The sequence below is a fragment of the Pantherophis guttatus genome, chromosome 2 (genome assembly GCF_059756535.1).
Source record: "Pantherophis guttatus breed Tessera chromosome 2, ASM5975653v1, whole genome shotgun sequence".
In the NCBI taxonomy this organism is placed as follows: domain Eukaryota; kingdom Metazoa; phylum Chordata; class Lepidosauria; order Squamata; family Colubridae; genus Pantherophis; species Pantherophis guttatus.
The window spans coordinates 89,199,868-89,344,046 of NC_142064.1; the positions used below are offsets into that span (position 1 = coordinate 89,199,868).

The 144,179-nt window shown below is 40.0% G+C and overlaps 2 protein-coding genes and 2 long non-coding RNA genes across 7 annotated transcripts in view; all 4 read right to left on the bottom strand.

Annotated features, from left to right (window-relative positions):
* Positions 1–12,852: 12,852 nt before the first annotated feature.
* On the bottom strand, positions 12,853–16,916 carry LOC148115181 (uncharacterized). The gene is made up of 2 exons (XR_015732303.1): positions 16,759–16,916; positions 12,853–13,288 (listed from the first exon to the last, which is right to left on the bottom strand). It is a non-coding gene; the product is annotated as an uncharacterized LOC148115181 (long non-coding RNA).
* A 49,228-nt stretch (positions 16,917–66,144) lies between these two features.
* LOC148115182 (uncharacterized) lies at positions 66,145–106,894 on the bottom strand. The gene is made up of 5 exons (XR_015732304.1): positions 106,764–106,894; positions 102,497–102,570; positions 102,143–102,348; positions 101,128–101,213; positions 66,145–66,233 (listed from the first exon to the last, which is right to left on the bottom strand). It is a non-coding gene; the product is annotated as an uncharacterized LOC148115182 (long non-coding RNA).
* A 15,638-nt stretch (positions 106,895–122,532) lies between these two features.
* Positions 122,533–125,785, bottom strand: LOC117661604 (uncharacterized). 2 transcript variants are annotated; one of them, XR_015732305.1, is made up of 2 exons: positions 125,648–125,746; positions 122,533–125,034 (listed from the first exon to the last, which is right to left on the bottom strand). XR_015732305.1 is itself a non-coding variant. In XM_034410626.3 (2 exons), exon 2 carries the CDS (start codon positions 124,934–124,936, stop codon positions 122,978–122,980), a length of 1,959 nt encoding a protein of 652 aa, XP_034266517.2. In that variant the 5' UTR covers positions 124,937–124,939; positions 125,648–125,785; the 3' UTR covers positions 122,533–122,977. The 2 variants fall into 2 exon arrangements, 1 of the variants encoding a protein (XP_034266517.2); XM_034410626.3 differs by having other exon boundaries at positions 122,533–124,939; positions 125,648–125,785.
* Positions 125,786–133,461: 7,676 nt separating this feature from the next.
* LOC117661605 (E3 ubiquitin-protein ligase Topors-like) overlaps positions 133,462–144,179 on the bottom strand; it is a 12,253-nt gene continuing 1,535 nt past the window's right edge. The window contains exons 1-2 of one of the 3 annotated variants that reach the window (XM_034410628.3): positions 136,425–136,509; positions 133,462–135,405 (exon numbers count right to left, since the gene is read on the bottom strand). In XM_034410628.3, the coding sequence (XP_034266519.2) occupies positions 133,579–135,402 (1,824 nt within the window). In that variant the 5' untranslated portion in view covers positions 135,403–135,405; positions 136,425–136,509 and the 3' untranslated portion in view covers positions 133,462–133,578. Of the gene's footprint in view, positions 135,475–136,424; positions 136,510–144,179 lie in introns of those variants that run through there. The other 2 variants (XM_034410627.3, XM_087886362.1) reach the window with 2 other exon arrangements.

Here is a 144,179-nt window from a genome sequence, read left to right on the forward strand (position 1 = left end):
CTTGTTCCAGATAGTAGGTGCCCCACAGAGAAGGCTCTCCCCCTGGGGGCCGCCAGTTGGCATTGTTTGGCCGACGGCACCCGGAGGAGCCCCTCTCTGTGGGAGTGTACCGGCCGGTGGGAGGCTATTGGTGGTAGTAGGCGGTCCCGCAAGTACCCAGGTCCTGAGCCATGGAGCGCTTTAAAGGTGGTAACCAAAACCTTGAAGCGCACCCGGAAGACCACTGGGAGCCAGTGCAGCTCGCGCAGAAGGGGTGTTACATGGGAACGCCATGTCGCTCCCATTACCACTCGCGCGGCCGCATTCTGCGCCAATTGGAGCCTCCGGGTGCTCCTCAAGGGAAGCCCCATGTAGAGAGCGTTACAATAGTCCAGGCGGGAGGTGAAATAACATAAAATAAAAGATATGTTCATCAAGAATCATAAGATACAACACTTAATGATAGTCATAGGGAACAAATAAGCAATCAAATCATATTAGGAAACAGTCAATATAAATTGTAAGGATACCAGCAACAAGGTTAAAGTCATACAGTCGTAAGTGAGAGGAGATGGGCGATAGGAATGATGAGAAGATTAATAGTAATTCAGATTTAGTAACTAGTTTGTTAGTGTTAAGGGAATTATTTGTTTAGCAGAGTGATGGCGTTTGGGAAAAAATTGTTCTTGTGTCTAGTTGTTCTGATGTGCAGTGCTCTATAGTGTCGTTTTGAGGGTAGGAGTTGAAACAGTTTATGTCCAGGATGCAAGGGGTCTGTAAATATTTTCACAGCCCTCTTTTTGACTTGTGCAGTATACAGGTCCTCAATGGAAGGCAGGTTGGTAGTAATTGTTTTTTCTGCAGTTCTAATTATCCTCTGAAGTCTGTGTCAATTATAGAGGTGCAGATGACAGACTCAGTAATTCCTCTGTAGAACTGTATCAGCAGCTCCTTGGGCAATTTGAGCTTTCTGAGTTGGTGCAGAAAGAACATTCTTTGTTGTGCTTTTTTGATGATGTTTTTGATGTTAGGTGTCCATTTTAGGCTTTGAGATATGGTAGAACCTAGAAATTTGAAGGTCTCTACTGTTGATACTATGTTGCCTAGTATTGTAAGAGGTGGTAGTATGGGAGGGTTATTACCTTATATGTATAAAAAATCTAAACGAAAAAAATAAGCAGGACCACATTTCAACTGTGAGAATATTAGCATTCCCTTTTTCTTTAGAAAAATACTGAAAACTATTTCTTTGAATCAAAAAAATCCAGGGATCAGTGGAGGTTATGTTGTCCAACCCCCTGCAGAAACCCTCTTAGCATCATAGACAAATGGCTGCCTACATTTTTTATGAAACTGTCTGGTGATGAAGTATTCATGACTTCAAGAAGTAGGTTATTCCATTGCTCAATAGTCAAGAAATTCCTCTTTATTGGAGGAATCCACTGATTCTTGTCTTATCCTCAAGTGCTCTGGAGAATTAATTCACCATTTCTGCCCTGTCATGTCCCTTCAGGTCTTGAAAACTGCTATTATATGTTGTGATATAGTGTGATGATATGATATAATATGATATGATATGATATGATATATGATATGATGATATGATATGATATGATATGAGATGAGATGAGATGAGATGAGATGAGATGAGATGAGATGGATATCTTCCCTCAGTCTTCTCTCTAGATCACTGCCCTGGTGGCCCAGTGGTTAGAGTGCAAAATTGTAGGCAAAACTCTGTTCACAGCCTAGAGTTCGATCCTGACAGGGCTCAAGGTTGACTCAACTTTCCATCCTTCCAAGTTTGGTAAAATAAGGACCCAGATTGTAAACCTCACAAAGAATGCTATAAAGTGCTACAGGCAGTATATTAGCCTAAATGCTATTGCTATTGCTGTTGCTATTAAGATGAATGAACTTCAATTCCTAGAATCCCCCCAGTCATCTGGCAGTTGAAGTCTACCCATATTAAGATGACTGAGATGGAGAATACTGCTCCAGACTAAGCACTAAGCATTCCAAGTTCCTTTAACTACGCTTATAGAATTTAGCTTCCAAGCATTCAATTGAATAGTGACTTACAATTCAAAAAATCCAGGACAATTTTCTACATTACCCAAAAAAGCTTTAATATTTGAAAACCAAAGAAACATTTTTCCCCATTTCCCAAAAGAAAGGATCAGGAAAATCTCCCTTATAAATACAATATATCCCCATCCATTTTGTTCTACCTTCTCATTCGCTGCAAGCCTTGATTTACTAAAAGTTTCTCTGGTTGCTGATAGGAAATAGATTAATCATCCAATGATTTATTGGGTGGAGGGGATTGGTTGGTTACAGGAGAATGACAATGTCATTCTTCATATTTGGCTAATAGGAAGGGTGGGGGATGGGCATCCTAGTGAGTCCTTATGCTCTTATCAAACTTACTAAGATCCCACGTTGTATTTATATCTATCAAGAAATGGAGACCCTTAAGATTGGAATTCAACTAAGTTGTATTAAGAGATTCAGCAATCTGGAAGAGAAGTTCCCTTTTCTTCAATTAAAAGATGTGAGAACTGTTACCCAAATGCATCGCTGCAATTAAAACCCAATTAACTAGTGTTATCACTATTCACTCACTGAATATATCCAAAATCCTATTGGGAAGATTGTCTTGCCTTTTATTGGAATATTATAACTTTTAATTATTACAATCTTTCCCCCAAATTTAATTCTTTTGTTGACTCAAATGTCTCACATTCATCGTGTGTCAAGCTTTTAAAAAATGAAGATTGTTTCACAAATCCTTAATAAAAAGAGTGCTTATTACTTTATAGTTTGCTATACTGTATGTTCAGTTCCCAATACAGAAGATCTTTGATTAATATAACCAATTTGTTCTCTGTTGCTCAGTTTTCATTTTGTTGCAGTCTGGAGGTGTATGGTCAAATCTTAAATTATATTCCAATGATTTATCACCTCAGCTGAACAAAAAATAATCTTCAACGTGATTTATAAGTGGAAAGTCATGCTATGGTTCTCCTAACATTCTGAGAATTTTGACCAGAAAAAAATTAAAGTATTTAGGCTGCATCTCAGTTATTCCCACTGAGGGTAATATGTGCCATTTCTGAACAGAAATAGGACACAGCCATTTAAGGACCACCTAAGTTCCTTTGAACCAGCAGAAAAGGATGTTGGCATGACATTGCTATCCCCTTTATACCTATTCTACCATGTACTGAGGCTGGCAATTAATACTGTCCTTACAATAAGGACAAGTTAAGAGAAGTAATTGGTGGGTTGCCTTTTTCACTAAGTGATATCAAAATATTCAACAACTTTCCCTAATGTGGGATGGTGACAATTGAGGTGAGTATTTGAAATGACACATTTAGTCAAAGTATCAAATCCAGTTAAAATGGATGTAGTCCAGCTGACTAGTGACAAGTATAGAAAACAGGGCTGGGTGAAGGAACAAGATACAATCAATAATAAAAGCACTATAAAGCGGTATATAAGTCTAAGTGCTAAGTTCTATTCCTGTAATAAATAATCTACACTCTTAATTAATATGGGTATTAATCCTGTTCTCATGGCCATCACAGCCAACAATATAGTGGTCAGTCATAAAGTGAGAATGGAAGGGCAAAATGATGCCCCCCCCCCAAAATAATAAGAAAATAAACAGTATGGCCATGCTTTTTGTGTTGCAGTTAGGAGGGTGTGACAAAGAACATGGATACAGATTTTCACAGTAAACTTCCATATCAACTGGGAATAATTTGGAAGGTTTGCACATGAGGGTTTTTAGCCATTGGATTTGGAGTGGACAAAATTGCAAAGATTACATAAAGGCATTACTGAAGTCGAAATGCTATTTATATCAAAGATGAATGAGCCAAATCTGGCCTCCATAATTATTTTATATGTTCCCAGAGTCCCCATTTCTTGGCAACAAATTTCCACTGGAAGACTTGCAATGACAGATTAATAGCAAATAATGCACAACTACCATGGCTTTGGTTGACATTAACACTGTGGGTGCTGTTTGATGTGCCACTTGGCTGTTAAAAAATAAAAGATCAAGCATAATTCTCAAGCAGCAAAAGGTTTCCAATCCTATTTTACATGAATCAGGAACCTCATATGCACCTTGATTTTCATGACTGTGATGGCTGTGATTACCATTTTCCTACCTATCCTCCAGTATCTCATGAAAATAATAACATTTTTGCAATGTTCTTGATCTCACAACAGATGTCATTGACCAAACTTCCCCACTGCAGATTTACAGTGTGGAGGACTAAGAGTCTAGCATGGAAATAGGAAACGTACAATTTATCAATGTAAGAAGAATTTAAGAACCTTGGAATTTCTAAGTTTGCCACTTTCATCTATAGTGCTTTGTAGCATCTATGAATACTTTCTGGAAAGTAAATGACTATTTACAGTTCCACTATCACACCAGTAAATGACTGTAACTCTACTAAATCTTTGGGAAAACCTGATTATCTCTTTTAGTAGAGTTTCAGGAGCCATGCCTGCCTAATGAAAAAATTGTGCATACATTGTGGTGAGCTGAGAGTTAATTATGTGTTTAATAGCACATAGATATGTTAACGAGAAGCCTCACTCTTTCTAGATCTTTGTGAACATTAAAGATTCTTACAAAACAAAGGCCATATTTATTTTTAATTCTTAATGTTTCCATCTAGTGATGGAAATGTCACTTCCACCGCCACACATATGCTTAAATGTACAAAATTTGAACTTTAATCATCTACAACTTGTGTTAGAAAATAAATCATCAGAGACTTGCAGCTAGCATCTCTCTTCCCCAGAAATCAGTGCCTTCAACCCCCATGATCCCCAGTTCAAAGTGACTGCATATAAAACCAATTTAAAACGGTTAAATTACAATATTGATTTCTTGACGGGAAATGGTGTTTTCCAGTGACACATCATTTAACTCACTTGAGCTGTTTATGATTACGATACTGGCCATTTTCTGCCTTCCTAGGCTTACAAGCTTACAATATATATCAGGCCTCCCAGAATAGAGCAACTGTCTTATTTGCTACTTCCTACTAAATCAGAATTAGGAAGTAAAATCAACATACCAAAGCATCCTACATTAATTTAAGATGCTCATCCTATAAGGGAAACTTCTGGCCAGTTCATTCATTCACTAGATTTTGAACTCCCACCAGAATTTAATACGTGCAAGTGGTATAAATGTTTCAACTAGGTATCCTTAGGAGTGTTGTGGTCTGCCAGCAGCCTGCGGAGCTGGCAGCAGAGTCGGGCAGTGAGAAGGCTGAGGAAGAACATGGGCCAGTCCTTGAGGCTGGAGAAGGCCTGGTTGAGGGCTCTGCATCGGAGGCAGAGATGCAGCCAGGGCCATCTGGGAGTGATGTGCGGACTCCGGAGCCTCCAGAGGCTGACAGCAGAGAGGCAGAGGAACAGGAGGAGTCTGTTCCTAGTGCATGCATGAGAAGAGCTGCCAGAAGGCAAGAGCAGCTAAAGCAAAAAGGACAACTCAGGAGTAGGACCAAGAGATGATTGGCCCCTTCCATAAGGCTTAAAAGACCAGCAATGGCTCTTAGGCTCTTTGTAGGAAAACAATGTTGATAGATTTGTTTCTTGTCTTGCTGCATTTATTTCTTGTCGGCGTCTTCTGCTTCTGAACTTTTACCAAGAAAAGCCTTTGGCAGGTTGCCTAATTAGACCAAGGTTGGTGATAAGGATGAAGAATTGTATTATGAAGAATTTGTTTTGAATTAGTTTGGACTACGCTGAGAATGAGTTAATTCTCAGATGTTCTAATAAAGTCTATTTGTTTCGAACTGTTTGCGTCTGACAATACCTACTTGGGCCTGGGTCACAACAAGGAGTCTTATTTATGTGAATCCCAATGAACCTTACATCCAGGGAATCCACAGAACTTGTCTGTTTTCAAATCATTGTGCCGCAAGCTTTGTGTCTTTTAGTTGTGTGTGTGTATAGCTGTGTGTGTATGTGTGTGTGTGTTGCAGATATTAAAAATGGCAAGCCTTGCTTTTGTCATTCTGTCCTTCCCAACACTGCTTCATACCTCTTAGACTCATGCACAAAATTCAAATGAATTTAACCACACTCTTGTCTTGTACCTTTCTAAATGTTGTGACATTATTTTCAACAGTGCAACTTTGCAATGTTTCAGAAACTACATTTAACCATGAATATTTTGAAAGAAAATGTCTCAACTTACATTTTTAAACATAATTAAATCATATGGTTCAACCACAAATGTGCCTACATTAGAAATAAATTACCGTATTTTTCGGAGTATAAAACTCAACTTTCCCCCGCCCCAAAAGGGGGTGAAAATTTAGATGTGTCTTATACACCGAATGTAGCCCTGCCCACCCACTGGCCCCCACCCTTTGGCCTCTGCCTCCCAGCAGTTACTTCCTTGCAAGCAAACAGCAAGAAAAAACAGCTCCTTTCAGCTTCAGCACAGCCTAATTAGAACAAGTTGATTGAATCGGCCTCCCGACTCTCAGCTGATTTGCTCTCAGCTGTTTTGCGCAGGGCTCTGCTGCTTGCTGCAAAGAGGTAAATTGCTGGAGCAGATTTTTTTTTTCCTTGTGCTAATCAAGCTGTGCTGAAAACGAAAATGAAAGTAAAGCAGTCTGTTTGCTGTTTGCTGCAATGAGGCAAAATTGCTTAGAGGCAGTGGGACATTTCTTTTTCTTCTTTTCCTCACCAAAAAAGGTAGGTGCGTCTTATACTCCGGTGCATCTTATACTCCGAAAAATAAGGTATACATTATTTCTTAAATTATGGGAGACTGCAATATTTGGAAAAAAAAGATTTATAACATTAACACTTCAGAAAAAAAGGTTTTTACTTGTATGCAACAAACGAGTTGGTCAGATTTCAAATGTTGATATAGTTTACCCTCATATTCAGAACTACAAGAGTGGAGTTTATAAGCCTTTAATAGAATATCTATTCAATTAATATAATAGAATAATCGAAAGCAATGCACAAATCATTGCTTTCATTAATAAGTGTTTAATACTAGCTTATTTTTTCTATGTATAAATCTGTTTTAAAAATTCCATAAAATCATCTGAGATGATTTTTTTTAAAAAATGGTCTAAGTTCAAGTAGCAATCAAAGTATGTTTTACACAGCCTTAAATGAATTTGACTTCTGCACATGTGCAGAAACCCCATTTGTCAATCAGAGAAAAGCAGCATGGCTATTTCATTATTTTATTTGGAAGTAGGGGGCTGCTTCACTTTTTCGGTGTTTTGAAAGGACATTTTAAACAATGCTTTGCTGAAGCTATGATCTTCTTTGAAGCTCCTCATTTCCCTACTGTAATGTCACTGACTGGAATATTAATTTCTCCAACTCAGAATACACAACACATTGCAAATCAAACATCATTTACCCCCAAAGGTATCCTCCAGCACAGAATCAAAAATGCAATTCTGCATATTCATGACTAGGAAAGCTTTGCTGGTAGATTCATACAAATGCTTTAATTTCAACCCTTTATTGCCTGTGAAACATTGTCTTACTGCTGTGAAATATGTGATTGCTGATTATGCAATCTTTTATATATACTTTTTTCGCTCAAGTCATGGAAAAATTACAACTTAGCTGTAGGAAAAAAAATGAAAAATCCTTTCCAATTGCCAGGAACATATACAAATATAGCACACGATATTGTTCACTGGAGAGATTGTATTTTGGGACTAAAGGAAGTAGATTCACATCTCATCTTTTCTACAGGAGTTCAAGATAGCATTCGTTGTGCTATCTTCCTTCTATTTGCCCTACAACTACACCAATAGCATTTAGGTTTATATACCACTTCCTAGTGCTTTACAATCCTCTCTAAGCGGTTTGCAGAGTCAGCATATTGCCCCCAATAATCCGGGTCTTCATTTTACTGACCTCAGAAGGATGGAAAGCTGATTCAATCTTGAGCCCTGTCAGGATCAAACTCCAGGTAGTGGGCAGAGTTTGTCTGCAATACTAATACTAATACCAAGAGCCTTGGTAGTACAGTGGTTTAAGGCACCCTGTTATTAAGCTGGTTATTAAGACCAGCTGCCTGCAATTACTGCAGGGTTCGAATCTCGCCAAGGCTCAAGGTTGACTCAGCCTTCCATCCTTTCTAAGGTAGGTAAATTGAGGACCCAGTTGTGGGGGCAATAAGCTGACTTTGTATAAATATACAAAAGGATGAAGGCTATTGCTGAGCACATTGTAAGCCGCCCTGAGTCTTCGGAGAAGGGCGGCATATAAATCAAATTTAAAAAAAAAAATACTACACATTAACCACTGCGCCACCAGGGCTCATGAATAAACATTGCCATATGAGAAGAACTGAACAACTATGTGAGATGTATTGGGCTGAGGGACTGAAACTGAACAAAACATTTACAGGAGTGAGCTTCTGTGACTGAGAGTGGACTTAACTGACAGACGTTCACCATGGTTGCTACATCACACTAATCAATACTTTTTCAGACCTGAAAAAGTTTCAGCTTTGGAGAAATTTCTTTAGACAATGTGCCATTGTTTCAGAATATGAATTTGCCAAATAAATGACTGCAGTTCCTACTAAAAGTGAAGTTAAAATGATGTGCCCTCAGGTTTTACAGACTGAGGCGAAGACCAAATGGCGGTTTTACAGGATGTTATTGTATATGTAGAATTTGAATGAAAAATCAAAATGACGTTTTGAAAAGTAGCTGGAATGTCATCAATACAGAAAAGCAGAACTATGTCAAAAGGCTAGAGTCAGTGACATGCATACCCAATCAGTAGTATTTCTTTCTATAACATATTCATTTGTTAAATTTAAAGGCTGTCCAGCTCCAAAACTATTCTGAACAGTTTAGAAGACAGAAAACAATGGGGGCGGGGGATACACTTCACTTCATAAAAGAACAAACTGGGATCTACAATCACTCTAGGCCTGAGACAAAAGCCATGTTCCTCTTCCATATTTTTCTATTTGGAGAAGGGAAAAATGAATGTCTGTACAGGGTTGCTTGAATGCCTTTCAAACTGGTATGTTTTGTCATTTAAATGATGCTTCAAAATGGAACATAATAATATAATTAAACTTAGAAGTTGAGGGTGGACAACTTGTGACCTTCAACTTTGATCATTCCGAACTAAGAACAGAGATGGCCAATTACTGGATTTTCAGGATCATTTATTTAATTTAAAAATGATAGGTTGAACTTTGGGGTCTAATTATGGATTACAGGTATGCCAATGATATAATAAAATATTTGCACCAACACTCAAGTATGGGTGTTATAATTTCAATATTGCATTTTGCAGTGGTTGCCGTTGGATCTGATCTAGCAATCTATGACCAGGGGTGGGTTCTAATTTTTTTTACTACAGGTTATGTGGGCGTGGCTTATTTTGTGGGTGTGGCTTGGAGGTCATGTGACTAGGTGGGCGTGGCTAGCTGATCAGAGTCATTTCTGGAAGGTCCTCGCACTTACGACCCGACTCATTTGTTTGCTTTTAACACTGATCAGCTGTAGGACGGCCCTTTGAATCCCCGCGGCAAGAGTTTAAACAGTTTTTTTCCCTCTAGTCATCAGCTGGGACTCAGGAGGCAGCAATAGATTGGGGGTGGGACCAAATAAAAGGTAAGAATAACGTGGGCAGGTGGGTGGGAGGGCGGGGGGGAGAACCGGTTCGGTGACATCATATCGTCACCGTTACCGGCTCGGTCAAACCGGACTGAACCGGGTGGAACCCACCACTGATCTATGACCTTTCATAGGGTTTATGTGGCAACAATATATGAAATATTCCAAAAAATATTTTTTTCAAGGCCTTCCAAAATGAAATCTCAAGTTGATTGTTCATGTAAGAAACACTGCTGGTTCAACATTTTTTACTGTCGAAATTCAAGAACGTGGATATTTGTCATTAAAAAAAAGGAGAAAAAACTTCATTGCTTTTCTACACTAAATGTTTTCAAAAAGCTAAAAAAAGAAATCATTAACACAGTGTTTCTCAACCTTGGTAGCTTAAAGATGGGTGGACTTCAACTCCCATCTTCAAGCTTCCAAGATTGAGAAACACTGCATTAACACCAGAAACTACCTATATATAAATGACAGATCTAAAATACGAAGGCAATATAGAGTAATTGATATTGTTTTATGGAAAAACAGAGAGTGCCTAGCAGAAATGTTTTCTGAATCTGTAACTGATTTCAATTTGATGGTGTTTTTGCAAAGACAAGAAATACTGCCAAAGCTTTTATTCGGAAACCAAAGAAGGTCCTCAGACCTGTCACTTAAAAAACAGAATGGAGACAATAACACAGTGAATTTGTCTTGGCGAGGGAAAATGTGTGTAGTTTTTTGTTTTGTTTTGTTTTTTAAGAATCGGGGGGAGAGAAAAGAAAGATACCAGCTGAAAGAATCTTGAATCACAATGGTAAATGTGTTTCAATTGTTCCCACTGATAGATCATGCACCTCTTTCTTTTCATATGTTAGCGGTGAAGGGGTAATTCTGGCTTCGCTCATTCATCATAGGAAGGCAAGCTCAAGATCTATTGCTTGCCGGAACAATGAGGACATAAGAGGAATTAAGGAAATGCGATTTAGTTCCTGTAAGACTAACTTCCTTTGTATGTGGGTGCATTTTAGCATGGGAGTTTAAATGGATTTTCCTGATCCTATTATTCATTCTTTCATTCTAATACTTAGCCCCACCATTTCATTTATTAGATGCCTACAGAGGCCCACCAATAAGGTTCTAAAATAATTAAAACAGCAGAGACTTATAAGGAAAGCTTTTTGCTGAAATTCCACATAAATATAGCACTTATTGACTCTCCCAACAATATGTAGATAAATCATACAAGCAGAATAAAGGACTGAGGACTGAGGACGTAGTTAGAACATCAGTGGTGGGTTGCCCCCGGTTCGCACCGGTTCTATAGAACCAGTAGTAAAACCGGTGGGAGGCTCCGCCCACTGACCCTGACATCATTAAAATGCTTCTGAGCATGCTCAGAAGAGCACGCATGCGTACGAGCAAAGGGTGTGTGCACGCGCGGCCCCGTTGCGAACCGGTAGTAAAGGTAAGTAGAACCCACCCCTGTAGAACATCTCTATATCCAAATAATCCATAACAAAACTCTCTTTCCTGTTCATAAAAGACAATCCATTGACAAACTGTTTGGCAGGCAAAAAAAGGAACAGAAGCCAAAAAGTGATAATGATTGATATTCAGAAAACGCCTTTCACAAAAGCAACTTCAAAATTGTAGATTTTTTCCCTCAAGAAGTTATTTGGGGAAGGGGGGGGCAAGAGGCAAGAATTGATTCTTGTTCCTTTTTTGTTCACCAATTTTTTTCCCCAACAGATGAGTTTCGCACGTCAATTAATTACATCTCTTTATTGTGGCTGTCTTGCATTTTTTTCTATGCCAAATGGGATTAGAATTAAGATTAGGGCAAGCGATCATTGATTGAGAGACACCTCTGTACATATTTTTCCCTGTGCCCTGTAGGAAGTTAAAACCCATCCCTCTCCTAGAAGAAAGAAATATTTTAGGAAATATTAAAAAGGCAGAATATTATATTTCCCTGGATGAGAAATGGAGAAACATATTTTAAAGACAAAGCAGCTTTCTGCCCCCCCCCACCTTTGTCAATGGGCCATTAAGGTCAGAGCCAGGCTCAAGCAAGCTTAGGAGACAACCAACAAAGTTAGCTAAGACCCCTGCCCCCTGGGATCTGACAACCAATCAGGATACATTTCTTATTCAGGAACAGGAAACACTAAGGTGGGGCCCAAGAGAGGGTATAAAACCAAGAAACTCTCAGCATCTCGGGCCTTTTCTTTTCTTCACCCAATATTTTGAAGCATGTGATTGCCCTTTTCTGCCAGGACCTCAAAACCATGTGGCCCTGTCCACCATTAAACCATCTTTCCAAGCAGTCTCCATGTTTCCAGTGTCTTTTTCCCCACTTGGAACTGAACCCAGAAGGAATTTCTTCCAACAGCCCTAATCATGTCAAATATATTATGTTCATCACTTACAATTGCAGCAAGCAAAATATTTTTGGTTCTGAGATTTTTCTCACTAGTGGTAGGCAGTAAAGGAGCAAGTAACCACTTTACTATTCCCTCAGATCTCACATTTTCTGCAAACTCAAGGTTGAAATAAATGGATGTCTGTCAAAAGAGAGCTAGCAAGGAGAGTGAGTTTCTGTATCTTTCAGTACCGATGCACAAAAAGATGTGCAGAAGCAGCCACTTGTAATGCAAACTTCACCCAGAAGAAGGGCTCACTCTGCACCCAGGTGCCCCATACATGGACTCTATTGGAAAAATAGCAACACGAAGCCTCGGAGTGATGTGGAGTGCTGGGCCTAGCCTTGAGAAGGACTGGTTTAAATTCAAGAGCCTTCACCAAGTGATCAATTAAAATATTTGGCAGCTCCCTGGCAGCCTCACTACAGAAAGAGGAGGAAAAAAAGAAAATATTATTCTAACCACCACCTTCACTTTCCCGGGAGCCTGAATTAGAGCGCTTTGTAGCTTCTGAGACTTACGTTTTGGTGTTTGCAACCATCTGTCCCTTTTCTGCTTTTCAACTGGAGCAAATCAAACTCATTTCAAACAGGGTTTCAAATGGAGGAACAAAATAGGCAATTTTACCCTTTCCCCGCCACACCCATTCCAGCAAATGTCAAAAATCAGTTGTCAAAAACTCCTTCTGAACTGCGGTCAGAGAACAAACCCTGAAATTTAAGATATGTACAGTTTTGTAGACATGAAACCTGGTGAGCACAAGAGCCCACTAGCTTCAGCAAAATATAAAACCAGCATTAAGATAGTTAAATCTCTTTTTTTATTAAAATACATCCCTGAACATTACCAGAGAACAAATCCCCCACTAGAGAAGGACCATTAAAATAGCAGCAAATCTAACCGTGGTTACAGATACAGGACAGTGGTGTAAAAATAAATATCTCCTAGCACCGAGAAATGATTTCCTCTATGCTCATTTATTTCCCTCCAGCTAAAAATCTAATTCTGCGTGAGCTCTTATTTTTCCAATGGGAGGAGCTGATTTCTCCTCTTTCTCAGTGCCCTTTTTATTTTCAAAGCATGCACCACTTCTTCTTCTTCTTCTTCTTCTTCTTCTTCTTCTTCTTCTTCTTCTTCTTCTTCTTCTTCTTCTTCTTCTTTTTTGATGGCTGTCATTGGCAAAGCTACACTCCCATCACAAGTGCTAAAAGAGATGAAAGCAATCATGCTGCCCTGAAACGCAAACAATACAACCAAATAATTTTTCATGCCACTGCTAGCTATTGCAGTTATACTGTTATACAAACATTGTTATGTCTGTGCCTCCCAAACATTACTTATTTATTTATCAGATCAAATCAAGGCTGCTTCCTCCTATTTTCCCTACAACAACTCTTGGAGGTCGCTTGGACTAAGGAAAAAGGTGATCGGCCCAAAGTCAACTACCATTGTAAGTAATGGTAATAATTTGTTTTCTTTATGTTTTCAGTGGTTTGGTTTATACCCATCCTAGCAACGCACCCCGATTCTTTCTCTTCTTTTTTCCCCCTTCAGTTCTGAACTTCAATAAATGTAAGTTGATTTCTTATCTCCATTGCAATGTGGTAAAAATACTAAAATAAACATTATTTTTTAATCACTTCATTGTGCTTTTCTGTACACATACTAGTATAATAATCACAAGTAAATACTTTTTCATGAGTATTGGTAGATCAGGTTAATTACAGTTAAAACAAGCACTATAACTTCATTACTCTTCCTTTCTCCATAAATGTGTAGCTGAAAGGAGAAATTCCTCCCTCACCTTCAAATAATTTATGCTTAGAGCAGGGGTGATATTCACTTACTTTCCTTACTGATTTGCAAATGTGTGCGCATGCGCCATCTTCTGTGCATGTGCAGAGCCTTGAAAACATGGAAAAATGGGAGGTCATGACATCCGCGCGGCTGGGAGGGGCATCCCGCAGTCTCCCCTACTGGTTCACCTGAACTGGGTAGAACCGGCTGAATACCACCACTAGCTTAGAGTGGTAGTAGATGAGGGTGGATGGGTTTGCCTAATATTGCATTTTGGGGAAACTCATCTCAAGTTCAAGGTCATCTTCCTATCACCTAAATTATCTCTTAATTAATATCAACGGTTATTATTGGCAATCTTTTTGAAATAAAGGTAAAGGTTTCCCCCTGTCCAGTCATGTTTCCTGTCCAGTCATGTCCAACTCTAGGGGGCAGTGCTCATCTTTGTTTCTTAGCTGAGGGCACCAGCATTGTCCAAAGATGCTTCTGTGGTCATATGGCTGGCATGATTTATACACCAAAGTGCACAGAATGCTGTCACCTTCTCACCAAAGTGGTACCTATTTATCTACTTGCATTTGCATGCTTTCAAACTGCCAGGTTGGCAGGAGCTGAGGCAGGAATAGGAGTTCACCCTGTCACATGGCGCTCTGGTCTTGAACCTGGGCTGTCAGCTTTCTAGCTGACAAGCCCAGCGTCTCTAAAAAAAATGTTTATATTCAGTTAAGATATTAAAACACTATAAATAAAAGAGAAACTGTTAAAATCGTGATAGGCATACTGAAGATTAATCTCTACATGTGATCAATGTCTGCATTTGTATCTGTCAGTCTGACTCTTTTTTGGAAGCTAAGCTCTCATCTTTCAGTATTACCACCTTCTTGATTCTGATCCATCTAATTATAGTTAATTCTTGGTCTTTTTCTTGTCATCTAAAGATGCTATAAAATAACACTGTAATTTGCTGCTTAACAAAACTGGCATGCCTAAAGTTCTGCTGTTGAAAACAAAAAACAAAATAAAATAAAACAAAATGGATGGAAATCTGGCATGTCTATACATATGTGGATAAACAACAAAAGAACCAGCAGCAGAAATGATAGATACACCCGAGCTACAGATATTCACCACCATCTCAAATGATAAAGACTAATATGTGCATAGGGACACGGTGGCTCAGTGGCTAAGATGCTGAGCTTGTCGATCAAAAGGTAGGCAGTTCAGCTGTTTGAATCCCTTGTGCCGTGTAACGGGGTGAGCTCCCGTTACTTGTCCCAGCTTCTGCCAACCTAGCAGTTTGAAAGCACGTAAAAAATGCAAGTAGAAAAGGGACCACCTTTGGTGGGAAGGTAACAGCGTTCTGTGCGCCTTTGGCATTTAGTCATGCTGGCCACATGACCATGGAGACATCTTCGGACAGCACTGGCTCTTCAGCTTTGAAACGGAGATGAGCACCACCCTCTAGAATCGGGAATGACTAGCACATATTTGCGAGCTTTACTATATGCATGCTTAGTTCTAGAAGATCCATAGTCAACCTTGGAGAGCTACACTTTGACACCATAGGAGAGGAGTGGACAGACATTTGGGGGCTGTCTTAATTTTGAAGGCTTGACACCAGCACTTTCATAAAATAGGTGGCCAGATATGTTTATGGCAATTCATGACTGACTGTTGGGGAAGAGTAGGGATGAAGAGTTAGATGAATGAAGTTTTGAACAAGAGCGTCCTATGAAACATTCCCTTGATATCCCCATTTTCTATTTCTATTTCCAAATATCTTGTATCTAAAAGTTTCAGTAGCTTGGAGGATTTGCTAACAGGCTGAGCCAGCTACTCAGAAAGGTTCTGTTTACATGACCTGATGTCTCTGTGCATGAGAAATGTATCTACAGATGGCAAGTTTGCTATAACTTGACAAAGAGCTAGGCTGCCTGTATTGTCATGGAAAGTGCAACTCATATATGCAAATCCTTTTCTCAGAGATGACTGAGAGTCTAGCAGGAGGTCAGAAACCTCTGTAAAAACTTAAGTTAGAACAAGTCTATGTAAGTATGTATGTTTGTACTGTCTGTTTACACATCTACCCATATACATATATATATTTGTCTGCATAGTAGTAAACTTTGAATTTCATAAATAGTAGGTTTCAAAGAACCCACCAGCAACATGCAAAGCACACAGGTGTAAGGCATCTGCTGGCAATAAACATGGTTTAGACTCAATCCACGAGGCATCTTATGCTCCTTTTTGAAATTGCTGCTTGAACCTTTGTTCCTGTCTAGGGTATATCTAGAAGAATGTTTTTAACCCAGTTTAAGAAAGACATGCCAGGATTGAAATAGATTGGCAACACCTTTAAAAACTTGAGGTTGGAATGCAGGATATCATGGAAGCTGATTAAGCAACTACTTTGTTGCAATTCCTGCCTCTTAATCCAATCTTCTTGTCCCCCTCCATGAGCAGAAATGTGTACTTCTCTCTTATTTACAAATTTATTTTATTTAGACACCCATAATGGTACATTTAAATGGGCAACAGTCACTGTGGCTGCTGCTTCTCAATGCACTTCATGAAGTTCACCTCCATTCTTCCTTCCTTCCTTCCTTCCTTCCTTCCTTCCATCCTTCCTTCCTTCCTTCCTTTCTTCCTTCCTTCCTTCCTTCCTTCCTTCCTTCCTTCCTTCCTTCCTTCCTTCCTTCCTTCCTTCCTCTATTTTCTATGGGACAATGCCTTCTTTAACATATTAACTAGCATTGGTAAGAGTCCAGTCACCCTCATCTCTGCAATTCATTGTCGATTTCTATGCAATTGAAAACAAAGGAATCAATCTTCCATTTTTCCTCTTGGCCACTTGGGGCCCTCTCAATGACTATGGCAATCTCTATTTATCTTTGCTTTAGTACCTCCTATCATTCACCAGTGTGGAAAAATGATTTCTCAGACAGAAGTCCAATGCATTAAGATGAGAACCACTGATGCCAAAGTCCAGGAAAGCTCGAATGGTGATGATTAGCATTCTTTTGCCCTTAATCTCACAGTAGTGTGTAGAGGGAGCCTTCATGGCTTGTTATCTAGGGGAAAACAAATGGACAAAGATAGCTTTTTTCCATGTCTCAAAGAGTATAATGATCAGCCGATGGTTGTCAATTACTACCATTGGCTTCCATTGATGTGGCTTGTTGCTGGTGGCCAAACTGGCTGGAGTTCCACTTTCTGGGAAGTACAACATTGTCATTTAAGGAGAATGTCTTACTGACTTGGTTTGTGGGTGAAAATGGACTCAATATTTCATTGTTCTGGTAATATTACGAAAGAGAGAGGGAGGGAGGGAGAGAAAGAGAGAGAGAGAGAGAGAGAGAGAGAGAGAGAGAGAGAGAGAGAGAGAGAGAGAGAATCCCAGTTATGCATGTTTCTTGACTTGGTCTACCTCAAAGACACCAACTTTGAAACTCTGTCCAAGTTTCTCTCTGTCCTATCTGATACTAACAAAATCAAGGTGGGATTATTATGAGTTTCTTTCTCACACTTCCTGCTTTCTGGGGACTGCATAATCTAGTCTGCTCCCTTATTGGCTTGATCCTTCCTTCCCTTTTCCCCCATGTCAGCTCTACATTCCTTCAAAACAGCCTATCACCAATGATACATGTGGACAATGCTGCAGGAACATGCATCATGCAACCTACTGCTTCTGCACCATTTAAAAACACCAAGTCAAAACATTGCAGAGGAGGTAGCACTTGGGAACCACAGATATTACCCTGTCTTTTCACATATTAGGTACACTATGTTGCCTTCACTTTGCACAATTATTAACAGCATTCCCCCTCTCAGAAAGATGGGGCAGATATTTCACTTCCTAGTGGTATGCTTCTGGACAAAAATTAACTCACTGTGAAGGCTTTTTCTCAACTTAGATATTGTGATATAGTTTCAGAATTTCACTGGTCTGAAAATATAAAATTGTCTCCTCAGGAAAATATTCCTGAGTTCTTGTTGTCTGCCCACCTCCAGAATGCATTGTGTCAGAATTCTCTTGGTTTGTTTATAACCCAAGAGAATTCTCAAAGGTGCTTTTTCAAAAGGCAACTAGGCTTTCTTTGTTTTTCCTTGAAGACATTTTGCTTCTCATCCAAGAAGCTTCTTCAGTTCTGACTTTTTCAGTCAGAAATGAAGAAGCTTCTTGGATCAGAAGCTAAACGTCTTCAAGGAAAAAACGAAGAAAGTCCAGTTGCCTTTTGAAAAAGCACCTTTGGGACACCCATGACCCGGATGACTGAGAATCTCCAAGAGAAGGTAAGTCTCATGCAGAAAGCTATTTGAAAAAGCAGTACTATTTGTCTAGCAGATATCTAGCACTAAAATTGTCTGCTGGGGAGAGAATAGTTTTAGCCAATACATGAAGAAGATTCATCAGATTTTATACTCAATTTTAATTGATCCCATCTTGCAGTGGGAGCAACATCAGAGTCAGAGTGGTACTTGTAGGTTATTTCTTAAGAATTTGGATTGGACAATTTCTCATTCTGAATCATTGACATAAGGGCCAAGCTTGTGCTCTATGCCAAAGCTGGATACATGCTTTGGCTATAAATAGCTTTAGGGCATCTGCAATAAATAAGGCACTGCTTGTCCTGTAAAAATTTTGTCTGTGTACTAACTTTCTTGTGGGGAAAAAAATCAGAAGTGCACTGGTAGACCAACAGGGAATTTATTTATATAAAGATTGAACAATGACAGGTCCAGAATGCAGTCCTCTCTGACTCCTCTCTCTAAGGGGATTGATTTTGTGAGATGGCCTTGTAAAGTAAATCAAATTTTTACAGATGAGTTTTCATGCAACTTATCTATCAGTACTGTAATGGTCTACCTATTGTGGATGTACTGTGTTTGTACCACAGTTTAATTCTAAATATTGACTCAAATGCAGATTTAAAGTTGATACAAGCTGCATACAGCACTGAGCTGGATTTACCTGTACCTTGTAAGTAGCTGTAATACATATTTGTAATGATTAGCTCTAAAACTGGCTTGCTCCTCTGCCAATAATCATTCAGATTGCATCCAGATATAGTAATTTTGGGTTTAAACATTTAGGATAGAATTTGTTTATAATACTGCTGGGGCAATAATTAGTAGATATAATTGGTAGATTTCTTTTCCTCTTTGGTAAATGGGAACAATTATTGCTGTGCCCAAATCCCTAGGAATTATTGCAAAGACGTCAGTGGCAGAGAAGAGACAAACTAAGACTGGAATCTACCCTTCTGGATTTTTGCAAATAATTTCAGCAGTTAAAAGATCATTCCTGGTGCTTTTCTTGGCTTGAGTTGGTTGATCAAGAGTTTGATTTCTATGCATGTTACTGGGGGCTAGAAAGTATATCACCTTCCAATTCCAATTGGTTGGACCAAGGCATTATTTCTCCATATAAAGAATGAATGACTGCCTCCCAAATACTGGAGTTATAGATGATAAAATAACAAAGTGTTGTTCAAAGCCTGAACTGAAACTATTTCCAGAAGGTCCAGCTTGCTTTCTTTATGTTGTTGAGTATTTGTTTACATTGTCTTTTCTGTCTGCAATAAGTCGTTAATAGAATGCAGCCAAGGGACAGTGGGTAACCTTCACTTTCTATCCACAACTCCTTCAACTATCCCGCCAACCATTGGAACCATCACAGACTGATCATGGATCAACAATCTTTCCTTCCTTCCTTCCTTCCTTCCTTCCTTCCTTCCTTCCTTCCTTCCTTCCTTTATATCTCGTAGTGAGTGTGACTCCCGATCACCATAGGCTTAGGGGGTGCTCGATCCACTGGTTGGAGTTGGGAACTCAATGCTGGCTTCAGCAAGCTACAGTGAAATACCGGGTGTACCTTCCCCAACAACCAGGGAAGTTGAAGTTGTACTGTGACAGGGGTTGATCACTTTCACTATGGGGAACGGTCCTATATATTTGGGACCAAGCTTCTTCCTTCTTTATACTCTTTGCAGACAGCTGGTCATTTGCATTCTTTTAGTGAGTTGTTAGGGACATCTGGAGGTTTATCTGTGTGGTCAGGGTCACCTGAGTATTGCAAATGGGTGTGGAGCCTTATTGGAACTGCTGAAAGGACTGTTATAGACTGGAGATAAATGATGTCATATCCCTCCCCTTGGGGGTGGGTTTCACTTACCTTTGCTACTGGTTTGCTCATGCACTTGTGCTCACTTCGCTCGATTGCGCGCCACATTTGCGCATACCCAGAAGCTTCTGTGCATTCACAGACCGTATCTGATGAGGTTTGGGTGAGTGGGCGGAGCCTCCCACCGTCGCCGCTACTGTTTCACCTGAACCGGGGCAAACCGATAGCAACCCACCACTGCCTCTCCCTCTGTTGAAAGAGGGCTGTTCAATTTTGACATAGATGGTTTCTTTGCCCCTCTTTGAAACCAGCAGTCCTCTCTAATGACCAGCTGTCTGCAAGGAGTATAAAACCTTCCATTCCCCACCATTCAGTCAGAGCTGAAGAAGCTTCTTGGATGAGAAGCGAAACATCTCCAAAGATAAACCAGAAAGTCCAGTTGCCTCTTGAAAAAGCACCTTTGGGACAACCATGACCTGGATGACTGAGAATCTCCATAGACATTTGTACTTGAGTAATTTACACTCTTAAATAGAGCAAGGTACATATTCCAGCCTGTACAGAGAAATAAACTGTAACTAATCTCACTGTTAACCCTAGTACCAGTTGAAACCAGTTGAGTAGGGAGAGTATACAAGTAGCATGCTATAATAAGAAATGTCCAAGTTATCCAATATGTGCATGTCTTTAAATGTACACTTCTAAATCATATATATTACATTAGATTTTCACTAGCTAACAAATGTGCATATGGAAATCTTGTACAAATTTAGCTTACTTGAACTTGGCACTGTGTCTATTTGGGAAATGCCCCAATAATAACTGAATATTTATATCTAATTCTATCCTCTGTGGCTTTTTGTAATGAGAAGTACAGTATGTATATGCAAATAAACTTGCCAGATAAATACTGCTTTGAGTCTCAGACTTTACCAGCTGCACTAAATGAAAAATACTCTGAGAGAAATATTTAGCCTGCAGTCCTCTCAACATTTGTGACATATTTTCAACAGTCTTCTTACGGTTATCACCCAGGCACAGTTGCTGGAAAAATCAGCCAAATTTCTATTAGTGCAGATTAAGTGGGGTCATTTTTCACGTAAGATAGTGCCTGCGCTACCAGCTAGTATCTTACTGTTTATAATCTGCTATTTTGACATATATGAGTTAAGATGACAAGAATGCATTATACGCATTACTCCCACTGTAACATCTCAACAAATAGCTTCTATACACAGAACAAAAAGCTAAACCACGTAGCATTTTTTAATATATAAGGCATGGAACCTTTTAAAAACACTTCCTATTTCTGCACAATTCCTCAGTCACACCTTTTGGGTTTCCAAGGCTTATGTGGCAGGATTTCCTCCCTTGATTATTGCTTTTCAACAGCTCAGTACAGTTTTTAATGACTGCACCCATTTTCCTTTTTCTTTGGTTTCAGAAATTGAGTTCTATTAATTTGGATTTTACTTAGCTTCTCATACATCAGGTTTTTGTCTGAGACTAACATCACCTCATCATATTTCTGCACCAGTTTTTGATTTTGATTTTTAAAAAAGTATGAATGACATCTTATAACTGTTGTGTAATGAGCGGCACTAATATGTAAATTTTTGGGAGCAATTTTCTCTCAGTTAAGTTTTAAAAATAGTTTCTCTAATTCAGGTCTCCATCTGTTATTGTCATTCTTGTATATGCGGGGACCCTTTTTTTTCTTCTTCTTCTTCTGTTTTTCATTTTTAATTTCATAGCAAAATATTTTGCAAAATTGGAAATATTCAAATATTTTTAGAATTCTCACTGCAGTCTTAGTCTCTCAAACATCCCAAACTAAATTCTCACATCACCTTTATTAGCAAAAAAAAAAAAAAAAAACCATGAAAAATGAGCAAACTCCTTTGCCCCTTCAATCCACATAGTCCGTTTACTGATGTGATTAAATCAGAATAAGTGGCCTAAATGCAGTTGAAAAAAACCCTAGAAAAATAATTTGCTCTTTTATATTCAAACTTTCGAATACAAAATCACAACCCTGGGGGTGCTGCAATGTTCATAACTTTGGGAATAGATCGTAAGTCCCTTCATTCAATGCTGTTGTACTTTCAAACCATTACTGAACGAGTGGTCATTAAGTGAGGACTACCCCCTTTTTTTTTAAGAAAAAACTTTGCCATGGAGAATATAACATTTTTACAACTAGCAAAATAATGACATGAAAATCTTTTTTTAAAAAAAAACATTTGTGAGAACAAGCCCTCTGAGCTTGTCAATATTCATGTTACAAAATGATTTTTTTAATATGACTTATTGACTTCCCAGGCAAGAAAATTCTCCCTGGGATTACAATAAACAGAAAGGGAACTGAGCTGGAAGATAACTTAATTTTTTTATAACGAAGACAATTGTAAGATAAACAAGATCTTAAGATTTTTATCAAGTAATATTCTAGAAAAGTAAAACAACATTTGCTATATTTCCCATGCTAGTCCAGTGAAATACTCTTTACTTACAGGTCACACTGGTTATTTACAGGAAAGCTGTTATGTGTTTTTGATGTTGTGTAAAAATACTTCCATTGTCATCACTGCTGGCTCAATGCTTTCATTAGTCTGTGTATGTGTGTGTATAAGTGTTAAGTGTTAAAGCATCCACGAAAGAAACCTAAAACAAGATGGATCGACCAGTGGTGGGAATCAAATTTTTTTACTACCGGTTCTGTGGGCATGGCTTGGTGGGTGTGGCTTGGTGGGTGTGGCAGGGGAAGGATGCTGTAAAATCTCAATTTCCACTCCACTCCAGGGGAAGGTTATTGCAAAATCCCCATTTCCTCCCGATCAGCTGGGACTCGGGAGGCAGAGAATAGATGGGGTCGGGGCCAGTCAGAGGTGGTATTTACCAGTTCTCTGAACTACTCAAAATTTCCGCTACCAGTTCTCCAGAACTGGTCAGAACCTGCTGAATATCACCTCTGGGATCAACAACATCAGCAAGTATTGTGGGCCGAATTGGCAAAAGAAAGCTCAAAACCGTATCGGTTGGAAACATGAGGAAGAGGCCTTCATCCTCCAGTGGATAGACAATGGCTAAAATGATGGTGAAGAAGTTTTAAGTCATTAATCTTCATCAAACCATAGTTTAATGAAGATTCTATGGATCAAGCCACTACATGATAGCTTGTTTGGGGAAATCTTGAGGCAGTATAGATTTGTATCAAAACATATAACTATCAATATTTAACTTGTAGACCCAGAATACTATCACTCATTCTTTTTCCTCTTTTTAAATATTATACAGGTAGTTCTTGACTTATGACCATTCATTTAATGACTCTTTGAAATTATGCTGCTGCTGAAAAAGATGATTTATGACCAGTCCTCACACTTACAATTATTGCAGTATCCCCACAGTCACATGTTTGTGATTCAGGCATTTGGCAACTGGCATATATTTATAAGGGTTGCAGGGTGCCTGGGACACGTGATCACCATTTGTGCCCTTCTCATGGGGTTTCCAACAAGCGAAATCAAGTGGGTGGGGGAAGGGAGTCAGATTCACGTAACCATGTGATTTGGTTAAGCACAGTAGCAAAAAGCGTCATAAAATCAAGCATGTCTCGTTTAACAAGTACACTGTTTAACCACAGAATTTCTGGTCCTGATTGTGATCATAAGTTGAGGACTACTGGCACTGTGAGTGTGCTCAAACTTTATTTTATGTTATTGCTATAAATAGATGAATCCAGAAAGAATCTCTGTTTTTGACAGAGGGATTAGAAATCTAATAGACCTCCCAGGGACAGCCGTGGTGGATGCTAATCAATAAGCCAAGATTGGCAACTCTGACCGTGCGATTGAGCCCTATCTATTTATACGGATCATGACATATGTAAAAAGGGGTGGAGCTTTCATCAGGCAGTTATGGCTACCATTTGTACTTTTTAAAAAAATTCCCCTCACAGATGTCCCAAGGAGATTTCCCACTAGAGAAAAGAAAGGAGATTTTTTTCACAGATTCATCTTTACTCCTGTTTTCCCCAATATACATTCACCTAATTCTAAACTAGAGGAATTCCAGCATCGGTATAAATACATTTTTTTAACTAACTCTGCTAGGCAAATTTCTCTGCTTACAGATTTATGCTCATTTTTTTAAAAAATGAAATATTTGGATATAAATTGTCTGGTCTGTATTCAAAGAGAGGATGTTTTGTTTTCTTTTCCAAAATGAGGTAGCCAGTTCTCTTATTTGTTTTTTAAAATTTCTTTTTATAACAAAATGGCCCTATACACTCCATTCAGGATGTACTACAATGAAAATCGAAGTCTGAGAAGAGCTCAATGCTACACAGAGCATCTAGGCTATTTTTCATTGGGCGATGAAAAAAGAAAACAACCCAGCATCATCTCATATCTCTGTATTCTCATTGTTTTTGTTTTCATTGTTTATTCTATTGTTCCATTATTTTACTACTGTTATGTTTTCATTTCATTTCATTACTTTTCATTTCTCCATTTTTTAATGATGTGAGGCACCTAGAGTAGCCCATGGTAAGAGAGGTGACAAATAAATTTAACAAATAAATATATGGATGAATTCCCCAGATTGTAAAACACCTCTGTGTAGGGGAATTTAATTCCATTCAGAGACAGAGATGAATTTTTTTTCATAAGTCATAAGTTTATTTGTCAAGCATATATAAGATAATAGGTGAAAGTATGAACATAATTTGAATACATGAAAGGAGTAAGTAAAAAGGAAAGGGACAGTAGGCATGCTGGTGCACTTATGCATGCCCCTTACAGACCTCTTAGGAATGGGGTGAGGTCAACAGTAGACAGTTTAAGGTTAAAGTTTGGGCGGTTTGGGGAAGAAACTACAGAGTCAGGTAGTGCATTCCAGGCATTGACCACTCTGTTACTGAAGTCATATTTTCTGCAATCGAGTTTGGAACGGTTTACCTTGAATTTGTATCTATTATTTGCTCATGTTGTGAGCAAATAATATTGCTCACAACTGTTGAGCAATATTATTGTGGTTGAAGCTGAAGTAGTCATTGACAGGAAGTACATTGTGGCAGATAATTTTATGTACTATGCTTAGGTCAGATTGAAGTCGGCGTAGTTCTAAATTGTCTAAGCCCAAAATTTGAAGTCTGGTGCCATAAGGTATTTTATTGCCATTAGAGGAATGGAGGACTCTTCTCTTAAATATCTCTGGACTCTATCGATTGTATTTATGTCTGATATGCAGTACGGGTTCCATACAGATGAGCTGTATTCAAGAATTGGTCTAGCAAATGTTTTGTATGCTCTAGTTAGTAGTACAACATTACCAAAGAAGAAGCTAATTTGTCTAAAATTGATAGGCTGACAATCCCAAAGCCACTCTACTGGAAGGATTCAGTCAGAGTCAGTTCCTCCTCCAATCCCAGTTCCTCTAGGCACTGGGTCAACATTTCCACCATGTACCTGTTGGTCTGGGAACAAGATGCATACCTGGGTATCATCAATATGTTGATTATACAGAATCTATTCATTCAGTTTAATGTTAAAAAAGAGTAGAGGCAGAAGAAACATTTGATGCATTCCACAGGGTACAAATCTCCAGATTTTTTTTAAAACAAAATATGATTTTCCCCAGCCTGAAATATACTTTGATAACTTGGAAGTATATATACATACTGTATACAGTATGTATATATTCATACATCTCAGGCTGACATCTCAGAACCTTCTGAGACATACTAATAGGATAGTAGAGGATTCACCCCTTCGTCTTTTAATATTCATGGATGTTTTATATTATTTTATGCAGTCCATAATTATATCTGCAGTCTATTATGTTATTGTGTTTCTTTCCTAATAAATGCAGTACAGCTGAAATGATGAATATTACTAAGGACGCAATGAATGTTTGAGAGTGCAAGTTATTAAGGCTGATGTGCAGTCAACAATGATAAATCTGAAATAGTAGGGGTCTTTTAAGATTTAATAATTCACATTACCTCTTGATCAAATACAAATTCTTTATCAGCAAAATATAAATATATATAAATATATATATAAATATGTATATGTATATGTATATACACACACACACACTCACACACACACACACACATCAATGATGAAACTGTAGTTAGAGAAAATTAATTTCCCTAAACACTACTTTATAAAGTCAAAGTACAGAAAAGAGAGTATTCATTGAAAAGTTTTCCCCCAAAAAATGCCATGATAAAAATCTGCTTAAATTGACATTTTAAGACAGAATATGAAAAGTTCTGGTTTGTTGGAATCTAAGGTGGGTGTATTATTATAGATTTATAGCTGTGCTGAAAATATAATTTAGAGTGGTGCTACATTAGCCTTAGTACTTTCTATAAGAATCAGATTGTTTAAGATTGTCTCGTAAGGTTCTGCCTTGGGATCTAGAGTTAGTTAACTAGTTGATAGAAAAGAGGATGTGATCCAGACTGGTATTTTAGCTCACAGGAGGAAAGTGAAGGTATTTTAACTCCCTCATTTCTAATCATGGTCCAAACACTACCAATTTTCTTTTCTAGAAAGAAGGAGGCTTATTGAAATAAATGGAATTTCTACTTCTCCTATTCTTCCTTCTCCTCAAACTTTAAGTGAGGAATACTCTAAATAAATCTCAACAACTATTTCTCTTTTTTTAAAGAAGAAGAAGTCTATTAATTATTGTTGTTGGGAACTTCCAAAATTTGTTCCAGTAATATAATTTAAGAATGTTAGACTCGTCTAATCATTAGCTCAATGAGTGACTGCAGAAAATATTTTAATTGAATATATTGCCATTCACCAATCTTAGAACATTTAATATATTTTTTGTAAACAAAATTTCAACAAAACCCCATCCTGCTTGATTTTCACAATTTCAATCCTTGTAATCAATTCCTAGTCAATTTTACCATCCATGTGACAAAACGCCAACTCTTGCTTCATGCCATCATCCTTCCCGTAACTGTGTGATTACTCTTTCCCACCGCACATACACATATATGGTGGTCTAGACTAGAGAACCCAACCATGATTAAAACTATGGTGAAAAATGTTAGGTTAATAAAATGTTGCCATAATATCCTTCCATCAACATAAGAAGCAAATACATTTTTTTTCAGAGAAACAGAAAGAATGGTGGTTTTGCATCCAGGTAGCTTCCCCTGTAAGAATTGTGCATGTATTACTTAGGAAGAGCCAGATAAAGGGATTATAAATGTACTGAAGTACTTGGAGGACACTTGCATTCTTTTTCTCTTCCGTAGAGAAGGGATGATTTGTGATGTTCCAGACAGGACAATGATAATTCATAGAAATAGAACATAGAATAAGAGTTGGAAGGGACCTTGGAGGTCATCTAGTCCAACTCCTTCATTGAGCAGGAGAGTCTATACGAGCCTAGTCTTAAGCTATCCAGCCTAAGAGCCTGGATAGCTCTGCAGACACGGCACTGTAATTTAACACCAGCTATCTGCAATTAAAGTAAGTTTGAATCTTGCCAGGCTCAAGGTTGACTCAGCCTTCCATCCTTTCTAAGGTAGGTAAATTGAGGACCCAGTTTGTGGGGGCAATAAGCTGACTTTGTATAAAATATACAAAAGTATGAAGGCTATTGCTTAACGCACTGTAAACCGCCCTGAGTCTCCGGAGAAGGGTGGCATATAAATAAATAAATATATATATATATATATATATATACCATTGTCTATACCATTTCAGGCAAATGGCTGTCCAGTCTCTTCTTGAAAGCCTCCAGTGATGGGACACCCACAACTTCTGGAGGCAAGACATTCTACTAATTGATTGTTCTCATCATTAGGAAATTTCTCCTTAGTTCTAGGTTGCTTCTCTCCTTGATTAGTTTCCATCTGCCGATTCTTGTCCAGACTTCTGGTGCTATTTTCTTTTACTTTAATTTTAATTAATTAGATTGATTGATTTAATTTTAATTAATTAAAATTATTATTTTTTAATTTTACTTTAATTTTTAATATTCTAATACTTTAATTCTTTTACTCCCTGTTGATGAGAATGGAAGTGTTCAGTGAGGTGCCCGTGTGGTCATGACAGACTCTTCACAGTGAATGAGGACCAGCTCAGACTAGGTGGCTCAGTGGCTAAGAGCTTGTTGATCAGAAAGATCGGCAGTTTGGCGGTTCGAATCCCTAGTACAGTTTTCCTGCGTGAGCAGGGGGCTAGACTAGATGACCTCCAAGCTCCCTTCCAACTCTGTTACTGTTACTGTTTACAGGTAACAACCCAAGAAGTCAAACTGTTTGAAAGATTTGCACAACTTAGGAACAATTATCTCTCCAAATTAAAAATGCTCCCCGCCACAGAAATCCATAATAAGAACTAAAAGTAGTGTTTCCTTTTTCCCTTTAAAACATTTTAATACATTGTAAGGGTCACGGTGTAAAATGATATCCGTTTGCTGGCATCTTGCACATCAGTGTAAAATGATAGCCCTTTCCACACCAGAAAGCAGTTGTAATGGCTTTTTTAATATACTGACTTGGGCTCTATATGTGAGTGCGTCACACTCATCTTTTGCAGACTGATCATTCCGATCCAGTTCTTCAATTAAGAGGGAAACTTGGAAGTGTAAATGTCAATGAGTTAGATGTAAAATGGCTTTAAAAGACCATCATTTATTTCAGTGCAATTTACAGAAATGGCATGAAATTACACATAAAATGCAGCAGAACATCAGTATTTTTCCAGTACTGAGTCAGAGATAACTCTTCAATGAATCTCAATTAACTAATGCCATCCAAAGCATATCAATGCCGGGCAAGATGAAAAAGGAAAGAAGAAGGAAAAAAAAAAAGAGCAAGGCTTTGTAAAATCAGGAGTCATTATCCCCAATTTCTGAATTTCTACCAGCTCCAAAAAAGTAACTGCAAAAGCAAAACTCATTTCTTAGAGCCAGTGCAAATGCTGACATGGTCTAATCATGGCTAGCGTAGTTCCTTCCTCCTTTCTACCTTCTCACAAAGAAATGCTTCACTCTTCACTTTGAAGTTCCCTGCGGTGCAAAATTACTTCTTGAACTAAATGACAAACTTTGCTAGTTTTACTTAATATTTGAAGCGAACCATTATTAACATTGAAATTGCTATAGACTGGTACAGTTTGGAACGGTGTTCTTCAACCGCAATAATCGCATTCTTCCATTATTCGTACACCAGGTTAGTTATCCAACTTTGGTTACAACCCATTTTCACTACGGCAATCAACTTGATTGGGGCTGTCCTTGATAAGTGTCCAGAAATTGCAGTTGGTGCAAAATGGGGCACTCAGACTGATTGATGCAAGGTTCAGGAACCATATGATGCTTGCACTAAAAATCTGCATTAACCAACCAATTGCCTACTAGGGACAATTTAGAACAATTGGTGTGCAATTTAAAAACCTTAAATGGCTCAGAGTCTAATTGTTTGTTTCTTCTATAAACCTCAGATCAGAGGTAGAGGCCGCTTTGAGAAGATCGCCCCATTATTGAATATAGGACAGAAGGCATTCACCTGTGTGAATCCTAGTTTCCCATTATTTAAGATGATGGTTAAAAAGCAGTCTCTGCAAGCTTTTTATTGTTAATTATTTTAATGATTGCTTTTTATTTTGATTTTTAAAAATTGTGTTTATTATTTATATACTTACGTTGCAAATTATCTCAATGTGGGAATAAGCAAATATTAAAACTAAAGGATATTTTGAGGGATAAATGCATGATCCTGAAGCACCTCCCAGATTCTAACAATGATTATCACTTTGAGAATGATCACAAATAGCCATATTTGCCATTCATAAATGTTCCTTTGCTTGCCCCAAGGGAAAACTGCTGCTAAGGCAAACATATTTAACAGATGTTATTGTAAGTAATGAGCAAGACAGTATCGAATAACAAATGAAGATACACTAATATCAATAGACTGTAACATCCAATGGTGGCTTATAAGTGTGTGAATCTTTTTCTTTCTTTCTTTCTTTCTTTCTTTCTTTCTTTCTTTCTTTCTTTCTCTCTCTCTCTCTCTCTCTCTCTCTCTCTCTTTCTCTTTTTCTTTCTCTCTCTTTCCCCTGCCTCCCCTCCTCTCTCCTTTTTTCAGTGTGTGTGTGTGTGTGTGTGTGCATGCACATACATAAAGTTCAAACTTAAAATTTTAGTTTATAATATGCTGACATATTCCTGTTCAACCCTGTCTGCATGGCTTGCTTTGAAATAGCTAAACACAGCATGATTTGTTTGGCCTGACATTTGGTCCTCTGGATTATTCCAGTTTAACAAGCAAAGTTGGAAGTCATGGACAAATCATGGTTTTCAATTCTGAATAGTCAGGATCACAATGAAATTCAAACCAGCTATTATACACAGTAATCACTCAGAGAGATCAAGTGACTTAGGACCTTTCCCACTCTCTTGTCAAAGACCTGCCTTTGTGATGCTGTTTATTTTACTGTAAACTAAGCTGTTCTGCCTCTTGACTGATACTAGATACCATACCATGTAAGTAGGCAAACCCTTGCCTTATCATTAAGGTGACCAGATTTTAAGATTGGTAAAGAGGGACACCATTGTGGGCGTGGCTTATTTTGTGGGCGTGGCTACCTGGTCATGTGACCGGGTGGCCGTGGCTACCTGGTCATGTGACCGGGTGGCCATGGCTATGTGTATAGGGACTACTCAGAGGGCTGAAAAAAGTCATTTCTGACAGGTCCTCGCACTTTTGACTGGTCCTCATACTTATGACCATCCTCACATTTATGCCCATGCAGCATTCTTAACAACCATGTCACTCATTTCACAACTGCTTCTCTTCACCATGGTGACAAGATAGGGCAAAAAATGTAAAATGTGAGGACAGTCGTAAGTTTGAGGACTGGACAAAAGTGCGAGGACCAATCAAAAATAACTTTTTCAGCCCTCTGAGTAGTCCATATGAACAAAAGGACTAACCAGAGGGCTGAAAAAAGTCATTTCTGACAGGTCCTCGCACTTTTGACTGGTCCTCACACTTATGACCATCCTCACATTTATGCCCATGCAGCATCCTTAACAACCATGTCACTCATTTCACAACTGCTTCTCTTCACCATGGTGATAAGATAGGGCAAAAAACGTAAAATGTGAAGACAGTCGTAAGTTCGAGGACTGGTCAAAAGTGCGAGGACCAGTCAAAAATAACTTTTTCAGCCCTCTGAGTAGTCCATATGCATAAAAGGATACAGCAATAGAGACGGATGAAGGAAGGGAAGGGAAATTAGAGTAGGAGTGAGGGTAAGAGGGGGAGGAAGAGAGGAGGAGAAGGAGAAAGGAAGAGGAAGTAGGGAGGAGAAGAAGAGGGGGGGAAGAGAAAGTAAGAAGGAAAGAAAAGAGAGAGGTGGTAGGTTTGAGGAGAAAGATTGCTGTACAATAAAAAAGATGAAAGGGAAGAAAGCCAACCCCAAACAAATATAAAGATATTAAGATAAAGAATGAATGGTTAAACTTTAAAGAATAAAAGAGAACAAATATGAATAAATAGCAGTAATTAGAAACACACATACAAACATACAATTTATTTTCTTTGAACAGAGTATTTGGCCGGTTCACAAATTTAAACAGTGTTTAGTCACTTCAATTAAATTTACAATTTCTATATTTCCTTTTTGCCATATTTATTCCTCATCTATTTTTTAAAAAAAAACAATATTACCCTTCATCCTCATCTCTAATCTTAATCAAATTCAATTTTTCCCTTCTATTCTATATTATACCCCTTCCCATTGTCATCTATTTTTATATCCATCCTCACATTGTTTAATTATGTAATTATGTAATACAGTTGTTTAATACAAATTCAACATTTTAATATAAATCAATTAGTTATAAAACTATCTTTTTTGTATATTAATCAATAGGAACATGAATAATCCAATTATTTCCATGCAATCCAATTTCTTACAAATCAATTAATTATATTTACCAATAATAATAAGCCAAATAATTTCCCCCATATATTCCTCTGAACCACAACTTAACCATTTCTGCTTTCAACACAATATACAATTAATAGTATCTCAATTATTACAATTCCCTAGTTAAATACAGCTTTTTTTTCTTTTGTGTTTTAAAATCTTGAACTCTCCTCCTAAATTTCCCATTGTTTGCAGTTTTTCACCTACCTTTTTTGGGGAGGAAAAATAAAAATAAAAATAAATCTCTCTCTGCCTCATTTTGTCACCTTGCACCAAAGATCCTGGTTTCGGTTTCGTTTCTGCAGCTTAGCTAGGGGAAAAAAAACTGCTTCAGGAACTCTTTACACTGATTGCCTGTAGGGCGGCCCTTTGAAGCCCCTGGCAAGAGTTTAAACAGTTTTTAGGGGACTTCCGGGTTGCTGTTTGCCGCTGCCAGACGTTCCTTTGGGATCGTCAGCTTCCATCGCCTGTTAGAGCCGCCTTCACAACGGAATGGCGGCTCGAAAAAACTCCGTTTCCATGAGGAAACGGAGATAGAGCCGGCAGGGGTGGGTAGAACTCTCTGCGGAGTCCCAAAAGTTTTTTTTTTACTTTTGGGACGGAGCGGATGAGATGCCCCGTATCCCCAGCCGCCGCTCCGGGCTTTGGGAGACCTCTGCTGATGCAGAGCCAGGCGTCAAAAGCAAGCCTGCAAATTTAACAGACTACTCAAAGAAAATGTGAGCTGGACCTGTAATATTGAACTGCAAGTATTTTACTGATTTTTTTTAAAAAAAAAATTACTTAAGAGAGAGGAGGAAGGGAAAGAGGAAAAAAAAAAGAAGCCTTTTAAAATGGCGTTGGCTGGAGGAGAGGCTGAAAGGGAAGTCTTTCCGTTTTCTATTACTACAATGTAGTGGAATAAATACCACTGGCTACATTTGTAGACAAAACTTTGCTCCTGTGTCTTTTTCTCTTTTTTTTTCCCTTGGAGACCTGATATTGTTGTTGATTGTAAAGAAGTCCCTTTTTTTTTTTCTTGCTTTTTTTTTTAACAAAGCCTGCCTGGGCGGAAACATGGCACTGAGACTCATAAAGTCAGATAAACAAGAAGGGGGGGGATCCCCCCACCAACAACTTAAAGGAACAAGTCTTAATTCTTCAGTCTCAGAAACCTGACTTTAATATAATAGAATTTTTTATAAAGGAGATTGAAAGAAGGGAGGAGATTGTGAATCAGCAATTTGAAAAATTTAAGCAGGAAATTAAAGAATTGGTGAAATCTAAGTTTGATTTTTTGGAGAAAAAACTCTCAAAAGTGGTTAATGGTTTTACAGGATTTATGAAACAGTTGGACGCAAATACTAATGTACTAGAGTCTAAAATGGAAGAAATTCAAGATAAATTGGACAATAGAATTCAAAAAATTGAAAATGATTTGACAAACACTCAGGATAATAGCTTAGAAGAAAAACCTAAAATGGATGCTGATCAAAAGTATGGTAATGCAGAAAATCTGCAACAGAAGATTGAAAAAGAGATTTTAATGGTACAATATAATTTTACAGAATATGCGATAAGATTAAGAGGTTTGCAGGAAAATAATAGAGATGATTTAAGGAAAATATCTTCTGAATTTCTAGCTGGGATTCTAAAGGTTCAACCTGACGAAGTGTTTTGTAGGATCGACAGAGTTTATCAAATCAACTCCTGGATTGCTAAGCAAAGGCAATGGCCTAGAGATGTGGTGATTTATTTTACAGATAAGGAGATTAGGAATAATATCGTTCAAAACTCCTTCAATTCTAATTTGCAATTGTATGGAAGAAAGATTTGGATTTACAAGGAACTTCCACCTAAGATATTGATGGAAAGGAAAAAATTTGGTTTTCTGGTGAATGAGTTAAAAAAGAGAAATATCTCCTACAGGTGGGACGCCCCAGTGGGTATTATATTTAGATACCAAGGAGAAAGATATCAGCTAAATACTGTTGAAAGAGCGGAAGAATTTTATCAAAATAGGTTGAAAATGAACTTAACATCTCCAGGTATAATACAGGATAAGCAGAAGGAGCCGGAAATAAAGGTAAAATATCGAATTACAGAGACTGTACCAGATGAATTGCCATTGGATTTATTGGATACCCCAGCTGGACTATCTACAAATTTGAGAGAAGAGGCATCTAATCCTAATGTGATGACTTATCAAGGCAAGGATAAACATGGAAACCAACTAGGGGATATACAAGGGATAAAAAAGAAATATGAGATACAAAAGCAAAACCAACAAGACCAATCTACAAAGCAGAATAAAAACCGACCAGATGATACACACTTTATAGAAAGGGAACCAGGATGGAAACCAAACCCACAAAAAGAAAAGAAAAAAAGAAATAGGTGGCATAAAAACAGAAATTTCTAATCAGGCAACAGTGAAGCCAGTGATTTTAAAATATGAACGATTATGTGTAAACACAGAAGAGGCGACGTATTGGTTAATATCATCCTGAGGTTTGTGGCAGATCTCTGCATGGCCGTAATTTGGGGACGTGAAACGAGCCTTAAACTGATGGATTTGAATTATCCATTTTGGAATTTCTTTTTGTGTTGATAAACATATTATATTATCTTGAATCACAAGGCAAGAGAATTATGCTGGGGCATGCAGAAGATCGGGTTGTTACCCACTATGATGATGGGAATTAATAATCCTGATGAAACCCATAATTATTACTATATGGAATATAATTATAATGTCACTCGGGTGGTTGTTTTTACTTTTATACATATAAGAAGATATTTACTACTGATGGGGGCAGATATGATTGAAGATCCTGAATAAACTGATGCACCAGTAAGCTATGTTACCCGATTATGGATGTTGGTTCTACCAATCCAGTGGAAAGACCTCAAAGAAAATACTATATGGATTATAAATTTAAAGTCATTGTCTTTTCTTTTTTTTTATTTAGATATAATGGAAAATATAGACATATATTTTTAAGAAGTGTGGGCAGTGAATCAAAGATGTTAAGAAATGTTGTGTATGGCAATTTTGCATGATAGTGGGTGAATAAGCTATTTAGTAGATTGATTAGTCTAAGAAAAGGGATTTTTAAGTGTTATATTTAGGGGAGTGGAGGAAATGGATAGAGTGGAATAAATGTTAAACTAGATTTTATGGGGAAGGCCGCTTTGGAATGTTATAGTAATATATATAGAAGATTAAATGTTAAAGTAGGACTTATCGTATAGTTTTAAAGTGGAGAAGTTATTTCATAATGTCATAGTATAATGTCTTTTTTTTTTCCTTTCTTTTCTCTTTTTTGATATGTATGGATAAAGGGGGATGTTATAATATTAATAATATTTTTAGTAAGTAAAGGTCAATATCTAGAGGAGGGAGTAAGTAATCTGTTATGAATTAGGTTTTTTTTTTGTTATGAAGAAGTCACGGGGGGGATGGGTGGGGAGGGGGGTTAGGGAGGGGGAGGGAGAGGGGGGAAAAAAGGGGGGGGAATTTGTATTTGAAAACTTTTTCAATAAAAAAAAAAGAGTTTAAACAGTTTTTTTTTCTTCTAGCCATCAGCTGGGGCTCAAGAGGCAGCGGGACTCAGGAGGCAGAATGAAAAATTGGGACTTTTTTGAAACGCCGCGGGACGCGGGACAAATTGCTCAAAATCGGGACTGTCCCGCCAAAAGCGGGACGTCTGGTCACCTTACTTATCATCCATTTTTATATAGCCAATGATTGTCATATATTGTCAGAGTTTGTTGCAGCACACATACACACAATAAGACAATTCAGCAGGATTCAAAACTTCTTTATATACATAATAACACATGTGGAGAAGAGAAATAGCAGGTACAAACACAGCACAAAATGGAAGCACAAAATGGAGAAGGCAAAATGGAGGAGGCAAGCAAATGGAAGCAGCAAAATGGAGAAGGGAGAAGCTAGTGCTCTCAAGCTTATATACAGAACAGTTAAGCCACGCCCAGGCTTCAAACTGTCTCTTATGGCCCCATATAGCAAATACTATGTTTCAGACACCAAACAGTCTCCCATTAGCTGACCTGTTACTATGCCTATTCCAGTTCATGAATATATTTACATTGACATATGACAGGAAACTATAGACCTATCAGCCTGACCTCAATACCAGGGAAGATTCTGGAAAAGATAATCAAGCAACGAATCAGCGAACACCTAGAAGCAAAAAAGTAATAACCAAAAGCCAACATGGGTTTGTCAAAAACAGATCATGCCAGACTAATCTTATTGCATTCTTTGACAAAGTGACAAAATTAGTGGACCAGAGGAATGCTGTCGATATAATTTACTTGGACTTCAGTAAGGCATTTGATAAAGTAGACCATAACCTACTACTAGATAAAATAGAAAAATGTGGGTTAGACAGCATCACCACCAGATGGATTTGTAATTGGCTGCACTCAATGTGTAGTCCTCAATGGAACTGCATCTACATGGAGGGAAGTTTGCAGTGGAGTTCCCCAGGGCTCTGTTTTAGGCCCAGTGCTCTTCAACATCTTCATCAATGACTTGGACGAGGGGATAGATGGGGAACTCATCAAATTTGAGGATGACACCAAACTGGCAGGAATAGCCAACACTCCAGAAGATAGGCTCAAGATACAGAAGGATCTTGACAGACTTGAACAGTGGGGCTATCTAACAAAATGAAATTCAATGGTGAAAAAAGTAAGGTTCTACATTTAGGCAAGAAAAACAAATGCACAAGTACAGTATATGTGGTACCTTGCTCAATAGTAGTAACTGTGAGAGGGATCTTGGAGTCCTAGTGGACAACCATTTAAATATGAGCCAGCAGTGTGCAGCAGTTGCCAAAAAAGCCAACACAGTTCTAGGCTGCATAAAGAGAGGGATAGTATCGAGATCATGTGAAGTGTTAATACCACTTTATAATGCCTTGGTAAGGCCACACTTGCCTTACTGCATTCAGTTTTGGTCGCCACGATGTAAAAAAGATGTTGAGGCTCTAGGAAGAGTTCAGAGAAGAGCAACAAAGATGATTAGGGAACTGGAGGCTAAAACATACAAAGAACAGTTGCAGGAACTGGGTATGTCTACTTTAATGAAAAGGACTAGGGAAGACATGATAGCAGTGTTCCAATATCTCAGGGGTTGCCACAAACCCCAGTCAATCTATTCTCCAAAGCACCTGAAGGTAGGACAAGAAGCAATGGGTGGAAACTAATCAAGGAGAGAAGCAACTTGGAACTAAGGAGAAATTTCCTGACAGAACAATTAATCAGTGGAAAAACTTGCCTCCAGAAGTTGTGAGTGCTCCAACACTGGAAGTTTTTAAGAAGATGTTGGATAACAACTTGTCTGAAGTGGTGTAGGGTTTCCTGCCTAAGCAGGGGGTTGGACTAGAAGATCTCAAAGGTCCCTTCCAATTCAATTCTATTCTATTCTATTCTATTCTATTCTATTCTATTCTATTCTATTCTATTCTATTTATTCTATTCTATTCTATTCTATTCTATTCTATTCTATTCTATTCTATTCTATTCTACTCTACTCTACTCTACTCTACTCTACTATATTCTATATACCTTATGTCACATAAAAGCCTTCCTAATGAAAGTAGGACAGGAAAGCAGAGGAGACCTCAATTATGGTTCCAAGAGCATTGATATATTTTGAGACATTTGAGTTTTCATCCTCTTGAAAATCTGCTAAGATTCAAAATAGGACATGTTCTGGTTGGAGTTGTAAGGAGGTTTCAGCATTTCTAGAGCCTCTACTAGAATGGAAGTGTAAGAGGCACAGTATCTGAAACTAATCTTAAAACTGAGTTATTTTAGTGGCAGCATATCTATAGAGATTCTCAGTCATCCAGGTCAGTGGTCCCCAACCTTTTTATCGCCGCGGCCCGCTGAGCGCGCGCAGGGGTGGGGGCACAGCCCAGGAGCTTTTGCGCACGGCCCATTGCGCATGGCCCAGGAGCCTTTGCGCTGCAGCGTTCATGTCCCCCGGCCACTACGCGGCCCGGTGCCAGGTACTCCAAGGCCCGGCACCGGTCCGCGGACCGGGGGTTGGGGACCACTGATCCAGGTCATGGTTGTCCCAAAAGTGCTTTTTCAAGAGGATTTTCTTTGTTTTTCCTTAAAGACATTTTGCTTCTCATCCAGAACTGAAGAAGCTTCTTGGATGAGAAGTGAAACGTTTTCAAGGAAAAACAAAGAAAGTCTAACTGCCTCCTGTAATGGCAGCATGTTTGGGAAATGGAAATGATTTTCTATAACATATTTCAGGATGGAGAGCATCTGACCTTTGATCATAGTAAAAAGAAGATAAGATCCCACAGCACTTTCAATATTTTTGCATATTTTGTCTGTAAACATATTGAATAGCAACAGCATCAACTGTCTCATGCTTAAAATAAAGACATTAAAACTATTTTGCCAGTTAAATCAAGGGGGAAAAAATCTTTCCCTGATTGCAATTTTAAATAAGATGTCAATGCAGCAGAGCCATCTATCAGTTTAACACAACCCATTCTTAGCATTTAATTTTTCATGAATATGATTATATTGATAGATCTACCAGGTAGAAATAATGATGATATAGCTTTCATAAAACTGATTTCATTCCTAACTGGTGGGATTGACAAATAGGAAAGAAAAACGTTAGTTTTATGCTTCATTGCCTAAATCGTCGTTTGCAAAGTTCCATAGAAAATGTTAATTGTCAACTAAATCAAAACTGATTAACTAACAGCATAGGGTTGATGAGCTATTCCTAGAACACGAAAATTTGCTAAATTAGCAAGTGACCATGTTTATATGATGGAGGTAAAGTTAAAAAAAAACACAGGAAAAAAAAAGGGAGGGGGAAATCAAGCTATCTCCGTGTGAACAAATTGGTTATTTTGTCTGAATCCATCTAATAAAGAGTATAAAACATTCATTCTTTTGCTTAATACATCTACAGCAGCAGTCCCCAACCCCCAGGCTGCAGCCCACCACTCGCCCATGAGCCAATGGTAGGTTTCAAATTTTTTTTTACTACCGGTTCTATAGGTGTGGCTTGTGGGTGTGGCATTGCTTGGTGGGCATGGCTTGGTGGGCATGGCAGGGGAAGGATACTGTAAAATCTCCATTCCCTCCCCACTCCAGGGGAAGGCTACTGCAAAATCCCCATTTCCTCCCGATCAGCTGGGACTTGGGAGGCAGAGAATAGATGGGGGCAGGGCCAGTCAGCATTTTTACTACTGGTTCTCCGAACTACTCAAAATTTTCACTACCGGTTTTCCAGAACTGGTCAGAACCTGCTGAAACCCACCTCTGCCATGAGCCATTCAGAACTGGCCACAGAAGCAGTGGGTGAATGTGTGTGCGTGTGTGTGTGTGAATCCCCACTTGCATGAGCAGCAGGCAAACGCATGCACATGCCCTCCATTTGCACGAGCCGCAATATAAATGGAACTCTGCGCACACACGTGTGCTAATGCTGTGAGAGATTTTTTAGCTAATGGTGCACAGGTGAACTTGGATTTTTTTAAAATTCTCACTTAGATAGTTAGCAACGAGGGGGTACCACTTTAAGCCATCAGAGGCAACCTGAGGGATGGTCCAGAAGTAAAGCTGGCAGCTGCCACAGCACAATTGAAGCTCATCTCTTTTTAAACCTGTGATTTGCGTGAAGAAGATCTGGAAAAGCCTGCTAAGTAAGCAGTTCCCAGGAAAATACTGGTGTTGGCCTCACCCCTGATGTAATCAACCAAGGTTTTGGTTGGCTGACACTTTAGGCATAGAGTGTTCAGAATATTATAGAATATTCAGACGCATGGCTCAGTGATTAGGAAAATGGGCCTAGGAAGGCCTTTGTATGTGTTCATGAACCATATGAGAGAGTTTCAATAAAACTGATAGCCATAATTACTATTTCAATATTTCTGTAAAAAAAAGAAAAGAAAAGATCAAATATATTCAGGAGCACAGCAGCAAATGGGGATGGGAGGGAGATTCTGAATCTTTTCGTTTATGATTAGAAGAATTACTAAACTACCCCCACCCTTATTCTGAATGTAACGGTAGCCCATATGGGAAAGATTTTTCAGTTTCTCTCCTGCACCATAATTTTAAATGAATCTTTAGCCTTTCTTTCATTGCATGCTGTTTGGAAATCAGAAAATAATATAACAATGGAAGAGAACTATTATAGGTCTCTTACATCATATACTGTAATTATTTCCAAGATCTAACTTCTTCAGGTTTTAAGTCAGGAGTGACAAGATTTAACTTAAATATATTTTTTTTATTTACTAATCAAATTTATACAGTTGCCCATCTCAGCAAAGATGGGCAGCTATACAAATGCTATGCTGCAAATACAAATGTAAAAAAACAACAACAACCCTGTAGTAATAAAATATCATAAAAACCTGAATACAATCAAAGTGAAGGGAGAAAAAAATGGCCCTCTCATTCATGGAGCTATTTGACCAAGTCTCTGGTTCCATGGTAAGCCAAGGGCTGATCACATAACCAAGTACTGAGGGGCTTTCAGAATATCAAAAAGGATGAGACCAATCTAATTTCGGGAGTGGCGAAATATTCCATAAGGTAGGTGCCATAACAAAAAAGACTATATAGATCCCTGGCCGATGGTACAAAAATATATGGTTTATTTGCTGAATAACTTAATGAATTATTCCTCTACCACTTACGCATTGGAGCCAAACACAAAGCAACAATAAAACAGCAATAGAACACATGCATCATAAAGAAAATGGTAATAAACCCTGGGAAAATGACCATCAACTTAAAATTGGAAATCAGCATTAAATACCACCATTAAAAGTTGTGTGGAACAGAACAGATTTTGCTGACAGATCAAGAATGAGATGTTTGAGAATTAACCAACCTGATCCCTATTTTCTTTCTCCCTTTGTGGAATAGAGCAGTAGCTACTCAATGGACTTTATGCTTATGCAGATAACAATAGATTTCCTGCTTAAAAACCAATGCATACAAAAATTTATCTGGAGAAGTGCATATGTTTAAACATGCAGGTGTTATTTAAAGGGAGAAAAAAAGTCCTGCAGATAAATGAGGAAATATAGTGGAAAGATTACTGGATAGCAGTAAAAGTGAATTACATCAGAGTTCCCTAAACTTTCCAGCTTTGAGGCAGCTAGCAAGCAAGTGTGTGTGCAGCTCCATATGTCCCTTGCATAAATGGAGCGTGTACGCACACGATCCCCCACTGCTCGCACAAGTGGGGATGCATGCACTTGTACTCACCTGCAGCCCAGTTTCGAACAGCTCATGATCCAATAGTGGGCCACGGATCGGGGAGTTGGGAACCCCTCAATTAGATGACTACCAATGCTCTAATGGAGAAATAGGTAATCCATGCTCCACATACAGCAAGCAGCCAATGTATGGCCCTTCTCTAATTGTGTATGGTTGAATTTGGTAGCACAAATGGAAAATATATGGAAGAGTTACTCACTGTTTTGATGAAATCAAATCAGTCATGCAATCCAACCAAAGTGATGTTGATAATTCACATCATCTACACAATGATAATGATAAGAGGCATGATGACTCAGTGGTTAAAGATGCTGAGCTTGTCAGTGGCAGAGTGACAGCCCAGTTTTGAGACCCAGTTCTGTGCAATGGGTAGAGCTCGCAACAGGGTGAGCTCCCATTTCTTGCCCCGGCTCCTGTCAACCTAGCAGTTCAAAAGATGCAAATACAAGTAGGTATCATTTTGGTGGGAAGGTAACAGCATTCTGGGCACCTTGGTGTATAATCATACTAGCCACATAACCACAGAAAATGTCTTTGGGCAACCCATCTTCCTCACTAAGAAACAGAGTTGAGCACCACACCCTAAAATCGGACACAATTAGCCAGGGAAATCTTTACCTTTTTTTACACAATGACATCATGGTCCACAATCACACTTCTCCCCCCACCCCCACGAAGGACTTTAGATAAGGATTCTGAGACTGGCATCAGTGCATCTCCTTAAATAATTGTCTCTCAAATTACCAAAATACAACAGTATCTTCCATCCCTTTATAGAAGGTTAACAAATCTTTCCTAAAGTCGTAAAACTCCTTCATTAGCCAGACTATGCTTTTAATACCTCCATGCAAATGTATGTTGCTTGAAAAATGATAAACAAAGCTCATTTGTTTAATATCCTGGCACATGACATTTCATTTGGCGTTTCTTTAAATAGTATTAGAAAGGAATTCATTTTCCCCATGAGAGCTTTCAACTCCTCATTGCTCCATTTTAATTCTGGTTATTGCTCAAGACCACATAATTACTAGTAAACTATTTATATTGCATGTCCCATCCTTTGTGTTTCTAACTCATAAACACTCCACTGGAACGCGGCTAACAAACATAGCTGTATCCAATGATATTTATTAAATAGGGAATCAGTATTACAACTGCATTGTTTCACAGATACATATTGCGCGCAGTTCAAAGAATTCAGTTCAAATGAGTTTGTAATGAAAATAGCACTTTTGGAACCATTCTCCCTTAATGCAGCTGAATTCATAATGATGCCTGCTTTTTTTTCCTGAGCTTTATTAATTTAGACATGGCACTGCAATCTGCTTAATAAATAATTTCCAAGGGGATATGAAAATAGTTTTACATAGGTGCCGGAACAAAGAAATATGTGTCTCAAAAAACTACTTTGAGTCAGAATAATAATAGAGAATAATATTACTTTGTCAAAGGCATGTATGTTTTGTATGAATTTCTGATCTCTCCATCACATTTCAATTACCATCTGGAGTGTTGATATGGAAAGTATACAATTCCCTGCCAGGAGAGAATAATGAGATATTTTGTATTTGGCATCACTGGTCAGAAAAGAGCTTTGGAAAGACCTGATGGCCGGTGATGCTCTCCGAGCAACCCAGCCAGCCAACAGCTTGCACAACTATAAAGAGAGACTTGCTGTACAAAATAAAAGAGACAACTACCGTGATGTGTTTTATATAAAGTTCCTGGCGGACCAGGAACTAATCTGAAGTGGTATCACAAATTGTTTGCAGCTCTCACACACAAAATAGGATCACAACTGGAATTATTCCTGGTCTGTGTGGACAAGCTAGCTGTTGGCTTCTCTAGGAGGAAAGCTTGGTGTGTGGAGGAGAGAGGAGGAGAGGGGAGGGGAGTGTAGTGGAATGGAAGGACTAAAAAACATTCCCAGGCCAGTCAGAGACAGTTTATTGCGCAAGGTTCAGAGCCAGATTTGTACCTGAAGCTTTGAACAAAGAAAGAACTCTGATACAATGGTTTTTATACATTTCTAAGACAAAGGATTCAGTGAGATCATACATTTTCCATATATGGTTAATCATGAGATCATACATCCGATTTTCCTTCTATGGTTACATATACATTAATAAGTTTATTAATAAGGTTACATTAATAAGTTCATCTAATTACTTAAAGCATTAATCTTAGTTTATAAGATTATCTTAGCCACACAACTTTTCTTAGGTGCTCAGAGTCGCTAATGGGAGAGTTACTACTGTCCTTGGGTAAGTTCATTAGATTAAGTAACTCTTTGTAACATATAGGTCTTTGTGTCATTCACAGTCAGGTCACTCAGATGTTTTCCCATATAGCAGTCCTTTCCTTGACATCTAGGTCTCAGAAGATATATTACCACTTAAAAGGGTTTAACTGTTTGTTAATGTAATTTCCAACAAGCACTTTCCTCTCTTATAATAATGTGAATAGATAGTCTCTCAGAGTTCATGTATCTAAGCACATCTTCCCTTTATAATAATATGAATAGAGAGGGTCCCCCAGAGCTCATATATCTGACTCTGTATGATTCCTATTTTATTCACATTATTTCTTTTATCTATATTATTCTTTATTTGCTCTTTACTTCAGGAGGGGAGGAGAGGAATGCAGAGGAGAGGAGGGGAGAGGAGGAGAGGAGAGGGGAGGGAAGGGGAGGAGAGGAGTGCAGAAGAGAAGAGGGAAGAGGAGGAGAGGAGAGGAGAGGAGAGGAGAGAGATTTTCATCATTATAGAAGTGGTTTTCAGTTTTTGGGCCTACTTTGTTTTACTTCTTTTCAGCAATTATTGATGTTCTAGTTTGAATTCTCAAACAGATTACAAAATCTACTTTATAATATTGAAATAAAAAGATAAATTTAGAAACCCATACAGAATACTTCAGAAATACCCATTGCTATTTTCAACTCAGAAACTGTTAACTACATGTTTCCAAACACAATGGCACTCTAAGACTCCCCCCCCTCTCTGTTTTGCTTCTCTGTTACAAATTCTTTTTCTCTCTCCAAATGAAGTATCTAGCTGACCATTTTGCTAACAAATTCAGTCCATTTATTTCCAAAAACGCAACCCTTGAGGGCCACAAAACAGAAGCAGACAGCTAACACTTAAGCTCAGAACTGACTAATTACTCTTCAGAATTTTGACTACTGAGGTATTATCATCATATTTTTTTTAAAAAAAACAAAAACAGTTCTATTGTCTTGTATCATCACTTCAGAGATCGCTATGGATCTTCCCATCTGCTCTTTCAAGCTGCTGATGACTAGTTCATCTTGAGTATTATCAGCTAGATAAAAATAATGCAAAATTGGTACAAATCATAATTCTGAAACTTCAGTGGGCTCAAAAATTTAGAATGTTTTGAAAGTTATCTTAATGAATACTTTAAATACCACCCTATACAATCTGAGAGAATAGAATGGAATAGAGTAGAACAGAATAGAACAGAACAGAACAGAACAGAACAGAACGGATATAATACCAATGAATGACAAAAAAGACTTGACCAGAGAATAATCAAGATCTCCCAAAAGATCTGAAATACATTTGATGTGTACTACTCTCTGCTAAGAATGAATTACCAATTTGGGATCTCTTATTCTTCTGGTAAAAGGTAACAGTGTATCAGGACCAGAAGGGTCCACTATGTTACTAATTAAAATATTCTCAGTTCACATTATAATCTTTCATGACATTAGGATAGTGGAAGAAATTTCCACAATTTCTAGCTAATGACCAGCAGCAATTATTCCAAACCAATTCTGAAGTGATGTAATAGAGGAAATAATAGAGCAAAGAGACATCCAGAAAATAAGAAATTCTCATTCAGTAAGAAATCAAACACAGGCTGACAGCGAGTTATTGATAGTTTCAACTACACCATAAACATGTTATCAAGACAAATTATTTTCTACCAACCCCCCCCCCCAAAAAAGCCTTATTCTGAGTAGAACAGCTACACAACCTGTGACCCTTTGGGTCATTGTTTCAGAAATATTTCTGTACCAAAGCAGACAAACAGCATTAACAGCACTGAAGTGGCTACAATTTTGCTAAATTGTAATCTCAGGAGTAATGGCTCCCAGATTTTGGACATATTGAGGGCTACGGACCTTGCTTTGTGGACTTTGAACCTTGTTTATTACTCAGGGACCTTGCCTTGTGGACTCTGCACCTTGTTTTTGGACTACAGACTTCCTCCTTGCCTTGGGAGTCAGCTCTGGTGATTTAGTTTGTGGGACTGTGTTGCACTGACTGTGGGTGGTTGCCTTCGGGAAAGTTTATTGTGGAGCTGTATCAGCCATTGTAAGGCCATTTGTCATAGAACAGCAGAACAATAAAGGGTTTTATTGAAGTCTGCATCTGCCTAGACAACCTGGGTCATAACAGACAATTGCTTCATTGTGTCACAGGCGCTGGTTTACAGGATGGAATAAAAAACAGAAATAGATACCGCAGTGTTTCCAAACTTTCCAGTATCTAACTTTTTCTAGCTCTTTCTGGATCTCTGACTAGCAACCACCCACTCTGTTGCTTAGATACCAACTATTCTGCTTCTACTCCCCTCTGCTCATTATCATTTAAGAGAGAGAGAGAGAGAGAGAGAGAGGAAGAGAGAGAGAGAATATTGGAAATAGCTGGTTTAATGAACAGCTTTATATCTCCACCCCAGATCATCCTAGGGATGCCCTTTCCATGATATCCCGTTGCCTGGAGGCGGTGCGGGCTTGGATGGGTAGGAACAGACTCAGACTCAACCCATCCAAGACTGAGTGGCTGTGGATGCCAGCATCTCGGGATCTAGAGATACCATCTTTAGTGATAGGAGGGAAGACTCTTACCCCCTCCTCTAGGGTTCGCAATCTGGGTGTCCTCCTGGATTCTCGGCTGTCTATGGATGACCATCTGACGGCCGTAACCAGGGGCCTTTGCACAAATACGTCTTGTGCGCCAGTTGCGCCCTTTCCTAGACTGAGATGCCCTCGCCACGGTCACCCATGCCCTTGTTACTTCTCGGTTGGATTACTGCAACGCCCTCTACATTGGGCTGCCCTTGGGATGCATCCGGAGGCTCCAGATGGTCCAGAATGTGGCCGCATGGGTAGTTACAGGAGTTCCTCGTTACTCCCGTGCAACACATCTCCTGCACGAGCTGCACTGGCTGCTGGTTGCTCTCTGGGTCTGTTTCAAGGTGCTGGTGCTTACCTATAAAGCCCTACATGGCTTAGGCCCGAGGTACTTGCAGGACCATCTTCTGCCTTCCTCCCACCATCCCGTGCGCTCCCACAGAGCAGGCCTCCTCAGGGTGCCGTCGGCCAAACAATGTCGACTGGCGGCCCCCAGGGGGAGAGCATTCTCTGTCGGAGTGCCAACCCTCTGGAATGATTTGCCCACTGAGGTCAGGATAACCCCAGACCTCCTCTCCTTTCGCCGTGAACTGAAGACGTGGCTCTTCTGTCAAATAACTTGATCTGCTAGGGGTTGCACAAACTGTAATAATTTTAAATATGGTTTTTAAGGGGTTTAAACTTAACTTAACTTATTTTGTGATTTTGTGATTTGTATTATTGATTGTTGTTGTAAGCCGCCCTGAGTCCTTCGGGAGAACGGCGGCATATAAATCGCAAAAATAAATAAATAATAAATAAAGTACATTTAAAGCCTTCTGTTGTACTTTTTTGAATCCCAACACCCATCCTTTTGTGTAGATGTTGCATGACACACCTCCTTCTGGGGTTTCTGCCCAGCCCTTCCCAGTGTGGAGCTCCCCTGAAGGCTCCAGAAATCTATTTGCAGGCATCCATCTCCCTCTGAAGCATGACCTCAGTCTGGTTTCTCACTTCTCTTTTCCCAAGGAAAGTTTCAGTGAATGTCTTGGAAGGCATTTACTGAGGGTTTTTTTTTTTTTTTTCATTTGAGCTGTCACCTCAGCATCACTTGTTAACAAAGTAGGAATTTCTCTATGCCTTGTATGAATGACCCTGACTTGAGCAGCTCACCCACCAAAATTGTCATATTCAAAGACAACATCCCCCATTAACTCCTCCAACTCTCTTTCTTCGCTCTTCTAGTTGCCTTTTTAATTATAATTCTAACGCCGTCAAATCCACCCAATTAGGGAATCTCATGGTTGAAAAATTTTTATGCCCAGGGTAAACTAATTATTTCAGATTCAATTAGAATTTTGGATTCAAGTGAATTGAGTTCAGTTAGAATCTTGATAGTCTAATTTAGTCAATTTAGTTACTGTACTTCTTGAGTTATACTTCTATCTTATGTATTTCTTCTCTTGTGATTTATACATTGAATTTAGCATTTTAGATACTGCTTTTCAAAACTAGGGACAATGCTTCTGTTTTGTAGACAAGGGTTTAAACATTGTTTCTCAAATTACCTAAAAACAGTATTTTATTTTAAAAATATAACCTAAAACAGTAGCATAGAGTACGTGATTAAATCCTTTTGTAAACTGTTTGAAATACACGTGAATAAAAAGATGACTGTGGAAGCACTATGATTTTTTTTTTTAAATTTGATTTATATGCCGCCCTTCTCCGGAGACTCAGGGTGGCTTACAATGCGTTAAGCAATAGCCTTCATCCTTTTGTATATTTATACAAAGTCAGCTTATTGCCCCCACAAACTGGGTCCTCATTTCACCTACCTTAGAAAGGATGGAAGGCTGAGTCAACCTTGAGCCTTGGAGAGATTCGAACCAGCAGTAAATTGCAGGCAGCTGTGTTAATAACAGGGTGCGTAGACCACTGTACCATCAAGGCTCTTGATGGATGAATGAAATAGCCTTATTAAATACTTTGTTCGTTACATACAGTAGTTTTGTGTTCCCTTTAGTTGTTTGAGCAGTGTATAAACTACTGTATGTAAAGAACAAAGTATTTAATAAGGCTATTTCATTCATTCAGATCTCAGATGTCTTCTGCTTGTGTTCCCTTTATTTTTTTGAGCAGTATATATTATCTAATATGTACTTGACAAAATAAAAATAAATAAATAAATGGCTAGTATATATTATTATGCAAAAGTAAAAAGTTGAGGCTGTGAGTTATTATAACCTTATTCTAATGTGCTGGAAAAGATCAAAAGTCAATGCTTTTCTTTCTTTTTCACCTGCACTTTTCCCCTTTCCTTTTTTCCTCTCTTACGTTCCCTTTATTTTCATTTTTCTTTGTATTTTGTATTTTGATAAATTAATAAAAATTTAAATACGAAAGAAATCTGAAATCAGAGAACTCCATTGAGGAAAACTGAAGGACCATCTCTAATTCTGCCTTCACAAGCAATTTCTCTTTCAATTCCTGGAAAATAGATGTTTGGAAGCTAAGGGAGCAGGACAGCAGGAAGGGATTAAAAAGCAAAACAAATTACTAATCTCATTTCTAGAATGAGATTTTTTTCAGTCCCAGAATGACATCCATTTGGTAATTTCCACAAACTGCTTTTCCTGGGTTTTTTTTGATGGAAAACCTCTTGTTTCCATTTCACCACTTCCTGCCAAGCTCGTGCACCTGTTGTTGTTCAAGCTTCATACACAGAATGGATGCTCTTATATGAATATGAGTCATGCAGGCAGGCAAATGTTCCAACGCTATAAGAGTCACTGGGATGGGGGGCAGGTTTTCTGCAGCTGTTGCTAGCCATTGTTAGGCCATGATCATGTTACTATGCATACACAGGAACAAGTGGGAAAATGTTTATGATAAAACAGCAGAGATATAATTTGGATCCATTCAACAGGAGATTAGGGAGGTAGCAAAAGGATTCGTTTGAAATGCCTAAATTCACAAAACTAGGGTCTGCTTTGAAATCTTTTGCTCTCATTTACTATGAGATTCAGAAGTTAACCTTAGTCATAAACACCTGGCTGGGAGCAGTAATTTAAGAAGATATATATGAAGAATGGAAAGAAATTTCTTCTAGTGCTTATTGGTGATTCTTCTGACCCTTAGAGGAATTTTATGCCCCTTATTTAAGAGAGGAATCTGGTGTTTACTATGCAATTTCTACCTCTAAACAAGATGCGATAAATGGACTATTTATGCTCTTTTGTAGGCAAATTCTGCAGGGTTGTACTGTGTTATTCAGTGGGTTCTACTTACCTTTACTACCGGTTCGCAATGGGAGCGTGCGTGCGTGCGCTTCTGCGCATGCGCAGATTGTTAATTATAATGTCCAGGCGGGTGGGCGGAGCCTCCTGCCACTTTTACTACTGGTTCTAAAGAACCGGACAGAACCGGAAGCAACCCACCATTGATTCAGAGTGATTTCTTATTCATACGGCCATATGTAGCAAGGATTTCTATGAGCTTAAAATATATAGTAGAAGAACATTTTACAAGCCATCTGAACTATGCTATGTCAAAAATTTCTTCTACACTTTTGTACTATTACTATTCAATTTAATTTAATTATGGGTGGGGGAGGGAGGGAGGGAGGATGCAGAATTTTTTTTTTTAAGTAGGGTATGAGGTTGTGGCTTTTATTTTGCTTAAAAAGTGGCCAGAGGGACATCAGTGAGAGCTAGGGCAAGAGGGAGAAATGACTTATGCAGAATGGTGGCATTATAGTGCAAGCTGTATCACTTTGTAGCCTGTGTCCCAATGTACTACAGATATATATAAAAGGGTCAGAGATTCACAATACTGCTTTTGTCATTTTGATAAAAGTCTTCAATCCTGTGTGCAAAAGGAATATATGTGTCCTTTTTTATTTATGTCTATATCAAATTTATATGGCTACCCATCTCGTAAGAAGGATCTCTGGGCAGCATACCCAGACATAAACACATAAAGACATAAAACAATAAACATGTCAAAAACCAGTCATTACTAAAACAATCTAAAAAGCATAATTCAGGAGAGAGATTAGATTAGCAAGAGAGCCACCTCAAAATCTCACTGGTACCCGAAGACCTGCAGGTCTGATGAAACAGCCAATTCTTGAGGGACATCTGGAAGATAAGAAGGAATGGAGCTGACCTCACTTCCGGGGGGAGAATAAGAAATGTTCTTATGAAATTATCTGCCTGATATGGATATTTGATCACACAAGCACATATGAAAAGATGCCCTAGTACCCCAGCAGGATGGCACAGATATCTTCTTGTGCAGGACTTAAGAGAGCCAGAGTTGGCAAGTAGGGAGAGGGTTCTTTCTATGTCTATCAAAGATACTGTAAAAAAAAAAAATCACATTATTTATTTATTTATTTGTCAAGTATGTATTAGATAATATATATAAGTATAAGCATGAATTGAATACATAAAATGAATACAATTAAAGGGAACATTAGGACAGGGACAGTAGGCACGCTGGTGCTCTTATGCACGCCCCTTACAGACCTCTTAGGAATGGGGTGAGGTCAACAGTAGCCAGTCTAAGGTTAAAATTTTGGGGGTTTGGGGATGAAACCACAGAGTCAGGTAGTGCATTCCAGACATTGACCACTCTGTTGCTGAAGTCATATTTTCTGCAATTGAGTTTGTATCTATTGTGTGCTCATGTATTGTTGTGGTTGAAGCTGAAGTAGTCATTGACAGATATGACATTGTAGCAGATGATTTTATCAGCTATGCTTAGGTCATACCAAAGGCAGCGTAGTTCTAAATTTTCTAAGCCCAAAATTTCAAGTCTGGTGGCATAACATATTTTGTTGCAAGTGGAGGAGTGGAGGACTCTTCTTGTGAAATATTTCTGGACACGTTCAATTGTATTAATATCCGATATGCAGTGCGGATTCCAGACAGATGAGCTGTATTCAAGAATTGGTCTAGCAAATCTTTTGTATGCTCTGGTTAGTTTGTTAGTTAGTACAAACATCCACAATGTTTGTGGATGTCAAAGAAAGGATACAGAGTGGGGAAAGATGATGGAATTGGTAGAAAGATTTCATGGAACAAGTGCTGTGAGGTGATAACCAGCAGGTTCTTTGTCCCAACATCAAAGAGTGGAGGAGCATCAACAAAAGAAAGGATTGTTCTAGCATTTGAAAGAAGTGAGGGCAGAAGAAGCCAAATGATGAAGAAGCCATTATTTTTTTGGGGGGGGGGGATAAAAAACAATGCTAGTTTTGCGGAATGATAAAAAGGGAGATCTAATGCTGGCTTTTCAGGAGAGTGGTCTAGAATGAGCAGTTATTCCAGCAATATAAACTTGCCAGTGGATTGTTTTTCTCTTTCCTCTTCCATCTTTCTCTCCATTTTTTAAAATAACAAATTGGTCCTGAGGGGGAAAAAAACCAAATATTTATTGGAAGGGAAAAGAGAAAATTAAAGTATTGTGGGAAAAGTTGATTGGTACAACAAGGTGGAATAATTAGCCGCAGCCAAAAGAGCCAATGCAATCCTAAATTGCATTAACAGAGGGATACTATCAAGATCAAGTGAGGTACTAATACTACTCTATAAAGCCTTAGTAAATCCACACCTAGAGTACTGCATCCAGTTTTGGTCACCACACTATAAAAAAGATGTTGAGACTCTAGAAAAAGTGCAGAGGAGAGCAACCAGGATGATTAGGGGACTGGAGACTGAAACATATGAAGAATGGTTACAGGAACTGGGCATGGCTAGTCTAGTGAAGAGAAGGACCAGGGGAGACATGATAGCAGTGTTCCAATATTTGAGGGGCTGCCACAGAGAGGAAGGGATCAAGCTATTTTCTAAAGCACCTGTAGGTCAGACAAGGAATAATGGTTGGAAACTGAACAAGGAGAGATTTAACCTGGAAATAAGGAGAAATTTTCTGACAGTGAGGCAATCAACCAATGGAACAGCTTGCCTTCTGAAGTTGTGGGAACTTCATCCCTTGAGACTTTCAAGAAGAGATTGGACTGCCATTTGTCAGAAATGGTGTAGGGTCTCCTGCTTCGGTGGGGAGTTGGACTAGATGACTTACAAGGTCCCTTCCAACTCTGTTAATCTGTTAAATTAATCATTAGGATTAAGAATCCAGGAACTGGGTGAACTGAAAGAACCCAGGAAATCTCCAGGGGAATCTGTCTGCCAGATGGAGATTTTCTTTTGGTGGAGAAGGAGGACCCTGGGATTTATAAATCCAAGGGGTCCTTGATGCTCTCTGACTGATGATGTTACCAAGTTTGGTAATGAAACGTCTGCCGGAAAATAACCAACCTCAGAGAGCACCAAGGACCCCTCATTTCAACCCTGAACTACAAATACTGTCCTTTATTTATAAATCTCTCTGCCCTACTTTCCTCTACAGACTACTACATTTTTATTTATATATTTATTTATTACATTTCTGTACCTCCCATCTTCCTCAAAGAGGGACTCTGAGCAATGAGAAGGACTTTGGGCTATAAACTACAGAATTTGACCAAAATTGCATCAGTCTCAGTTAAACCCTGTTTCTCTCAGCCCAGCTGATGAATGAATGGAGAAGGAGGCCTGACTAACCTTGATGAGATCATTCAAATCTCGATCAGCTTAATATTCTCTTCATGGATGTCATATTACAGATGACATAAATGATACAGTTTTTAAACACACAACAGATCTGCAGTAGTTGCCTATAAACCACTGCAACCTAACTAAATAAGAACACCGTTTAATCATTTTCTATGCCCACCACAGCCCTTCTGAACAATAAAAACACATTAATTCCTCTTACCATGCAAATTTTGCAACTTAACATGATTCATATATCTCTACCTCACATCTCATTCCTTCTCAATTAGGTATATGCTTTCGCTGATAGAGATTTGAGCTGTTTCTTTATAGAGCCGTTCAAAGGAAATTAAATTAACATTTCCATTTATTGCTCTGCTTCTTTATTGATGGAAGGTTACTAAAGTCTTTAAAAAAACAAAAGAAAAAAACTAGTTAATAGCTGACATTTTGCATTTCAATTTCTTAACAAAACCAATTAGGAATGAATGAGTAAGGCTTCAGAATAAAGCATAACTATCTGGAAAGTTATTTTGTCAGATAATATAAAAAGAGAGAGAGAATGATTGTGAAAGTGTTTGAAACAATTATATCAGAAAGTAATAAACTTAAGTTTGTGCTCTTCTTCACAACTGAGATAACCATTAAAAAAACAAATAGAGACTACAGAAACAGTTTTTGTATTGTCCATATCAAACCTAAACTTGATCAGTGATTTAGGCTGCGGGGTCCTTGATGCTTTATGAGCTTGGTTGTTTTCTTCCATACGTTTCATTACCCATACTAGGTAACATTATCAGTGCTAGTAGTAACAACATTACTAGCACTGATTATGTTACCTAGGTTCAATAAGGAAACATCTGCAAGAAAACAACCAAGCTCAGAGAACACCAAGGACTCCCTCATTTCAACTCTGAGCTACAAATATTCTCCGTTATTGGGACTTAAGCTGCATTTGAAACTGCTTCTACGCATCAATGCATTATGACTCATATTGAATCTTCAATTCACAACACTTAAAAAAAAAGTCCGAATATGTTTCACGTGCTTGGTTGGTTAAAATGAGGAAGGTGTAAATTTAGTTCATTATGCACATATCTGATTATCATAATTTATAAGCCACCTACTTGCCATCTATGTTTCCCGTGGTAATGTCTACTAAATATCAAACTGATGCTCAGAACAACTTGGCAACATGGCCTCACTCTAGATGCAGCCTCAGGGGTGGGGGAGAATATACTTGCTGGAGGTGCATATATGAAAGCTGCTTCTGTGTTCATGTATCTATTGGCATAGATACGTATTTGAATGCATGCATCCTGATTACTCACTTCCGACATGAAGCAAAACACAGGAGTAAGAAAAATATAGCTAAATTTGGTTTATATCAGCACTGTTGCCTATGCTTGTCCACATCGTTCAATGCTAAGCAAATCATTGCTGCGGCTTCCACAGCCATACATTAGTTCATGTACTGCTTTTTCTCTTCAAGTTTCTCATCAGTCTCATTTGAGGATTTCTCTTTTGCTTTGCTCTTTGAACTTTGTACCTCTCTCCTTCTTTAAACTTAGCGTTTCCATATAGCCAGTAGTGGTTTTCACTTACCTGTCAGGTTCTGGATTTCCGCAGTGAAATAAGACTCCAAACCAGAAGTTATCTGTTTTTTAGCAATCTTTATCCTTGGCTCTGGCACGAACCAACAAACACCCGTGGAGAATGGTTTATTGTCAGTGCTACCGCGCAGTGCTTCCCATCACCTTTTAAAGCTACCCGCAATCTCACGACTCCACCCCATGCTCCCCCCCCAGTGCTAGTTACATTCCATCATCGTGGGTATGATACACAAAGCTCCACCCCTCCAGCTCGTCGAAACACTAAGGAATAGTCTTTAATATTAGAAGCCGCGTAGTCACTTCTGGGTTCGCCTCTCAGCTGTGCAGCGGCAATAGCATTGGAGCTGCTATAATGGAGGCTCCCTCAGCGGCAGCAATCCTATCCAAGGCTTTCACATCCCAGCGGCTACTGTGGAAATGGCGAGCAGGGTGGAATCAGCAACTGTACGCAGTCTGGATATGACAACTGGTAAGTGGGGTTTTCCCTCCCCCCGCCCACCTGAATGACAACCACGACGCGTTGAGGTTGACATTACCTTCGCTACTGGTTCGGAACTGTGAGCGCATGTGTGCGCAGAACCTTCTGCGCATGCGCAAAGCGTCCATGATGGCATCTGGGCAGGTGGATGGAGCCTCCCACTGCTGCCGCTACCAGTTCGCCTGAACTGCAAATCAGTAGAAACCCACCACTGCATATAGCCAGGGCCGGATTTTCCTATAGGCTAACTAGGCTTCAGCCTAGGGCCTCAAGATCAAGAGGGGCCTACATTCAAATTGTTAGCAAAATTTAAATTACACTTTCACTATAGGTGAAAGGGCCTCATAAGTGGAATAGCCTAGGGCCTCTTTTCATCTAAATCCGGCCCTGCATATAGCTATGACTTTTTCAGCCTTTTTCTTCTTAATTTATTCATCCTTCATTTTGTTGTAATCCTGCAATCCTGGTTTAACAAACGAGAATAGGCAAGGTCAGAGACCATCCAGGACCCCTCAATCCTGATTCAGTCTCTTATTATAATCAGATCACGACTCAGGGTGCCTCACAACAATCAAACAAAGAAATTACAATAAAATGAATCGAAGATAAACAATGGCAAGGGCAATGAAGCGAGGATTTCATTCTTCTACCCCAAAGGCTTGGGTGAAGAGCCAGATCTTCACAGCTCTTCTAAACAACAGCAGAGTGGGGCCATCTGGATCTTGGGGAGGGGGGACCTTGTTCCAGAGGGCAACAGAGAAAAGACATTTCCGGGGTCTTTTTTTAATTAAAGGAATCCAGGATGCTCGAAGCCTGCAGGACTGAATCGGCCAGGCAGATGCTATAGAAGACAGGCAGTTCCTCAAGTAGCCAGGCCCTATACTAGGGATCCCCAACCCCTGGTCCATGACCTGGAACCAGGCCGCAGAATGCCAGAAACAGGTCCGTGCAAACAAGCAAAGCCCCATCTGCGGGATGCAGGTAGCACGTGAAGCCACGCCCTCTCCGATCCACAGAAAAATGTCTCTCCACAGAATTGGTCCCTGGTGCCCAAAATGTTGGGGGTCACTACCAGGGGTGAAATCCAGCAGGTTCTGACAGGTTCTGGAGAACCGGTAACAGAAATTTTGAGTAGTTTGGAGAACCAGCAAATATCACCTCTGGCTGGCCCCAGAGTGGGTTGGGAATGGAGATTTTGCAATATCCTTCCCTCAGGAGTGGGGAGGGAATGGGCATTTTGCAGTATCCTCCCCTGCCATGCCCACCAAGCCATGCCATGCCCACCAAGCCACGCCCACAGAACCGGTAGTAAAAAAAAAATGGATTTCACCATTGGCCACTACCCTATGCCATGTAGGGTTTTACAGGTAACAACCAGCACCTGCAATTACTGCCAGAATCAAACAATGCAGCTCTCAAAGCAGAGGTGTTACATGGGCATACCAAGGCATACTACTTGGGCTGCCCCATTCGATGAGCATCTTCCATTCTGGTCACTCACATTTGTATTCCAAAACCTATTCCTTTAGTACCCATTTGTTCTTGACATCCTATCTTTTCGTTTGACCACACACACTCTTAAGCATGTACTTCCCATTCCATGATACAGGTAGTCCTCGACTTACGACCACAACGGAGCCCAAAATTTCAGTTGTTAAGAGAGACATTTGTTAAGTGAGTTTTGCCCCATTTTACGACCTTTCTTGCCACAGGTGTTAAATGCAGTTGATAAATTAGTAACCTGGTTGTTAAGTGAATCAGACTTCTCCCTTGTCTTTGCTTGTCAGAAGGTGATCACATGACCTTGGGACACAGCAATGGTCATAAATATGAACCAGTTGCTAAGCATCTGAATTTTGATCACGTGATCATGGGGATGCTGCAAAGGTCGTTTTGGAGTTGTGAAAAATGGTCATGAGTCACTTTTTTCAGTGCCTTTGTATGTTTGAATGGTCACTAAATAAACTGTTATAAATTGAGGACTATCTGTATTGCCAAAACTCACTTCCCTATAACAAACTGAGCAGAAGCACAGCCATTCTCAATGCTTTCAGCAAATGCTTCTTTTTCATGAGAGACTGCATGCTACCCACTCTGAATACTTATACTGACAACCTTTTCAGTGTTATATTTTTCCTTGAAAGAAGGAGAGCTTTAGGATGTGTAAAGGCAATTCAGTCAAATCCCCAGACTGAATCAGCAAGGTGGTTCAATCTAATGCTTCCCTAATTTGATAATTCAATACACACAACAATCTCTTTGTCCCCCTTAAACTGAGTTGGATGTCTAAAACAAACCAAGTCAATTTTCCAAACCTAATTCAATTGCAAATCCAAATTTAATTCAAAATTCAAATTCTGTAAAGATTTTGCCTGATTTGCACAGCGGAAGGAAGATAAGTAAGTTTTGCCTAGATTCTTCTGCAGAGTTTGCTCTCAGAGGAATTAGCATAGTTTTTTTTTACATTCCCATCTTTGTGTCAAATTCTCTCTGCTAACTCAAAGAACTATTATACAGCTGTAGTTGTCTATCAATATTATCCAAAAATTCTCCAAATCTGGGACAACTTCATTTTACGCCTCGTGGAGTGCTTAAAAATCTGAAGAAACCTGGGCATCATTTGGTAAGGATTAGAATGGCAGATATTTCTATCAGAGAAATATTAACAGAGAAACATTTCCATCCTAATTACCTCCTTTGTCTTCATTCTTAGAATAGTTTTCTTTGATTGTCAAGCTGAATTAAAGGCAGGAAAGCAGAACCCAGGAATAAAAGGAGATAAGAGCTGACCACATTCCATTAGGAGGGCCATATGTCTGACATTACAGATGACCCTTCATCTTTTAATGGAAAAGGTTGTCGGAAGGCATGACTACAGCAATATGTCATTCACCATTTTTAAACTATTTTCATTCGTTTGAGCAGTGTAGAATAAAAAACAGTGAAAATCTCAGAAAAGGGATATGGGAATTTCTTCCATGTGTAGGATCTAAAATACAGGCCTGGAGTACTAGGATAGCTGTACAGAGTGTGATAGGGATAACAAGAAGCAAGAAGAACACCCTCTACCACCATACAGGTAGTCTGAAATGGCATAGGGTTTCCTGCCTGAGCAGGGGGTTGGACTAGAAGACCTCCAAGGTCCCTTCTAACTGTTATTCTATTCTTCAACTTAAGATCACTGGCTTCATGACTGTTTGAAATTACAACTGACTTGAAAAATGTTATTTACGACCAACTCCCACATTCACGGCATTTAGGAAACATCGAAAGATGCATCTCATTCACAAGGCTTTTAATTGTTTTCATAAACAGAGGCATAGAATCAAGATCACTTGAAATATTAGTGCTGCTTTTTTTTTTTGACAAGTTTTATTGGTTCCCCCCCCCCATACATACCCACATATTTTTTGAAACAGAGTATTTATCATATCATATGATATCATATCATATCATATCATATCATATCATATATAATTCATCATATCCAAATATATTTTACTTAGTTACAGATTCTGCCAAAGTGTTCTTTTTCCATATTTGTTAATCAAATCTTAATTTTTCTATTCTTATTTTTATAAACAGTATCTTCTTTCACCTTCAAATTCTATTTTTTTCTATTCTTAATCATATACATTCTCCTTAATTTTATTTTTTATCAATTCATTCTTTATCTTAATATATTTAAACGTATTCGGGGATGCCTTTCTTCCATTTCATCTTTTTTGTTTTACAGCAATCTTTCTTCTCTTTCTCTTCCTTTCCCTCCCTTCTTTTGTCCTTCCTACCTTCTTCTTCGCTCCTCTCCTATTCCTTATCTACTTCCCCTTCCTTTCTCCCCCTCCCCCTTTCCTCCCCCCTATCTAACCTTCCCTCCTACTCTTATTCCCCTTTCCTTTCTTCCTCTCCTCTTCCCTTTCTTCTGTTCCTCTCTCTCCTTCTCCCTTCCTTCAATCTCCCTACTCCTATCTCTCTCTATTGCTGTATTTATTTTCAATTCAGTGCTTTTTTTCTATGGTGTCCATAGTGCTGCTTTATAAAACCCTAGTAAGACCACATCTGGAATACTGCAACCAATTTTGGTCACCATACTACAAAAAAGATGCTGAGACTTTGAAAAAAGTTCAGAGAAGAGTGAACTAAAATGATCAAAGGCCTGGAGACTAAACCATATAAAGAACAGCTGCAGGTTTTGGGTCTGGCTAGTCTAAAGGAAAGAAGAATTAGGAGTGACATGATAGCAGTATTCCAGTATTTGAGGGGCTGCCACAAAGAAGAGGGGATCAAATTATTCTCCAAAGCACCGGGGGCAGGAGAAGAAACAAAGGTTGGAAACTAATCAAAGAGAGAAGCAATCTGGAATTAAGGAGAAACTTCCAATGGAACAGCTTCCCTACAGAAATTGGGGGTGCTCCATCAATGGAAGTTTTTAAGAAGAGACTGGACAATCACTTGTCTGAGATGGTATAATTTCTCCTGCTTGAACAGGGAGATGGACTAGAAGACCTCCAAGTTACCTTCCAGCTCTATTCTATTCATTGCCACAACAAGGTCTTTGGGAAACTTCTGAGAAGGTGTGTAGTACGTTAACTAGAGCAACATGTTTTATGGTAGCTGTTCTTTATGTGTCCTTCAACACATCTGCATGGTGATGTGAAAATCAGAAAGATGGCAAATGGTATGTCATGATGCAAGCCTTTTGGATATGGGTCAAATCATCTCTAAAGAGAGAAGTCCTTCTATGGTATCTTAGAAGGCTGAGGTCAATTCATATAAAATTGGCCTCAGCCCTCTAATAGATGGACTTACTGTATGAATGGATCGATTCATATTGAAAAGGGGTAAGTCCATCTAAAGAGGGCTGAGAAAATATCTACAGATCCCTCATATCCTGGACATAAACTATTTCAATTTCTCCCCTCAGCACATCGCTATAGGACATTGCATGCCAAAACAAATAGACACAAAGATAGTTTCTTCCACCATGCCATCCCTTTGTTAAAAACCTAATTCCCACTTATGCTTAAATATATTTACCCATGTAGTAGGTTATTATCCTTGTCATCTTCTCATCTTTCTCACCTTCCCATCTTTCCTACTACCTTCTCCTATTGATGTCTTATGATTTATCGCTTGTTGGGGGGGGTCCTTGATGCTCTCTGAGCTTGCTTGCTTTCTTATCAGTTGCTGTTTGTATCTTATGATTTATGATCTATGACATCCTTTGTTATTTGTATGTACACTGAGAGTTTATGCACAGGAGCAAATTCCCTGTGTGTCCAATCAGGCTTAGTCAATAAAGAATTCTGTTCTGTTCTGTTCTGTTCTGTTCTGTTCTGTTCCGTTCCGTTCCGTTCCATTCATTCCCATCCCATCCCATCCCATCCCATCCCATCCCATCCCATCCCATCCCATCCCATCCCATCCCATCCTATTCTGATTTTGCCATACACATACACATACAAACAATATTAGGGGAGCCGAGCTTCCACAAAACAAATTATTTATCCTAATATTTTAGTGCTATGCTATTTATCTGCATTCTCTGCATTTTTTTTAATGTAAAGAGAAAATGAAACGCTATCATTGCCGCTCTGCCAATAGCTATGTCATTAGAATTTCCCTCTGCAAATAGGCATTGTACGTTGTCATTCATCTCTTGCTGTAAAACTTTAATTAAAATCACAGTACAGCATGGAGGCAATCTCATTTCATTATCAGCAACCTCGGACTCAAATTGTGTGCTATAAACAGGAGTCCATCTAAATTTCCAGCCTGTCTCACACTGATAGAACTAATGACTTCAAATTTGGAAAGGCCAAAGCTGTCAGCTCTCTAAGTGAGCTAAGCGTATTAAGCGCACAATTAACAACATTGTTTTTGTGATGGAGAGTGCCCTAGAAAATAAATCCAGCCATAGAATAAAGTCATTTAATCTAACTCAATTTCAAGCAGTGGATGACCAAGCATATACAAGCCGTTCTACTTTACAGTATATATCCAAGGGTAAAAACAAAACAGTTGCCAGAGAAAGCAGGATGGGGTATTGGGTAAGTGCTAAGGACAGGAGAGAATGTTGCTCTTTGCAATATCAATTCTGTAATAGTTCTGCTGTTTTGGACTTCTTCAGCTATTAAAGATGTCTTTGATTTCCCCTTTCTTTAACATCAATCCCTAAAACCCATATTCCAATCTGCATTCCTCCGCTTTTAGTTTACATAGAGGAACCTGCAGTTCTGAAAACGGAACATTTCTTTGCGACTCAGCTCCATTTTGTTACCACTGCATACATCTGCAGTGATTAAAGCATTTCTCTGATTTTCATATGAATATATCAAATGTCTAAAGCAAGACTAAAATGTTCTCATGCTCTGGCACAGACATGATCATACCTACTGTTACATCAAGAATGCTGGCTCTTCAGCCTGTTTGTAACATAGAGATACTCCTCTTACGTGGGAAACAATATACATGAGGAGTCCTTGATGCCCTTATCAGTGCATTGATGGTGTTACCTAATTTGGGTAATGAAATATCTGCAAAAAAACCCCAACCAAGCTCAAAGGCCACCAAGGATTCCTCTTTCAACACTAAACTACCACTATTCTCCTCTTTTAATATACTCTATTAATATACTCTCTACATGGGGCTCCCTTTGAGGAGCACTCGGAAGCTCCAGCTGGTCCAGAATGTGGCCGCGCGGGTAATTATGGGAGCAACTTGGCGCTCCCATGTAACCCCTTGCCTGCGTGAGCTGCACTGGCTTCTGGTGGTCTTCCGGGTGCGCTTCAAGGTATTGGTTCTCACCTTTAAAGCGCTCCATGGCTTAGGGCCCGGCTATTTGCGAGACCACCTTCTGCCACCGATAACCTCCCACCGGCCAATTCGGTCCCACAGAGAGGGCCTCCTTAGGGTGCCGTCGGTCAAGCAATGCCGACTGACGACCCCCAGGGGGAGAGCCTTCTCTGTGGGGGCACCCACCCTCTGGAACAAGCTACCCCCAGGAATACGACTAATCCCGGACCTCCGGACCTTCCGTCGAGCTTTGAAGACCTTCCTATTCCAGCAAGCTGGGCTGGTTTAAAATTTTAAAAGGGTTATTTTAAGGGTAATGGGTTTTAATATTTTGGGAAGCCAATTTGATTTAATTCTGCTTTTAAATTATTTTAAATTTTGTATTGTATGTATTTTAATTTTGGCTGTGCACCGCCCTGAGTCCTTCGGGAGAAGGGCGGTATACAAATTTAAATAATAAATAAATAAATAAATAAAATAATACTGTTGTTTTGCCAAAGTAGAGTTGCTGGAGGGGGTCTAAAACAACTTGCCATGGCCAACTCGCCACAGCCAGGTCACTGCAGGACAACTTGCCATGAGACAAGATTTACACTAATATCAAAGACATGGTGGAATAGAACCATTAAAGAAAGGATGACAAAAAATTAAAATAACATTTTAATTATTTTAAATAATTAAATTGAATTGTTGAATTGTCCTGTGGCAAGTTGTCCTGTAGTGACTTGGCCATGCCAAATTGTCCCACCGTGAATTGGCCATGGCGAGTGGACCATGGTGAATTGACAGTGGCAAGGTGACCATGGTGTCTTGGCTGCAGCAAGTTGTGTCCATGCTAGAGGACACAAACACAAAAAACTGAGAGAAAAATGCAGTTCCTTTGATTATTTTCTTAGTTTAGCTTTTTTCTCTTGCTGCAACATTCAGATTAGAATCTGAGGTCAAATTTCAGGAGGGCCCCACTGGCAGATTAGGCAGAAGCTGACATTTGACTCCATCTTTCCATCTTTCTTAAGTTGGTAAAATGAAGATCCAGACTGTTGGGGGCAATATATACTGATGCTATACACCCGTGATGGCAAACCTATGGCACGCGTGCCACCATATCACTGAGCATGTGAGCTCAGCTCCAGCGTGCATATGCATGCCAGCCAACTGATTTTCGGGCCTTCTGGGCCCACCAGAAGTAAGGGAACAGGCTGTTTCCTGCCTCCAGAGGACCTCGGGGTGGTAGTGGGGAAGGCCCGTTTTTCTCTCTCCAGCCTCCAAAGCCTTTCTAAGTTTTGGCCTTCCCCACCACCCCCTGAAGTGGGACTGGAAATTGGCAAACGGGCCGTTTTTGGCCTCTGGAGGGCCTCCGGGGGAGTGAGGAAGGCCGTTTTCACCCTCCCCAAATTCCTAGAAAGGCTCTGGAGGCTGGGGAGAGCAAAAAATGAGCCTACCGTGCCATCGTGTGCCAGGAGCGGGGGGAGCATGGGGGGGTCGCATGTGTATGCGCAGGGGCAGGGTGCATAAAAGTATGGATGTGGGGACACGCGCATGCCCCCCCACTCCTGGCACATGATGGCCAAAAGCCATCGCTGCTATACACTGTTCAGAGACTGCTGTAAATCACTGAGGAGCAGTATATAAGCCTAAGTGCTATTGCTATAGCTATTGCTATTTGTTACTATATCTTGAAAATGAGCTGAGAATGTATAGAGAGAGGACAAAAGCTAGAGACTTATCAAAAGATGCCTTCATAAATAAATAAGAAGGCACCAACTCATTGTCACACAGTATGACTGTTGGTTCTTCGGCAGCTGAATGTTCTTGTACCGTTAAGAAGGTCCATCGCTTGTAAAAGACAGAGACAGTGGAGAAGCCCATACGTTTCTTTTACCATATACAACTTTTCACAGCAATTAGGAACATCTGTTCACAAGAGTATATCCAAACTTTCCCAGTGTCGCTTTCTCAGAGAGAAAGACCCCCAAATAGCAGCACTACTCTGTTGCTAAGCTACCAGCTGCCCCCACATTTTCCTCCTCCTTCCCTCTTCAGTTTCTCACTAAGATAGGAAGGGAATTGGCTGAGTTACATTAGAGTGTGTTTAGCGCCTTTCCTCTTGCCTTGTTATATCTCTTCAGTCAACCTTCTGAGTAGAACATTGCATGATGCCTCCCCCTCTTCTTCCCCTGGATCTGCTGCCCAGACCTTCCTTTGCTCTGGATCTTGTCCAAAGACTCCATGTGACAGCTGTCCCCTTGCTTCCTTGTCTGTCTTGAGTTTGAGGTGTAGTTCATCATTCTCTCTCTGGCATTTTTGTTTTTTCTTCTGCACGGGGAAGCAGCCTCCCAATGATTTCCTCACTTTCTCATGCCGAGGAATTTGCCACCCCACACACAAACTGTCCCCCACGCTTACAACAATGTTTCTCTCCAGCCAAAACTCCTAACACAGTGTCTCCAACAGCCTATTTTAACATATAGCTAACATATTGCTAACATATAGCATGACAATCTATTTCTCCATTTTTCTCCTCTTTGTCTCTCACAACAGCAGCCAAATCGAACAACTAAAATCCATATGTCAAAGTCATGAAGACTTGCATCAGGAGATATTCTAGTGTATTGCACAGTTGAATTTAGAGGGTCTGTTTTAAAAGTAGTGTTTCCCAGGGGTGCTGTTGTGGCCCCGCCCTCTGAGCCTGTCCCATCGGAGGAAGAAAGCTCCGAGCATGAGGAAGAGGAGTCAGCCAGGCCTCCCTCTCCAGGCCCCTCCCCTCTGGCATTGTCTCAGGTGCCGGCCGAGGGAGAGGAGATTAGCAGGGAGACAGGTGGCTCAGATCAGAGTGACGGAGAAACATCATTCCTGGACGCACGCCTCCGAAGGCGTGATAAACGATTGCAGCAGCTCAGGAGGCATGCTAGGGATTAGAACTGAGTCACTGGACCACACCCCAGAGACTATATAATAGAGGGTGGTGGTCAGTGATCCTTGTGACGAACAAAACTAACCTTGGATAGTCACTAAAGCCTCGTTCGGAACTGCTGAGAGAAATATTTATTGTTGTCGGACATTTGGAAGCTGAGTATTTATCTTTCTGTTTTTCTGTGAAAATAAAGGCACTTGGCAGACGGTGTGTCTATCACTGCCAAGTTGGAGATAAAGAAACTGGGTGTGTTCCAAAGTGTTTCCTTAACCCTCGGCTGGCTGTGTTTGTGTGTGTGTGTGGACGGGGACAGATCAGGTGCTATTCAGCAAGTTCTGACAGGTTAAGGAGAACCGGTAGTGGAAATTTTGAGTAATTTGGAGAACCGGCAAATACCACCTCTGGCTGGCCCCAGAGTGGGGTGGGAATGGAGATTTTGCAATATCCTTCCCCCAGAGTGGGGAGGGAATGGGGATTTTGCAGTATCCTTTCCCTGTCATGCCCACCAAGCCACGTCCACCAAGCCACACCACGCCCACCGAACCGGTAGTAAAAAAAATTGAATTTCCCTTTCCTTTGAACATATGTCTTGTTATATGAAGAATGGGTCATCTCCACAATGATGTGGTCAGGAGCTGGGATATGCTCAGGCCACTTTTGGCTGCTTTAGCCATGGATCCTCCCCAGTGGTGAAATCTTCCCCGGTTTGCCACCGATTCACTGTCTGCGCATGCGTAGTGCGTGCCAAATGCGCGCTTTGCATGGAAAAAGGAGGCTTGGGAAGGTAAGTAGAACAGCGAGGGAAGGAAACAGCTGTGCCACGTGATTTAGATTCACTAGAAAGCAGCATTTCATGCTTTCTAGCTATTTTAAATCATGCAGCACAGCTGATCGTCGGAAATACTGGTTCGGAGGAACCAGCAGCTTTTTTTTACTATCGGTTCGCCTGAACCTGTAGTTTTTATCACTACTGGTTCTCCTGAACTGATGCGAACCAATAGTATTTCACCACTGATCCTCCCTTCTGTTTGTTGTGCTCTCCAGAACCATTTTGACTTGAGTGCAGGAAAGACTGGTTGGGGAAGTATCAGCCCCCACAATGCCCGACTGATGCGTTTCACACTGCTTGCTTGTTGTAACACAAACTCTTTAATAACATGGATTTGCCACTCATTTGAAAGACCAGCAGACCTGTGTTGGTGGGGGGGGGTAAGGACTTGTCCTTGATTGTGTGCATATGATGTGCCCCTCTCACTTTGAAGTAATAAGAGTGCTGTCAGCAACTTTCTCCCCAATTCTCGTCTTGATACATTGCTGTAAGAAGCTTATTGATGTGGTATAGTCCCAATGATAAGTCACAGGCAAGGAGGAATGGAGAATTTCCTCTCACACTCTGTCAGCAAGCTATCAGCTAGGCCACTTTTAGACACAATCTTAACATGATAATTTTCAAAAGAACATTAGACGTGGGTCAGAAACAGCTCAGATGATGGATTAAAGGCACATAGGTTTTCTGTGTCCGCAACCTGTAAGTAAGGGAAATTGAAAGGGGGTAGGTAGGGCAACCTATAAAATAATTTTATGGGTTCAGCCAGGCATGGATATCCAATGTTATAAGTGACAGTCACTGAACAGGGCACTGTACCTTTTCATTTTATCAGTGTGGGAAGTCAAACATGACATTATCATTAAGCTTCTCCATCAGACATATTTGGGTTCTTCTTCCTTTTTTTAAAAAAAAAAAGAATTATTTTTGTTTTGCTGTTCTTGCTTGGCGAAGAAGTGATTCTCTCTTTTTCAAATTCTTTCCTCTTTTCCCTGGTCTTTTCCTGAGGGGCTTTTAACTGTCCTGCACAAGGAAGGAACACAGTGGGATTGATTAGTGGAAGATACAGTTTTGAATAAGCATAAGGCAAAGATGTGGAACTGAGCTGTTTTCAAAGGGCCCTGTCAGGCCTGGAAGCCATCTTTTTCATTGGATCTTCAGACCGCCACATTTACTACTGTGGGAAACTGGGAGGGGGGATTGTATGGAGCGTGGGTGATATATAGTCATAATAACATTCCTTTCTCAGAAAGTCAAGGACATCTTGCCCTGCACCTAGAAGGCTGTAACTGGGAAGCATCTCTAGTTGGCACGGTGTTTTGATTGGACCAGTGGTGGATTGCCCCCGGTTCGCACCAGTTCTATAGAACCGGTAGTAAAACCGGCGGGAGGCTCCGACCCCAACATCATCAGAACGTCTCTTCTGCGCATGTGTAGAAGAGTGCACACGTGGCCCCATTGCAAACCAGTAATAATGGTAAGTAGAACCCATCCCTGGATTGAACCATGTGATGGACATGTGGGTGTTGGGCAGGCACTTGAACTTTCCTTTGGGTGGGGAAAACCTGGAAGTTTTCAGATTCAGGTTTTCTCAGATGTGCCAATATGACATCTCTAATAAAATGGAACTTTCAGGAACTTCTAGTCTTGGAGTTTTCTTTCATTGGGGGTGTTACTTGGAACACTGACAGGCCCAAGTGCGCATGCAAGGAAGTGAAAAAGAGAGAGATGACTAACTGTTGGAAGAAAAGTATGTGTTAATGCATCTTAATGAAATTAAACATTGCATCTTTGCATCTTGACAATTAGCAAGCTGACTGAGGTATGGTTTTTTTTCCTCTCTCTCTCTCTCACTTTTACTTAGTTCCTGAAGTTAGGCTGATATGAGATGACTAGAGACTGCACTCGATATGTTTTAAGGTAGTCTATTTTAGGGAGGCAGATCCACATCTTGCCACTTTCTAATGATTTGGTTCACTGAGGCTTTGAATATCTGCTGGCTGCGAGGGCACTAAAATAATCTTTGTGATGGGTTTGTAGGTATGGAAATTTGGGGTGAAAGGAGACTCTAGATGACTCTAGATTGCTGCAGGCATAAATAATATTTGTGGTGGAAGAGAAGAGGGAGTTTTCATACTGGAGCCACATAGAGCTTTTAACAACTTGCAGAGAGATGTCATTTCTCTGCATGATTCCTTAATGATCTTAATGATCTTATCTGGTTTGTTACCATTCATTTAAAGATCTTATTTTAATTAATTGTTTTAATTAGAAGCATTTTTTTTCCTTCTCTGGGTAAGATACCTTCACCAACTAATGGTTACAGTACTGTTTCAGTACCTCATTTTGAGAAGTGGCTAAACCAGGGGTGTCAAACTGGCGGCCCATAGTCCAGATCCGTCATGTGCAGGCCACGCCCACTCCAGCACCGCAAAGGAAAAAAATATTACAATGTGTCACGTGACAGCAACGTGATGCATGAGTTTGACACCTGTGGGCTAAACCATGAGGTCCATCAAACAAAACTCATTTCTACCCTCAATCCCATACCATCCCAGCAACAGTGATTAGTGGTTCTCTCTTTTTTTCTACCAGTAACCGCTGGGAAGGGAAACAAAGCCAAGGGAATCAATCTTTTTTTTCCCTTGCCTGGCATTAAATGTATAAATGTATAAGAATAGTACCAGTTGCCAGGTTTATCACAAAAGTAGAATAAGACTGAATAATGGGAGCAGAGCAGAGGTGACTAGTTCAGCAGGTTCTGACCAGTTCTGGAGAACCGGTAGCAGAAATTTTGAGTTGTTTGGAGAACCCGTAAATACCACCTCTGATTGGCCCTGCCCCCATCTATTCTCTGCCTCCCAAGTCCCAGCTGATCGGGAGGAAATGGGGATTTTGCAGTAACCTTCCCTTGCCATGCCCTCCAAGCCACACCCACAGAACCAGTAGTAAAAAATTTTGAAACCCACCACTGGAGCAGAGCAATTTATGCTGGAATGTTTTTCTACTAATCCATAGACTGAAGCGCTAACAGTGCTTTTTCCAAAAAGCAACTGAACTTTCTTGTTCTTTTTCTTTGAAAACTTTTTGCTTCTCTTCCGAGAAGCTTCTTTGGTTCTTGGATGAAAAGTGAAATGTTTTCAAAGGAAAAAAAGAGCAAGAAAGTCCAGTTGACTTTTGGAAACAGCACCTTGGGACAACCATGACTTGGATGATTGAGAATATCTAATAGACATAGGTTGGAGCATATTAATCCAGTTGTGAGGAAGGATAATTATGATGTATGATTCCAAACAATTATAGTCACCCACAACTCCTTTGTTCATGATAGGCCTCCAAACAGGATCTGCACTATTTTGTAATGAATTAAAGGTATTTGTTTTTGACCAATATTATCAACTATGTCCATCAACAGTTATTAGTCATCTCAGGCAGAGATTTCTTGCACTCCCAAAGATCAAATTACCAAACATTTGTCTTTATGGTCTAGATGTTAAATTGGGGGCTTTAGAACATTCTTTTCCTTAAATTGCACAGGGCATTTTTGAATTGAGGGGTCCTTAGTGCTCTCTGAGCTTGGTTGCTTTCTTGCAGATGTTTCATTATGCAAACTTGGTAACATCATCAGTACTGGTAGGAAGTGGGATTTGATCTCAGTTCATATTCTAGTGGCTTGCTCTATCAGTGTTGTTAGGGATGGTCTTGGTAATTCTTCCAGTGGCCTGTTTACTGTTATCTTGTTTGGTAGTTCATTGATTGGGGCATTGTCTCTTTCTTGATTGTTGGTGTGATGTTAATCTTGGTATTAATCTCTGCTCAAGTGGGTGTTGATAGTTGGTATGTGTGGTCTTTTAGTCTTTTTGTTCCTTTTTTGGCTTGCTGATTGTCTCTTCTGAATGGAATGTAGAGGCTGTTTATTTCTATGGGCCTATTGATGGCCAATTTGTCAGAGTATCAGGCTTCCAGGAATTCTCTTGTGTTTTTAGACTTGGCTTGATCTAGAATGGTCATAGTTTCGCAGTTGAAACTATAGTTAAGTCTATCCGTGTATTGTGAAATTAAGGAGTTTTCATCATATCTTCTGCTGTTAGTTGGACTAGCACTTTGCTAATCTTCTGCCTGTTTATCCCCACATAGTGGCTGTTGTAGTCCTTACATTGTATATTCCCAGAATGACTCCTGTGTTTTTCTTCTGGGGCTGCTGGGTCTTTTGGTTTATGTGGGATGTTTTGGAGGGCTTTGGTTGGGTTTGTGTACTACACTGATGCCAAGTGGTTGCAATAGTCTGTTGGTGGTTTCTGAGATGTTTTTGATGTATGGCAGCATTATCCTTTTCACAGTCTGCATTTGTTGTGCTATATTGAAAATGTAATATTTTAAAATAGGGGGAAATGAATGAATGAATGAATGAATGAATGAATGAGGCTGAGTGGTCAAGCATTTTTAAAATTATTTGTTATTGCTGCCTCCTCCCTGCAGTCAATGTCTTTTCTATAACAGGTTGCAACTTCCTTGTGACGTTAACTTGAAATATTTTTTTCATTTAATTATAATTTCAGATGAACCACACAAAGGAGAAAGGGTGTCTCATATATTTTGCAAAAAAAAAAAAAGAAAAAAAAAAGAAAAAAAGAAAAGAAAAGAAAAGAAAATGCCATTCAAATGGGCAGCAAACTGAACCTTGCAGTGACCTTGCAATAAAGCATATAATAGCACTCAGCCCAAAGGTTATCATTAGCTTTGACAAGCCAAATTGAAATGATGCAATTGGATTGGGAAAGAATACATTTTAATAACTTTTCTTCCACTATCATCCGCTCTTTGAACAACATGGCTTATAAAGATGCATGACTGAATAACAAAATAATCTTCACGAATCAATTACACTGTTCTTTTAGCTTTGTTTTCAATTACACCAACCGCCTTCCTCTGATGTTTATTTTTTCAGAAATCTTACTACAGACGTCATAATGAAATACTTTGAAATAGTGTGCACAAGTCTTAATTTGTTCGTAGCATAAATGCCAAGTCATTGAAAACAGACTTCTGTGCAAGCTGCCATGAGTTTCTAGAGAAACGAAAGGACATGACAAACTTTATATGAGCCCTTGGCCCTCTCTGGCTCTCCTATACAAACATGTAGGAATGGGTAGGAAATTTGATCCATTAAATTTTCAAACAAATATATAAACTATGAACTAGTAAATATATAGAAGTCATGCATAATGAAGAGAGCCAGTATGGTGTAATGGTTAAAATTACAGAGATAGAAACTGGAAGGCCATGAATTCTGGTCACTCACTGAGTGACTCTGGCCAATCACTCTCTCTCAGTCATAAGAAGAAAGCAATGATAAGCTATTCCCAAAAAAGTTGCTAAACAAACTAGGGGGATTTGTCCAAAGAGTTGTCCAGAATCAAGACTGATTCAAAGACGCACAATTCATACTTTTATGAGACACTTTTAGAATTGTATAACGTGATTCACAAATGCAAAGCCATATCTTTTGCAAAATAAATGCAAAATTTTGTTTTAGCAAAATACTTTCTATATAAGATACTTCACAGACGTCTGTACACAAATCAGCAGAAAATGTATGAATGAATACTTTCTGAATCTTTTTCAGCAAGTTCATAAACAATGGTGTCAAACAGAACTCGGGTGAGTAACTTTAGAAAGCAAGCAAAAACAAAATTGGCAGACTCTCCAACCCTAGCCAGAATACATACACAACATAAATACACAACTCATGTCCTATACCGTACCTTATACCAAGGTGGAATCTATTATGATAAGAATTTGTCCAGAGATTCATAACAATTAGAATGGAATTGAAAGGAATTCTTAAGAGTACTTCTCCTTTCTCTTAGCATCCAAGTACACTGCCTGAAACAGACACTGTTTTTTTTTTTAAAAAAAAATCAATATTTTCAATTGAGCAGAGTTTTTTGCAGGCCATTTTATCATACAAAATTAAAATGGAATGGGGCAACTCGCTACAACTTGCTGTGGTCAACTCACCATGGGACAACTTGCCACAGCCAACTCACCTGGGACAACTCGTTGTGGGACAAATTAACAATTCAATTTAACTATTTGAAACAAATAAAAAGGTATTTTAATTGTTGTCATTCACATTTCATTCTGTCCCTCCTTTTTCATCCTTTCTTTAATTGTTCTATTACACCATTTCTTTGATATTAGTGTAATTCTTGTCCCACGATGAGTTGGCTTTAGCGAGTTGGCCATGGTGAGCTGGTCAAGGCGAGTTGGCTACAGTGAATTGTCATAGACCCATATTAAAACTGTGAAGATAACAATACAAATACAACTGTGCATAAGACAATTGCCAAAAGCTAATCCTTAAGATATCAGCAGCAAGAGTAATGATGTTAGTCTTTCTCTACTCACAGCTTCTGCATTGTTAGTTCTACCTTCAGCAGACGTTTGTCCTTTTCTGCATTAGCATTTTGCTTTTAAAAAGCCAAGATGTGTTTCAAAATTCAGTGTGGGAGGAGGAAAGCATCTCAGGTAAAAATAGAAAGCAATAAATAAAGATTTCCAGTAAAGAATAAAAGCACCTGGAAGCAATTTGGAATATAAAATGGAGATAGGGAGGGAGGGAGGGAGGGAGGGAGGGAGGGAGGGAGGGAGGGAGAGAGAGAGAGAGAGAGAGAAAGAGAGAGAGATGATTTGGTTGAAATTTAATATGCTCTTGGTTTAATTTGCATCAACAGTCCAGGATTCTCCTATGGACTGACTTACATTACAAGTAGAGAAAGAAAGATTAAAGATACCAATGATTTATAGACTCCAGGATCTATAAATCTGACAGCAACAGTGTACTGATTATGCAGGATATTGCCTCCTCTTTAAAATAACAAACTGCAAGATGATAGGATGATGGATCTGAATGATTTTTCAGCACAAGAATTTCTAAGATCATCTCCAGAGATTGTTATCAATTTAGCAATGTGGCTGGCATTTATAACTTTACCTTCAATTTATTCAAAAATTTCTGTGGGCAATTTACAGGCTAGTTTGCATTCAGCACAGTCCAGTCCATCTCAAAGCCACATCAGAACAGACACATTCGCCACCTATCTATATATCAAATGGCACCAAACATTCCAAAGTCCCTGGAAATAATATGGTGGGTCATTAGTATAGTTAGGTTACTTTGGTTATTCCACCCCTGTGCCTTTTATGTGCATAAGAGTAGCAGAATAGAGACACCAGATAGTCCCTTCTTTATTCTGAACCATAAAAGAAGCATGCTTTGCAGTAGTTTAAATCCACTCTTATTCCAAAAGATCAGAGTAATTCCTCTCACATCACACATTGTGTATCTTCACAGATTGTCTTGATGGTAAAATATGTTAATCTAAGACAGGGGTCTCCAAACTTGACAATGTTAGGACTTGTAGACTTCAACTCCCAGAATTCCTCAGCTAGCCAGTATTCTGGGAGTTGAAGTCCGCAAGTCTTAAAGTTGCCAATTTGGAGAGTCCTGGTCTAAGAGAAAGGCCCAGTGCCATCTAGTAAGCTTCAGGATGAGATGAAATTTGGAGCCATGACTCTTTAGTTTTTGTCTGATATACAAGTTACCATAGTTTCTGCTATTTCCTTCATCCTTATTTCAAAATATTTCTATTTTGCTATTAGAACAAATTGAACATGAATAGCTCCATGAAAGTCCTTGTAGTAAGCAATGGAAGGGGAACATGATTTTCAACATTGTCTTGAAACAATGGGCAAAGCTGTCCCAAATTGCTTTTTCAAGAGGCAACTGGACTTTCTGGTTTTGCTTTGAAGATGTTTAGCTTCTCATCCAAGAAGCTTCTTCAGCTCTGACTGGATGGTGGGGAATGCAAATGACCAGCTATCTGTAAGGAATGTAAATCCTTCCAGTCCCCACCATCCAATCAGAGCTGAAGAAGCTTCTTGGATAAGGAGCAAAATGTCTTCAAAGAAAAACCAGAAAGTCCAGTTGCCTCTTGAAAAAGCACCTTTGGGACAATCAGGAACTGGATGACTGAGAATCTGCATAAACATAGGGCAAGGCTCTTCTTTTAACATTGGCATCACCTTCTTAAAGAAAACCCTTGATGAACTATCTTCCTCCAAGATGAAAAATTCAACAGACCTTTACTAAAACAAAGTGATTTGTTTAGAACTTAATTCCTCAAAATCTTATACTTTCATTAGTACCCCCCATAGGACCTTATAATTTAATACATTTATTTATTTTCCATCTGGATTGTTGGATTTGGAAGAATTGGGAAGTGCTTGCAGGTTTTATATCTGACAGCATGGATGCACATGTGTATTTAAGATAAATAGGGTGGGAAATCCATTATGTTTCTCACATTTCGGTGGGTGATAATGGTTTTTTCTATAGACAGACTCATTCAAACTAAACAGAAATCCTGGACAGAGAAGCAATTGCAGAGATATTATCAGAGGCAATACTCTTGTTACAAGGAATGGTGGATCAGGCCCAATAAAGAGACTTGAGTCATCAGGTAAAATATATCTCCTTTTATTTGTAGGTTCATCACGTCATCTCTGGAATACATCAGGAACAACTAGAACATGGAGTAGTGTGCCCACCTTTTATACCTGTGGGCGGGGATTCAGGTAAGGAGGGGTCTATGGGAGGAGCTGACCAGGTGGGAGTCTGGGTTAACCCCTGCACTACTGCGCTATAGCTAATCCCTGGCACGGGCAGAGCATTTATGCCTGACAAATCCCCCTCTAAATGCCTGACCCGTGTCTGTAGGCCTGACTGACTGGTTGGTACTTTGGGGTGGATCTTGAGCTTAGAAACTAAGTGTGAGTGTTGCTTGCCCTGTAGTGGTTTTGTGAGTATGTCTGCGGTCTGTTCTTCTGTGTCGCAGTGTATGGCCTTTATGAAACCAATTCGGGAGAGCTGTCTAACGTGTTTGTACTTTATGTCAATGTGCCTTGACCTTTGCCCCACAGCGTCGGACATGGATATCTCTATGGCGGCTTTGTTATCTTCGTGGATATTTATTGGGTAAGCTGGTTCTCTCCACACGCTGGCGAGTAGGTCGTCGAACCAGATGAGATTGTTGGCGGCTTTGGAAAGGCATATATATTCAGCTTCAGTAGTCGAGGTTGCCACCAAGATTTGTTTGCCTGTGTACCAATGCACCGGACAGTTATTTAAGTAGAATATGTACCCAGATGTGCTTTTGCGGCCTTTGGCGTCTCCGGCCCAGTCAGCATCAGCGTAGCATGAGAGGATGGGTTCTTCGGATTTCTCAGGCTCTAGGGTCAAGCATGCATTGGCACTCTGTTTCAGGTATCTCAACACCCTTTTTACTGCATCCCAGTGGTATGTGGTGGGTTTGCTCACGTGCCTGGATAATAAATTGACGGATAGGGCAATGTCCGGTCTTGTCCAGTTAGCGATATAAAGGAGGGAGCCTATGATAGACCTGTATAGCGTGTTATCTCCAAATTCGGGTGATTCATCATGCATGTTTTTTAGGAAGTCCGCCTGCATGGGTGAATCACATCCTTTGGCGTCTGCCATGTTGCACTTATGGAGTAACTCTTCTATTTTCTCTTTCTGAGACAGTTGGAAACCTTTTGGCGTCTGGTTGACTTGTACCCCCAGGTATCGGTTTATCCTCCCAAGGTACTTTAGGGTGAAATGCTCGCTCAGCCTGCTGGCGAAGGTGTTGCGGTTGGCTTCGTGTTTGCTGATGTATAGAATGTCATCCACGTAAACTAGGATGTATTCTGGTGAGTCCCCCTCTTTCCTGGTGAAGAAACAGTTGTCAGCTATGGTCGCCGTGAATCCCATAGACTTCAGGGCCTCTACCAGGCATTCGTACCATCGTTTGCCTGATTGTTTTAGTCCATACAGGCTCTTGTGAAGTAACCAGGTGTCCCCTCTGTTGGTTTCTTTGCTGTGGGGGGCTCTGATGTATATCTCTTTGTCTAGATTGGCGTGCAGGTAGGCGGTCTGCACGTCGAACTGGTGCACCTCCAGCCCTAGTAAGGATGCAATGACCAAGGCACTTTTGACGCTCTCTGTCCTTACGGTGGGCGAATAGGTGTCTGTGTAGTCCTCCGGAAACCTTTGAGCAAACCCCTGGGCAACTAATCTTGCCTTGTATAGGCTTTGGCCCCCCTCTAAGTTTTTGACTTTGAATATCCACCGGGTGCCTATTGTGTTCTTGCCCTCTGGGACTTTGGTGGGGGTGTATACCTCCAGCTTCCTCAGGCTGTCCAGTTCTTTGGCCATGGCTAACTCCCATTTTGCCCTCTCCCCCTGGGGTAGTCTCAGTACCTCTTCGTAGGAGTTTGGCGTAATGTGGTTTGTGTGCACGTGCATCACGTAATCATTCAACCTCTTTGGCAGCTGGTTTCTGGTTGACCTGACAGGCCTGGTCGCTGCCTGCTCAGTGTCATGCAGATATCTGGCCTCTCTTTGTGTCAGTGATTCGACACTTATCTTGGGATGATTCTCTTTCCATCCCTCAACCTTGATGCCTTGGAGGTCGGGCTTGGGCCTGCTCCCTTGTTGTCTATTTGCTGTCTCGTTTTTGGTTTGGGTTTGCTCGATGGGACTATCCTCCCGCTCGGTGGGTACCTCGTTTAGGTGCAACCTGGACCAGTTGGCTTGCTCATGGAATGCCGCTGTTCTGGAGACCACAAACCTATTATTATTGTCCACAAATCTGAAGCCTTTGGTTCCTGGCTCGTATCCCATAAACCTGAGCCTTCTGGACACCTTATCCCCTTTCCTGCGTAACTGCTTGGGTATGTGGACGTCAGCCGTTACGCCGAACACATGTAGGTGTGCTATCTGTGGCTTCTTGTTATACATGACCTCGTAGGGTGTTTTATTTATCACACTGGACCATGTTCTATTTAATGTATAGTTAGAGTAGACCAGGGCTTCAGACCAGAAGTGTTGGCCAATGCCCGTGTCCTCTAGGGCGCACCTGACCATTGTTTGTAGCGTGGAGTTCCGTCGTTCTGCGACCCCGTTCTGAAAGGCGGAAAACGGGGACGACGTAAAGTGAATCACGCCTTTGGACCTGAGCCAATGTGAGAAGTCCTTAGATAAAAACTCAGACCCTCTGTCGGTCATGATCTGTTTGATTTGTTTGTTGTTTTGGGTTTCTACCCTTTTATAAAACTCTTTGAATTTTTGGAAGGCTTCATCCTTTTTTCTTAAGGTGTAGACGAAGCCATATCGACTATGGTCATCCACTATGGTGAGGAAGTACCTTTTTTTGTAATTTATGGATGGCCTTAGGGGCCCTACCAGGTCCATGTGTACTAAGTCGAATATTTGTTTGGCGGCGCGTAACGACTTCTTGGGTCTGGGTTTTACTTTTAGTTTTGAACACTTGCACACCGAGCACTCGAGGTAGTTTTCACAGTTTTTTATTATGGCACCCTCGGTACAATTTGCCATTTTTTGTATCACGGGAAAACTGGCGTGTCCAAGCTTGCGATGCAGCAGATGGGCACAGTCGTCATGCATTGGTTTGCCTATAGAGGGTCTCTTTTGTGTGTGTTTGTTGTGCTGTGTTTCTGGTGTCGTGTTATCGTCGTTATCTACCTCTCCCCCACCTATCTGTTCACCTTCAGACTTGCTTTGGTCAGTGTCTTCTGTGTTCTCTGAACTGGTGTTTATGCTGTGGGCGTAATCCTCATAGAAATTTATGTAGGGTAACCCTTGGTTAATGGTTACTCTCCCTATGTCCTTCCTGTTCTTGCTAACCTTCACATTCCCTTTTGTGAATATCATCTCAACCCCTGATTCCCTGCTGAGCTTTACTGCGGCCAGGATGTTGTGGGGTATTTCCGGGACTAGTAGTACCCCCTCTATTTTCCCTATGCCTGGTAACGTAATTGTCCCCTTGCCTGTTACTCTGACCTGGTTTTGATCAGCAACTTTGATAGAAAAATCCTCTCTCTTGAATGATGAGAGTAATTTCTGATTGTATGTGGTGTGGTTGGAAGCCCCCGAGTCTAGGAGCCAAGAGCTGGTGTCCGTGCCTTGGTGTGTGGTGTGTGTGTGCTCCCCTATCCCATATAGGGACCCTGTCCTGCTGTCGCGTGAGCTGTCCCTGTTTCCCTTCCTATCCCTGGGGATGGGTGAGTCTCTACGCCTATACCTTTCATCGGATGTGTGTCTTTCTGTTTGCCTGTACTTATGTTCTGGCCTGCCTCTTTCCCTATAGTTCTTGGGGCAGTCCCTTTTGATGTGTCCCTTTGACCCGCAGATGTAGCACTCGGGTGTGTTGTGTTGCTTCTCTTGGAAGACTACCCTCTTCTCACTCTTGTGTTCTCTGGGAGGGCCGGGGCGGCTCCTCCTCAGATTGTCTTCTGCGATAAGCCTGTTGGATAGCCTCTCCACAGACAGCATCCCTAGGCTTACGGTGTCTAATTGTGTCAGGAAGTTATTCCATGAGTGGTCTAAAGAGTTGATTATCACACTCTTCATTATTTGGTCGGAAATAACTTCTCCCCTAAGGTGTAGCTCTGCCCTGGTACCGCTTAAGGACACTAGGTGCTCACTCATGGGGGTCCCTGGCCTAAGTCTGGCGGAAAAGAAGTCCTTGGAAATTTGTGTGGTGGTGGACACGCTCTCACTATAAAACAATCCAAACATTTTCCCTATAATTTCGGACACCGTGAGGTTATGGCCAATACAGTGGTAAATTGTGGGGGAAATACTGGCAATCAAAAGGTAGAATGCCTTATGGTGCATGCAGTCCAGCTCTAAAGTCCATGGTTTCTCTGGGGGGTCATTAATAAAATGTGACATGTTTTCTTTCAGAAACACCACCTGGAGCTGCTGTGACCACTCTATGATATTGCCCCCATCCATCCTCAACTTGGGAAAGTCAACAGGTAAGTTCCCAGCACTAGTAGTAAAATTACTTACTGCTGGCTGCTGTCCATGGTTCCTTATGTCTCTATAGCAGCAGTAGGGCATGGGAACGCTTGCCGGTAGTTTAAAAGTCCCGCTTTGTAATTTTTTTCTTTTTTCTTCCTCTAGGCGGAAGAGCGCATGCGCGAAGTCCATTTCAGCTCCGCCGTCGCCGAGGAAGGACCTGTTCGTCGTGGCTCCGCTGTAGAGGCCTCTGCCGGTCGGGTAGGCCTCGGCCTCGGCCTTGGGGGTCCAGGTGTGTTCCGGAAGGTGTCGTTCGGCAGCTGCAGCTCCGGAATGAAGATCTCGGCGGCGCTGAGGATCCGGCGACGGTTGTAAGTAGCTGCCCCAATCCATGCGGTCCGGGGTGCGCGGCCTGGGCGATCGGGGGCGCGGTGTCCCTGGGGTGCGAAGGTGGGCTGGTGAATCGTCGCGGGCGTCGGTGGCTCTCGGGTGGGTGCTCCGCTGTCCCTCTCCTCGCCTTTCCTTCCGTTTTGGCCTCTCCGGCCTCTCCTTGGTGATTTTGAGGCCTGGGCCGAAGGCGGCGGCGAGGGTCTTCATGGCCCTATCCACTTGCCGCTCGCTGGGGGTGTACCAGGGGTCGGAGTCGGATTCGGTTCCCTCTCCCTGGTCACTTTCATCGTTGTTTATGGTCCGGCATTTTTCGCGCGCCGGCCATTTTGAATTCTGTATGTTGATTGGTTGGGGGTCGGCCATCTTGTCTGACCACGTGGACAAAGATGGCCGCCGTTTCAAATTTGGAGCGGGGCTTCGGGGCTCGGTGGCCGTTGGGGGTGCCCTTTTGGGCGATCCACTCACCGAGTCCAGCTCCTCAAGTTCGGAGTCCGAGCCCTCTTCGCTCCTTGCCACCTCGCGGTCGATTATGAAGCTCCGCAGGTCGGCAAGGAGGTTCTTGTCGCCGGCTCGTTCTTTCAGCAGCTGTAGGACGTCGAGTCGCAGCTTCTCTTCCTCTTGATCGTGGTGGTGGGCCCTTTTTCCTTTTCCGATCTCCCCCCTTTCTTCCGTCGCGGTGGTTTTGGGGGTAGTCGAGGCTCCTGCCTTTCCTGGCGAATCCGATGGGTTGCTTTCCCGTTGCTTCGGAGGTGTCGCCATTCTGCAGGTAGGTATGGGTCCTTGTTGTGTGGCTTGGGATCTTTGGGCCTTACCAACCATCCTCTGCTACCATTTTGTTACAAGGAATGGTGGATCAGGCCCAATAAAGAGACTTGAGTCATCAGGTAAAATATATCTCCTTTTATTTGTAGGTTCATCACGTCATCTCTGGAATACATCAGGAACAACTAGAACATGGAGTAGTGTGCCCACCTTTTATACCTGTGGGCGGGGATTCAGGTAAGGAGGGGTCTATGGGAGGAGCTGACCAGGTGGGAGTCTGGGTTAACCCCTGCACTACTGCGCTATAGCTAATCCCTGGCACGGGCAGAGCATTTATGCCTGACAACTCTTCACAGTCAGTATAGAACAATTGGAAGAATTTTGAGCACGATTGTGTAATTACAAACCAACTTGTCTCCTTGTCCCTCTTCACACTTCTGTGCCAACCCGCTTGGATAGTGATGGATGGATACATTAAAGAAAATAATTCCAAACTACACCACTTTTCTGCATGCTGCATGCCCTTAGGATCTTTAACAAAGTTATGATATAATTATAACAAGATTTCTGTTAGGTTGAAATAGGTGAATCTGTTACTGGATGTTTATTCATTTCCCCAGCCTTAGGTTAATTTTAGATCACTTCTACATCAGTTTGTGAATTCTGCCTTCCAAGCAAAAATTTGATGCATTTTTAGGCTCTTTTTTCCTTATATAAACAAGCTTAAATACATTATTCCTAGCTAGGGACATTGTCACCAAGCAATTTTTCATTAGAATAATACTTGGGGGGGACACTTTCTCCCAGTACATGCATTTTTGATGCATAGTTTATTTAAAGATGTTTTCTTTGGAGCCATTTTTTTTGAGTTGCACATTTTTCTCCTTATTTCCAATGATACAAGTAAAAGGCTGTCTTCTCAATTTGGCTCACAGTAAAATATTGGTCCCATTGAATTCATCTGTATTTTACAGTCATGTATGCATGCACAAAGGAGCCTTCCTTCCTTCCTTCCTCCCTCCCTCCCTCCCCCTTTTTGACCTCTGCCCATCCCATTTTTGGTCCATTCCAGGCAGTGGGGATCGCCGCCGCCTATCCCCGCTGCCTGGAACAGGCCAAAAATGGGATGCTCGGAGGCCGAAAATGGGATGCATGGAGGCCGAAAATGGGGCATGTGGAGGCGGCGATAGGTGACAGCCATGATGGGACGCAATGGCACCAATGGGCGGCAGCAATCCCCACAGTCTGGAACAGCTGATAGGTGCTATTCCAGGAGGCCGATCCAACCGCCAATCAGCTGCTCATGCTAAATCAGGCTATGCTGAAGCTGACCACGCTGTTTGCTGTTTTCTGCTTGCTGCAAGGAGGTAAATTACTGAGAGGCGGAGACCAAAGGGTGCGGGCCAGTGGGTGGGTGGGGCTTCAGCAACATTCACTATATAAGACGCACAGATATTTACACCCACTTTTTTGTGGGGAGGGGGGGAGAGTGCATCTTATACTCCAAAAAGTAGGTACTTTTGCCTTTTAGCATAATGATTAGGTTACCTGCATAGTTATAAATAACTAGTTTCAGAAATGTTTTATGACTGGCAGTGGCCCTCATCACACTTCTTTTGAGATGACTTGTCCATGATGCTGTATTGGTAAAAATTACCTCTACATATGAGAAAGAATTAATTTGATATATAGGCTCCTCATATAAGTACCAGTCAGTTTCAATTGGTACACCTCTTTCCAAATACTATTAATTTGCTCTTGGCCATATTGATTTTCAAGGAGTTAATGGTGGAGTAAGTGCCCTATCCAGAGTAGTCTCCTTAGGCCAATTCGTGATTGCACAGGGAGGACCATATCATCTTCTGTCAAGGGTATACCATTAATAAATCAATATCTGGTGGTTCAGAAAACAAAAAAATGATTTCAGAAAAGGTGTGTTTGATTAAAAGAAATGTCTACAGAACTGTTAACATCTCCTAATTCTGTTTCAGGTTATAGTGGGTCGATTTTAGTTTCACCAATAATAAATTTTATTATTTGATTATACTCTATTAAAATATTTACACACAAGGACACACACAAAAATTACTTTTAGACAAATGCCGCATACTGAGATCTTTTTTTTTTTTAATATCCCGTCTGTCCTTTTCACCTCCATTTTATAGGCTTTCACAGAACTTATTTTCACTCTGAAAACAGCATTCTAATAAAACATTTATGACCTGAAATCTTATGGCAGGGCTAGAGTTTTTATTATCATTATTAGTGAAAAGCTATGATATTTTCTTTGAACATTGTTAGAGAAAGGAAAAGAAAGGTGATGTGATCAATGGCCTGTAAATATTATGATTTTCAGTTTCTATCTACAAGATGGCAAATCTTTTTGGAAAAAGAGAAAACAAGCTCTCCAAGCATGGCACCTCTGCTTTAGGTAAAAGACAATTTCTGTAAGACAATAATGACAATAACAATTGCAGAGAAAGTGAAAAATAAATGGTCAGTCTTGAAAAGGAGAATTTATTGCCACAGTTCCTTTTCTTTAATTCTTGATTACAGGACAGGAGGAATGCATGCAAAATCATTGAAGTATGAAGTTAGAAGGGAATACAAGGATCATCTTTTCCAACCCAAAGTGCAGTAAAGCCAATTAAAATACCCTCAAATAATACTGAAGAAGTAGCTGTCCACCTCCTTCATAAAATGTCTAGAGATGGTGAACCCACATTCTCTATTCAGATGATTGTTCTGATGTCATACCAATCTGACCATCAGTTTCTATTTATATTCAAATGAAATCATCAGAGCATGATGATTGCTTAAAGCCTACTTTAACAATGATTGATTGTTCGGATTGAAATACATGTTTGTTATGAGCCAAACACGTACGTGTATGAAGGGACTTGGCTTGGATCATGATGCTGCATCTGCCATCTTGACTCTTTTGACAAATATACACACAGGAATTGGGTATGTATATTCTAGTGAAAAGAAGGACTTGGAGGTGACATGACAATATTTGAAGAGCTGCCACAAAGAAGAGGGGTGGGGTGGGGTGGGGTGGGGGGTCAACTTATTTTCCAAAGCACCAGAAGCAGTGGATGGAAAGTAATCAAGGAGAGAAACAACCTACAACTAAGAAGAAAATTATTGACAATGAGAAGTTGTGACTGCTCCATCATTGGAGGCTTTTAAGAAGAGACTCGGCAGACACTTGTCTGGAATGATAGGATTTCCTGATTGAGAAAGATGTGGGACTAAAAGACCTTCAAGGTCCCTTCCAACTCAGTTATTCTGTTTTACTTCTGTCACACAACCCGAAGATATTGCTTTTAGTGCCTTGAATATTTTCTCCACCCAGCCTCTCATTGTCTGTCATTCCAAGATCTAATATTAATGTTCAAACTTACATTTAATTTTTGTCCCTTTAATGACATCATGTTATATTTGGGTTAATGTGAGTGTTTCATATTTTAAAATCATAGCTTACAATTCTTTTACTATAGAGTTCCATCTAGCCAACTCATGAACTGTTGGCTTCATTATCTTTTCCATAGATGTGTCAGTTCTCATGATGTGTCCTAAGTATTACAGTCCTTTTTCATGATCCTTGCTTCCAATGCCCATTCTGACTTAGTTTCTTCTAGTACAAACAATACAAATCTTAGCTCAAAAGAGTCAATCTTCTTCCTCTTCCTTTTGCCTAGAGTCCATTCCTCACATCCATAACATCATCAGAGGGAACATAGAGTTAATCATCCTAATTTTTGTCTTATTCTGGGTTCCTTGGATTTTTTTTCCCTTTGAAATCCATCTTCTATTTTGAGGGAATACTGTCTAAAGTTTTGAACTCCATATTTAAAGGTGCAATTGCTAATGTGATCAATGAGAAGCCGATTAATGAGCAAAAAACATTGGTTGGGCTCTAGATCATATTCCCCATCCATAGACACTTGCATACAAAAGAAAAACATAAATTAGTTTTGTTTTTTTTTTTAAAAAAAAAACATCAAATAGATTCAGCCCCCATCACAGTCCATATGCTTCATTTTTCTCCTAACCCAATTGTATTTCTGGCTTCTATGTCTCCTGGCTCCTGGAAAGTTCTTGGATAAGTTCTTCAGCTAACAGAGCTGTCACCATCTTGGAATTCATAATGAAGACTAAATATGTGAAATGTTACTAGTTGAGAGCATTCCAGGCTGTGCCTCTATTGTGCCTAAGTACTTTAGGTAATGTATGTCTCTTGGTTCACCTTAAGTCATGACACCAATGAATTTTCTCATTTACTGCTTCACTGAATCACCCTCCCAAATAGCAGCATAAAAGAAGAGCAGCTCTTTCCACTTGTCCCAAAAATCTGGAGGTCAATATATAGGAAGGAACAAAAATACAATATCAAATGTGCACAATTAGCAGAGAAGTAGCATTGTTAGAAATCTTACAAGCTTTGCTCCAAAAGATTTGATGTAATCAGGAATAATTTTCCAATATGTTCCACTGCAAAATACTCAAACATGGGTAAAAGTGAAATCAAAGAAAGTTATGCAAAACTATGTATTTTCCACAATACATTGGAAGCCCTGAAAATTGGGACTTTTTTTAAATCAAACAATTTAATTTCATTGCAAAGTTCCTGTATCAAAATAACAGGAACTAAGCAGACCCTAACTCTTGAATTTGTTTTCTGGACTGATGCCATGGGAACACAATGACAAGCTCACATATATAAAGAATAGAAACTGAAGCTCTTTGAAAGTTATATTTTTTTAGGGCAACACACGAGAATAAAAATTATTCCTCAAGCGAGTGTGCTTTAGCAAGGCATTTTCTCTAGTTGCAATATAATTGCTTCTGCCTCAATAACAAAATAGAAATGAAACGTCCTTAGCCTCTGAAAAAACTTACCGGGTGACAATCATATTTTGATCACATAATTATATAATTATAAGGTTATCCCTTTCTCTCTTTTTTCTAAAAACCCCTATGCATTTAATAGGATTTTCTGCTAAAATGAAATGTTTGCAAGGGAGGTAGCATTAAAAGATATACTTTTTCTTATTGAACACTTTGGTAAAAAAAGTATATATATATATATATGTATATGTATATGTATATGTATATGTATATGTATATGTATATGTATATGTATATATGTATATGTATATATGTATGTATGTATGTATGTATCTATATATGTATGTATGTATATATGTATATATGTATCTATATGTATATGTATATATGTATATATGTATAGTTAATATTTCGGGTTTCTTCCCGTGTAATTGTGGATATATCCCTAAAAGGGTAGAAGCGACGTTTCGACAGAATCTCATCTGCCAACATCAGGCTTATGTGAGGAGTCTTTTGCAGTAACTGCCGTTACTATTTCAAATCTGGACATGTATGTATGTATGTATGTATGTATGTATGTATGTATTAAAAAAAGAACTGCCTAGCAATCCAAATGTCTGTGAGAATAACCTTGGGAGACAGGAGGAAGAGCCACAGCTTAGACTATGATCAGACAGAAGATCTTAGTCCACAGAAAGAATGAGAACAGAGAAAGCATCTCAGAAGGGACCCTCTTTAGTTCTCTAGAATTCAATGTGCATTGAACACAGGGGACACGGGGGCTCAAGAAAGACCAGTTAGTATGTTGGGTATGTTTGCCACCATTAATTTATATAAAAAAGATTAAAACAGGAAAGGGAAGGGAAGGGAAGGGAAGGGAAGGGAAGGAAGGAAGAAAGAAAGAAAGAAAGAAAGAAAGAAAGAAAGAAAGAAAGAAAGAAAGAAAGAAAGAAAGAAAGAAAGTCATTGTGTTAAGATTAGGAAGGTGGGTGTTTGGAAACTAGCTGTTTGGATAAGTGTAAATGGGGAATAAACACAGCTCTGGTAGTAAATTATTGGACCACAACATCCCCAACTGTACATATACATCTACGCAGCCCACCACAATCATTTGAGCGTGGTGCTAGAGCCCTAGGAAAAATGTCTATTTCAGTGTTGCTGATAGAGAGGCAACTGGTGGAACCATCAGGTCTAGACCTCCAAAGATCCCCAAATCCATTAAATTCAGCACCACGGACAGTTCTATCTTCTTTCTCCCTACTATTCTGGGGGTGGGGTGGGGAGGAGAATGAAAGGTTTTGGACATGATTGTTAAGTTTAAGCTGCTGTGGCTCAAATTCAAAAGCAAACCGCACCACACTATGCACTGCCACCTTTTATGTGTAACCCATAAAAAAAAATTCCTTATATTTCCCTGCTCCAAAGCATAATCTAAGATTCTAAAGAATGTGGGTAGTAGGTGATACTGGATTAGAAGCAGGAAGGTACAGGTTCCAATTCTTTTTAGGCACAAAAGCCATCTGGGAGATCTGGGCCAGCCATTCTCTCTCAGACCAAAGCCAACATCAGATTCTATGACAAACCTGATGGAGAACAATATCCCTTGTTGCATCATCTGTTAATGGCCTTGCTGAGCAAATTAAGCAGTATGTTATAGTGGTTAAGATGCTAGGAGCAGCAAACTCCTGGTTCCAATCTTCCCTTAGGCACAAGAGTCAATTGGGTGACCTTGGGCTAGTCGTTCTTTCTTTTAATCCCCAAAAACAAATATCTATCAGTCTGTGCTGTATTATTGTAATTGATTATGGTCTTCATCCCCCAATGGATTGGGCTGATAGTGTATATTTATTTATGTTATACAATTCAGAGGTCACCCAGGTGCAAATGATTCTGGACAGATTACACTTAAAAAAAGCAGGAGCAATAAAAATAAGGAAACTATGATCTGTGTCATAGAGATACAACAAGCAACTCAACCTCTGGGGGCTCAGTCCTGTCCCAAAGTCTGGGAGAAGGGCCACATTTTCAGTGGTTTTCTGAATGTCATTAGGGAGCTGTCTGGATCTCCGGAGGGATGCTGTTTCTGAGACAGATGCTCTGACAGAGAAGATATGCCTTTTAGGACCTGACAATGTGTATTCCAGGCTGTCTCTCTATCGTGCCTAAATACTTTAGGTAATGTATGCCTCTTGGTTCACCTTAAGTCATGACTAGGTTTTTTTTTTTCCAGTTATTTTCTGAATGTCATCAGGGAGCTGTCTGGATCTCTGGAGGGATGCTGTTTCTGAAAAAGGTATTGTAACAGAGAAGGTATGTCTTCTGGGACCTGACACGCTACATTGTTTACTTGACAAGACTCAAAGTACACCTACTCTACCCAATCTCACCAGACAGACAAAAATAATTGGATGTAGGTGATCCTTGAAATAATAATTGCAATATATTGGAGAATAACAACTCAATAAATAGGTACATATTATGAGTCATCAGTTTGGAAAACAAATTAATTGAAGAAGTAAAAAGAAATCAGGAAAAGTAGTTAAGGGACTAGAGCAGTGATGGCTACCTTTTTTGCTGTCGCATGCCAAAAGCGTGGGAAGCATGGGGGGGGTCATGCCCGCACATGCCCACACCTATAATTCAATGCCCCCTGTGCATGCGCACGCAACCCTCCACACTTCCCCCACTTTTGGCACGGTACAGCAAAAAGGTTACCGGTGGACCTGGTAGGCCTGTTTTTCTCCCTCCCCAGGCTCCAGAAGCTTTCTTGGAGCCTGGGGAGGGCAAAACGGCCTTCCCCAACCCTCCCGGAGGCCCTCTGGAGGCCAGAAACTGCCCATTTCCCAACTTCTGGTAGGCCCAGAAGGCCCAAAAATCAGCTGGCCAGCCCGCACATGTGCACTGGAGCTGAGCTAGGCAATGCTTGTGTGCCTACAGATATGGCTCCGTGTACCACCTGTGGCACTCGTGCCATAGGTTCGCCATCACCAGTGTAGAGGCTCACAGGACGTACTATAAACCCATGCAATTCATCAGGAAGAGACCTAGACAGAGACAAACTGCTTTCAAAACTGGACTTGTGCAAAAGACAGAATTGTTTATGACAGATTATCTCCTGTATGCCTAAAGAAGGTAAATGTTGACTTTGTTTTCAAAAAGGGGGAAAGGTGGGCCATGAAGATTTCCTATCAGTGAGTCTGATCTTGATACTTGAGAAGGTTTTAGAGCAGAGGATTATATTATTGCTCTATAAGCACCTTGAAAACAATTATACAGTGATTAGTAAAGGCTGGGATAGATTTATCAAAAGGAAACCTTATCCAGTAATGACTGATATATTAAAAGATTAATAAATTTTAATAAATTAATAAATATTAGATTGGTTAATACTCACATTTCATTTAGTGACCATTTCTTGACTTACAGCTGTTCAATTAACTACCATTCAAAGTTATAACAGCACTAAAAAAAAGTAATGTATGACAGTTTTTCACACTTACAACTGTTTCAGCATTCCCATGGTCACATGATCAAAATTCCAATGCTTGACAACCGACTCATATTTATGATAGTTGCATTGTCCTGGGCTCATGTGATCAGTGGCGGTATTCAGCCAGTTCAGACCGGTTCGGGCGAACTGGTAGTGGCGACCTGCAGCCCCGGCACTATGCCATCCTATTTTGCCATATTTTCTAAGCCACGCGCATGTATGTAAGCTGCGCGCGTGAGCAAAGTGTATGTGTGGAAGGCCGTGTGCATGTGCGGAAGGCGCGAGCGCACATTTTTGGTGTGCGGTGAACTGGTGGTAAAATTATGTGAAACCCACCTCTGCAGGTGATCATCTTTTGAGAACTTCTGACAAGCAAAGTCAATGGGCAAGCCAGAGTCACTTAACAACGTTCACTAACTAAACAATTGCAATGATTCACTTAACCACTATGGCAAGAAAAGTCATAAAATTCATTTAACAAATCTCTCACTTAGCAACAGAAATTTTGGGCTCCATTATGGGTGTAAGTTAAGGGCTACCTATATTAACTTTTATTAATTTTTGATCAGGTGAATTTCTAAATGGACTGCTGAAATCCGATGTATATAATATATTGTGAGGATTTGGTGATATATCTTCAGGTTAACAGGCTACTTAAGCATCTCTGGAGGATATATCTATAATGTGGATCCACAGCCATTTAAAATAGTACTTATCAATGATTCCATATCAGAGAAGACTGAAGTACCAAATCGGACATCACAGGTTTCAGTCCTGGGTCTGTTCCTTTTCAAAATTTTGATTCATAATTTGGACAAAGAGGCAGAGAAAACACTTTACAAATTTGTGATTGATACAGAAATATGCAAAAACAAAAAAACAAAACAAAAAAACACCCACCCCACCTAATGTTCTAGATTAAAGGGCTCCAAACTTGGCAACTTTCAGACTTATGAAGTTCAACTTCCAGAATTCCCCAGCTTGCATGATAGAAACAATATTCAAATCCATCTTGGTAAATTGAATCAATGGAGTAAAAAATAGCAAAATGAAATTTAAGAAAGAAAAAGATAAAATGCCTCACTTGGAAAAAAAGAAAATAAATTCTCAGATATGGGAAGATCTGGAAAAATGTATCTTGATATTATAATTGATATTTTGACATTATAATTGATCACAAGAGAAATATGAGTCAGCGGTGTGTTCTGATTGCTGAAAAGGTAAATGCTTTTTTAGGCTACATTAATAAAAAAACTATATGTCATGGAAAGTAATACTTCTATTATATTTGGCATTGTCTAACTAAATCTTGTGTCCTGTAGTTCTTTCTTTTTAAGAAAGAATCAGAGAAACCAAAATACGTATAGGAAAAGTGACAAAGATGGTGACCCAAACTGGAAACTACATTGATGGAGAGGCTGAGAAAAACTGGCATACTTGGCCTTGATAAAAGACATATGTGGCAGCTGGAATAGTACTTTTCAAGTCCTGGAATGGGTGCTTTTCAGAACAAAATCAAATCAATTCTCCACTGCCCCTGAGTTCAAGTCACAGACGAATGGCCTTACATATCAAGAACATGGATTCAAGTTAAAGGTTAGAACAACCTTCTTAAGAGAAACCGGCTGTTTGACAATAGAACCAATTAACGGAGGCAGTGGGCAAAATCTTTCACTGGTTCTGTTGTAGTAGACTGAAAAAAAAAAATCTGCCAGGGATAGTTTACTTTGAATTCTGGGACTCAGAGGGTGGTTGGACTTAGTGACTCAAATAGTGCCACCCCTCTCTATAATTGTAAGAAAGCTCTGGCTGAAATACACATATAGGACATTAATGCTACAGGAGTTCATTGGTTTAGCTGCAAATGTGCCTCTGCATTTAATGGGCAGGATTGTTAAAATGCAAATTGCATCAGATGTTGGCACAGTAATTGCTAAGAACTCAAAAAGCATGGAGAACACGTTTCCTTCCTTGCAGCAATCCTGAGGTATACCTCTCCTCCGGAAACTAGTATTTCCTTTGCAATGTTCAATCCTCCACTAGAATCAGTAAAATAGTTCCACCTAATGCAAGGAGCATCTGCAGAGGAAAGATTTTCCTCGGGCCACATCAGGGAAGGCAAAACACATTTCTCCATCACATGCCTGCTCCGATCACAATAATTACTAATCCTTCCCCAGATGATACCATTTGCATATTTTTAAAACCTTCCGCATTAAATGACTTATTTGCAAACATAGCTAGTTTCAGAGCAGAAGGTCCCATCTGGAAAAAAAAAACACAAAAAAAAACCATGCCTAAATTAATGTTAATGCAGGGTCACAAATCATCCGTCTCCAGGGCAGGCTGAAAAAGCCGTATTTTTAATGCTTTATTAAAAGATAGCAGGATTGAAACTATAGACACTTTGGAGGAGAATGCTGTTGCCAAAGGCAGGGCTGACCAAAGAGAAGACACTTTTTATCTAGCTTATGTACAAGATTACAAGCTAAGAATTATGATTTCTTTTTTTAAAAAAAGCGTTAATTGTAATGTTTCTAAAGTTTGATAATGTTATGTTTAAAAGAAGGATTAAAATAACAAGGGTGGAAGTAACTCGTGCATCAGGGGTGGGTCCTACTTACCTTTACTACCGGTTCGCAACGGGATCGCGCATGTGAGTTCGCTTCACTTGCACGCACGCCTTGCTTCTGCGCATGCTCAGAAGCTTCTGCACATGTGCTGATCGCTGATGATGACATCTGGGGCGGTGGGCGAGGCCTCCTGACGGTTTTACTACTGGTTCTTGTGAACCAGTCTGAACTGGGGGCAACCCACCACTGCCGTGCATGTGTCCCCCTTGTAGTGTGGAGGGTATTGAAATCCCAGGTAGTCTTCAACTTCCAACCACAACTGAGCCCAACATTTATGTTTTTAAGTGAGAAATTTGTTAAGTGAGTTTTGCCCCATTTTACGACTTTTCTCACCCCATTTGTTAAACAAATCACTGGTAGTAACACAGTGAAGAACTAACTGAAGAAGTTAGTAACATAGTTGTTAAGTGAATCTGGTTTCCTCATGGACTTTGCTTGTCAGAAGGTCGCAAAATGAGATCACATGACTCTGGGACACTGCAACCATCATAAAATTGAATCAATTGTCAAGTATACGAATGTAAATCATGTGACCATGGGGATGTTACAATAGTCATAAGTGTGAAAAATGGTCATAAATCACTGTTTTAGTGCCATCGTAACTTTGAACAGTCACTAAATGAACTGTTGTAAATCGAGGACCACCTGTACTGAAAGGGCCTGTCAAGTCAGATAGGCCTTAACTGACAGAATCGAACCAAGTACATTATAGCTACCAATTTTGAGTGATGAAATGTGGAAAACAATTTTCCATATTAGATCAGCCACTGCTTGGGCCAAAAAGGAACCATCTGATACTTTGGCACATGGGCAAGGGGTAATAGGTGTGCTACAAGGCTCAATTCCCTTTGTTAGGCTATCATAACATAGAACTGAAATTCTATCATGAGATAAATCTATTGACTTGTGGTTTCCAGAAATGAATGTATGAAAACAATATTCCATAGAACAATGGCCTGTAGATAAGAGATGCTGTATATTTGGAAACATGGACTTTATTTAATGAATTGGAAGAACAAAAAGAAATAACGAAAACAAAAGATTTGAATCTGAAAAGGAAAAAAATGTTCTACAAAAGCAGTAGAAAAACAGCACCACAAACATACTCACAGATGCAGTCAATGAAAATTTTGAGCAAAATAATGAAACAGAACCATCGTTATCAGAATATTAATATTAATTTGGTGAAAAAGTTTGGGAATGCATGAAGGAAATTGTAAGATAAAATTGGTCTCACTTGAAATTGGGAATCTTCCTCAAATAAAATTTAAGTGAAATTTGTCATGACACAAATATGGTTACACAATCAATTATGATAAAAAATGATCAGAGAGATTAATTAGCTCTTGCAAAGGTAATAACGATAGAACTGGGTCATGAACTAAAAGCACACTACCAAACTATTTCAGATGCCAATTAGTTTGCAAAATAAATCACTTTTCAAAAGATATTAGCAACCAATAGAATTAAAAGCAACAAAAACAAGAAAATGAAAAATAAAAACAACTCTGAAAAAGCAATACAATTTTGATCCCAAAAGTTTTCAGGAAAAGATGAACTGCATGAATTTGAGGTCAAACATTATACATTTTCATCTTGCAAATAATTTCATGGCAAGAAATGTATTGGAAAAATTTGGAATTAATAATAAAATTATGGAGTTTTTGAATAAAGCAACAGAAAAGTGGAAAACAACACAAAATATCAAATGCAAAATTATTTTGAGAGATCAAAATCAGAAGAATGGCCTTTATCTAAAGAAATGCACTGGTTATAGATACTGTTCTAATCTTTGAGATAACTGTACAATAGATTTTGGATTGAAAAAGTGTACAGGGCCGGCAATTAAAAAAAGAAAAAGAAAAATTGAATGCTCAGAAAGAATGGTGCTAAAATCAAAGCACTGGCAAGGAAGAAATTTCAAAAATGGGAGAAATCTCAGGTTTTAAAGACTTTTAGTAATTACTATTTCAAACTAAGTCTTTATGCAATTTATCTGGATTCCTGGCAAAAGTGATATTACCCCTTCTCCAGAAGCCTGTTCTGCTTGAATGAAGGGAGGGCATATAAAAATGTGAAAAAGATATAGAAAGGTTTTCAGACTCAGAGAAAAGGAAATGTTCATTCTGACCGATTCTCTCCAAGGGACGAGAGTTCGATTGACTGCATCCATATCCCAAGTTCCTTTGGAAAAACGACAACTAAGTTCTACCATAAATTTTGTAGTAGAAGAGGTTTTCGAACCTTGTAGCCAGTTAGGAGACTTTGAAGTATCTCAAGGCAACAGTGAAGATGAATCTCTTATTTCCTGTGATGTTTTTACTAGCCTGATTTAAAAGAAAACCAACCGACATAAAATTCTTTCCACTTCTTCTCTTTTGGTCCACTATTCTGTGCCTTTAATGCAGAAATGTCTGTATTTGTTCCTGTCATTGAGACAAGGAAACTCAATTTTTTTTGCCTCGGAAACAGCTTGTCAAGTGTTGACATTTGTTTTACATACTCTAAGATTCCAAAGCCCATTTCCAAGCTTGTGATAAGGCTTGTTGGTGCTCGGCCATTTTTTGAAAAGACAATGAAGTCACAGCACATCTGTATTTCTCTGTCAAAGGGATGTCAAGGAAATTTAGAGGAAACTGTCAAAAACAGAGGTGGGAAAGAAAGAGAGAAGGAGAAATAGAAACCTCCGAGAAAATGCTATTAACTATGGAAGGCAGTTTTCAGCCCGTGCAATTTATTGCTACCTCTTTATGAACATGCAGCACAAAGGTGATTCAGAGGTTCCTTCTAGATCAGTGATGGCTAACCTTTTTGCCATCACGTGCCAGGAGGGGAGGCAGGAGGGGTGTCACGCACACGTGTGCCCATCCATAATTCTATGCGCCCCATCCCCATGCATGCATGCACAACCCCACCCCCCACTCCCGGCATGCGATGGCCCGGTAAGCCCATTTTTCTTTCTCACCTGGTTCCAGGGCCTTTCTAGGAGTCTGGGGAGGGCAAAAACAACCTTCCCCACCCCTCCGGAGATCCTCCGGAGGCTGAAGATGGCCCATTTAACAACTTCCGGTGGGACTGGAAGGCCTGTTTTTTGCTGTCCCCAGCCTCCAAGGCCTCTCTAGGAGTCTGGGGTTGGCAAAAGTGGCCTTCCCCACACCCCGGGAGGTCCTCTAGAGACTGAAAATGGCCCATTTGATAACTTCCAGTGGGACCGGAAGGCCCGTTTTTTGCTGTCCCCAGCCACCAGGGCCTCTCTAGGAGTCTGGGGAGGGCAAAAACGGTCTTCCCCACTCCCTCGGAGGTCCTCTGGAGTGGGTGTTTTCACCCTCCCCAGACTCCTAGAGAAGCCCTGGATCCAGGTGAGAAAGAAAAACGGGCCTTCCCCACTCCCTCCCAGGCAGGAAACAGCCTGTTTCCCTACTTCTGGTGGGCCCAGAAGTCCCGAAAATCAGCTGAGCTCGCGTGCCCACTGATATGGCTACGCGTGCCACCTGTGGCATGCATGCCATAGGTTCGCCATCAGGGTTCTAGATAGTCTTCAGATGTCACAAAGAAAAGGGACTAGAATAAGTGTCTGTATGAACATTCACAAGTGCGTTAAATGAGCCATCTTCAGGAAAAGTGTGGTATGTTCCTAGATGCTATAAGGTAAAGGTAATCCTCGCATATGTGTGCTAGTGGTTTCTGACTCTAGGGGGCAATGCTCATCTCCATTTCAAAGCTGAAGAGCCAGCACTGTCCAAAGATGTCTCCGTGGTCATGTGGCCGGCATGACTAAATGCCAAAGGCATACGGAACGCTGTTACCTTCCCACCAAAGGTGGTCCCTATTTTTCTATTTGCATTTTTTACATGCTTTCAAACTGCTAGGTTGGCAGAAGCTGGGACAAGTAACGGGAGCTCACCCCGTTACGCGGCACTAGGGATTCGAACTGCTGAACTGCCAACCTTCCGATCGACAAGCTCAGTATCCTAGCCACTGAGCCACCGCATGTAGGAGGCCCCAATTCCTTCAACTGGAGGAAAATAACCAAGAGCATTTCTTGCTGTGAAACTGTATAGGAAATTTAATAATAAACAGAAACAAACAAACAAACAAATGCTATAGGGGGAATATACAATTATTTGAGGGTTGACCCATCTGCATGTCTGCATTCAAGGTGCCTGTACTTTCTGCTTGAACCTGCCTCCATATCCCCATCTAACACTGATCTGTCTCGTTTAAAATAGATGGGTAACAATGATCTAGGCATTCACAGCTGTTATTTCAGTGCCAGAAGACTATTAGCATATCAAGCTGCTAGATAAAAGGTAGCATGCTGGGAATAATTGTACAGTGATGGAGAGAGGCGACTAATAACTAAGAAAAGCAATTCTGCAATTCTAGAGATTAGATCACTGGGGCTGGTGAATGTTCTAAGAATTGGATTTCTAAACCTTCTACTCTAATTCATATCCTTATATTATTTCCAGATATAACTAGAATCCCGTGTTTCTCAACTTTGATGGCTTTCCCTTTCAGAATCCTCAGAAATGATCATGCTGTCCAGAGGATTCCGGGAGAAATCTGTGTTGAATTCTTTTTAAAACCGCACTATATTTAACGAAACCCATCTTTGTTTATAATGTTATGATCCATGTGGGTAACAGAGGCATCTAGTGGCAGTTTTAAGTTGTCTATTTGTTCCATTTTAATGTATCTATTGAACATTTGCAGAAAAATTCAACTGCGTGAAATTTCATTTATTCCGATTATCTGGGTCAAAGGCAAAAAAAAAAAAGTTTTTATAGGTTAATTCCCTGGTTAAAAACTTCTTCTTCTATTTCTCCTTTTTATGCTCATTTGTGTTCATCAGTATGCAGTGGTTCAGCCACATTGTTCAAATGTGCAAAAATGAGGACATGTAAAAATGGAGGCCCAATAAAGATATAATGTTACCCAGCTGTATAATAAAAGTTTTTATATACACATTTGTGGAATTGTCCTTTTTTATATTTTAGAACAACCAGCATTATGAGTTTAGCATCCTTCCCCACTCCCCAAATAGATACACTGAACCACAATTTTGATCAGAAATATGGTTTGAGTATAACCTTGATTAATGAAAATGGCACTAAAAACATTAACATCAGAGATATGGATTTTCATAGAGAAGATGAATATTTTAAATCTGTAGGACACTCCTTTTCCTGGCCACAAAGTTATGAACTGTTAAATTTGCAATCAGATATAAAAACCATCATCTGTGACCTCAGAAGAATTCATTTGTTTTCAATTCAAGATACTGGTCTCCATTGTTTCATTCTCTTATTTATTGTGAAAGAAAAACAACACTTATTATTAGACACCTAAAAGTAAAGGTAATGGTAAAGGTTCCCCTCGCACATATGTGCCAGTCGTTCCCGACTCTAGGGGCGGTGCTCATCTCCGTTTCAAAGCCGAAGAGCCAGCCCTGTCTGAAGACGTCTCTGTGGTCATGTGGCCAGCATGAGTAAACCAGTGGTGGGTTGCCCCCAGTTCAGACCGGTTCGCAAGAACCGGTAGTAAAAACGGCTGGAGACTCCGCCCACTGACCCGGACATCATCGTAAGTGATCTGCGCGTGAGCGATGCGAACCGGTAGTAAAGGTAAGTAGAACCCACCCCTGGACTAAACGCCAAAGGCGCAGAGAACACTGTTACCTTCCCACCAAAGGTGGTCCCTATTTTTCTATTTGAATTTTTTACATGCTTTTGAACTGCTAGGTTGGCAGAGGCTGGGACAAGTAACAGGAGCTCACCCCATTACATGACACTAGGGATTCGAACCGCTGAACTGCCAACCTTTCGATCGACAAACTCAGTGTCTTAGCCACTGAGCCACCACATCCCCTTATTAGGCACCTAGTCATATACAAGTATAAGCTCTTTAATATCTAACTGATCTAACTTACCCTTTTAGATCATTAATGAGTCATTGGATAGAGCTACAATACAGATTTTAGAATATTGTTATTGGTTCCATCTAAGGAATAATATTGTTCTTCATGGGATAAAGGAAGCATCTAAAGCACTTTGAAAATATACTTTAAAGCATTCTTGCCAGAGTACATTTTCAAGGGTTCCTGAGAGCCATTTATGCTAATATACAGTTTATGAAATACTATACTTTATAAATCACTTTCACCATCTGGAAATTCAGCACTGGTAACCTCAAAATGTGGCAATGATCTTAGATGACTTTAAAAAGGAATTCAACAGTTTTGTGAAGGATGCAGTTATCAATTAGTCATGAGACGTAGATAGTAACAATGGCATACTTTTGAATATTTTCTGGCAAAAAAAAAGAGTTGTTAGCAGGAATGTTATCAAACTGGTTTGCCCTGGTGATAAAAAAAATCATTTGGTTTTGTTTTTCCCCAAGGATGGGGAAAACCTTGGACTTTGATGGTACACTGGAGGCAACACACATAGTACAGGCAGTCCTCAATTTACAACAGAGTGTTTAGTGACCGTTCAAAGTTACAATGGCACTGAAAAAAAGTGACTTATGACCATTTTTCACACTTATGACCATTGCAGCATCCCCATGCTTATGTGATCAAAATTCAGGCACTTGGCAACTGGTTCATATTTATGACAGTTGTAGTGCCCTGGGGTCATGTGATCTTCCTTTGCAACCTTTTGACAAGCAAAGTCAATAGGGAAGCCCAAATCATTTAACAACCGTGTTACTAACTTAACAACTGCAGTGATTCATTTAACAAGTGTGGCAAGAAAGGTTATAAAATGGGACAAAACTCACTTAACAACTGTCTCCCTTAGTAACAGAAAATTTGGGCTCAATTGCGGTCGTAAGTTGCATGTGAAGGAGATTTGCTACGGCCCTTCAAAAAGAGCCTGCAAACGTTATCCCAGAAAGACTACCAAGGGTATCCCAATAATTAGGCCACCACTACCATCATCACCTCATTAAATTGCTGAGTAGTTGGAGGGATGTCTCTGAGAATGTGGGTCCCAACGGACTCACTTCCTACTGTTCTGCTTGTCCTACTCTTTATCACTTGACTGATTTAAAGAACATCCCATCTATGAGCTTGTCCTTCTTGGTCACAAATTAGCACAAAGATCAGTCTGATCCAAGAGATTTCCATTCTTTAGAGAAAAAGGGAAAAGGCAACAAATATTGCAGTACGTTTAGCTTAATTCCTCGTGTGTTTGTGTGTGTTTTCCCCCCTCAAAACTGCTTTTGTGTTAGTAACAGATCTGTCACACTGTGATCTGCTCATAGCCTTATGTTGCCTCTTGCATTTCTTTTGTTGGAGGTTCTTTTCAGATATTGCCCGCATTTTGAACAGCTCTATATTTTTATCTCCTCTGCCACTGAATGTTTTGCACATAAGTATGTATCTTGAAAACAGCACGTTGTGGAATAATATCCAAGGTGTGATATTAGCAAATCAAACTTCTATGTTACCATGTGCAATGTGGAATGAGCGTCAGCGGCAGAAAAATAAAAGTGCTTAAATATATGAAAAGCTTTTTTGGGGGAAGGGGTAAAACAAAAGCTCTCAGCCAATTTGTTATTTAAATATAAGATCTTTTCCCAGAAGTCCATAGAATGTGCTCTTCTCCCTGCAGATCCTACAAATAGTCCCTCCTTCCCCATCTAATGAGATATCAATTGTCTTAAAAAAAGAAGAACATCTGGCCCAGCTTTTATCGCTGCAATCAAATTTCCTCAGATAAGTAATTTCCTCAAGGTTCTGTCACTATCTCAATAACATCTTTATTCTCATTCCCATGTAAATCCAGAGTCAAGTGAATACAACCACATTGGTTCAAATGGACTTTTTTCTTTTCCCTTTTCTCCTCTCCATGTTGTCAATCCCCCATAGTCAATTAAAGATTGCAAGTGGTTCCTGAACGAGGCTGATATATTTGCCAGACACCTGCTAAAGACACAACAACTTAAGGTCAATTGATTCTAGTTGGAAGAGAAAACTAGGTGATCCATCTGGAGGCACATTCAGGTAAACTAAATGCAAATGAAGTCATACATCCTTTCTGCCCTCAGAAAGGGCATAAGAATCTGTACCTGCAAGAATCACAGTGGCATTCAGGTAAAAACAGGACATGTTTTATGCACCCAGAGTCATTCTCTTCCCCTCATTGCATCCCACGTTGCCTTTAAAGAATTCAAAAGACAAGTTCTAAGGCCACCATGAACAAATGTTAACATGTCCCCTTAATTATGTTAATAATATCAGGCTTAAATGGCGGCTGAGTAAGTAAATAGACCGTGAATTGGATAAACTAAGGGTGGTTGGAGTACTCTTGGCAGCATCTTAATTGAATTAAAGAAAAATCACCACCTATCTGCAGCTTGTTCTCTGAACTTGCCATTTAGTTCCCAAATGTTTCATTAACCAGACTAGCTAATATCTAATATAAACTCAAGGTAAACCGCTCCTAACTCGATTGCAGAAAATACGACTTCAGCAACAGAGTGGTCAACGCCTGGAATGCTCAACCAGAGTCCATTGTTACACCCTCAAACCCTCACAGCTTCAACCTTAAACTGTCTACCATGGACCTCACCCAGTGGTGGGATTCAAATAATTTAACAACTGGTTCTCTGCCCTAATGATTTCTTCCAAAACCAATTCACCAAACTGCTCAGAAAGTTAACAACTGGTTCTCCTGAACTGGTGCAAACTGGCTGAATCCCACCACTGACCTCACCCCATTCCTGAGAGGTCTGTAAGGGGTGTGCATAAGCACACCAGCATGCCTACCATGCCTCCCTGTCCTACTGTCCCCATTTATTTGTATTCATTTCCTTTGTTCATGTCTAGGTTCATATTCATACCTGCTATCTTATACATGTTTGACAAATAAAATAAAATAAAATAATAAAATAAAATAAAATAAAATAATAAAATAAAATAAAATAAAGTAAAATAAAATAAAATAAAATAATAAAACAAAACAAAACAAAACAAAACAAAACAAAACAAAAATCATCAGCGGGAGTTTTGTAGAAGTGTCTTGTTCTATTCCTCTTTAGTTTATACAGTATATGTCTAGTGTGCCAGTGTGGTCAGTTGGTTGCGTGATTGGCCATTCGTATGGTGCTGCATTTAAAGGGTTTTTAACTTTCATTATTAACTCAAGCAAACAGATTTAAAAGTGTAACATAAAAAGTGTATATACCAAGCAAGATGATACCCAAATCTCTTAACAAGTTTCCAGGAACTCCTTAATAATGACAGCAGAGAGAGACCCCAAGAGAGACCAGTTTCCATAGTACCCAATGCGAGCTTCTGTGCAGAAGCTCCTCACAAACAACAATCACACCAAGGTTTTTATCATAGCCTTTCACTCTGATTTCCTGGCTCTGCTAGAGCTGACCTTGAGTGGGTGGCAATAAGGGATGGGAATCAAAAGTTTGAGACTTTTGTAGTAAGAAAAGCTTTGTAACTACATGAAGATTCTCCTCTTCTCCTCTATTCAATACACAGGAATATAAAAACAAGCAGGTTATTAGCCATGGTGGCGTAGTGACTAGAATGCAGTATTGCACACTGCCAGGAGTTCGATTCCTTCAATCCTGACTGGCTCAAGGTTGACTCAATCTTCCATCCTTTCAAGGTCGGTAAAATGAGGACCCAGATTGTTGGGGCTGACATGCTGACTCTGTAAACCACTTAGAGAGGGCTGTAAAGCACTGTGAAACGGCATATAATTCTAAGTGCCATAAACTCAGAACAAGCTCTAAAATTCTACATCTTTCTTAACATGAAGGAGAAATCAAAGTATATCACTAAAGTCCTCAAAATAACAATGGTCTTCCACATTGCTACTATATCTGCATATCTTGTTTATGAATTTGAATAGATTTTTGGTAGCATCACCTTACAAGTAATACCAGAGAAGAAACAAGAATAAGGGTCTTTTCATATAACATCAGTCAATTTTTTTCTGGATCTCTTAGAAACAAGGTTAAAGAAGTCACACCCAAATTAAGGTCTAGACTAAGGTCTAGTGCATGCCTTTAAGTAAAAAGTCCCTATAAGACAGTGATGGCTAACCTTTTCCGGACCGAGTGCCCAAAGCATGCATGCACAAATGCATGCACCCATGCCTAAACCCCCAAAATCCAATCTGCAAGCATCCCCTGTGCATGACCCCCACCCCCATGCGTACACAGGCCCCTACATGTGCCCCACCCCTTGTGCATGTGCACACACCCTGCATGTGCACCCCCACGCACCATGTACCCGCGCATGTGTGCGCCCCCCCCACAACCCCGCCCCTGTCATGCACCGCAGAGACCCAAAGATCAGCTTTGTGGCGGGAGGTGCATGCATGCACATGCACAGCAGAGCTGAACTGGGGCGATAGCTCGCGCGCCATCAGAGAGGGTGCTGCGTGCCACCTCTGGCCTGCGCGCCATAGGTTTGCCATCACGGCTATAAGAAGTCAGCAAATGAATATATAAATAACTGTATAAAAGATAAACATGTGTCCAGTTGCTTCTTTGAGAAGCTAAAAGTTTGAGTCTTATTATGTTGAAGTTGTAACTTATCCTTCATTGAGTAAGACCCGAATAAGAAAACCAGCTACGTTGACAATTGAGACATCTATCAATTTGATAGGAAAGAGTGGCCAGATGCATACTGTTAATGTCAGGTATAAATGCCCTACCCGTGTCAAGGATCAGCTATAGCTCAGTAGTGCAGGGGTTAACCCAGACATCCAACTGGTCAGCTCCTCCCATAGACCCCTCCTTACCTGAATCCCCGCCCACAGGTATAAAAGGTGGGCACACTCCTCCATGTTGTCCAGATCCTGATGTAACTAGTGATGATGTGCAGAACCTGTAAATAAAAGAGATATATTTAATCCGATGACTCAAGTCTCTTCATTGGGCCTGATCCATCAATCCTCGTAACAATATGGTAGCAGAGGATGGTTGGTAAGGCCCAGTGACACCAAACCACAAGACAAGGACCCATTCCTACCTGCAGAATGGCGACACCTCTGAACCAATGGGAAGGCAACCCATCGGACTCGCCAGGGAAGGTAGGAACCCTGACCGCCCCCAAAACCACCGTGATGGAAGGAAAGGGGGAGATCCAGAAAGAGAAAAGGACTCACCACAACGACCAAGAAGAAGAAAAGCTGCGACTTGACGTCCTGCAGCTATTGAAAGAGCGAGCCGGCGACAAGAACCTCCTTGCCGACCTGCGGAGCTTCATAATCGACCGCGAGGTGGCAAGGAGCGAAGGAGACTCGGACTCCGAACTCGAGGAGCTGGACTCGGTGAGTGGATCACCCAAAAGGGCACCCCCAACGCCCACCGAGCCCCGAAGCCCCGCTCAAGATTTAAAACGGTGGCCATCTTTGTCCACGTGGTCGGACAAGATGGCCGACCCTCAACCAATCGGCAGCCAGAATTCAAAATGGCCGGCGCGCGAAAAATGCCGGACCATGAGACATGATGAAAGTGACCGGGGAGAGGGGACAGAATCCGACTCCGACCCCTGGTACACCCCCAGCAAGCGGCAAGTAGATAAGGCCATGAAGACCCTTGCCACCGCCTTCGGCCCAGGCCTCAAAATTACAAAAGAGAAACCGGAGAGGCCAAAACAGAAGGGAAGGCGAGGAGAGGGGCAACGAAGCACCCACCCGAGAGCCACCGACGCCCGTGTCAGCTCGCCAGCCCACCTACACACCCCAGGGACACCGCGCCTCCGATTGCCCAGGCGGCACACCCCGGACCGCATGGACTGGGGCAGCTACTTACAGCCATCGCCGGAGCTTCAGCGCCGCCAGGATCTTCATTCCGGAGAAGCAGCTGTTGGACGACGTCTTCCGGAGCACACCTGGACCCCCAAGACCGAAGCCGAGGCCTACCCGACCGATAGAGGCCTCTACACCGGAGCCGCGATGAACAGGTCCTTCCACGGCGACGGCGGAGCTGAAATGGACTTCGCGCATGCGCTCTTCCGCCTAGAAGAAGAAAAAAGAAAAAAATTACAAAGCGGGACTTTTAAACTACTGGCAAGCGTTCCCATGCCTTACTGCTGCTATAGGCACATAAGGAACCATGGACAGCAGCCAGCAGTAAGTAATTTTACAAATAGTGCTGGGAACTTACCAATAGACTTTCCCAAGTTGAGAATGGATGGGGGCAATATCCTAGAGTGGTCACAGCAGCTCCAGGTGGTGTTCCTAAAAGAAAACATGTCTCATTTTATTAATGACCCCCCCGGAGAGGCCATGGACTTTAGAGCTGGATTGCATGCACCATAGGGCATTCTATCTTTTAATTGCCAGCATATCCCCCACAATTTACCACTGTATTGGCCATAACCTCACAGTATCAGAAATTATAGGGAAAATGTTTGGGTTATTCTACAGTGAGAGTGTGTCCACTACCACACAAATTTCCAAAGACTTCTTTTCCGCCAGACTTAAGCCAGGGACCACCATGAGTGAGCACCTAGTGTCCTTAAGCGGTACCAGAGCAGAGCTATACCTTAGGGGAGAAGTTATTTCCGACCAAATCATGAAAAGCGTGATAATTAACTCTTTAGATCACTCATGGAATAACTTCTTAACACACTTAGACACCGTCAGTCTAGGAATGCTATCCGTGGAGAAGCTATCCAACAAGCTAATCGCGGAAGATAATCTGAGAAGGAGCCGCCCCGGCCCTCCCAGAGAACATAAGAGTGAGAAGAGAGTAGTCTTCCAAGAGAAACAGCACAACACGCCAGAGTGCTACATCTGTGGGTCGAGGGGACACATCAAAAGGGACTGCCCCAAGAACTATAGGGAGAGGGGCAGGCCAGAGCATAGGTACAGACAAACGGAAAGGCACACATCTGAAGAAAGGTATAGGCGCAGGGACTCACCCAACCCCAGGGACAGGAGAGGGAACAGAGATAGCTCGCACGACAGCAGGACAGGATCCTTATATGGGATAGGGGAGCACACACACACCACACATCAAGACAAAGGCACCAGCTCATGGCTCCTAGACTCGGGAGCCTCCAACCACACCACCTACAATCAGAAACTACTCTCATCATTCAAGAGGGAGGACTTTTCGATCAAAGTTGCGGACCAAAACCAGGTTAAAGTGACGAGCAAGGGGACAGTTACATTGCCAGGCGTAGGGAAATTAGAGGGGGTACTGCTAGTCCCGGAGATACCCCACAACATCCTAGCCGCAGTAAAGCTTAGCAAGGAATCAGGGGTCGAGGTGACTTTTACAAAAGGTAATGTCAAAGTTAGCAAGGAAGGGGAAGATATAGGGAGAGTAACCGTCAACCAAGGGTTACCTTATATAACTTTCTATGAGAATGACACCCACAGCGTGTACACCAGTTCAGAGAACACAGAGGACACTGACCAGGGCAGGACTGAGGGGGAACAGGTAGACGGGAGAGAGATAGATAGCGATAGTAACATGACGCAAGAAACACAACACAAAAGACACACCCAAAGGGGTCCCTCAATAGGCAAACCCATACATGACGACTGCGCTCACCTGCTACACCGGAAGCTAGGGCACGCCAGTTTTCCCGTGGTCCAGAAAATGGCCAATTGTACCGAGGGTATCAAAATAAAAAACTGTCAAAACTATCTCGAGTGCTCGGTGTGCAAATGTTCTAAATTAAAGGTAAAACCCAGACCCAAGAAGTCGTTACGTGCCGCCAAACAAATATTCGACTTAGTCCACATGGACCTGGTAGGGCCCCTAAGGCCATCCGTAAATTATAAGAAAAGGTACTTCCTCACTATAGTGGATGACTATAGTCGATATGGCTCCGTCTATACCTTAAGAAAAAAGGATGAGGCCTTCCAAAAATTCAAGGAGTTTTACAAAAGAGTAGAAACCCAAAACAACACCCGGATCAAACAAATCATGACCGACAGAGGATCTGAATTTCTATCTAAGGACTTCTCCCATTGGCTCAGGTCCAAAGGCGTGATTCACTTTACGTCATCCCCGTTCTCCGCCTTTCAGAACGGGGTCGTAGAACGACGGAACTCCACGCTCCAAACAATGGTCAGGTGCGCCTTAGAGGACGCGGGCCTTGGCCAACACTTCTGGTCTGAAGCCCTGGTCTACTCCAACTACACACTCAACAGAACATGGTCCAGTGTGATAGACAAAACACCATATGAGCTCATGTATGGCAAGAAGCCTCAGATAGCACACTTACATGTATTCGGCGTAACTGCTGATGTACACATACCCAAGCAGTTGCGCAAGAAAGGGAATAAGGTATCCAGAAGACTGAGGTTTATGGGATACGAGCCAGGAACCAAGGGCTTCAGGTTTGTGGACAGCAATAATAGATCTGTGGTATCTAGAACAGCGGCATTCCATGAGCAGGCCAACTGGTCCAGAATACACTTAAACGAGGTACCCACCAAACGAGAGGATAGTCCAATCGAGCAAGCCCAAAACAAAAGCGAGACAGTGGATAGACAGGAAGGGAGCAGGCCCAAGCCCAACCTCCAAGGCATCAAGGTTGAGGGATGGAAAGAGAATCATCCCAAGACAAGTGTCGACTCACTGACACAAAGAGAGGCCAGATACCTGCATGACACTGAGCAGACAGTAGTCAGACCGGTCAGGTCAACCAGAAACCAACTGCCAAGAAGGCTAAATGATTACATGATGCACGTGCACACGAATCACGTTACGCCTAACTCCTACAAAGAGGTACTGAGACTACCCCAGGGGGAGAGGGCAAAGTGGGAATTAGCCATGGCCAAAGAACTGGACAGTCTGAGGAAGCTAGAGGTCTACACCCACACCAAAGTCCCAGAGGGCAAGAACACAATAGGCACCCGATGGATCTTCAAGATCAAGAACTTAGAGGGTGGCCAAAGCCTATACAAAGCAAGATTAGTTGCCCAGGGGTTTGCTCAAAGGTTTCCGGAGGACTATACAGACACCTATTCGCCCACCATAAGAACAGAGAGCGTCAAAAGCGCCTTGGTCATCGCATCCCTGCTAGGGCTGGAGGTGCACCAGTTCGACGTCCAGACCGCCTACTTGCACGCCAAACTAGACAAAGAAATATACATCAGAGCGCCCCACAGCAAAGAAATCAACAGAGGGGACACCTGGTTACTTCACAAGAGCCTGTACGGTTTAAAGCAATCAGGCAAACGCTGGTACGAATGCCTGGTAGAGGCCCTAAAGTCTATGGAATTCACGGCGACCATAGCTGACAACTGCTTCTTCACCAGGAAAGAGGGGGACTCGCCAGAATACATCCTAGCTTACATGGATGACATACTATATATCAGCAAGCACGAAGGGAACCGCAACACCTTCGCCAGCAGACTGAGCGAGCATTTCACCCTAAAATACCTTGGAAGGATAAACCGGTACCTGGGGGTACAAGTCAACCAAACACCAAAAGGTTTCCAACTGTCACAGAAAGAGAAAATAGAAGAGTTACTCCATAAGTGCAACATGGCAGACGCCAAGGGGTGCGATTCACCCATGCAGACAGACTTCCTAAAAAACATGCATGATGAATCACCCGAATTTGGAGACAACACGCTGTACAGGTCAGTCATAGGCTCCCTCCTGTATATCGCTAACTGGACAAGACCGGACATTGCTCTATCTGTTAATTTACTGTCCAGGCACATGAGCAAATCCACCACATACCACTGGGACGCGGTGAAAAGGGTGCTAAGATACCTGAAACAAAGTGCCAATGCATGCTTAACCCTAGAGCCTGAGAAATCCGACAAACCCATCCTCTCCTGCTACGCTGATGCTGACTGGGCCGGAGATGCCAAAGGCCGGAAAAGCACGTCTGGGTACATATTCTACTTAAATAACAGTCCGGTGCATTGGTACACAGGTAAACAAATCTTGGTGGCAACCTCGACCACTGAAGCCGAGTACATATGCCTCTCCAAAGCCGCCAACAATCTCATCTGGTTCGACGACCTACTCGCCAGCGTGTGGAGAGAACCAGCTTACCCAATAAATATCTACGAGGATAACAAGGCCACCATAGAAATATCCATGTCCGACCCTGTAGGGCAAAGGTCAAGGCACATAGACATAAAGTATAAACACGTGAGACAGCTCTCCAGAATCGGTTTCATAAAGGCCATACACTGCGATACCGAAGAACAGACCGCAGACATACTCACAAAACCTCTACAAGGCAAACAACACTCACACTTAGTTTCCAAGCTCAACATTCGCCTCAAGGCACCACACAGTCAGTCAGGATTACAGACACAGGTCAGGCATTTAGAGGGGGATTTGTCAGGTATAAATGCCCTACCCGTGTCAAGGATCAGCTATAGCTCAGTAGTGCAGGGGTTAACCCAGACATCCAACTGGTCAGCTCCTCCCATAGACCCCTCCTTACCTGAATCCCCGCCCACAGGTATAAAAGGTGGGCACACTCCTCCATGTTGTCCAGATCCTGATGTAACTAGTGATGATGTGCAGAACCTGTAAATAAAAGAGATATATTTAATCCGATGACTCAAGTCTCTTCATTGGGCCTGATCCATCAATCCTCATAACAGTTAAGACTATATTTTTCCCAGTCATAATATACCTTTAGGTTCAATGGTCAACAAGTCCCCCCCCTCCGAAAGAAGCCTATTTAATATTCCTTTAAGGCACAAAGTGGCTTGGTGATTAGCCTCATAGCAAGACAATTTATTTCATGTGAGAACCTTACTCTAGGGTGGGATGAAGCAAGTCTCTACTGATTTCAGTATGGGGACTACTCATTACCAGGGATGTAGACAAGAAAGTCGATGGTGTTTGTGATGGTTCTTCTCCACCTATTTTTATGTGCATTGCATGGAAGAGACACACTAAAAAAGGGCAGAGCATTGATCCCACCATTGTGGCTATCTTAACTTTTTTTTTTTACTATATTCTGCAGAAATGCACACTGAATGATCTGCAAAAAACAGAGTTCATTTGAAAGAAAAAGGGAAATTTACTTCTCCTCTGAGGATTTAGCAAAGCTGAACAATACTCCTATAAGTAAAATATTAAGATAACACAATAATTGCTACAAGAAGATGTTGATATTACACAGCAATACATAAATCCTAAGCCTTTAAGTCTAATCTTTCACCAATATATTCATAAGCCTTACCCAGATAACTACAGCCACGGGATTTAAGAAAAGCTACGATTATGTTTCTCTTTTATTCTGTGTCCCCTATAGCATTTATGTGTGGGCCTGCACAGGAGTACTTTTTGTATTTTTTGAGTTTGATTGACATATGTCATCAATTTGTAATTTACAGACAGATATCAAAGACACACAATTTTGGAAGTCTGTTTCTTTTTCAGAGGCTTTCATCTTATCTTAGGAGGCACATGTTGATTGGACTATAAGAAAGTGATATATTGGCCATGAGGGGTGTATTGTCTTTTAGGACACTGGCAATTTTTATGTTGGCTTTATCCTTATTATTGTTGAATTACGGTTGGTAAAACACTCTGGTTTAGGATACAAAAGATGAGCAGCTACACACAGTACATTTTTTTGTAAACTAAAAAGAAAAATAAAGGCACTCTAGGTTGTAACCAGGTATGTGCAGAGATATCAGTGATGCAACAAAGATGGCTTATGAATTATTCTTTTAGTGTATACCGTTTTTGGCCTGACTACAAAGGCATGATGAATTGCAATTTTTTTTCCTGGCTGCACTATCTGTATGTTTTATAAAAATTTGGAATAAACACACAAAATGCAAGCTCAGAGAAAGAATGGCCACTATTTAAAAACTCTGTTTTATTTTACTTTACTTTTACTTTACTTTCTCTTATTGTACGATCAGATGCGTATCTATACCAAGGAGTCTGTCAAAACCTAGGTTAGGCAAAATAACTCAATTGGCTCCAATTCTCCATGCTTACTAAACAAAACAACACAAGTTGTTTTTGTTGAAGTTACCAACTACAGTCACCGATAAACATTTATAACAAGTTTTCTTAAGAATTCAGTGGTGCCTCAATACTCATTGTTAAGAGGCGCAACAGGTACTAAGAACAAACAAACCACATGACTTACCACATGACTTTGTTTCAGCTGTGAAGAAATTTCTGTCATCCCCTTTTCCTACATCAGCGACTTTCCCAGCATGGCCGACTTTCTGTCTGCCCTCTGCCACTATCCCCTGTTTCCTTTTGCAGCAACCTTCCCAGCATGGCCAACTTCCTATCCATTCTCTGCAGCCATCCTCTCCTTCCTATCGCAGCATGTCATGTATCAAACAAACAACAGGTACAACAGTGTTTTTCAACCTCAACCTCAGAACTTTAAATATATGGACTTCAATTCCCAGAATTCTGGGAGCTGAAATCCACACATCCTAAAGTTGTTAAGGTTGAGAAACACTGTTTTAGGGATATGACAATAGCTTTTTATGATCTATATCTTGGATAACTGAATTATTGTCTTTTAGCTCGGGGTTTTTCAAACTTTATCAGGCTGTGGAACATTTTAAAAACTAATATTACAACTCAACCAGTGGCAAAACTTTAGTAACAAAGTGAAGGGAGTATTTTTGTCCTTAGTCTCTCACAGAGTTCTTACAAAATTATGGGATTTTGCCAAAAATAGTTGGAAAAATCTTTCTCTACACTATTCTATATCTACTTGACATTAGCTGGCAAATCTGTCAGATCCATGTTGGAGCCTTTCTTCCATCTTTAAAGCTCTGAGGTCAGAAGTCATACAATCTCTCAGGGCCCAAAATGTGTAACAACTTCACTTTCTCCTCTTCCAGGTATTTATTTAATTTGTTTTCTTCAGTATAAGTAAAAAGTTCTATATGTCTGGAGACAAAACTTCTCATTTATAAAACTGAAAAACAGTTCAGAATTAGAGTAGGAAATGTTTTTTTCTGAAAAGAACAATGATCCCATTTAGCATAAGATAGCTGTTATGTTCCTGTACAGATACAAGAGTTGTCAGAGGTCAAAGTATGAATACCATCTTTAGCAATATGGAAAGTTTTATAGCGTTCAAGACAAATGCAAGTTCAACAGGCAGAAGTATTTCATTTCTTTAAAAGCCTGTTCATGAATCATAACCTTAACCTTCCTGAAATATTTAACGCCAACATGAAGGAGAGTATGAATTTTTTACTGAATCTCTGGTTCAAAGCAAATTAGCATTTCATAACATTTTAGACCTTAAAAAAATCAGATGCCAACACATGCTACAACAAATCTTAATGAAATTGATTTTTTCTTGGATTCATTCTATAGACTAAGCTCGAAGGGTGTTTTTTACTGGATAGAAGGAACTATAAAGAAAGACCACATGGAAAAACAATAATAGAGAAATGGAGACAATAAATAAATAAATCCCCTTCTCATTGTTTTCTGACTAGGGATATCGTACATCTGAATTTTCAGACCACAAGTGTTGAGACATATTGCAAACATATGCCTTACTAGTTGGTTCAAAAATAAATTTGAGCACATTTTATGTAATCCTGGTCATAGGTAATACTGGCCCTTCCAATGTTACTGAATTACAACTCCCATCATAGTTAATGGTGAAGGCTGATTAAATGTATTGCTCGTATATTGCTCATATAATCAAAATTCTTCAAGACTATCTGTCTATCTATCTGTCTATCTATCTATCTGTCTATCTATCTATCTATCTATCTATCTATCTATCTATCTATCTATCTATCATCTATCTATCTATGACATTTATAAGACCCTCCAAATGGAATTTGACACAGGGTAGCTTAGTACAAACAAACAAAGTAGACCATCAATTTTGTTAAAATGAAAACCCAAACCCCATGACTGATTTTTATTAGTCTTGTTTATTACAGGGAATTTGTGTAGTGTATAAAAGAGTATTTATATGAGGTTTGTGACAATGTTGAATCTACTATCGCATAGGTAACATACATAACTGTTGCATATACTGTGACATACATGTTGCTTTGAGAACTTCTACACCAGAAACAAATTCCTTGTGTGTCTAATCACACTTGGCCAAATAAAGCTATTCTATTCTATTCTATTCTATTCTATTCTATTCTATTCTATTCTATTCTATTCTATTCTATTCTATTCTATTCTATTCTACCCTACCCTACCCTACCCTACTCTACCCTACCCTGCTTTTCCATAGACGCCTTGAGGAATTAATGTTACATGTTGAGCTCTAGTTATATGATCCAATTATTTAAATGAGAGTGAAGATGTAATGGCTGATGTTTTCATACCAATACAGGTCATTCTTGAACCATTTCTATATGATAATTGTTAATTTTTACTTTATTTTTATTTTATTAGATTGTCAATGTGCTAGAGACTAGAGTGGACACAAATCTTAGTAAACTGAAATTTAAAAAAGAGAAGCAGTGTATAACCAGCAGGGAATAGCAATAGATTGCATAAAGTGGTACTTTGCTTTGAAAACAAACAAATAATGCAAAACAGACCAATTGCTCCAGTGCTATCTTTAAGGTAAGCACCCACTTCTCTTTATAAAGTTGTTTTGAACAGACACTTTGAGAAACAAAATACTTCATCTAAGATCACCACAGCCCTTATATTTAGCTTCATGTATAACTTGAAGTCTGACTTTTTTTTACCCTCCTCCTTCTTTGTAAAGGATTAAAGATGCTGCTGCCCCAAATCAGCCATCTTGGTGGTGAATTTCAGGAGAATTGCAGTGTGCTGGCAAAGAAGATGTTTCAAATTGGGGGTTATGCACCCCTGACAGAATCTGTGTTAACTCTTCTTAAGTAGCAGAATTATTCCTTGATCATGTGGAATACCAGGAAAGAGAGATTCACCTTCCCATGTTTCCCTTACAGTGTTACAGGTATTTATAGATCCTGAACACATTTCAGCAGTCATAGAATAATAGGGCATCATTTTTTTTTAAAAGGCTTTCATTATGTGTGAGAAGCAGAGAATTATTTTAGCAAATACAGTGTTCAATAAATGCAAAAAAAAAAAGCGCTTTTAAAAATTCTTTTATAATCAGGGTGCTTTTTTAAACCAAAATCTGCTGCTGATTCTGTGATAAACTTTGCTAAAAAGGGACTCCATACCTTCCACAGATTGCTTTCTATGTAAGTTAATGATTAACTAGCTAGCTTGGGAATTTGAAATTTTGATTGAAAATGTACATGAGGATAAAACTCCAGAAAGATTTCTTTTGTCTGAGTACAATTATTTCAGCATTACATATGTAGCAAAAGGATCCTCCTGAAGTGAACTCTTTACTTTAAGACAGGGATGTCAAACTCAATTTCATTGAGGGCCGCATCAGGGTTGAGTTTGACCTCGAGGGCCAGGGTGGGCATGGCCAGGGTAGGCGTAGCCAGCTTGACATCACTCGTGATGGGGATGTCTTTGGTAGGCCAAGCACTCTTCCAGCAAAAACGGGCTCCAGAGCTCCATTTTCAGCTGCAGCAGGAGGCTGTTGCAGCCAAAAATGGAGCCTGGGAGGGCCACACATAGCCTACCTGAGCTCCATTTTCGATGGCAGAGGCACCACAGGCCAGTCCTTTGCTGTCTCTAGGGTGGCCCTGTGGGCCAGATCTAGCAGCCTATGGGCCAGATCCGCCCCCCTGGCCTTGAGTTTGAAACCCCTGCTCTAAGATGATGATGATGATAGATAGATAGATAGATAGATAGATAGATAGATAGATAGATAGATAGATGATAGATGATTGAGAGATGATTGAGAAAGAAAGAGAAAGAGAGAAAGAGATGATGGAGAGATGATTGAGATGATTGAGAGAGAGAGAAAAAGAGAAAGAGAAAGATATAGATATAGAGACAGAGAGAGACAGACAGACAGATCAATAGATAGAAAGATGAAAGATAAACATTTTGATTTCATTAGCTTTAAAATACAAAACATGAGAGTGGAGTTGAAAATGGAGATATTATTTTCTACAAAACCCTTATATCTCAAAAGGTTTGGTGTGGCTACATGTGAGAAACGAGGGGAAAGAACCACTATGAAAATGTTAGGAGTTCATAGCAGATTGATTTTTGTATATGGTAACTGCAGCAAGATTATTGCATGCTCAGTGGTGGAAGAACAATGAAATTCTGAAGGAATGAGTTGTGAAAATGTCAAAATTTGTCAAGATGGCAAAGGTGGCCTATTTGGTCAGAGAGAGAGAAAGAAAACTTTTCTGAAGGACTGAAACTTTATATCTCAAGGGTGTTCAACCTTGGCAACTTTAAGACTTGTGGACTTCAACTCCCAGAATTTCACATTCAGCCCTGCCAAGGATGGACACCTCTGCCTTATATGAACTGGGGGGGAAAGTCCCAGTAAGATATTTCTGAGATTGAGGACTAAAAATGATCCGGATTGACTGAAGGGCTGAAGGGTTTGCATAACATCTAAGAGGAAGGGGGGAATTAATAAGATTGCAACTATCTGTTGATAGTTGATCATTTTTTTTCTTTTCCTGCACTTTTTTTTTGTTTCTTCCTCCTTTAGATTTGTCTTTACTTTGTGTAAAATTCTCAATCAATTTTTTTTTTTAAAAAATGCTAGCTGCTAAATTTGCATATGCTTTCCATAAGTAATGCACTTTTTATTTTAAATTCTCATGAGCCCCGTTAAGTGAAGCCAATCCCCTTTCTAAACCAATTGTTGATTTTTGGCAGTTTGGAAGACAGCAAATAACCACAGTGGCCCAATTATTTAAGCTAATTAGCTAATGATTTTTCTGGAAAATATTTTTAGCCCTACCAGAATAGATGGTGAAAGGTTTTTTTTTAGAGGCTAATAGTTCATAAAAGAATAAGAAAAAAGATTTTCAGTTCACCAAGACTTTAGGCAGCAGCACAAAATAAATAATTGTGTTTATATTGTTGGCTATATGAAAACTAATCCTAACAAAACTATTAATAATCTTCTGGTTGTGGCAGTAATTTATTTCTGAATAAGTTCTGTTAAAGTTTGTTGTACATAGTTATGATTAGACCTAAATAGGGTGCCCAATCATCTTTCCTCATAGTTTGTTCAGAATAAATTCCATTTTTTCTATAACCTGGCAACCTCACTGATCATGAGGGCTAAAAATGGACTCCATTGGGTCTTCATATTTTAAGCAAGGGGACACCTGAAATTACAAATTCTACTCCAAAGTCTGTCCCAGCCTTGTGTGCACTGTGGACTCATTATCTGTATGCCTCTTCCCCACCCTATACCCCGACTCTTTGCATAGCAGGGGTGGGCAACTATGGCCCTTTTATGACTTGTGGACTTCAACTCCTAGAATTCCTGACCCAGCCATGTTAGCTCAGGAATTCTGGGAATTGAAGTCCACAAGTCATAAAAGGGCCATAGTTGCCCACCTTTGGCATAGGGCATTGGCTAATGAGGAGAATCAACAATGGATCATGTGCAGCAATTGGATACTCAGTTCTGAAACCTCTTGCAAAGGAGTTTGTAAGGAAGGGAGGGACAAGATTCAGATTCAGTAGAAGCTGCCCCAGCAGAACTTGTGGAATGTCAGCTTCAGGAGGAACTAGGTCAAGAATCACATGAAGCTGATCTAACACAGGCACCACCTGGATAGTTAGAATAGTTAGATGATGGTTGATGACATCAAGTGTCCCAGCCCCCACACCCAGGAAGTAGATTGAAGAGCAGAGCAACATTGATCTATGTGGCTTCTTTCCAAACAAGGGAGTAAATCTCTTAAATACTGACAACTGGCTGCAACTTTTAAGAAGCAGCTCTGGTTGTCTTCTCTTTGCTGGATCAATGTGTCTTGTGTGACACTCTTGTAAATCCTGGTTGTATTTAAAACCTTGAACCTCTAACCTCTTAACAAGGTTGACAACCCTGATGTGGCTTTTGGAACCCAGAATTGGATTTGGACTATTCTTCAGTCCTGTTAATAGCAAATCATTTAAGGAAGGACCTGTCGTGGTTTGCATTTTTTTATGATCTCTTTAGCCTTGAAGTAAAATTACTAATCTCCATAGCAATCATGTTGGAGTTTATGTGATTGAAATCTGAAGCAGGACAAAGTGGCATGACATTTCAATCTTCTGACAGTGCTTCCTCCTTCTTCCCTAGTGTCAGTATAGCAAAGTGGCCCCAACCGGCTATTTGTTGTTTCTTGACATTAATGTTTTTTCATCTTAGTTAGAAAAGTCTATCCTCAACTGGTGATCATACTCGGTGACTTTGGTTCAGCCCAACCTACCTCATAGAGTTGTCCACATCTGGAAAAATGGAATGAGGGAATGCTGCATACGCCATGTTGGATCCTAAAGGAAAGGAAGGATAGAAATCTTATCATAAATATTATAGGCATTCTAGTATTAAGTCTACTGTAGTGCACAAAGTCAGAGTCTATGAAGACTCTCAGTCATCCAGGTCATGGTTGTTCCAAAGTTGATTTTTTAAGAGGCAACTGGACCATCTTTGTTTTTTCTTGAAGACGTTTCACTTCTGATCTGAGAAGCTTCTTCAGTTCTGACTGAATAATGGTGAATGGAAGGAGGCCATTTGGAGGTTTAACTGTACCCTGAGGGTCACCTGAATAGTGCAAATGGGTGTGGAACCTTCTTGGAATTACTGAAACAGCACAATCTTTTCAGCAGTTCCAAGAAAGTCCCACACCCATTTGCACTATTCAGGTGATCCTGAGATACAGAGTGCTAATAATCAGATGACTGCAAGCAAGGAATATCAATCTTTTCATTCTCCACCAATCAGAACTGAAGAAGCTTCTTGGATGAGAAGCAAAACGTCTTCAAGGAAAAACAAAGAAAGTCCAGTTGCCTCTTGAAAAAGCACCTTTAGGTCAATTCATGTAGGTTTTTCAGTTTGCTGTGACATGTACAGAACATAGAACGATGATGGCAAGGATGGTTCAGTGGCAGGGACAGTTCTTCCTTTCCCAAAATTGTACATTTCTTTCTAGAACTCAAAAAGTTTCTTAAGAGAACTCAAATAAGGCTAATGGCAGTTGCCAATGTGAATCAACGTTCTCAACCAAATCATGCAAAATTGTACATCCATCAGCGTTTCCTAATCAGAGACTTTATTTATTATTTATTTATTTATTATTCGAATTTCTATACCGCCCTTCTCCTTTCGGACTCAGGGCGGTGAACAGCCAAAATAAAAACATTTATACATAAATACGATTAAAAATAGATTTAAAATAATTAAATTTGGCCCATAGTTTAAAATTTATCAATTTAAAATCCATATCAAAATTTAAAACCAACCATAAAATCATAAAATCAAGAGAGACCGGCTAACTGAAAGAGATGAGTTTTTAGGGCCCGACGAAAGGTCCGGAGGTCGGAGATCACTCGTATCTCTGGGGGTAGATTGTTCCAAAGGGTAGGTGCCACCACAGAGAAGGCTCTCCTCCTGGGGGTCGCCAGCCGGCATTGTCTAGCCGACGGCACCCTGAGGAGGCCCTCTCTGTGGGAGCGAACTGGCCGGTGGGAGGCAATTGGTGGCAGAAGGCGGTCCCGTAAGTACCCCGGCCCTAAGCCATGGAGCGCTTTAAAGGTGGTCACCAACACCTTGAAGCGCACCCGGAAGTCCACCGGAAGCCAATGCAGCTCGCGCAGGAGAGGAGTCACATGGGAGCGCCCAGTCGCTCCCATAATCCCCCGCGCGGCCGCATTCTGCACCAGTTGGAGCCTCCGGGTGCACCCCAAGGGGAGCCCCATGTAGAGAGCGTTACAATAGTCCAGACGAGAAGTGACGAGTGCTTGAGTGACTGTGCGTAGGGAGTCCCGATCCAGAAAGGGGCGCAACTGGCGTATCAGGCGAACCTGATAAAAAGCCCCCCTGGCCACGGCCGTCAGATGCCCTTCTAAGGACAGCCGTGCATCCAGGAGGACGCCCAAGTTGCGGGCCCTTTCCGTGGGGGCCAATGATTCACCCCCAATAACCAGCGATGGCGTCAGCTGGCTATACCGGGACGCCGGCAGCCACAGCCACTCGGTCTTGGAAGGGTTGAGTCGGAGCCTGTTTCTCCCCATCCAGACCCGCACGGCCTCCAGGCACTGGGACATCACTTCCAAGGCATCGTTGGGATGGTCTGGGGTGGAGATGTACAGCTGAGTATCATCAGCGTACTGATGGAACTCCACCCCAAAACCACGGATGATCTCACCCAGCGGCTTCACATAAATGTTGAACAGGAGGGGCGAGAGGACCGACCCTTGTGGCACCCCACAAACAAGGCGCCTCGGGGTCGACCGCTGCCCCCCCTGTCAACACGGATTGCGACCGGTCGGAGAGATAGGAGGAGAACCACCGCAAAACGGTGCCCCCCACTCCCAGTCCCTCCAGCCGGCGCAACATGATACCATGGTCGATGGTATCAAAAGCCACTGAGAGGTCTAACAGGACCAGGATAGAGGAATAACCCCTATCCCGAGCCCTCCAGAGATCATCCACCAACGCGACCAATGCCGTTTCCGTGCTGTACCCAGGTCTGAAACCGGACTGGAGCGGATCCAAATAGACAGCTTCATCCAGGTACTGTGGAAGCTGTCGCGCCACCACACTCTCAACAACCTTCGCAATAAAGCGAAGGTTGGAGACTGGACGATAGTTAGCCAAAACAGCCGGATCCAGGGATGGCTTCTTGAGGAGAGGCCTCACCACCGCCTCTTTCAAGGCGGCCGGCAGGACACCCTCACTCAAAGAAGCGTTGATAATTCCCTGGAGCCAGCCTCGTGTAACCTCCCGGGAAGCCAGCACCAACCAGGAGGGACACGGGTCCAATAAACATGTGGTGGCGTTCAGCCGTCCCAAGATCCTGTCCACGTCCTCGGGAGCCACAGGATCGAACTCCTCCCAGATAACATTCTCAAGGCCTGCCTCAGTCATCTCGTCTGAACTAACCCAGTCAGTGGCCAAGTTTTCCCGAATCTGAGTTATTTTATCATCCAGATACTGTACAAAATCCTCAGCTCGGCCCTGCAAGGGGTCCTCCCGCGCTCCCAGATGGAGAAGGGAGCGGGTCACCCTGAACAGGGCGGCTGGGCGGTTATCTGATGACGCGATAAGAGCGGCAAAATAGCTAGATTTCGCCGCTTTTATCGCCACTAGGTAGGTCTTAATATGAGACCTTACCAGTGTCAAGTCGGATTCGGAACGACTGGCCCTCCAACCGCTCTCTAGGCGTCTTTTCCGGCGCTTCATCTCTCTCAGCTCCTCGGAGAACCAAGGAGCTAAGTGAGTTCGGTGCCGGGTCACTTATATGAAGACATTTCCATAAGACTTGCACTGGTTATTTCAAGTCATGTCAGAAACTTAGTGTTCTCAGAGGAAAGGCACAGATTAGCTGGAGAGGATGTATTTATTTATTGGTTCGATTTATATGCCGCCCTTCTCCGGAGACTCAGGGCGGCTTACAATGCGTTAAGCAATAGCCTTCATACTTTTTGTATATACCTGCTTAGTAGGGCTTTCGCCCCCCCCCCCAGCGGTGTTCTTTTTTATATAAAGTCAGCTTATTGCCCCCACAATCCGGGTCCTCATTTTACCTACCTCGAAAGGATGGAAGGCTGAGTCAACCTTGAAGCTGGTGAGATTTGAACTTGCAGTAATTGCAGGCAGATGGTGCTACTTAACAGCACTTTAGTCTGCTGCGCCACCAAGGCTCTATAAAGTATGTCAAGTAAGAGAACAATTTTTGGTACTTATAATCCAGATTTTGAATAATTGGTAAAAAAAAAAAAAAAAGTTTAATGCAAATTTGCTTAAAGCCCAGGTCATTCAAGCTAAAAATGTTTACAAGTGAAATGGAGTGCTACAAATAAGTTTTTAATTTTAAGATTGAATAGTAGCTATTAAATTAATTACAGTTGATGAAAAATATTTTAGTCAGCAGAAGTTCTGCAATGAGTCTGATTTCCTTATTGTTATCTCAGAATTACACAGGCAATAAAGTTGAATGTGCTGTAATTAAACATTGATTGGTTTGATGATAATACTCTGAAATAAATAGCCAATCACTAATGTACATTATATGCACCATATGAACTACTTATCAATAGACATTGAAGTCTCTTTTCTTACTCGTTCTTACTGAATATTAGCTGAATGGAACTTAGAACTAAAAAATACTGTCCAGAAAAAGCATTATATGAATAACAATATATCTGATGATTGTCCATGACTTCGTGGACAAATACTGTATATATTGTATATAATATGCAGCTGTTAAGACATAACTTCTGAATTTTTGTCTAAATGTTTAAAATCCCTTGCAGAGCTGGTATTTCAAAACAGATAATTAGAAATGTCTCATACAACATTTTGTTTCAGGAAAAAATATATTTCTTTTTGGTAATAATAATAAAAAAAAAGATTGCTTTTTTCTCCGTTATTATTTTGTGTTGACGAATATTTTTCTCAGTAAGCAGAAATTTTCCCTGGTAAGTATTGCTTAGCACATTGTAAGCTGCCCTGAGTCTCCGGAGAAGGGCGGCATATAAATCAAATTAAAAAAAAAAAAAAAAGTAGAAAGTGGGAAGGATGGAAAATGTTGGCTAGAATATTGGTGCATTGGTTGATTTGTCATTGACAATAGGAAATATAGGATAGTATAGGAAAATAATAACAGAAATTCTAAACAAATTTTAAAAGGCAACCAATGTTAATGGTAGATCTTGTGAGAAGAACTTCTCAGAAATAAACCTTTCCCCCTCCCCCGCCCCGCCCCCAGGGAAAATCCAATCTATGATATATTTATATCACTTACTCTTGGCTTACAACCATTTCTAGGTTCAAAATTACAATTGTAAGTTATGTTGGTCATTAAGTGGGTCAACACATGCCTGTGCCTGATTTTATGACCTTTTTGGAAGCAGTCATGTTGTTAAGTGAACCCATTATAATAAATGTCCCAAGGATGCTTTTTCAGGAGGCAACTGGACTTTCTTGTTGTTGTTTTTTCTTTTGAAGATGTTTCGCTTCTCACCCAAGAAGCTTCTTCAGCTCTGACAAGATAGTGGGGAATGGAAGGATTTATATTCCTTGCAGACAGCTGGTCATTTGCATCCTTATAGAGGGTCGTTGAAGCACTTGGAGGTTTATCTGTATCCTCAGGATCACCTGAGTAGTGCTCCTGATTCCTATAGTCTGCATTTTGTTTTTAATACTAAATGGGCATTTTTGGCCAGAAAACAGAAATAAATGTTGGTTTCCAGCCAAAAATGTCATAAATCCTGGTCACATAACAATACCCAAAATGCAATCGTATAACTGTGGGGAGACAGGTGGCCATCAGAACTTAAAAAGCAGGTTGTAAGCAGCTCTGGGAAGATCCATCATAACTTCAAACAGTTGCTAAGCAACCGGTCATAAGTGAGGCCTAGCTGTATAAGACTGGACTAGGTCCATAACTTTTTGCTATTCCTTTTCTGAGCATTGTAGTTCTCATAAAATTTAAACATTTTGGCTCCATCAACTGTGATGAAGTGCAGTCACTCAGCCAAAAGAGATGAGGTTTTCTCTCTCAGATGAATTGAATTGAGAGATGGGGGAAGCTATTTATACCAGCATAAATAGATTGTGTCAAGGACAAAGGAGTTAACAAAATGGCTGCACCCGATCTAAACATAAACATGAACATTATTTTTTACAAGGGTAGAGGGTCTTTGCCTGGAGTATTTAACATAGGATTTATTCCTCTCTCCTTTCATTTCCTGTCTTCTTACTCTAATGATCTTGGTCCAGTTTTGTCCCACATATTTCTCTTTCCTTCCCTTCTCAGTTGATATTTCTCTTTCTCCTTTCTTATCTAACTTTCATCCTGGGGAGATGAGGGGAATGGATTATGGTAGTAATCACCGCCTTCTCCTCCTCAGGGGGAAAAAAAATAGGGGGGTATGATTATGTATATTTATTTGTGTACATATGCTTGAGTGGCATGGTGGCCTAGTGGTGAGGATGCTTGCCTTCCACTCAGAAGGTTGAGAGTTCAATCCTACGTAGCAGCATATGTTTCTCTCCCAGGGCACAAAGAAAAAATATCTGCTGCAAACTCTGCATAGGCGCCAGGAAGGGCATCCAGCCAGTAAACGCTCAGCTGCATCCAGCTGCCCAGATCCTACTCTGAATAGGGGTTATAGCAGGGGTGGGTTCTACTTACCTTTACTACCAGTTCACAATGGGGCTGCTTGTGCCTATGCGTGCACTCTTCTGCACAAACGCAGAAGCTTTTGCGTATGTGCAGAAGCATTTTGATGATGTCAGGGTCAGTGGGCGGAGCCTCCCGCCGGTTTTACTACTGGTTCTATAGAACTGGTGCAAACCGGGGGCAACCCACCACTGTCCTACAGGATTATAAAAAAGGGAGTTTTTAATTTGTCTGTGTATGCTTGTTTACTCAAATTCTTCTTAGAGTGATTTGTGTCTGAGTGTGAATAGTTGCTAGAGGCACATGAGTAACAGTTAATAAATGTAAACCTTACTTAACAGATAGTTTTGCTGTAATTTACAGCCAGTCCTCATTTGGTGACCACTCATTCAGCATTATGATGGAGCTGAATGAGGAGACTTAGGACCGTTCTTGTAGTTGCAGACGTTGCCGCCACCCTACAATTATGTGATTGCAATTTAGATGCTTGCCAATTTGCAGGCACAATTTGGGCCCTTGCAAGATTCTGTTAATGCAGCCTTAAAATAAAATATAAATAGTTCACCTGGTCCGTTTTTGGTCTGGTATACTTGAAAAAACACAACAATCTTTCAAATCTGCCACTGTTTCTTTCGCAGCTTGAGAAGATTGTGGGGGGGATCCCTTCTGAGCCTTTCTCTCCGGCTGTTATGCAGCTGCAGGCTGTATCCTCTCTTATCCGATCGTTTCGTAAGTAGCATTTCTTTGTCCCTTTTCTCAAGGTCTTTCTTACATTATGCAGCCATGTGATGTTGTACTTAATGTCCGTGCACAATTCATTTAGCAACCACAACTACAGGAACTATTGTTGTAAGTCAGCAGAGTCACATTTCTTCACTTTACCACTGTGTCACTTAGCAATAGAGTTGTCAGTTATGGCCAATTACGGTCATTAACTGAGGACTACCTGCAGAGGTGAGCATCACATAATATAACAACTGGTTCACCTGGCACCGAAAATGTGAGTGCGCCTTCCGCACATGCATGCGGCTACAAAAACATGGCGATATAGGACAGGATAGCACCAGGGCAGGTGAGCTGGCCCACCCACTGATCGCAACTACTGGTTTGCCCGAACCGGTCAGAACCGGCAGCAGCCCACCTCTGACTACCTGAATAATTATTAACTTGGAGTGTGTGTGTGTGTGTGAAAAAGAGAAAGAGAGAGAGAGAGAGATTGTACATAATTCAACATAAATAGGATATCCCTATTTCATATGCTGAGTTATGTAAAAACTTTCTCTTTCTCTATCTCTCTACGGAACTTAATATGATACAGGTGGCTTTTGATGTTGTAAGCGATGGAAGTTTAAAAACCTACTACGCTGTTATAATTTTATGCCAAAATTATGTTCTATACGATCACCAGCTGTGACCCTGTGATCTCTAAACCCAACTCCTGAATCAGAAGCTGCATGTTTATTTTATTTCTCAGATTTCTACCCCATCTTTCCTTCAGGTCCTTGAGGTGACATGCATAGGATTCCATCCACCAGTTTATGCCTAGAACACTAAAATAATAAAATACTTGGGGTTTGAAAGGAAGACTGGTCCAAAGTTATTCAGTTTGTACATTTCCACGGATGGGACTTGAACCTCCATCTTCCAGGTCCTGGTCCTTGATCCATTGCTCACACCATCTGCTGGTACTTTTCTGCTCAGAGAAAAGGACCTGTGCTGAGATTCAAATAGGATGTTAGGGGTGGGCATATTCACCTTCTCCACAGTTGTATGAGTATTCAGAATGTGTGAAGAAATAGCTGCATCCATTTGTAAATGCTGCTTTGCAAGAAGTCCTTTAGAGCATTCCCATAAATGGATAGAATTCAACTGATAGTTATCAGTTAGTTTGGGATAACTTTAATGGAACTGAATCCTCACTGTGGTTCTAGTGTGTGTGTGTTGGCAATTTTCTACCTACCCCTAATCTATAAATGGTTTTTGAAAGAAATCATGAGGGGAAAAAATGAATCACAAGCATAATATACAAATATCTTTATTTTTAAGATCTAAAAGGCAATGTCCTGCTTAGAAAAAGACAAATACTTCTTTTCCTTGTCTTATCCTGTGTTCACTGATGGTCTCTTGCTTTGAGAGCAAGCTGGAGCCTCCCATTATTTACATACATGCTTATTAAGGTTTGTCTATTTCATTTGTAGCTTTGCCTTCATATTGGTCTTCGAATTGGGTTGAGATTGATATTAAAAATCTTAGCTGTTTGTATCACTGCGGATAAATCTTCACCACTCTTTGGGAGATCACCTTCCAATTGCATTAACTTATATTTTGGCTTGCTATCTAGTTTACCAAACTAAACTTTCTCTGTCATCCTACAACAATCCTACCTTTAGGTCTCTTCAAACATCTTCATCAGCCTGATGAGAATTACCAGTATTTGGTTAGATGTCTTTGATTGACTAAGATTTTATTTTCTGGAGAAAAAAAATGGCTTCTGTCCAGAACTGGTGGATGGATTTGGATCACATAATATGTCTGATTTACCCTTTCTGCACGGTGGTTCTTCATGCCTAACTTTGGTGTAAAGACAATTCTGGTTGGGTTCACTGGAACTTCCACTTCCTAGATGTTCAGAATCTTTGTTCTTCATTTTTCTTTTGTGATGAATGTTCTGTGATTTTGACTTGTGAGTGTCTCTAGCCTCAGTGCTTTTTTTTCTTACAGGCAGAGGGCTCTTGTGAAGCAAACTTACTTCTTTAGACTTTGATTTTCTTTGATCTCGTCTATGTCTCCTGTCTCTGGAATAGTTTCTACCTTTCTTCTCATCATGCAGATACTTTGCTTTGTTTCTTCCCCCATGTCTTTCTTTTGAAGCAGAACATGCTTTGTCAAATTTGCATTCTATGCTACCTTTTGATCCACGATTTTTATGTACACTTCTTCTTTTGGGAGACAGTGTTTTTGACCATGCCATAGAATATTCTTTTAATTTATTTATGGAAACCTCAGAGGATTGACATTTTGTTGTATCTTTTTTGCCCAATTTCTTCACTGTGATGATGTTAGCAGAATTTTTGTGATAAATCTTAAAGGCACCATCGTCTACCAATGCTAATTCGTTTTTACCTGTTTCCATATCCGTTGGCCTAAGAATCTGAACAGGATTTATTTCTACCATGCCCTTTTTTTCTTTCTGTCCTTGAAATAGGTGGGAGTGAGAGAGAGATCCAGGGACCTGTACTTTTTCCTCTGAAGGTGTCTTAAGCAGTATATTTTTAATAATACGAAAGGCTGTAGCTATCCCCTTTTCAGTATCTTTGTTGGACAAATCCATATAATTTTCTTCATTCATTGAATCATTTTTATCATCTGCTGTAGCAAATGTGGAAGGAAGGGCTTTCTCTGAATCAGGAAGCAAGAATGCTAGGTTTCCATAATCTAAACTAGCATTGGGTTTGGGCACCTGACTTTTTTCAGGACGTTGCAGATGTTCATTTTCTGAAGATGGAGAAGAAGTTAAAGGATCAGTCTCTTTCAATATTGCAGGGCATTCGTACAAGGCACACCAGTCATACCTCTTCAGATGTAATGAGGATTGGACAAAACTCATGAACTCATGCAGGAAATGTCGAGTGAAACGGTGCATGTGGGGCTGTAAAATAGCTTCAAATTCTTTGCTGTCCAGATCATGATGAATAAGGTTACTTAGGATGAGATTCTGCAAAGTATGAATCGTTGATCTCCTACCAAACAGCACTTTTAATTCTCGTTTTAGCCAAGGGATCACCCTGTCCAAACATTGAGGATTTCTGCCAAAAAATTCTGCTGAAGATGTTTGATTGAAATCTGGATTTGGAGCGTTTTGAACTAGAATCCCTGCATGGTAAAGAGTTCTCCTAAACTGAATTACTGCTTGGGCTTTAAATTTCCCAAGGCTGATTAAATCAATATCATTGGGTCTCTCTGTAACTGCAAACTGTCTCATGAGCTGATAAATATCCTTCTCTCTTTGAGTTAATGTTCCACTAATTACATTATGCACGATTCCATTGTCAGGAGCTGATGTAAGTCTTTGAGAGGAGGCTGATGTGCAGTCTTCCTTGCTTTCAGAAGGAGAAAAAGAGCTACCATTCAAAGGCAGGACATATTCGCAAAAGGCGTCTTTTCTGCGTATAGTGTGGCAGAATGAATAGAAACGCTGCTTACACAATGGACAAATAACTTTCTTTCTGGACCACTTCTGAATACATTTGAAGCAGAACTGGTGGTTGCAAGGGTTCAAGTAAGTTGGGTCTTGGATCATTGTTAAACAGATGGTGCACTTTGAATTTTTGGCTCCATTTTGTTGCATTGTTTTCACTAAAGAACTCTTCCTTGAGGATCTGAAGCCGATCCTTGGCTTACGTTTCTTCTGTAAGTGTCTCATGATCTGAAAGATGGCACACAGAAAGAAAACTCAGAAAGCCAGCATATTTTTTTTGTACTGAGATAGTCTGAATGTTGATGGCATCATAAGCAAGACATCTGCAAATTTCAGAAAGGCAAAAACCAAAGAGTAAAGAATTTCTCATGGATTTTTTTCTGCTCAATTAGCTTCAAGGCATTGTTCCCAGAATTGAAAATATTTTAACACCTAACATTTTAAAGTAAGTACCTAATTCTGAATCCTCACAAATCCCATTAAATCAAAACTCTTGCCGTTCCTGTTCCTTAAATTGAGGACTGGTGGAAAATTGGATTTTAAAATAATCCTGCAAAATATATTTTGTCAACATCATTCTCTGCCACCTACCTCCCCTCATATGCTTTATGTGGAGAATCTATTAAAATTTTGAGTGCCTGTAAAAGTCAAACAACTTTATTTCTGCCTCCCCAGTTTTCTGTATTTGGAGAGGCAGGATAAATGTACTTTTCAGACATATACTAAATGTTGTTCCATGTTTCATTAACTTGCTGAATCACTGAACTTTCATGATGATTCAGATTTTGGTTTAGGGTGCTTAATAAAATCCTGCTTTGACCCAACATATGAATCTCAATGTATGTGATTTTGTATTGTATTTGTCCAAATCTGAAGCCCTCAACCTATCTTAGCTATCATTCTTGATACAATTCTTTATATTTAGAATTTACTTACTTCACTATAGTTCCTTTTGGCTTCTACCCTCTCCACTTACTCCAAACTTTCACTGAATGCTCCGTTCTGCTTAACTTTTTTTCTAGAATTATTGGTTTTAGCTGTTAGTTCTCTCTCCCATAGAGATAAAATGCAACTAGGTAAATAGAACCCAAAGAAAGTTCTAGCAGTGACCTCACTATAGTGAGCAAAGAAGCAACTTCCTATCCCGATTCCTAAATTCTTTTGGGGTGTTTTGTGTATTTTCAAGACAGAAAATTACATATGGCTCCAACAACATTTTTAAGGAGAGAGAAAAATGAGACAAGGGAGAGGGGGAGATGCTAGAATGAAATTGACCTTCTTCATTATCTGTGATGCTATTTATGAGCTTGGCATTATATCAATTAATATTTTTCTCAGTCATTATAAATGAATTAGGGAAGATTTGAAAGGGTGGATCTGCAAAGAGTGTGGTGTACGAAGTATCTGTGTGAAGGCTTAAAGAGTTACACTCTCTAGACGGCTTGGTCCAGGTGCTGCAAAGACTTTGCCTGGTTGTGTGTGTCACAATTCTTCTGCTAGGATTTGACAATGAAATGCAGCAGTTATACATGGAGACAATGGGTAAAAAACCTGGCAGCAGCTGGGTCAAAATATCTGGCTGCTCTAATGTTTAAGAAGGAGACTTCCTTTCTACCAACTTTTGTGAAACCTCTTTCCAAAGCTTCAGACAGCCCCAGGACTTTATTAAGAACTTATTAATAACTCCTTGCCATGATAACTGACAATATAATCTAAACCAAGAGTATTGTTATGTGCGTTCAATTTGTGCTCTAAGACCATATTTGCCATGAGTGAGAGAGAAATTGGCATTAAAACAATAACAATCTGAACTGAACTGATCACTTAAATGCATAAAGAATAATGTAACCTCTCACAAAAATTATATAAAGTGCTGGTCAGTGATTATAGTTTGAACACATAAGGGAAAATTGCACTTTTCTTTGTACATTTTTTTTAAAATTAAAGTTTTACAAAAGACATAAAAACGAACAGAAAGTAATGAAGAGCAGAAGCAGTAATGAAAGTTAAAAACTGAAAAAAGCAAAAGTGCAGAAAAAAAATTAAAAAGAAAAAAAACCAGAAAGAAATTTCTGATTTCCTTTGCAGCAAATATATAAGTACAAACACTAAATTATCTCTTACTCTATGATTACAAAAAAAAAAAAAAACCCAAAAAACCCCACCCTCCACTCTTTTCTATTATCTAATTTTTTTCCCAATCATCAAAACCACAAATGCATTTTTTTCTGTTTCATGCCAAAAAGTTTATAAGGGTCTTCTTGTTGTTAGTTGCAAAGTCGTGTCCAACCCATCGCGACCCCATGGACAACGTTCCTCCAGGCCTTCCTGTCCTCTACCATCCCCCGGAGTCCATTTAAGCTCACACCGAATGCTTAAGTGACTCCATCCAGCCACCTCATTCTCTGTCATCCCTAGGGTCTTTTAGCTGACCCTAAATGTGAGAAAACTCATTTTTCACTTTGTTCATCATAATCCCACATCTGCATGTTAAAACCTAGAAAGATCTCTGGTTTTGCCCACGGAGGGAATAAATCTCATTGTGGGGAAAAAAGTGGAGGCAATGTAGCTTTACAAAAAATATTCTACTTAGAAGCAACTCTGGGTCCTTAGAGCTTCTGGCTGGAAAAGATGCAGTAATACTAAGTAATCAAGACATGAGAATGGCTGCCATCCTTCTATGTTTGGGATCAGTGTTGTTATTATTATTGTTATTATTATTTACTTTATTCATTAAACATGAAACTCAGTCAACTGAACATTCAAAAATGCATCACAAATACCATTGACTGGTGCTAATGGTTGATACCGGTTGCTGCCAGCGTCCTAGATATCAACCAAGTACCTTCTTAAGATGTACAATGTTCCAAGTAGAACAGTTTTTTGCAGTTCCGCTGGTGTTATTGCAGGAAGCTGGAATTTGTTGATGTATCCAATAAAATTCTTGTAGATGGTACCAGGTGCCCCAATGACAATGGGTATCACTGGTACATGTTTTATCCATAGCCATGTAGTTTTGATGGCCAGGTTGCGATAATTCGTGATTTTTTCCAGATTTTTTCTTCGATTCTGGCATCTCCTGGTATCGCGATGTCAATAAATTGTACATTTCAGTTTCTGACAACTGTGATATCTGGCATGTTGGGTTCCAAATGACGATCTGTCTGTATTCGAAAGTCCCAAAAGAGCTTGACTGTCTCATTTTCGATAACTTTTTCCACTTTGTGCTTCCATGATTTTTCGGATACAGGTATGTCATATTTTTTTATATAATGACCAGTGGACTAATTTAGCAACTCAATCATGTCTACCTTTGTAATCAGTTTGCGCAATTTTGTTGCACTCACATATTAAGTGTGAAACAGTTTCAACTTCGTTGTTGTGAAGTCAGCAGTTTGGATTGTCAGTGGATTTTTGTATCTTCGCTTTCATGGCATTAGTTGGTAGCGCTTGTTCTTGAGTGGCAAGTATTAAACCTTCTGTTTCTTTCTTGATGGTTCCCCTCTTAAGCCATGCCCATGTCAAGTTGTCATCACACTTCCCTTCAATGTTTTTCAAGTGCTGTCCATACAGAGCTTTGGTTTTCCATCCATTTAATCTATCATACAACTGTTTTTCCTTCTATTCTGCCTTTGTTTCTGTTGTTTTTATAATGATCTCTGTTTTCACAGCAATTTTTCTGTTCTTTGTTTCACATAATCATTCAAACTTCGTTTTTCTTCTTCTACAGTTTGATGGATTTGCAATAGCCCTCTGCCCCTTGTTCTTCTTGGCAGGTACAACCTGTTGGTATCACTTTGTGATACATATTCAAAAGTTTACGCGTTTTCAGGTCCAGATTTTCCAGGTCAGCCACAGTCCAGTTGATGATTCCAGCTGGGTTGCATATCATAGGAACTGCCCATGTATTAATGGCTTTAATTATGTTTCCAACATTCAGTTTTGATTTTAATATTTTATGGACCCTCCTAATATATTCCTTTCACGTTGACTCTTTGACTTTTCCATTCAAGATATTATCTGCTTCCAATATGCCTAGGTATTTGTAACCGTCATTCTTTGCTAATGCTTTCACGATGCTTCCATTTCCCAGTTCTATTCCTTCTATTTTTTTCATTTTTCCTCGTTGCATGGATAGTATAGCACATTTTTCAAGTCCAAAGTTCATTCTGATGTCACTGCTGAATAGTTGAACTGTGTTGAGTATTGATTTAAGTTCAGTGGGGCTTTTCACATACATTTTTAAGTCATCCATGTATAGTAGATGGTTTATCTTGCCATGTTGGCTTGAGATTTGGTATCTCAATTTTGTGTTTCATAGGATTATTGTCAGTGGAATTAATGTGATGTTGAACAGTAGTGGCAAAATTGAGTCCCCCTGGAAAATTCCTTGTCTGATGTTGACTTCACCAATGTTCTCCCCATTTGCTGTTAGAACTCTTTTCCATTTTTGCATATTTGCTTTCAAAAATGTACAAATATTTTTGCTGATTCCAAAGTTTTCCAAACAGGCGTTAATCCAGCTGTGGGGTAATATGTCAAATGCCTTCTTGTAATCTATCCATGCCATATTCAGATTTGGTCTTCTTCGTTTTGCATTTTTTTAGTACCATTTTGTCAATGAGCAGCTTCTTTTGTTCCTCTTGATTTTTGGTAATTTTCTTTTTGTTTTACTGGGTATAAACTGTATTCCATCAAATGATTGAATACTGAATTTGCCAGTACTCTTGTAAAAGGTTTGAATGTTATTGGCAGACAAGTAATTGGGCGATAGTTGCTTGGTTCTGTGCCCTTTTCTGGATCTTTCATTATCAAGTATGTATGTATGTTTGTTTGTATGTATGTATGTATGATGATGATGATGTTCCTTGTGTTGGGATGGTATGGAGCTTATCATGACATACTTATGCTATAAAACAATCCCTAAAATGTGGATGGATGCCTTAATACAAACCTCCCCACATACTCCCCACATAACCAAAGAAAAAATCAGACTGGTTTAGTGGTGAAGGCACAAAGTTAGAAAGCAGGAGACCATGAGTTCAAGTCCTGTCTTAGGCATGAAAGTCAGCTGGGTGACTTTGGGCCAGTCACTTTCTCTCTCAGCCCAACCCATTTTAGAGGGTTGTTGTTGTGGGAGAAAATAAGGGGAGGAAGATGTGTTGGAAATGTTCACCACCTTGAACATATAATATAAATAAAACAAATAACAACTTGAAAGAAGAGCCAGAACACTGATCTCATACATTTCTGCTTCGCTCTTTCTCTGTTCTTCTTCTGCTGCTTTCCCCCTCTTGGCTGTGAAAAGAGAACTCTGGACAAATAATTCTAAAAAGAGCATTTTGCATGCAGATAAACACTAAACTTGGTTGCTTCTGTGATATCCTCATATGCCTGTTGCATTCTCTCTGGTTTCATATTTTGCATTACATTTGGTCACCCAACTGCTGTCACAGATAAAACAGGATGTGGGATTGCAAGGAAGATTTTACTCATATCGAAATGATTGTAAGCAGAACTGCCTTCAGAGTTTGCTGTCCAATGTGGCCAAGTCTGCAAGAGATGGAATGGGGCAGGGGACTCCGACCTTGACAACTTTAAGTCTGGTGGACTTCAACTCCCAGAATTCCCCAACCAGCAAATTCCCCAGCCAGCAAATTCAGAAGAATTATTCTGGGAGTTGAAGTCCGCCAGGCTTAAAGTTGCCAAGGTTGGAGACCCCTGGAATGGGGCACATGGACAGGTGAAGTGTAAAAAGGGGGTTCAGCACCTACAGTCCCCCTTACTGTAAAGCAGTCATGGGTCAGGTTAAAACTTGGATAAGGTGTCTGAATTTTAAACCAAAGGGACTAATTTAACTTTTTTTTAAAAAGGCATACAGATTATTTCCAGAGATGGCTTGAACTAGTCACTGGCTATTCAGAATATTGCTTGCTTTGCTGTAAAACATTCTCATTGATTCTAATCAAGCTCATCGAAATTTAGCAAGAGGTGCATGTTAATGTATGGAAACAATCTATAAACATTTTTCTACTTGACTTACAATTTAACTGCTATTTTCTTAGGGTAATGAGTGTGTATTCTGAACCTCGTCTTTTCTGATACCCATGACCTAATGTATTAATTTGTTTTCTCATGTGCACACACACATATGTGTGTGCTTACTCCGTTAAGCAGATGTTCTATCCATAATTAACTTTCCGTTGGACTTCAAACAACCTAACCACAAAGAGGTTGAAGTTAATTAAAGTTAGGATTATAATATTTTATTTTCTGAAAAAGAGTTCCTTAGAGGAGAGAGTAGTTTAACTCAAAACTCTTTAAGGTCTTTTTGCGGAAAATGGATAAAAACTAGCTGGTGATTTCTGGATGTATTGATTAATTGGGGTCGAATGTGGGGAGAAGGGAAACATGTTATTTAATTTAGAAGGGGGGGAAATAGTCTTAAATATATTTGTGTTGCAAAGAAGATTAGAAATCACTTCTTTAACTATTTTTTCTTCTTCCTCCTCTTCACTTTTTATTGTTTTCAACACTGTGTAGCTTTCTGACTTTTCCTATATTGTTTCATATTTGTATTTTAAAAATAAAATTATAGGATTTTTTTTTTTAAAGGAAGAGGGTGGCTTACAGAACAATGAGTAACACAAAAGCCTACAATTAGTTTTGTTCCTCTTTGACAGTAAAAATGCAAAAGTCTCATTAAACCCATTGCCCAGAGATTATTAGGTTTGAACCAGAGTTTTGAAATCAAACATTTTTGCAGCTGAAATCTGTTTGCTACATAAAAGTACAAGTTTCACCACCTAATGTTTGTTGTGTGAAATCACAAAATTACTGAAATCATACTTTGCTGCATGAAATTATAGGTAATTGCTATTATATCAGTGTTTGCAGCATGAATCAAAACACCGTGCCATTTAACAATTTTAATGATTTTTGAGAGAGAAAAATTCTCTCTCAAAAGCAAGCCAACAAAAACAAAGCAGCCAAAGCAATGGGTAGCATTTGCTGATGCCTCATGAGTAGCAATACTGTACCTCTGTTTATAAAATTGCTAGCCACTCCCTCCTCCCTTTATGCACCAATCAGAAAGCAAAAGGGATAATACACTTTCCCAGAACCTTTAGCTCGAAACTATAGCTAAGCATCACTGTTTTCTCTTGCAGGCTGTATGCTCCAGCCTCAGACATTTCAATAAATTTTTAATTCCCTCATGGATGAATCTTGGCTAAGAAAAATAAAATATCTGCAAACTCTGGACATATGGTAGCCTTAGTCATGTTTACTAAAAATCTCTTTACTACTACTATTTTTAGCCATTATTGTAGCAATTTGATCCTTTCTGTTGTTATCCATATTGTTGGGAGGACAAGATCATCTAAAACAAATGGATACTTCTTTCATCTGATTAGGACCATCCAATGCTGTCAGCCATTAGAGGAAAATATCCCACCAATTGTGGCACACACACACACACACACACACACACACACACACAGAGAGAGAGAGAGAGAGAGAGAGAGAGAGAGAGAGAGAGAGAGAGAGAGAGAGGTTTGAAACATCCAAAATGTGTCCTTTAGTTTAATTTGAACCTCTTCCATATTAATTGTTTCTATACATTCTCACATTTGAAAACTTAATTTATTTCCAAATGTCCCCATAATGGATTATTTACAGCTTCAACTATGAAGACTCTGCTTAATTACCCTTATTTGACTTGGATTCTATAGGTTTCTAATAGTAAATTTCCACAGTGATCTAGGGATAGAGCATGTAATTTTAATGAATTGTGATATTTGTTGGCAAGCATTGTATGACAAATTTACTGTGTTTGCATATAGGGCAAAATGGCATGTCCTTAATTGCTCACCCTATAACTGAAAAAAAAAAACCACACCCTCCAATATTCTCTTTTTTCCAAGTTTCAGTGAAAGACATTGGTAGACCAAAAAGCCCTTTGCATGTGTCTTAGTAAATGGCAAGGATTAAACTAGGCTGGTGAAGAGAACGATGCAACCTGATTCTAACCAAGCATCCTTAAGTCTTAGTCTTTATAGTAAGAAAGAGGGTGGGCAAAGGATTTGTACAAATTAGTGTTAATCAAAGGTGTATGATTTTTGGGGTAGTGCACTCATAAAATAGTTCTACATAAAATAGTGATTTAATTTAAAAATAATATTGCATTGGTTAAATAGTTATATGAGTACTCCCTATGTACTAATTAATTTCCCTTTTGGTCCCATTTAGCATGTGAGAAAAGAATAACAAATCTAGAAAGGAATCCAAATTTAGTAGGAAATATATTAATTCTAATTCAATCTACAATGGAATAGATTAATTTGTACCATTTGAGTTGCTCTTTCTGTGCAGTCCAGTTTCCAATGAACCCACACAAAACATAGGGAAAGTGATAGTCTATCTTTAATGAATATATAAATATATACACATATTTCATAAAAATTATACAGGGATCATAAAGCATCTCCAGGAATATTCTCTGCTGTCAAAGAATGATCTAGCACAAGTATGTATGTAGCACCACTTTCAATTTGAAAATTTAAAAAACACTGTCACATAACTATGGCTTCAAAAATCCTTCAAAAAAACTTTTTTAGAACATGTTAAATTTCATCCCCTGTACATTTTTCTTTATAACATTTGAGGTAACTAATACAATGGGCCTTGAATTACTATCAGTGTTTTTTCTTAAGATTCTACCAGTTTTTGGCCATTATACATTAAGCACATTTTTTTTTCATTTATATGAATTTATTGGATTGAGCGTAACATGTAAAACTTGAGTTAAGAGAACTAGTTCAAAAGTTCTCTTGTGGGCTATTGGATTGAAATGTCTGATGTACAAATCATGGTCTTTTAATACATGAAAAACATCCAGGTTCCCACTTGGTAGCAGAATCACTTGGAGGGATTTCAGGAGAAGACTGCAATTCTGCAGATTTAGCCCTTTCTTCACCTTGCCAAAGCAATTGACCAGAATCATCCTTTTCTCTTGTTTTTAGTTCAATGTGTTCAATAACCAAAATGTCTTCTGTTTGGGGCTGAAGCATCTCAATGACAATAATCTCCTCTCCTTTGTGATGGATCACTTTCGTACTAACTAAATTGTGTTGTTGCAATGAGGTCTGTTCCGTGCTGTTTTCTGCTTGTTCTTGGGATGGAAGTTGCAGAGTGTTTGATGTATGGTTACTGCTAACAAGCTGGCCAACATTAGGTATATCTGGCCCTGGACCATTAGAAAGGCCATCAACAAAATCAACACTTCTTAAGGCCTCTTGCTTATGTGCTAGTTCTTCTTCTTCCTCTTCCTCTTCTTCCTCTTCCTCTTCCTCGTCTTCTTCTTCCTCCTCTTCTTCTTCATCATCATCCTCCCCCTGCACTTCAGCTATATTGATCTCTGTTCTCTCCTTACAACCTGGGATGGATTTGCCTAGTATTGGAGCCCTTTCTTCTAATTGATTCAGAACATATTTGTTTGATGGACAGTGTCCATTGTGGGTACTTAAATGTCCATCAGCTTGGACAAATGCATCCACATTGTCTTCATTTCTTACAAGTTCCCCATCAGAAGATCCAAAGGGAAGAAAAAAATCATCCAGAATATGGTCTAAACTGGAACTAGTTGATTCCTCGACTTCATCATCCCAAATTTCTTCTTCATCGCTTGACATTGTTTCTCCAACTTCCCCATCATTCTCATTTGAGTCTTCTGTTTCTCCTTCCTCCTCCTCATCTTCTGAAGAGGAGGTAGTAAAAGATGAATAGGACTGAAACCTATCATCATGCATAGGGAAGGGAACATCATAACTAGCTCTCCAGTCATAAGCCCTAATGTTGAAAGGAGAGCGAGCAAAATTAATGAATTCATGTAAGAAGTGATTGGTGTAATGGAGTAAGTGAGGCTGAATCACATCAGCAAATGCTTGACTGTCCAGATCATAAATAGTTATATTATTCAGAATGATGTGCTGTATGTTATTGACTAATGATGAATGTGTTCCACACAGTACTCGCAGCTCACGCTTCAACCAAGGCACTAACCGGTTGAGGCGGACAGGATTCCTGTGAAAAAAATCTGCTGATATATCTCTATAAAATCCTCCACTTTGGACATTCCTGACACGAACTCCTAACTGATATAGAGCTCTTCTGAACTGCAGTGAAGCCTGCTCTCGAATTTGTCCGATGGATATTCCTCCAGGATGAGTTGACCTCCTTATTCCAAGTTGTCTCATCAGCTCATCAAGCGTTCTTATCCTATCTTGTGATTGGGGACCTGAATATCCTCCATATAAGATCCCATTATCTGGTAGTGTTTCAGATCTTTGATTAGTTGCTGACCTCTCCCCACACATGCTATAGGATGCATTTTCAAAAGGAACAATGTATTCCTCAAAGTCTGTGTCAGATCTTATGGTATGAAAGAAAGAATGGAAACGTTGCTTGCAGAGTGGGCACTCTGCCTTCCTGTCTGACCACTCTAGGATACAGGCAAAACAAAATCTATGGAAACAAGGATTTAAGAAGGCCACATTCCGTATTCTTTCTAAGCAGATGGGACATCTTGAGTCTGAAGGTCCATCAGTTGGCACGGTGGTGTTTTCATTTCCTGCCCCAGTCAGGGATAAAAAGCTACTGTCAGAATGAAGTTCTTCATTTGATGATGCCATAATCTGATGAAGGAGAAGACACAATCAATATAAAGACTGGACCATAAAAACAGTGTAATATGATAAATGTGACATGTATGCATGGGTATACATATATAAATTGGGCTATCAGAATATATTTCCTCAATAGCATTGCTAAGAATTTTCTTATTTCTTTAGAAAAAGTCAGCCACTCTACAAAAAAAAAAAAAAAAAACTTTTTTGAGCTTTGTTTTTTTACTTACAATAGCTTATTTTGTGGTAGCTATCTTTTTTTCTTTACAATGCCTGAAGTGACATTGTAGCCTGGGATTAACTTTTTGTGGCCAATACAAAATGGTGGACAAATTGCCAGGCAGATGCTGCTGCTGTTATAAAAAAAAAATAAAAAAAAAAAAATCTTGAAAGGTTTGAAAAAAAGGGATGCTACCGTTATAGACCAAAAAAAAATAAAGGAGAGCCTTTTTCTCCCATTTATAAAAAGTGTCTCCTCATACTGACCTATGTTTCTCTGCCACAAATAGAAAATAGAATTTTGAGAAGCTATTTATACATGGTGAGGTAAAACACAGTCACCTACTGCCTGTCTAAGCATGCCCATGAGAGAAAATGTTTGTAGCATTAAACAATATATTTGGAAATTTGACTCTGTATCCCATAAAGGTGGATCTTAGTTTCATTAGGTAAATGAACAAACCAGTAGAAAATGACTGCAAGTAGTCTCTTTAGGACCCACTTGTACCCTTGCCCCAAGTTCATGCTGCCAAGTTTCAGTGGCTGAGTTGATAGTATGATTTTCGGCTCAAAAATGCTAAAGTCAAGGATGAACTGGAAAGGCAAGGCTTCACTGCCCTCAAATAATCTCATTCCCATCTTAACCCCTCCCTGCAAGTTTCCCAAACCTGCTTCAAAAAAGTAGGTCAACGATGCTAACATATTTCTAGCAGAAACAAGTTTAGCCCCCAGGCTGAAAATATCCACTTGACCCCGACTAGAATAATATATTTTGAAGAGAGGACAGCAAAATTAAAAATAGATATTACAAAGCAAAACTATTTCAGCTTCCACAATCTTCCATCTGCTTGGAAACTGGATGCAGCAGCCAAGGTGACAGTTATAGAATCATCTAGAACAGAAAATTCCGAAAGTATGCTATTTGTTGTAGAGAAAGTGATGTCGGATATGTTCCTTCAGGTGGAGAGCTTGTGGTGTTAAGTCTCTCTCTGCATCAGTGGTAGGTTTCAAAAATTTTTACTACTGGTTCTGTGGGCGTGGCTTGGTGGGCGTGGCATGGGAAGGATACTGTAAAATCTCTATTCCCACCCCACTCCAGGGGAAGGTTACTGCAAAATCCCCATTTCCTCCTGATCAGCTGGGACTCGGGAGGCAGAGAATAGATGGGGGCGGGGTCAGTCAGAATTTTTACTACCGGTTCTCCGAACTACTCAAAATTTCCGCTACCGGTTCTCCAGAACTGGTCAGAACCTGCTGTAACCCACCTCTGCTCTGCATCCATAGTTATCCATAGTAACTAGCATTGCTAAATTGATAATAAGCTCACAGAAAGAATCTTACAAATGTTGGCATGGTAGAACTCATTTACATCCTAAATCCCAGAACTCTGCAATGCAATATGTTGCTGTGAAACATATTGGGATCTGTGATGTGTGGTCCCAAGGCTACCTGTCCCTTCCCCCCCACCCCATACTTTGCTTATTGAGCTAAGAGCCCATTAAAGTATTGCTGAAAAATTGTAGACCTCAGAGACCATTGAAATATTGATTTGAAAGTGTAATTTTTCATATAACAGGAAGGCGAAGTTATTAAATACAGAGGGAGTAATTACATAAACTGTATTTAACTAATTTAATTTTAATGACATTGAAATTCAATTAAGTTTCATTTTCCTCCTGGCTCTCTGATTTCTTTATTCTGTCCTTATGCAATATTAGGAGTACACTACCAAGATGGTTTTTGAACGTAACTTCAGCTCAGGAAAGGTTGCATGTTCCTGACCTAAAGAAAAGTGATATTCTCTTAACAAGTGTAATAGTTATTTTGGTGTTTATTTGAAGTACGGTAAATCTTTTAATTAGGAAATCATTAGTGTCTTTAATATATAATGGGAGACTTTTTCAACTATCATTTAAATCCAATAGAAAAAAAATATTCTGATCCCTGGAATTATATTTGGCCTAGATATAATTTTAGAAGACATCTGGATGCTCAAATAGAATAGAAATCTCATTTTTAAATAGTTTTCTGCATGTATGTTAGTTATTATGTGTTTGTCAAGCCTGTTTTATTTTACATCTACCACACTGTTCATGCTTTCGGTGTGCTACCCTATTGGAACCTTCTACTTGTAGAAAGACAAGAAAAAACTCCTGGACATCACTAATCATCATTTGGGGGGGGGGAGAGAGATTGTATGCATTGTACGCAACACAGGCTACAACCAAGTTCACAAAACAAACAGGCAGCCCTGTAAATAATCCAGTGCACTCCAATCTCTCCACTGGATAGTATTCTTTAGAGTAGGACTTCCAAGCAGAGATCAAAAGCCAACTGTTCCTAGATCTCTCCTCTCCCATGGATGCTTCCCCCTAATCTGAACACACTGCTGCAATCTGCTCAGCAGCTGCACAGTTCACACAGGATGGTGTGAATACATACCTGATAAAGAAAGAAAATACAACTGACATTTTAACAGGACAGAGCCTGCTGACAGCGCAAAAGTGTCCTTTTTATTTTTGAGTTGTAGTCCGCAGTTAACACCAAATGGACTCTTTTAAAAGACATATTTGTAAAGCTTTTTGAAAACCAATCAAATGGCAACATGGCTAAAGCACTGATCTCCTGCACAAAGCATGCCTTAGAAGCCATTGGCAGGGAAGTTATGGGCAACTTTATCCCTACATCCCTACATCAAGAAAGAGAGTGGCGACCAAAGACAAACTCAGTGTGAGAAACAGGTGCCCTGTGGTCATGTAACTAAGGGGGAGAGGCATTTAAACCACACATCCTACTTACAGCCTAAACAAACCACTCTACAAATTTTAAACAGCAGAGGACAATAGGGATGAAAAAGCAGTTACTTTTAGGCAGGGGTGAAATCTATTTACCTTCCCTACCGGTTCGGAAGTGCACGCATCTCGTGTGCGCTTGGACCCTCTGCGCGTGCACAAAGCCTTCTGTGCATGCGCAGAGGGTCAAAAAAAGGTTACTTCCTGGTTAAAACCAGGAAGTAACGATGTCTAGGCAGGTGGGTGGAGCCTCGTGCTGTCACCACTATCAATTCTCCGAACCACACACGCCATCGCTACCAGTAGCATTTCACCCCTGCTTTTAGGCCAATTACTGTACTACCCTATGAAAAGCAGCTGATTGTTTTACAGAAGGCCGAATGGCTTCCACCCAGCAGAGAAACTGAGCAAATTTTATTCACGCATTCAGACAATTCACAGTAGTCAGTATGTGGTTTAAAATGAGCCTTCTTGGTATGTTTTTTATCAGGTTTTTTTAGTACATGTCTTTTGTTCAGAGTAACTCAGGCCACTCTTAAGCCAACCTGGCCCAGAAAATATGTCACTTTAAAGCAAGGAGTCCCCAATCCCTGGGCCGTGACCCACCTCCGGGACATGAGCCGTTCGGAACTGGGCCATGGAAGAAACGAGCGTGTGTGCATCCCCACTCGTGCGAATGGCAAGCAAGTACATGCATGCTCCATTTGTGTGGAACCATCCCCTCTCTCCCTCCCTGCCTGTCCACAAGGACAAAAAGGTTGGGGAACTCTGTTTTAAAGAACATGACCACACAATTTAAGATAGCAATAGCAATAGCACTTAGACTTTACAGTGCTTTACAGCCTTCTCTAAGTGGCTTTACAGGTCAGCCTATTGCCCCCCAAAATCTGGGTTCTCATTTTACCCATCTCGAAAGAATGGAAGGCTGAGTCAACCTTGAGCCTGATGAGATTCGAACTGCCAAATTGCAGGCACCTGCAGTCAGCAGAAGTAGCATGCAGTACTGCATTCTAACCATTGTGCCACTGAGGTTCAAGATAACCTCAAGAACATTCTACTAGCTCTGCCCACAAGAAAAGACTTCCAAAGGCAAATAATCTGAGCTATCTACAGTTAGTGCACAGATGACCATCTGGAAGGAAACCTGATTAACTCTTTCAGAGCCTTGTCAGACTTGGAACAAGCTAACATTATTCAATGAATGGATGATTTGAGAGAAACTTTAGTTCCAAAACCTAAAGTAGCCAAGCCGCTAATCTATTTGGTTTTATCAATTACTCAAGGCAACTGCAATAACTTGGAGAGGACCTTTGGGTTTCCCCACAGGAAGTTTTTTTTTTATGGAAAAGAAATGGTGATGAAGCCGGATTGGTGGATTTATGATAAAATAATATCTTTTAACTTTGGTGATCCTATCCTCAAAGTCTAACGAGAAGCTAGAATCAGAAGGACATGTTTGCCTTTGGTTTACATATCTACAAATAAAAGAAAGATTTAAATTAGACAAAAAGAGTTATGGGTTTGACTTTGCTAAAAATGAATTGGAAATCTTACTGTGTGGTAGTGATGAACATATTATTGCTAAGGTCTGGAAAACATTATTGAATTTAAATTTGGAAAGTGATCGTGTAAAGCATTGTATGATTCAGTGGGCAAGGAATTTTGGATATAAGGTAATGCTTGAACAATGGGAGAACATGTGGAAGAAAGGTTTAAAATTTACATTAAATTACAATTTAAAAGAAAATTTCTATAAGATGATGTATTGTTGATATTTAATTCCAGACAAGTTATCAAGGATATATAAAGGCATTTGAAATGAATGTTGGAAATGTAAATGTAAAAAGGGAACCTTTTATCATTTGTGGTGGACATGTGACGAAGCAAAGTAATATTGGAGTAGGATTCATATTCCTATCAGTAAATCAGTGAATCAGTGAATATAAAGAGCCCTAGTGGCGCAGCAGACTAAAGCACTGTTATTAATATCAGGTGCCTGCAATTACTGCAAGTTCAAATCTCACCAGGCTCAAGGTTGACTCAGCCTTCCATCCTTTCTAAGGTAGGTAAAATGAGGACCCAGATTGTGGGGGCAATAAACTGACCTTGTATAAATATAGAAAAGTATGAAGGTTATAGCTTAATGCATTGTAAGCCGCCCTGAGTCTCCAGAGAAGGGCAGCATATAAATCAAATTTAAAAAAAAAAAAGATAAAACCAAAAACTTTTCTTTGGGGCTTAATGGAAAAAAGAGTTGAGGAAAAAATTTGGAACATTGAGGCTATACAGTAGTGGCAAAAATTGTGGAAACCTTTTGGGAAAAGTATATTTTCTAAAACTAGCTAATAACATTTTTTTGGGGGGGGAGTAGTACCATAAAATTATATATCAATGGAAAGATAATTTAATCAAGAATGTAATCCAATAACTTTTATGGAGGATTTGCTATTAGAATAGCAGTTACAGTATAAAGAAGAAAAATGAAACACATAGAAAAAACGAGATATACAAAAATTACCACGTCAGTTAATTCTTAGTTGGGTAATCTTTAGCATGAATTACAGCCTTACAATGTCTTTCCATGGAGTGAACCGAGTCTTTTAGTTCTGCAGCTGTTATAATGTGAAACCAAGATTGATTGAATGATTGCGTCTATTAACTAGGTTTTCTTGCTGGGTCACTTCTGCCTAACAAGTTTCTTTAGTCGGCTCCATAGATTTTCAATTGGGTTAAGGTCTGGGCCAGGGGTGGGTTCTACTTACCTTTACTACCGGTTTGCATCGGGACCATACACAAATCGTCAATTACGATGTCCTGGCGAGTGGGCAGAGCCTCCCGCACTTTTACTACTGGTTCGCAAGAACTGGACAGAACCGGGAGCAACCCACCACAGGTCTGGGCTATTCCCAGGCCATTCCAGCAATGGAATATGATTGTCTTGGAACGCCAAAAAAAAGTGGTGTTATTAGCCATCAAACCTCAAAAATACTTTTCCCAAAAGGTTTCCACAATTTTGGCCACTACTGCACATGTTAATGGCAGCAAAACTACTTTATGCACAAAAGTGGAAGGACATTTTGACCCCAACAATGGAGAAATGGCTGCAAAAGGCTAAATTGACTGTTTTGATCAAGGGGAAAAACACAAATACTTTTGTTTCTACCTGGAAACTGCTTCTGGACTTTGTGCTTAAGATAGAAAAAATGAAACTTTATTTTGGGTTTTACCCATTAGATAGATATGTTGATATAGAAATGGCTAGTTTAAATTATTATGTAAAAGTAAAAAGTTGTGGTTTGATGTGACTACCTTATTCTACTGCACCAAAGGAAATCAGAAGTCAGTGCCTTTTCTTTCTTTTTTGTCCGTTGTCCATACTTTTCCTTTCCCTTTTCCCTTCCCTATTTTTCCTACTATTTGCTTTAGGATTTTTTTGTTTATGTTATATTATAAACCAATACAATTATTAAAAAAGAAAGAGAGAGGGGACTTGTTGGCCTCCTGGCCTCCTCCTCTGACTTGTGCAACCTAGATAAGTTGAGCATCAAGACTGAGATCCTAGAACAGACCCAGATTCCTTCACCCATGTTTTAAAATAGCACAACATTCATAAATTTCAGAGGATTAACAAAAATGGATGTTGTTTATAGTTAAGAGGAAGGTTGTGACTGCCTAAAATCATGGGAAGCACAACTAGAATTAAGTGGTGGACCACACCAGAAACATCAATGGATATTTGCAACCCAATACACCCAATAATTGAATATTCTCCAGCTTTCCAGGCAAACCTCTGCTTTAGGAATCACAGAAAAGTATGACAAAGGTAGCCCCTAAAGCAGAAAGACCATCATCGCCCAGGGCTGAACCTAACCCTAATCCTAACCCTCTAGCCAATGATTTAGACTTGAAACAACAATTTGCCAATGTTTACTATTCCACGTGTAAACAATTAGAAAACTGCCTGACTCAATAGAGTAGCAAAAGAGCAGCAAATGTATGCCAAATTACAACCAGTGCACCTTCTCAGGTACTGAAGGAATTTTGGACTGCATCTCACCTGTTGAAGACTGCATGAATCATACTATCAAACCACAGACCTCAATACATTGTGAGTTACCCCTGCTGATAATAAACAAGGAAGTTCTATTCAGCTACTGATAAGAAAATGTAACTGGAGGGAAGAACTTAGTGTCAAATGGAGATCTGATGGAATTCCTCTCCAAGTTCAACACCATAGTACTCCAAGAGACGTGGTTAACTACCAGTGATGAAAATGTTCACCTACCAGGCTTCAAATCATGGTGTCATGCAGAAATTCAAGACAGAAGGGTAGCCTCTGGGGAAATATGTGCACCTGCAGAATTGGGCTGCCCACAGTAGGAACTGACCCTCAGAGAAGACCCCTTCTGTCTTTTAGATATTCATTTTAAGTATAAATCATTTGAAGTTGTGTGGCTAACTGTACTTCTACCATGTTATCCCAAAAATAAGCCTTCCCCCCAAAATAAGCCCTCCCCCAAAAATATTTAGATGCATTTGCAGCCGGTCCCTGCCATTTCCTCTGGTTAGGGTTAGGGAGACAGAGCTAGAAATCAGATAAGACGGCAAGAGGATCCCTGTCTTGCTCTACACACCCCAAAATAATAAGACCTGCCCAAAATAAGGCCAAACGCTTATATCAGGATTCAAAAAAAATATATAATAAGACAGGGTCTTATTTTCGGGGTAACACGGTACTTTCCTATTCCTTTCCCCACTTTTCCCCTGACATCTGAGTGCAATTAGAAAAGGTAGTCTTAGAGATAAATATACAACTTCCCAAAGCTATGTGATCCTATTGGAGGACTTTTATGCTAGTATGGGAACTTCTTTGCATGATTATTATGCCCATACCTAAGGATTATTTATTAAATGGCCCACTCTGGCAAACAAGAGACTCTTAAATGAAGATGATGGTCTCTAAATTAATCTCCTTTACCTATACCTGAAATCTTCATATCCTAGGAGGCAAAGGCAGTTGCTTCATATATCACTTTATATGAAGTGATCTACGGGAATGCTAGGTTAATGCTAATGCTAGTTTTAATGCTAAATGCTAATTTTTAGAATAAAGTCTCCTGAATTACATATGTGTCTCAACAGACAAAATCATCTTATTTTCAGACATCCAAGTTTACATGATGGAGGATGATGGTGACCATTAACCAACTGTAGTTAACTTTTATGGCAATTCTGATTTAAGACCACCCCTGTACCATACAATAAGAGACTGCTTGCTAATTTTGAAGTGAGGGCAAGGTAGGAGGCTCAAATGGTTTAAATGGCGATGATTGAGCAATTGCCAGCTTCGTGAACTCTGAAAGAGCCCAGTCTTTGGTGAAAATACTCCAAACCCAAATGGAAATTTTACCAGGTATACCATCTGTGTTACATGTTTAAAACAAAAAATTAGAAAAAATGCCAATTAAAAATGGACAGCCCATAATATCCAATTGGTTCAACCTAGATTGCTCCCAAGAAAGATCCTAAAAGCAGCTACCATTTGGTTAAAAGAAACCCCCACACCAAACAACCACATCAAGACATTAAACTTAAATGCAATTACAATAGCCACAGAGAAGGCTCAATGCATAGCTGTAGTTTGGTCTGAGCAAAAAAATCAGGAAAAGGATCCATCTTAGTCATATTTTGGAATATACTATCTAGCATGCTGAAGGAGTGTAAGCTTCTATTTGATATCCCCATCTTAGCTATGTTTTAATACTAACTTAT

Bases quoted from the DNA above. Each gene is read 5' to 3' on its own strand.
- LOC117661604 (XM_034410626.3), bottom strand. From the start codon at position 124,936: ATGAGACACTTACAGAAGAAACGTAAGCCAAGGATCGGCTTCAGATCC.